The 144,179-nt window shown below is 46.6% G+C and overlaps 2 protein-coding genes across 2 annotated transcripts; one reads left to right on the top strand and one right to left on the bottom strand.

Annotated features, from left to right (window-relative positions):
- The first annotated feature begins 85,755 nt into the window (after positions 1 to 85,755).
- On the top strand, positions 85,756 to 108,623 carry MRPS18A (mitochondrial ribosomal protein S18A). The gene is made up of 6 exons (XM_026122931.2): positions 85,756 to 85,903; positions 86,110 to 86,141; positions 89,884 to 89,988; positions 97,127 to 97,250; positions 98,069 to 98,135; positions 107,603 to 108,623. Exons 1-6 carry the CDS (start codon positions 85,804 to 85,806, stop codon positions 107,745 to 107,747), a joined length of 573 nt encoding a protein of 190 aa, XP_025978716.1. The 5' UTR covers positions 85,756 to 85,803; the 3' UTR covers positions 107,748 to 108,623.
- A 979-nt stretch (positions 108,624 to 109,602) lies between these two features.
- RSPH9 (radial spoke head component 9) lies at positions 109,603 to 129,447 on the bottom strand. Its single transcript, XM_026122930.2, has 5 exons — positions 129,001 to 129,447; positions 128,687 to 128,849; positions 127,670 to 127,799; positions 126,900 to 127,046; positions 109,603 to 109,852 (listed from the first exon to the last, which is right to left on the bottom strand). The coding sequence occupies exons 1-5, from the start codon at positions 129,225 to 129,227 to the stop codon at positions 109,692 to 109,694; spliced, it is 828 nt and encodes a 275-aa protein (XP_025978715.1). The 5' UTR covers positions 129,228 to 129,447; the 3' UTR covers positions 109,603 to 109,691.
- Positions 129,448 to 144,179: the final 14,732 nt, after the last annotated feature.

Genomic DNA, 144,179 nt, shown 5'->3' with positions numbered 1-144,179 from the left:
TGTGAGGAGCCAGGAGCCCTGAACACCGGGGTCTGTGCTGGCAGGCACCATGCCACCTGGTGCCAGGGCTTGGTCGCCCTTCCAGTGCAGGAGCAGAGCAGGACATGCAGCCAGGGTCATGCACTCCCGGGAGAGCCAGCCATGACACAGCAAGCCCAGGCACCAACATGTCCTTGGAGGTCCTCAGCCCGCGGGAGGGAAGTTGGCTAAAGGAAGGCAGTGATGCTTTTTGCCAAGGGCTACTGAGCCACATCTTTCAGGATATTGGCTTCAGCTTTCACTTTAGCAGTCATGATAACACAAAGCAGAATAAACCACAGCATTAATGTATGCAGCGCCTTTCATACCAGGACCCCAAGGCACTTTGTGAGTATCAGTTTCACCTCAAACGGAATGGAGAGGCCGGGTAATTGTTATTACTTTTTCTTTTTCAGGGAAGAAAACAGACACAAGTTAGGCAAATTTCCCAAGGACAACAGATAAACCATATGCAGAGTTAGGAGAGAAACCCAGGTGCCCTGACTCCCCTTCTCCCTGCCTGGCCCATTAGAGTGAAGCAAAAGGTGAGCTGGAATAGCAAACAGAAAATAATAACCCAGGGCTATTTTCCTACAGAAAGGCTGCATCCTCTGATTTTAGCGGAGAAGTTTGTGTCCAAGCCTTCCTTGTTCTGCTAAATATTCATTCACAGCTATACCTAGCCACACTGATAGCGATGGATGTAGCAAAGGGAAATAGCCATACAAACTGAGGGGAAAGGAATCATGATACAGAGCAATGGCTATTCATGAGGTGGGAGATGCAATAGGAGCATTTTCCTCTCCTGCCTTCTTTATAAGCACGGCAAGGTTAGCAGGGAGAGTAGTGGGGTTTTCTAATTAGACCAACTGATGTATTTGGGAAAAGACAGACAAGCTGTCAGGAACCTGAGCTCTTCTTCAGGTATGAAAGAGACACATCAAACCTCAAGCTGATTACAGATTGCAAATAAGCATTCCAAGTTTAACTTGAGCATGTCAATCAACTAGCTGTTTTGAAGGAAAGGGGGTTTTCAGTGGAGCCACCGCAGAGGGAAATATTAGCAAGGGAGAGAGGAAAAGGCTGTTAGTTTCCATATAACAAGGAGCAGCAGAAATTCTTGCCTGGGGAATAGCAAGGGATTAGTGGAAAGGGGAGAAGCTGGGGTAATGTGCCATAAAATCAGTGTCCTTGCTGCATCCGTGGCTTCTAGTATCCATTATAGTCACAGATTTTAATTCCCTACTCATCTTTCAAAGGTGTTTCTGAGGTTTTCCATAAGGATCAGGATCAGGTCTGTGATAGAGTGGTTGTTTCCACTGTGAACAGTTCTCTCCCACTGGTATCTGCCTGTTTACATGAGGTACCAATGGCCTGTGCAAGTTTCTTCATGGCACAGTGGCTGTTTGGTCCTCCCTGCAGTTTCCACAAGGACACTGGGCGTGTGGAGGAAGCATGCTGTGTTCTGCGCATCAGAGCACCAGACTGTGACAGCTTTTTATGTCTTGGTGATTTTATCCTCTGTTGCTCTGACTGAGTCTGAATTCAGGGTGGCGGTGCCTAGTTGTGCTGTGTAAAATCCCCAGCATGGATTGTTTTTTCCTAGCCTGAGTTAATATTAGCACCGCCACTGCCAAATCTTCATCCCCTTCTTTGGATAACTGCTCTTCTTTATCTAATTCTGCATCTTAAATCTGACACTAGACTGGGAGCTCCCTGGAACATAAATCTTGCACTGTGCAGGCTGCACAGCCTCTCTCTGCAAGGGGTTACAGATGGTTACCCTGATGCAGGCAGGACCACACTCATCCATAACCTATCATGAGTGCCAGGAGCCACCATCACAGCAAGGGGTGGACCAGACTTTGTTACAGTACATGCTGTAAATTTGCATGATTGAGCAGGAATCATGAGACAATTTTTGAGGCTGAAAGAGATGGGACCAGAAGAGCCTGCCTTCCCTCAAGCAACAGGGTCAGAATAACCCTCTTTGCCAGAGTCCCCACCACAGAATTCGCTGTAGAGTAATTTCTTCCTGATGCATCTCTCCCTGTTTCAGACATCTCACTTTCTGACTCTGTCATCCCTTTCTCTCTCTTTCAATCTCTGCTATTGGTTCTATGAAATTATTCATCAAATAATTCCCACAGATGGCTTCCGGGCAGCAGTTCATTCATGAACAGCTCTCTGTAAGTCTGCTTGAATGCAAACTGCTGTGAGTGGATGTGCAGGTGTCGTGGGATCCTTCGGTCCCCTGCCATAAGGGGAATCCTTTGGATGGCACAAATGTGCTCAACTGCAACGTCCAAAAAGGTTTTCTGAGGCTATTTGCTAATGTCTAATGTTTGTGCCCCTGTGGAGCACAGTGCATACTCAAGGCAGAACCACCATGTCGAAAAGGAGTTTGCTAAATGAATACCTATGGATCAGCTTACCCAGAGATGCCAACATGGTGACAGTTTTGACAGTAGGGCCAGTAGCACCCAGCTACCCAGCAGGCTTTGCAAAATTGCCATGTGCCTCCTAACTTAAAGCAGTGAAGAGGTGGATAAATCAGTATCCACTGTTCGCTCTATCCTTTAGTCAGGCATTCCTCTGTGAGCACAAACCAATCAAAGCCTTTGCTTGGGCCCATCTCCAGCACCACAGCTGAACTCGACTCCTGCTGAGATTACATTGAAAAGCATTTCTCAGGGTGACGGGCCTGCTGTCCTCCGAAGAGGGACTTAAAACAAAACAACCAAACCCACTCAATTAGAGTTTGGGGCTTAGAAGGCACTTTATCTCATGAAAAAGAGATTAAAGCCCTCTGATAATTTATAAAGCGCTTAAAAGTTTAAAGGGGAATTGGGCTTTTATCTGAACTATCAGATAACACGAGGCACGCAAAGGCCACGCACAAGGCAGCCCCAGGGTGCAGGCACTTCATCACAGAGAATTCTTGCTTCCAACCACGGATCTGATCCCAGCCCCTGAAATTAACAGCCAGACTCCCAGACTCTCATGGGCTAGTAGTTGGGCCAGTCTGACCTGTCCCTGTGGCTCAGACACAGTCACGTAATTCTCACTTTTAAGTCCTTGAGCGTCCTCACTTCACGGTGCCTGACTGCTCCTGTGGCGGGATGGGCTGGCTCTCCTGGATGCTTCTGAGTGGCCCTCCTGGCACCGAGGGCTTTTCCTACCACACCAATGGCTAGTGCTTATCTAATGAAGTGTGTGAGGTGCACTCGGCCTACATGAAGCAATGTGTAGTTGGCCTGAGTGCTCTTAGAAGCTTGCCCAACCTGTTTTTATTGGAGTTGGTGTTTCTAACAGCCAGTTATTATTTGGGTGGTTGAGGCCATCACTCATTATTATCCTGGTACACTTTTGCTGTCTTCCCAGCTCTCTCTCTGCTCATTATCCACTTTGACCACTGGTGACAATGGTGTCCCAGCAGACTGAGACCACCATCGAACAATGGAGGGAGGAACATGTGTGGGACACAGATCACACCCTGGAGCTGGCCCTGCATGCTGGAGCTCACTCCCGCAGGAGACAGGGAGTCACGAGCTCACAGCTAAATGCCAAGCTCAGCTGTTCCTCAGCATTGCCTACACGTAAAGGAACCAAGTTGCCTCGTGAGCAACAGAGCTACAAAGACTGGGTTTTGTGGGGGCAAGGAGGGTGTCCTTTGTTGCCAGACATCTCCTCACACTCTGCATTAACCCTTGCCTCCCACCATGCAAGAGACAATAGCAGTGTGGATAACCTAGAGTTAGGTACCTACTGACGGGCAGGTCATGTACACACATGGTGATGAGGCAGTCAGCTGATGTCTAACAGAAGGTACAACAGCTGACCTCTTCCTTTCTTTTCTTCAGAAGTCACTGGTTTGCATCATTTCATCTACTCTTGCAATCACAAACTTAGTATTTTTGAAACTTCTACTCCTCTTTTAGACACGGTCGAAACTTGCCAACTTGTTCCACAGCTCCTTGAAGAGGGAAGGATTAACAGCCTGTCATTTTTTCCTTGGGAAATGGGGCTTAAAAATACCCTATAAATAAACCAAAGTCTCTCCTGTCATGTTTACCCTCAGCTCAAGTGTGCACTGCACCCCACAGATGAAAAAGTACTAACCCCAGTCATGCTAGCATACAGACAGAGCCATTTGACCAGGTCCATCCTCACTATAAACCAAACTCCTTACTCTCTCATGAGTGAATGAATCAAAAATTCCACTTTGCATCTGCTTTGCTGGCAGCCTGTAAGAGGATCAAAGTGTTCCCAAACAAACACATTATGCAGATTATTTGCCAAATACTCACTTGTTTTGAAGGGCTTTTTTGCAGACTTTCAAGGCCAGGCTGAAGTTGAAGATTGCCTCAGGAGATTTTGGTGGATCACTCTGGGACACAAGGCTTTGTCAAGTAGATGAAGCAGTGGTCTGAGGGTTAGGACACTTGAGCCTTCTTCCCAACTTTGTCTGGGAGCTTCTGCATAGTCTGAGAGAAGAAAATTCCCTTTTGTATTTTCTCTGTCAGGGTTTGTCCATCCACTCCATTTAAACTGTTTGCTCATTGTGTCAGGGGATGGCTTTAGTGAAGATTTGCCCAATGCTTGCCAGAATGGGGCCCCAAACGTCACTGAAGGGTTACTGTAACACTAATAATACATCCTAATAGTTTCACCTGACTTTGCACATCTTCATTTCTAAAGAAATATATACAATTACATAAATATATAACACATCTCTAAGAGAATACATACATATACTCACATATATAAAGAGTCAAGTAAAAAGGATAGGAATTATTTTGTTTAAATCTTATGAAATCACTCTTTGAAAATGTTTGGAAGTGTTTGACCAGGTCAGTAGTACCTGCAACGTGTACAAGGGCCATGGGAAACTGCTAGCAATTAGTGGGATGTGTGCTTGTAGCCAGGCCTCTCTGACATCTTCCATGCATTCAAGTAAGGCTCCCTCCAGGTGCCACTGAGTGTCATTACTTAGTAGCCAACTGGTCTTGTCTTCTGAAGAAGTTTGTGTGTATAAATCAGCCAGAGTGCTCATGTGGTGCTGAATGTAGGATCCATCATGAGACAAAAGGTGTTCAAAACACCTCAAGGCTTGTGAAGCATCAGAACATTTGTAGCTTTTGTGCTGTGGTTTGTCCTTTGGTTTAGGAAACTATCTGAACTGGCCAAGAATACTGTAGCATGACAAATCTCTCATTCACATGGCTGGCATATTAATATCCTCATTCTTTCCTTGCACATCTGTCAACTGTAAGCAAAGCATTTATTAATTGTGTCTCACTGAATTTCACCCTGCCATTTAAAAAGTCACTGATATAAGTTTAGACAATAGGCCAACAACAGGCTGAATCCCCACAGAGAACATATGCAAGGCATTCTCCTGCGTCATTGATTTAACAAGAGTTGAATACACTCCTGTTTAGAAAAGCCCAAATACTTTGAAAGTTTCTGCTTGAATAGAAATTGGAATTCACTTTGCCTGTGTTCTCACCCTCTGTGTGTTCACCTCCCTGCCCTGTCCCAGCCAAGGATGTTTGCTGCTAGAAACATCTGCAAGAATAGCAAGGGATGCTGCTGGCTACTTGTGGGAAATCCTATTTCCAATGGGTACCTCTTTCCAAGCGTGAGGTTCATCATCCAAGACCAAAAACAAGATGATGCATGAGACTCAACATCCAAGACCATAAAGAAGAGGAGATCAACATGTTCCAAGAATATGAAGTAACTCCGATTTTTGAGTATTGAGGATTTCCAAGAAACAGACTGCTGAGGGTTCATCAGGACACTGCAACAGGGATAAAAGTATTACTTGAGATGACAAAAAAATCAATCATAAACTTATGGGCTGCTTGGAAACATGAACAGGGTTGAAATGCCCCAGATACATGATTGAAGTGCTACTCGCTCGGTTGCAGGCATGACTCCTCACATCCACATGGTAACCAGAAACTCAGCCAAGATCTCACCAAGGTTGTAGGCCCTAGCCTGCCAGCTCCTGGGCCCCATCACTTAGTCAAGTCCTCTGTGCAATGTATACTTCCTGCCCTACCCCTTGCCAAAGTCCCACTCAGCTGTAGCTCACCCCTCTGCAGCAGATGGAAAACATCCATAGCAAGAAGCAATGGGAAAAAACAGCTCAGGTTGGCTCCTCATCCCTCAGCAGGCTCCGAAATCAGTGAGCTGTGCTGGCTCCCTGTCCCGCAGAGCACTGCCATCCCTTCCTTTCTATTTTAACTTCCTTGCACGAGAAGTGGAAAATTCTGCTAGGGAATTAAGCTACAGGGAACTTCAGTAGACACAGAGCTGTGAACAACCGCCCACTTGCCTGAGTTGCAAGAGACACATTTCTGAGAGAAGCAGGACGGACCAGTGCCATGATGGGACACAGGCACAGAAGCCTCACTGTAATCACTCTGTGCCCCAGATGCCATAAGAAACAACACACTGTACATTATGTATATGTATATATATTATACACCTTTATTAGAGCCGCAAGCAGCCACACATGCCGGAGTCAGTGTGCCTTTGCAGCAGCTGCACACCCAAAGTACAGACAGGCACCACTCACCCCTCAGCAGAGCAACTCATGAAGCAGCGTGTTATGCTTCTGTAAGAGCTACGCATCCCCAGCAGACGGACATGAGCGAAAGCCTTGTTCCTGAGCACCTAGCAGGGAGGCTGCACATTATTGCATCTACAGTAATCAGGGCTTTGTATCTCCAGTGTAATAACAGACAGATAGTTTCTGTTTCACAAACAGTATCAGGTAGGGCGAAGTAACCCTCAGCACAGCATCGCTTATGTTCTAGGAACAGCATCACACCCTGGTGCCAAAATACACCACCAGCAGCACATCACTGCCATAGCAGCCACACCGTGAGCTACAGCAACAGAAAAACATGTACCTGCAGCAACATGTGGTGTCCTTTCAGGGCAGGCTAAGAGTGTGTTTCAGGGGGTTGCTGTGAAGCAGTGATCCTGCTGGAAAAGCCCACCAGCTGGTCAGCTGTGGAGCAGCTCAGACAAGACCCAGCACCACCCAGGGTGCCTGTTGCTTATATAAAACAGCTAATAAAGCTGGTTATCATCCAGGCAATTCCTGCATTAGGTGTCAGTGGCCATGTGGAGGACTCCCGAAAACAACATACGCACAGGCCTTGCTGCCCAAGGAGGGGAATGTAAAGTAGAAACTCAGCAATTGTTTTTTGTTGGTCCTTTAACAGACATATCTAGCAACAAGCACGGAGCAAAGCTATGTTCAAAAGGCATTTAAGCACGTGTGGATTAATGTTAAGCATGCATGTGTTTGTGTCCTGTCCTAGATCATATCCATTGCAAAATCAGGACCTGTGGCTGGGGAGACTCTGTAGGGGAAAAGTGTCTTCTAATGTGAAATGCCACCTACTGAGAGCAGGCTGTCACTGGCATCTCTGTGCACAGTGACAATGCATATCGAATCAAGATGCAGAGACTGGGAATTACTCTTGTAGGTGTAGTGGCTCTAGGCATTTTTGGTCACACTCACCAGCAAAAGACAAGTTTGCACAGCTGTATTGTGCTCCCAGATTTTAATGTAAGAGCCTAGAAGGCACATAAAAGAGGAGGAGGGAGGCTCTCACCTCTGCCTGATCAGGCTACATCCTTCCATTTCTTAGGTTGAGAATATACCACAGAGTATATTTATTTACAATCGAAAGCATGAGAGACAGGTAGGCCTCGGTAAAAATTCATCCAAGGAAACTGCTAGCATACGTTACAAGAACCAGGGGCATCAAAAGAAAGTGGCAAGGAAAACAAGAAATAGGAGGTATCTGTTTACACAACAGGTAGCTAAATTGCGGATGTTCTTGCTGTAGGTACAAGAAGTCTACACTGCTTCAAAAAACAGCAAGACAAATGTACCGAAAAAAACCCACCAACAAAGATACCTGGCCTGCCTCAGAAAGTCCCCAAAGTACAAATTGTTGGAAGCCAGGGAACATTTGGGAGAAGTATCACCATACATTTGCCTTTATTTCATGCTCATTTTTGTGCTTGCGCTATCAGTCATTGTGGGAGACAGGATGCTGGACTCCATGAACCTTTGGTCTGATGCAGCACAGCTGTTGGTCTTCTCTTATGCACATGCACTTTTTGCTTGTTGGGGGTAGAAAGAAGTAGCAGACTCCCAGTGGCCAGAGAGAACACCCAAGCCTTGGAACAGGCTTCAGCCTTGTATCTGATTTCGCATGATCAGGGAGAGAGATTTTGCTCAAAATGAAGTTGAGCAGAGACCTGAATCTGGGCATCTCTCAAGCCATTTCCCAAGGCACAAGCATGCATCACTCATACTCCAGCTCTGAAAAACGTAAGTTTCAATCTAAAAATCACACTTTGCACACAACTCTCTTTCTGCCAGAATAGTTGAAATATTGTGGCTTTGTCCCAACACAGACTGAGAGCTAATTAGGAAACTTCAAAAGTTGTTCCCAAACAGAACTGCTTTCCTCTGGTTATCTATCATGGCAGCCTCGCTCCAGAAATACACAAATATGTCAAAAAGGACACAGACATTTATCAGCATTTCATAAATGTATCTGGAAAAGAATGGCACAGTCTATTTTTACACAAAAGCAGGAGCATTCCTAGGGGTGTAAGTGAAAGATCTGAAAAGTGCTCGAGCTCTCATATCTAACACTATGACAGCAAACGCCAGAAGCCAACAGAACAGGAAGTGCTGAGGGGGAGCTGAAAAAGGGACTGGGTTCCATGTAAGCAGCAGAAAGAGATATTGATTAAAAGCCACACCAGAAAGACAGTAAAGCACCACTCTAACAAACACAGCAATGGCAACCCCAGGTATCCAAAAGCACAAATCAAGCTCCAAAAACTTCATGAATTTGATTTAAAAATGAGTATTTAAAGTCCAGCATGTTATGCCGAAGTTTTCATGTCTGTCACCTAGTCTTTCAGCCTCCCAAGGTTTTCTTGATGACTGTTAAGGCTGGAAATGTGTTAAAAGAACAAGAAATGGATGAAAAAAAATACTAATCAGATTTAACTTTTGTCATGACCATTTTGAAATCCCTGCTGTTCTGTGCAAAGCAGACCCGGTCTAAGTAAGAATTTGGCCTAAATATATATCCTGACTTTCAAAGACTTTCAAAAATAGAAAGATCACAGAAGAATAGGGCCAAGGATGCATCTATAACTATCAACACCAGTGTAAAATTAAAAAGAAGAGAAACTTGCTATGTCTTAAGAAAAAAAAAAAAAAATACTTCAGCAGCAGCATGAAACAGTTGGGCCAAATTTTCTCTGGATTTACTGGGGAGTAAGCCCACTGAAGTCAATTGGCTTATAAGCAGAATAGCCCACAGAGTGTTAGGAATAATAAGAAACAAAGACACTAGATGGTTTTGGAACACAGAAGAAGAAAAGAAAGAAAAAGATTAAAAGTAGCTGCTGATCTCTGTGGACAGTTTCTGACATTTGAAGTCATTACTGAATGATTGATTTACTAACTCTTTAGGGGTTATTTACATTGTTTATGAACATGTGACTAATTACACAATGAAGATACTGAAACATAATCACCTAATAACAGCGTACAATTACAGCATAGATGAATTGGGTGACCGGGACAATCCTGTCCAAGTGCAGCCAGCATGCCCCAACACGCCCTGAGAGTGCTCATTTGCCTTTTCCCCAAGGCAGCAAGTCCAGAAGAGGCAAAAAAACCTTCTAGAGACACTTGCTTTAGAGGTGCCGCAGTCAGCAGTGAACACGAGAAGGGCTGCACGCACATCCTTACAGGTAAGAGGCCCTGTGCAAAGCCTCGATACCAGCCCCACTGATACAGAGGGCGTAATCGTGACGAGTGGTATTTGGGAGTGGTTCTAACTCTGTCCAGAGGCAAATTCCAACTCAATAGAATTTGTTCCTGATGAAAGGTGTTTGACAGGCAGCCTTAAAGACCGAAGGCTTCAATGTCTAAATAAGTGGCGACATCAGTGCAAATGGAACGATCTCTTTTGCCCAGAGAGGAGCCTCCATGTTGGCCTGGCAGGGATACTTTGAGGAAGAAACTTATCTCCAAGCATCCAGTGAATGTCTTCTGCAGCATAAGATTTTCTTCATGTAGAAACTTGTCCTTCTAGACTGAGACTAAAGCAATGCTGAATTTGTCAGGATAAATCACTATAGGGTCTTTGCATGTCCAGAGTTGCTGTAAATACCTCCCAGAACTATTGTGTTGCTACTGAAGCTTCTCAGAGCGAGCTGGCTTCCCCTTATATAGCTTCTATGTTCAAGCTACACAGCTTTACTTAGTGGGCGAATTCAAGTTATGCCGAAAAACAAGTTAACTTCTTGCAATAGCATATCTTCCATTTCATACAAATGATGACACCCCCTCTCCCCCGACACCTGACAATGAAAAATAAGGTCTCAGGGTAAGCACTGGTCCTGAGGTAGCAGGAAAGTAAGGAGAAATAGTGCTGCTGAAGGCCTAACTCCAGGCTGATACTGTATTATAACACGGAAACTCTGGAAATGCTGTAATACATTTCCTTGCTAGAAAAAACCCTTGGACTAGGAACGTCCACCAACAGCTCACACCAATGTGAGCTCTCCCTAGCCCAGTCATGTTGAACCTCCTGTGCATGGGAGGATGGCCCAGGCAACTAGCCCAGGGGTCCTGGCACGCGTCAGGCTTGCAAATGTAGCAGGGACACCAAAGTGAGGCCCAGCACAGGGAGCATGAGGTTGGAAGCCTAGCCGCTGATGGCCAAGAAAGCCAGTGACCCCAGGGAGCTGTTTGTTAACCCTGATGGCAGCAACATCTTGGATGAAGTTCCTACTGAAGAAAGAGCTTTATGGGCAATGACGAAATAAGCCAGACTTATGGTACCATTTATGAATATATGCTGTCTGCTAGATGCAGTCCTGTCTGATGCTGTTGCCATCTCCACACTTATCAGAAAGCTACCCAGCCACCCCTGCTGTGCTCAGCAGATCACCAACACCCAGCCGTGGTGTCTCACGCACCCTCTCTCCCTCGCCGGGGTTCAAAGCTGTGACCCCTGACAGACCAGGGAGAGCAGCCCAGCCACATACCAAATATCCTGGCAAGGAAGACTGATTATGTCCCTGGGTTAATTTATTGGTTTTGCACTGCAGGCCCCAAATGAACCTCCTCGGGAGAGAATGGGCCTTTATTGTACAGCATAGCGAGGCACAGCCCCTCCCCTGGGGGGAATGTAACCGAAACAGGCAGGGCGAAGAAATGGCAAGAAGGCAGGCTGACAGGTAAGCAATATGCCCCTGGTCGCACAGCAGAACAGTCGCAGAGACACTACCAGACCCCAGCCATGGCTACCCTTAAGTACCTCCAAGCAACACAGTTTGCTACCAGCCTTATATCTGTTCTAGATGATGCTTTCTGCATTCCTCTTTCTCATCCAAATTGTTTTGCTGCTGATTGAAGTCACTGCAATGTGGCAGGCAGGAGTATTTTGTGCCTAGAATGGAAACTAGAAGACTGACTGTTAATTTGGGGTATGGCACGTCTAGGAAGGCCCAGGATGTTCTGAGTGGAGGTCATCCACTGCATTACTGGAAGTGCTGGAGAGGCCCTCACTGAGCACTCTCACACACAGGTAGAAGCAGAAGAAGAATAGATTCCCTTGCCTTGTCAGGGAATATTTTGTTCCCCACAAGCACCCAGAAAGCAGACAAATGCCTCCCTGACATGCAAAATAGGCAGGAACGCCATGAATGAGGCCCAGCATATGCTTTCTGCAGGCAAGCCAGTAGCAGCACTGCTGTGAAATAAGGCTCCATGTGCTTACAACTCCACAGGCTGCTCTTATTCAAACCACCGCAGATGTTAACCATGAACTCCAACTGTCAGCTACTACCAGCTCCACCTCAGGTTTGTGCCTCCAAGGCTGCCACAGAATTGCACCCTGAATCCTAGGGAACAGTAACAACCCCGGCTCTTCAGGCCAGTGGGCAGAAATGCAAACTAAAGCTCCAGTACAAACTGCACTGTGTCCAAAGGAGCCTCAAGGACCAACCTCTGAACCCACTAGGCAGAAGCAAAGGCCCCACACCTTAAAGTTGCCTTCTCACCTTCTCTCCCCTCCTGCCCTAAACAAGATGGTCAGAGGGAGCATGCTGATTTATTAAGCCAGCTCTTGTGCAGAAAAGAGGCCCTGGGTGCAGGACTGCTGAGCTCAGCTGAAATGGGGCATCTCCCACCAGCAGCAGGACAGGGAAATTTGTGTCAGCTGAGGAGTGACCCTGCTGCAAGGCTTCCAGCTGTTTCCCTTCCCGGCTGAGTCTGAGACAGCACAAGCCTTCCCCCTTCCCTCCCCCAAGCCAACTATCACATTTGTCACAGGCTACATTGGCCTAAATAGTTAGGTGTCACGTAGCCAGCAGCCCATACGGGAAGATGTTACATAACTCAGATAAATGGGACAAGGTCAACTCCAAGCCCAATCTCCCTATTGCAGAAGACCCTGTGCAATTCGGTCCTTCCAGCCTTCCTAAACCCAGGCCAGGGCTGGACGAGGGGCTGCTGGACGCGGGGGCTGAGGAGGAGCCCTACACAGCCAGAGGCGCCATCAGGAGCAAGGCAGAAGCACAGCCTGTCTGGGAGTCCCAGCTGCTCTAGTCACAGGCAGATCAAAGTGCACTGCTGATACGTAGAGGAAGAAATTCCTTATAGGATTTGCAGGACTGGAATTTGCCAGCGTCAGTCAGTAACCAGCAGCACCAGATCAGGTGAGACGATTTAGTGAAACGGCAGGTGTGGCCCTTTGTCTGTGCCCAGCATACGTCCTAGTGGAAAAGTTTTGCCTGGGATACCTCACATCCCCTTCACCTGCTGATTCTGGCTCATCACTCTATATCTAAACAAGGTGTTTGGTGTCACCCCATCTGGAAAATTCCGCTTCGCCTCCTGAAATGTCAGTACCTTGTGCTTGCTCTGCCCCATCCTAGGAGAGTCCCTCATGTGCAATAATAATTTAGCTGCGATTAGCACTGCTTCTTCACACACAGGGATTTCTTCAGTGCCTACTTTAAAACTATACAAAAAACGCAATTGCAGGAAACACTGTGAAATAAGGAAAAAGGGCGCTGAGTTATAGGAGAGCACAGCGTGGGGAGATCAGGGAGCGGGACTGTGTGGTTTGCATTTTCTCAGGGAAAAAAAGGAGGGACATCAAAAAGTGCAGGCTAGGGAGAGGAGCCGGGGAGCTGGATGTGATGGGCAGCCGTAGAGGGGGTCAATAGCCGGCCAGCGCTGGGCCATGGCTTGAGGGCACTGGCCTCGGGAGCAGGAGAAGACCCCGGCTGGGGAGGGTGGATTTGCAGAGAGGGGCCTGCCCAGTGCAAGGGGGGAAGAGCAGGGCAGAGGCAGGGAGACCTGGTGCTGCCCACCCCTGGGGTTTTAGGAGGGGCTCTGTGACGGCCTGAGGTTTCCTTAAAGCCCCTGCTTTCACTGCAGGGGGAAGTTTTGTCTGAAAAAGAAAGGCAGTTTCAGTTGGTGGTTTCAGGGAAAAGCTTAGAGCCATGTCCCAAGGGGAAATTTAAGGGTAAGTGGTTGGAAGTGGGGGAGGAGGGAAAGGACTGTTAAAACATGGATGCTTTTTTGCCGTTGTTCCTATGCTCTTGCTTTACAGCACACTTTTGGCTGGCACTGCAGGACTTCAAAGGGCAGTGTGCTAGCCCGTTCGACCCCCGGGGCACCTGGAGGCGAAACACGGGCTAGCCTGGGCGGCAGGCACCGCAGGGAGCCCGGAAAGCGGCACGCGGGGCTGCGTGGTGGGCGCCGGGGGATGCGGGGCCCACCACAGGTGTCCGTCACCTGGGCGAAGCAGCCGGCCAGCACTGCTGCTTGTGTCATGTGCCGGGGGAGGAAAACCACAGTCAGCCGGAGGCCAAAAACAACAGCCGGGAGAGCAGGAATTCATTAAGAGAGAAGGTGAGGAAAGTAGAGCACGTTTGGGTATGGGCAGAGCCAGCGGCAAGCCGTGGCTGTGGCCCAGGAGCCGCCGCGGGCCGGGGGGAGCCCTGCCAGCCCACTCACCCCCGCGCCGGGTCTTGGCTGGAGGGGTCTGTCCAGCCTGACATGCTCACCACCACCCCCACCATCAGTGTCACTCGGCAGCCCGCTTTGGGGTGCCCCGTCAGCCCGGTGGGGCAGGCGAACCTGCAGGCCCCACAGCAGCCCCTTTGGGGGCACGGGCTCCCGCTGCCTGGCATGGCCCTGCTTGCCATGGCTCCTCGGCTTAGCGTCCCCTTTGGTACCCCGGCCAGTGAATTCCCAGCAAAGGAGTTGGAACGGACTTCAAAAGGATTTAAAGTGAGCAACCTTTCTATCTCTTGATCCTCTCAGCCGTACATTGGATTAGGTGCTGGCTGAAGCCCTGAGCCGCTTACTCTGTCTTCTTGCTCTTTGGGGTTGCTAGCATGGGGCAGGCACCGGTTATCCCCAAACCTGCCCAACCAGGTGGAAACACCAGCCCCAGTGCTGCTGCTTCTGGCCTGCCAAGACGTGAGCGGCACCATCTCCACGCCGCGACGTTGCAGTGCTAGCAGAGGGGCAGGGAGGCCACCACTATGGCCAGGGCGGCCATGACGGCGGGATGTGCTGGCCAGAGGTGGGTGCAGGTGCCTCCTCGCATGCCTGGACCTGGCCCACGCGGCCTGGCCCACCCGCAGCCTTTTTCTCTGTGAGCCATGCCGCTAGCCGGCTCGCTGTCAGGAGGGATGTTTTGCTCTCAGGAGGCCAAACGCCTCCCATGAGCTGGAGGGTAGTCCTGAACTCTCCATTTCACATGCTGGGCTGGCTGTTTCCTAGGGGACAGTCAAGGTATGACTTCAGAGGCCAGTCTTTTCCTGGACTTCAGATACCGGGACACTGTTTGCACCCACAGCAGGAGAGCTAAGGAGGGCCAGAGGAGCCCTGCCAGGGACACGAGCTGAGTTTGCCCAGTAAAGCACCATTTGACAAAGCCCAGCAAGGCAACTCTGGCATTAGGACTCCCTTGGGCAGATCTTTGAAACCAGGAGGAGGAGGTGAAGCTGAGTTAGCCCAAACCATGTCTTTCTTAACTGCATTATTAGCCTTTGCCAAGGCAAGCATCACTACAAACCTTGCATTGTCCCAGGGCTGAGCTATTCTGTTTTTTAACCGGGCTGTGTCTCCTTGGGAAGTAAGCTGGGCTCTTTCATAGCACTGCCATACCATAGGGCAGGCCCTCAGCTCCTGGGGAGGAGGGAATGGTGCTAGGGTAACACCACGAGGACCAACAGGGAAAGATTATTCCCCACTGACAGGGGGAGTATGGGTGAGAGGAGAAGAGATGCTGGAAGAGCTGCAAATCTTAACAAAGGACTAAGCTTTCAAAATGGAAAATAAAAAAGCTAAAGGAAAGTTGGGGGTGGGGTTGTTTTTTTTTATTTTTCCAGCTGACAAAAGAGCTGGTCAAAATTTTTGAATCATGAAAACAGGGAAGGTTTTTGAGAGGGAGAGAAAAAATACTCTGGCTCAGCTCAGAGTAGCAGAAGAGTAGTTCAAGCTCGACGTTACTAGCTTTTATTTGCCCTGAAGGATGGGTCACTGTGATGTAAAGTTTGTCCTTGAAAGCAATGCCTAGACTTTTTCCAATAGGTGGAGAAAGGAATTAGAGGTGGAGTCACTTCATTACGGAGATGAGGATGGGAAATTGCTCAAGTGAAGTACATTTTGCAGGACTGGAGATGTTTAATGATCATCAGAAAAAAGCAGCCAGCGGAGTAGAAGAGAGGTGATACAAGCCTTGGTTCCCCACCAAAGTCAAGGAGAAGGTCTGAGCAGAGCAACAGTGAGGACATCAGGGTCTGGAAGCAGGACTTCTACACTGTAAGTCCACTTTTACCACTGACTGCTGCATGGTTTTGTGTAAACCTCTTGTCTCCTCTGTGCCTCAGCTTACTCCTGTATGACACAAGAAGAAAAAGCTGGGTGACTTCAGAGTGGTGGTAGAAGGGTCAGCCACTATTGCCCTGTGTTTGAGGGCCACTGGGAATAGGAGAGGACTCAGACTAGCCAGTGCTAGGGATGGAGCCAGCAGGGTCTATTGGGATGAGCTTGTATGCTGATCCTTCAGGCCACCTCACCGCAGCCAGGCCAGCTGGCGCCTTGCTGTGAGGGCCACAGCACCGGTACATGCCGGGTAATTGCCTGGCAGAGCCACCACTGCTGCCGGTGCTGCTTCAGTTTGTTTGTCTTGCTTAATCCCCAAAGGCAGCATCTCTGACACGGCAGCAGTGTGATTAAGATGATACAGCGTTGCTGTCACAAGCATGTAATTACGGGTTTCCTGTGTCACTCCTGCTGGGAGGTCAGCAACTTGCCCTCCCTCACTCCACTGGCAGGAGGGGAAGGCCGCCGGCTCCCCAGCTGCCTTTTCACCTCCACATCAGCACCAGCCTCCGCAGTGCCAGGGAGGAAGGCTGCGGCACACAGCTGGGGTGGGGAGGGACAGCAGGCAAGCCACAAATGTGACAGTGGATGGTGAGACCCAGAGAAAAGAGGAGGAGGAGAAGGAGATTTGCAGGAGGGGGCATCCCCTCCCGTGACCCTACTGAGGCATAAGATAATAAATCTGGGTCTATTTTGACTTCTCAAGTGGAGAGACATGGGCAAACCTTCCCATCCTGTACATCCATAGGCGTCTGCCTACAGATACATGATGTGTGGGAGCCTCGTCAATCTGCCCCTGAGTCTCTCAGAGGTGCTGCAAAATCCTTCAGGAAGCCTCCAAGGGATCATTTTCCTTCTCAGCACCCATGTTTCCCTTGCAATAAGCAGGCTGTTCAGAGGTGCACAGAGAGGTTGCTCTCATCACATGGGTTTCTGAAGCTGTTCCACATGGGATTAGCTATAAATTGCATGCAGAGAAATACCCACTCTGGGCTTGTCAGGAGCTTCTGAGAAACTCTTCCTGAACAAGACAAGGTTTTGTGCTGCATTTGCTCCTGGAAAATGCAGGGTTTCCTCAAGTACTGTTTGTTTCATGAGCCCTACATAAGGGAATCCATCATATAGCCTCCTTTATTAATACTGGCTATCATCTGCAACCAGCTGTTGCCCAGCTGTCAGACCTGGTATTGCATGGGAGTCCCTGCACAGAGAGCCATGTCCCCTTGTACTTACAGGACCTAGACTACAAGGGAGATTTAAGGAAGAGTCTGGGAGGATACAGCAGCAGCCTGCTTAGTGCAGTTACAGATATAGCCAGATGCACTGAACTTCAGCTCCTACTCATATAGCAAACTGCAGCTCAGCTGTACTCCAGACTGTGCTGTGTTCCCACAGAGCCCAATATCAATAGCCATCTTCGGCAGGAGCAAAGCATTTCTGTCCGGGAGGAGCTGCTGCAAGGTTACCAGTCCTCAGTCCTCGCAAAGCAAAGCTTAGCTCTCTCCAAAGCATCACATGCCACTGTGTTTAGGTGGGGGCCAAAGCCTAGATTCAGATGAGTGGGCCAAAATGGATTGGCACATCATGCATAAAGTAAGCTTTGAAACTGAATCTCAGTTCTCCACTTACTGATCCCAATTATTTGCATCTAGCAAGGTATAGTTTCCAGAAGGGCATGTAGTTTAAATCCAAAGACATCAAAAAACAGAGAAGCCACCATCACCCACAATAGATTGCTTCATTGAAGAATTGCCCTCGCCATTGCAAAACTTGTGCCTTATTTCTACTTTGGGTTTGCCTGACATGAGCTTCTAGCAGCAGGCAAACCATACATGAGTTACGTTGACACCTGACGTAGTTACCAAGAGCTACAGACATGAAGTAACTATTACATAAACCTTCTGGGAGCAGGAGGCTATGAAGACTTCAGCAGGTTTCCTCTAGTCTATGTTGCATTAAAAAATAAGTAAGGCCCTGTCCATAAGGGCAGGTTGTAAGCAGAGGCACGATCTTAGGACCCTACAGAGAGAGAGGGAGGGTTTGCTAATTTATGCCAGCAGCCATCTCAAGCATATGCTGTTATTCAAATAATCAACCTTTTCTCTGAAACAGAAAAAAGAGGAGCAGAGAAGTTCATTAAGTGAAGTCTCCCAGGAACAGCCTCACTCCACTAAATGTTCTGGCTAATGCTGAGGCTCAGGGGTCACTGTGTGGTTTAGCTATAAAGAACCTCCTTGAAGGGGTAGCACAGGCTTCAAACCTAGCAGTGGGAGTGCAGAGACAAGCTGGAAAAGGCATGAGGCCACTGTGTGGATCCTGCCAACCACCCTTCCCACTTCCTCCACAGGGAGCAGAGGGGAATGCTGCAGCATGTTGGCCTGTGGTGAGGACTGTTGTCGAAATCCTCGGTGTCTAGCCTATTTAGCTGGTCTGCACACTGATATCAAATTCAGCCTTCTGTGTGGACTCGGCCTCTAATTACCAAGTAGCTGTCTCACTCCTGACCACTTGTGCAGCCAGTCCCTGAAACTCTCCTGGTTTATCTCTTGCACCCTCTATTCACGATACCACATTTCTGTATCTCTGAATAGGCTTAGCGTGATTCATAGGCACACACACCATGGCCTGTTTTTGCATGAGGCCGGGGAGGGGCTCTACCTGTCACGACAAAGATCTTGCTCCTTTCTGAAACATTTCCCAGGAGGAAAACCCTTCACCCTGCCAACAACACAGTTGGCTGTGCTGCTGCAGGGTTAGCAGTGAATGACGCATTCAGAGAGTCCCAGGATGCAGGAGCTAATCACTTCCCTTGACCTGCCACAGCCCAAAGGCAAGCAAAGTGTCCTATAGGAAAAAAGATCCAGGATGCAAAGCCTGGAAGTGATGTTTCTAGAGGGCAACAGGATGCTGGTCTATGTTGAACCAATGGAGGAGATACCAAATCTGCATGGAATGCAGGTAAATTTGAAAGCAAAACAAAAGACATCCCTTAAATGTCAGACAGGGGAGAGGCAGGCATCACCTACAGATGTACTGGACTGGGTAGCACCACCAAGGCCAGCTGTCCCAGTCCCTGCAATTACAGGCTGATCCAGAGGGGCCATGAGAGCATTCAACCCCAGCCACTCCATCTCCCACATCGTGAAGTGCTGCATCGTGCCCCTCTGCAGTCCACAGGAACATACCCTGAAGGCCCTGGGAAAGCACACCACACCATGCACTACAGAAGATTAAAAAAATGTTCCTGCCAATCTGATTTGGATGAACATGCTTTCCGGCCCCCAAATCTGGCATTTCCTTAAGGCCAGAACATGTGCATTAGACATGTTAGGCAGGCCTTGGAGGGATTTCTGTGAGCTGTGACACCCCACCCAATATCTTGCCTCCAGCAGTAGCCAGTCTCTGACAGAGTAAAAGAAGGGAGGAACAAACAAACTAGAAACCTTTTGAATTTTTTTGAGCATTCTTTTTAAATTAATCAAAAAGGGAAAAAATGCTGATGGGTGTATACAGGTAACCTTAGATAGGGATTTATTGAGTAATCCCAGTGTATTAACTGGGATTAATTAGTGCAAAGCAACAAACTGAAATCAGATCACTTTTCAGCCCCTATTGACAATACCACCAAATGGAATATCCAAAACTCAATATTGCAAGCTTTATTATTCAAGTCCAGAACCCCGTTATCTTGTCATCTGACCCCTGCCACAAATTCAGCAACCCTGCCAATGAATTATTCATCCGTCTTACGTCTTGTGCGTCAACTGCTACAGCTGTGTCAGACCAAGATCATGAGGAATGGGAGGAAGGACAAAAAGTGAGACGGTTTGATTTCTGAGTAGCTGGAGAACACCGTCTAGCACATTGCAACAGAAAGAGGGCCACAGTGCCCCAAAGCACTCCTAGCTAAGAGTTAGAACAGCCAAGGAGAGAGAGGGAAGAGATTCATACACTTTATGTGAATCTTGTATTAAGACTGTTTGTTGGATTTGTAACATTTAGTGATCACTGAGATCATTTCTACTGAACGCCATTTTTTTACTCTTGTTTTTCCTGTGTATCTAGCCCATACATGTATCTGGTGCAGGAAGTACTGACAGGACATGACTCAGAAATACATACGAGTGTATCCCTGTACGTTTGTGCAAGTAAATTCTCAAGGATATGCTCCTGAGGACGGTAGCATTGCACTGAATGTAACAGGTACTTATACAGAACATGCTCAGGGCCCTCTGTGAGGTGAGCTCATGTAAATGGCCCCTTCTTGGACACCCTGGGTATTTCCGCCATGACGGGAAACGTCATTTTTCGGGCATTGGTCTGTGACTGAGGACCCACCACCACAAGTCCTTTTTTATGATGTTTCTTCTCCAGAATGGGGCTTAATCCCAGAGAAAACATCACCCTCCCATAAACAAACAATCTTTTCCCTAGGAAGCAGAATATAGCACAGAGGACTGGTGTTAGTCACCTCTCTTAACGAACTGCTGGAAGGTGTTTTGGAGTGTGGGGTAAGAACATTATTATATGCTGGCTGACCCTGCACCAGGGAGTGAAGTCCAGCCTCGCCTGTGACGGCTATGCTGATCTCTATCTGCTAGAAATGTGATGAATCTCTTCAGATTTAGGTCTATCAGGGAACCTCTAAAAGATGAAAGCTCAGCAAGGGGAAAGAGAGGCAGATGAATGATTGCATGGCCCTGGAAGAGAAGTGCCATCCCACAGCTCAGACAAAAGGGGCTCTGAGAGTCTGCAAGCTCTGTAGGAGAGCAGGAGAGAACTGAAAGTCAGCCAGGTAAGAGCAAACTTCCTTTATGCTGCTTGGGGACAGTACTTGGAGTTCATTATCAGCACCCCATGACCAGCTGCTGAAAGAGACAAATCCCAAATGATAACAAAAGAGAGAGGTTCTGAAAGTCTTGAAACAAGGTCAATTAAAGATCTCCACAAAGAACTAAAGCAGGACAAATATTGTCACAAAAGCACAGAGAGGGCACTGCAGAAGCTGACCCTGCGACCAAGCTGTGCAGAGCAGCACAATGAAGTCATTAGGCCACTTCTACATATGAGCATCATTCCTGAGGTCTGGTTGCCAGGCTCAGAGCTCTGGAAAAAAGCAGAACCTCTGAAAATCAGGATGTGAGCGTGATAGAGCATGCACGCAACAAACACTTCCTTGCAATACATAACACGTCCATAATGCACTCCAGAAGAGAATGCCAATGTCCTTTCTGGCAAAAACTGGTTACACTTTACATCCATACATCAAAGGCATTCCTGTTTTACTGACCAAGAAACTGAAGCACCAAGAGATTCCAACCAACACTTCTAAATGTGGAAACCTTAAATCAGATGTCTAAACAATTTGCAGGCATGTTAAAAAGGGTCTTGGTCTTCCAAGATGCTGCATTTCCCCAGCTGTTGCTAACTGAATAATCACAAGCTGACCTACCTCACAGTTCATTGTCACAAACCTCTCCATAAAGGTGAAGGATTATTGCTGTTATTAAAAGGGCCCAATTCATTCACTCCATTATTCCAGTTAATTCCAAGGCTCCTAGTGCCATTTCCATCTGACAAGATAGATGAGCAGACTGTCATATCATTGGCTTAAGCCCCAGGTTTTCACAGTTACCTCTTGCACAGATTTTTTTTCTAAACCTATGGTAGCATAGTCATGCATGACTATGTGGGGCCATTTGATCATATCACTTTCAAACAAACACCCCTCTGGAGATCAGGTGTGAGCAAGTCCAAGCAAGAAAAATCTGTGTCCCAACATTGTGGATTACTGCAGTCAAAATCTGTATTAACATGTCCTTCCTAGGCCAAAAGGAGATTCACAGATTTCTGTTGTAAGCTAACTTGAACCAAATTTCTGTCTTGGATCACAGATGATGTTTGAACATGGATGTCTGGATGTTTGAACAAATCTTCCTACTTCTCCTCTTATGGCATGACAGCAAGGAGCTGATGTGACAGGGTTGATACTATTTTGTTAGATAAAAGCACACAACTTTTTGGACATCAAAAAAGCGATGTTTCACCACTTACAATCCATGTAGGAATTCCTGTCCATGAAAATACTAATCTTAACACTTTCCCAGTCTGTGTTAAATTAGCAGCATTCATACACAGCACTTTAGGCCATTTACAAGGGGCACTTCCTGCAATCAAAACCATATGTTCCATAAAAGGCCCAGTTCTGTCTAGATTTGCTTTCCTAGAGCAGCTGGCCATTCCTGCGAATACAAAGGAGAATACTGAAGCAAGTGTAATGTTCACTGATACCCAGAGCTGTCTGCGAAATAGAAATCCCTTCCAGCAAGAAAGAAAACAATAGTAACTGAGTTGCTTTATAAGGAAAATATTAGACTGAAAAATCAAAGCCACTGTTTTTGTTAGAATTCCACAAAAATCATGTTTCATAAGAACCAAAAAGTCTTTTGGTTTGCTGGCTGCCCATCTGGTGGGGACTTATTTGACTTCTGCTGCCGGTGAGCAGTCAAAAGCTTAGTGGAGGAGCTCTCCATTTCTGAGCCTTCACACACCTCTGACTGCTCAGCTGTGTCTCTGAGTTCTGGACCTGAGGGTAAGACTGCATAGAAAGACAACCTCTGCTAGCTCTCGGCAATTTTATTTTCTTGTAGAAAAGGAGCCAAGGAAACTTCAGCTTAGTTTTCCCAATGGAAAACTGCAATTTTCTTACAAAAACTGCTGAGTTAGTGAAAAGAGCATTTTCCATCGGAGAATTATTCTGATGGAAAATTTCCCAACCAGCTTTATTAATACCCTTGACATTGTTTTGTCATTCCTCCTATTTGTGTATCAGTCTCTGGCCACTGAACAAAATTTCTAGCCAGGACTTTCATAGTTACTGTTCCCAAAGGGCCATCATGTAATTCTTGGAGTACACTAGACCTGAGATTTATTATAGTAATGGTCCTGGTGCCACACGTTAGGCAACCTGGACACATATTTCATCACTCTCTTTATAGCCAAGAAGGCTCGAAGAGGTTGGGTGCTTAAGCTTGTCTATTCATCATATTATCAGAGACCTGAGCCAGGCCTGGCTCTCTCTCAGTTTCACATTGCACCAGGGAACTTGTCACTTGTCAGGTACTTGCAGTACCAGTCACTACATATTCCTACCAGAGTAGCATGGCAGGGACTACCCCAGGAGACTTTCCATCTCTGTAACTGGGCTGTTACTGCTAAAACTGAAGCAAGTGTCTGATGATTTGTAACCAGAGTAAATTGTTTCCTCTTGAGATAAGCTGTGGTTAAACTGCTGACCTCCCAAGACTATGCTTGGAGCCTTTCTCCCAGTGCAAGCACAGTGCTGCGCACCCATGTCAGACAGCCAGGAGTGTGGGTTTTTTTCAGTATTGTATCCTGACGGCTGGCTTTCAGCATCAGTGTTTCAGGTCCATGGGGAAGTGCTGCAAGCTAATTTTACAAGCAATTTCTCTTTCTGATAAAATGAGGTTCTTTGCTTCATCAGGAACCTTGGTACATCATGTGGATCAACATTACTTCTGTCCTTTGTGCATTGGTCTATTTAGGGAGTGTAATAGTGTCGATGTATTGGGCAAGACCCCTTGGTAATAACTGCCTATCCCCAGAAAGGAAGATAATTGTGACATATCTTGTGGTCGAGGTGCCTTGAGAATAGCCTCAAACATTACTTGTGATTTACAAAAATCATCTGTGAATCTCACAGCACACTGCCGAATCTTTGGAAAATTCATTTTTCCCTCATTTGCTTTTCAACTGTTCTTAGCAGCCTCACCAGTACCTCTACAGACAGTCCTTACTGTCACCTTCCTTTACCCACACATTGTCTGCATAGCTCTGAATGTTAGAAGTGCTTTGCAATAGCTGGTTCATTGCCCTCCACCAGATCAAGGGTGTGGAAACTATCCTAGTGCTAATCTGTTATACTGGAGTAAGATCTGGTACATATTATTACGGTCTATTTTTTGTCATTATCCAGTACCCCCATCCAGCTGATAGGCTTTGCTCAGTCAAGCCCAGGCAGAGGATACCAATCTGTGTTAATGATGATTTGGAAACCACGACAGAACAAACAGCCCTCCCTTTTCTCCTCACCGGCCCCACATCCTCCTTCAGTAACCTGGGATGTCCCAGATCCTGTCTGTGTTGTGCTTCTGCCCCTATGCGGGCTGTCATGCAAATGGGACCTCAGGAGCATCATGGAATTCAAAAACATATTTCCGTTTCAAGCAAAGCTTTCTCTCATGAATGTTTTAGGTTCCGATGTTCTCCTGAAAGACTTTAGCCACTTTGTCCAAAGGGGGAAGAATGAATCTTTTGTTTCGGGCCGTTTGATGTTGTTGCAGCTCCCTGTCTTCTGCAGTAGCTGTATCCTTTGACACAGCAGTTCCTAGAGCACGTTTTAAGGGCAAATCAGCCTCAGTTAATAACCGTTCTTGGATTGCTTCATTTTGCATACCACACACTAACCGCTCCCTTGACACAGCATTTAAACTCTCTCCAAACTGGCAATACACTAGTAATTTCCTTACCCCCCCCCAACATATATTTAGAAATTCTTTCATTTTCCTTTTTTATTACGTTCTTCATGAGCTCTAATACATTGCTACCATGAGTGCATTTATGGAGAGAGGATTTGGGAAAACTTCCACAATCTCGACAAGCATTTCATCAATTGGTTTAACAGAAAGCTGCTAGCCTGTGGTTTCCTCTTCAGCTTTTTCCTAGGCTTCCACAGGCACTGTATTCCTGGATTATAATCCCACCCTGATCACCATTTCTTGGGGTTTTTTTTTCCTTCTTAGATATAATACTAAAGACCACATGGTCACAGAAGAGTGCTTACTGAGTATACACAGCAACTTCTCCCGCTACAACTTGGCCATGATTGTGGAGCAAATGTTGCTTTCTCCTTTAGCACTTCAGCCTGTCTTCTTAACCATTTATTTGCTCCCTGGAGGCTGTTTGGATTAGGGATGTAAAGAGCTAGCTTGATAACAGATCCTCCCAGAATATCTGTAAACTGATCTCAGGCACCTCGTGATCTCAACATCAGCTGCTTCTTTCATGCAAGGGTAAATCTTCTCTGGGTGGAGTTCAAACACCTGAGGTGTTGTGTGTACATGGCTGGAGGTGTCAAGGCCTTACCGCAGCACACAAATAGCTCACACCACTGCCTGCCTGAGTCTCTTTGCTCGCAAGTCTCTGCCTTCAGCCTCCTTTCTCCTCTCTTCTCCATAAGGCACAATGTGATGGCTTTGCTTTCTGGTTCAGGGTCCTAAGCTGCCCAGGCCTGGTTCACACCTCCCCTGCCCCACTCCCGAAGCATCTGCCCTAGCCCTGACCCACCTCTTGCTTGGGGTCAGCCCCAGTCTTCTTCTAGTACCACATCAATGAGGTGACCACCTGGTGAAACTGGATACTGTCCCGGATGCTCATCATGCAGCCAGACCCCTTTGCCTGTGGTCCCTGCCCCTATGGGGCCTCGCTGGGGCATTGCTCCTCCGTCCTTTTCTAAAGGCATGCGTAGGAGACCCCAGGCCTTCTCCACAAGTGCAGCAAGGCTGACCACCCTTTTTTATTTTCTTAACAAGCCTCACTGGCACCACCTTTCTCTCCTCCTTGCCCCTTCTCCCAGCTTCAACCATTGCTTTTATTTCCTTGCTCTTCCCTTGCTACCACTCACCTTAAGACTCCTAGTGCTGGAGCCCTATGCCCACTCTCCCTTCTCAGGCCCCACTGGTGCCCCCTTCACCTCTGCCATCTCCTGGTATGTCTCACACTAGGCTGCACTGCCTCCCCAGCCCTGGGACCACCACTACCATGCTCATCTCCCTCGCTGCTGGCTCTGGCCAGGCTGGCAGGAGACCCAGCCATGGACACTGATCCAAAGGCTCCAGGGGTGCAGTTATTCCTGCGTGGAGCCAATGTAGTGTCTACACAGCTCCTCCATCATGGGAGAGCCTGGCCCTGGAGACAACCCACCTCACCCCTGGGGAAGGGGGATGGCAGAGAGGGAGCTCAGGAGTACTAGTGATGATTTTCAATCCTTACATAGCTTCTTCCTCCTTCCGACTCAAAGCACTTACCTGCAAGAATGGGTACCAGTCTCCCCTTATCCTCACTTCACTGACAGGGAAACAGGAGTGCAGAGGCCCAGCCCGGCACTGTGCAGCAGCGAGGGAGGCTCAGCCCTCCCGAGGCTCTCTGTGAGCACAGCAGCCCCCTGCCAGGATGTGTATATGCGAGTGCCTCATATTCTCTGTGCCATGGGTGGATCTCTCCCTGCCCACAGGAGACCTGTGGGGTGCTCCACTCTGCTTGCTAACTCTGCAGGCACTGTCTCTGCTCACATTCACCAGACTTCATTTGGAAAGAAAATGTCTTCTGTGTATCATTTCTGGAGGACATGAGGGGGAGAGAAGAAACTGGTGCCACATATGTTAGGGGAGGGTGAGAGCTGGAGGGACAGTCCATCCATCCACACGTGCAACTCAGGCACTACACTGGAGAATGGCATTTTTCATATCTCCCTTCCAGCACCGTCACGTATTCTGGCAGAGCTGTGGAAATTCACCTGCAGCGTTACATCATTAGGGCCTGCCTTAAAAGGCCTAAAAGAAGAGGCTTCACCTCTCCGAAGTGCGGCACCCAAGCCCTGGCTGCGAGCGCAACAGCTTGCTTGGAAAGGTACTGAGACAGCAGGGAGTCACAGGTAAGAGTCATGTCAGAAAGGGGATACCAGCTGGTATCACAGTCCCCTCCCAGTTGGGTTTCAGGAGTTGCTGCTTGGCTCTTGCTAGTGGCATTTTCCATGCAAACTTGGCAGCACTGGTGATGCCCAGGATTAGCTTCCCCTGCAGGGGGAAGGGAAAGCCAGATGCTATTTGAAGTCTTGCCAGCTAGAACCTAATGCCAAAAGAAGGTCTGGCTCTCTCCAGGCCCTCCTGCTTTCTCTTACCTGCACAAAAACAGTGTCCCACCAGGGGCCAGGCCAGCAGGGCAGGGGGAGAGATGCCAGAGCACAAGGAACTTGCTGCTGTCAGTGGAGGTGCTCTCTAGGATGGTCCCATGCTATGGCAGTGGGGCATTGCCAGGTCGCCCCAGTGCAGAGAAAAGTGAGCACGGTGACCCGCTCCTCTAGAGCTTCCTTCCTCCCTGACATGCTCCACATTCCCTCAGCCTTCCTTGGGCACTGCACGTGCACCAAACCTCACAACAGCTGCAAACTCTCATTAATTATACAGAAAACAACAGGCCAGCATTCCCTGTCTGTTTTCTTTTAGCTTAAGTATGGTAAATGTAAAAGAAGAGATGAGGAACTACTTCAAGCCTGAAGTTCAGAATGGGCAACAGCAAGCGTCAGGCCATGGGCAGTTTTAATGTGCTGTCTTACAGCGTACCATGTTAAGGAACATCAGTGTCCTGCCCCAGGAAAGGGGTATTACCAGCTTTCCAAAGACACCAGGCTAAGCATCAGCTCTACAGATTTGCAAGACAGACTGTCTGACATACAGCATTGAGCTCAAAATCATGATTTACCATGACTGAGGAAAAAAATCAAGAACATTTGGGGGAGAGGGGCTGCAAATGAGGATGGCGGTATATAAGTACAACTCTGGGAGGCTTCAGGGAGGCAGAGCTGGGGGCCCAGGGTTTGACTAGCAGGGGCCATGGGGCAGGAATGAGGAAAAAGGCTTTGGACTGGATTAGCTGTATGTGGGGCATGAAAGATATTGGGTGAGTTGCATGGATGACATTTCCACAATCACTGTTTGCAGTATGTCTGGCTCTCCCTTCTGTTTTTGGTCTTTCACCCTTCACTAGCCACAGTTATTTGTTTGTTTCCAATGATTTCGAACCCAAGAATGAAGCTGGAGTTGCCTGGAGCAGTGCTACTGCCCACTCCCATTGGCTGACCTCATCCATCTATACGCAGGGGAGGTACGCACAACATACAATAATGATCCAGGATCTGCAGCTTTAAACTTCAGCCATAGGTGTTGCGTCAGGTTATGTAAAGTTCAGTTGCATCACACACTATTGCACAACGCAGCCTGTAATCTGACAGCATGCCAAATCCAGGCTCCATTCATCGATCGGGTCTCCTCAGCTGCCGCAAGCTGCTTGGGAGAGAGATGTCTGCTCTTTGGGGTGCCCTAGCGTGGGAAAGGCCTCTTCTAGCTAACAACAACGTCCCGAAACATACAGACAGGCTGCCACCCAGGTCTCTGTTGCCATTGGCACCAGCCGGGAATGCGGCACAAAAGCAGAGCTAGAGCCTGATGAGTGATAGAGGCGTGAGCCGCTCACGTGGCCTCCCCTTCTTGCCGAGAACAGAGACTACACTTCCTCGGAGAAATCCACCACCAGACCTCTCAGGGCAGTGGGGTCCCACAGCACATCAGGACAACTCTTGCAGAAAACCACACCAGACAAGCCTTTGCAGAAGAGCTGTTTCAGAGCAGGTGGGCCCAGTGCTGGCCTCACTGACAGCTATGCTGGACTGTATGTAACGGAGACGATCTTGGCCAGTTTGATGCAGCAGCGAGCCTTGCTGACACAGCCCCTCCACCTCCCTCCATGCTGTACTTACCCTCCTTGGATCTGCAGAAAGCATCTGCAGATAGGCCTGGACCCAGGCACTGCAACAACATAACTTCCTAGAGCAATTAAAGCCATAGGCTAATAGAAAAGATGGTGAGTAGCCATCCAAGGGCCAAAGGTGACAGGAATGGCCTGTCTGAAGCAGCTGGAAATCAGCGAACACCAGGAGCACATCTAAAACCCCAAGAAAGTTTGAAGCGGCACCTGAATTCACAGGCCTCTCTTTCTATGCCCATCTCCAGAAAGCCTGTGTTTTGGGCTCCTGCACAACTCCCCTTCCCAGATGGGCTGGGACACCCGTGGTGGCAGGCTGAGCAGTGCTCAACTGCCAGTGGATTCATTTCTATTGTGTGAAATGCTCCCTTCTTGCCAAATGGCTCCCCTCCTCTGCTAAAAGCACAATCCCACGATGACCCACTCAAGGGTGGGGCATTACAAGCAGTGGCCCATCCACCAGGTTGAACTGAGTGAAAGCCCTAAGGCATGGGAGGGTCTTCTCCAGAAAGAAGTGGGGGGGACCTACCTCTGCAGTGAGGTGCTTTGTCCCCCTCCAGTGGCAGAGACCTTCATGAACCAGCTAATACGTTTCGCTTTCCCAGTTCGCCATATAACAGCCATCTCGTGCTTTTGAAACCGGAGCTTCAGCATTCAGGCTCTACTGGTGCCAGCCCACCAGGCAGTGTGACACATTACAGCCATGGGGAGCTCCAAAGCCATCAAGGCATTGCACCAAGAAAGTCCCACCAAGGACGGCACCATGGCAAAAGGTCCAGTTGCCAATAGGAAACCCCAGCCAGCCACAGCCTGATTCTGTACAGATCTTGCCCTCAGTGTAGGGCTTGGCACCTATATTTACTTCAGGAAAATACAGTTTTTGCCTTCAGCTTCTTCCCTGCCCAAGATACTGTTGTTAGAAATGGAGGAAGGGAATCCCAAATATCTCTGTATAAAGAGCTACAAATCTGGTTTTGCATTTGCAGTGCCAGCAATTTCCTCATGGAGCTGTAATTCATGGACTGCTTGACTTTAAACCTGCCTGCCTATACAGCACATGTTCTTTCCTGGGGGAATGTCCCAGCTCTTGTGGAAGACCCCAAGACAGCCCAGGACAACAAGGATCCACTCAGATTATGGGTCAGAAAGGCTCAAGGAATTTTCCTAGAACAGTGGCTGGTATGTGGATTATGCAGCACAGGCAGACGTGAACCCAGTTCCCCTGCAAGCCCTATCCCCTTAGGGCAGCAGGTACATCCTCCAGGCTGGCAGTAAACTTGGCACAGGGAGGATGAAGGTGAGAGTCTGAGAAGATAAGGGAGCCCAACGCACTCACACGTCTGGTGTTTCCCTCTGTGGAATGACAACACGAAAACATGCCCACACCCTCGTGACTCACTTTACCACCAAAATATCGTACACTAGCTGTGTAGGAGCACATGCTGGGGAAGACAGCCATGATCAGGCCACAGCCCAACTCACTGGAGTGTTTGCAGCTAATTTTTCCTTCCAGGAAAGCACCTAGCAGCCAGCAGGCTGGCTTTGTTGGACTGGCTCTAGCTGTTCAGTAGCAAGAGGGTTTAATACCAGTCAATCAGTGGTGAATTATTTCAGCTGTGAAGACAGGCTGGGCTGGGAGGAGGGCATGGGGAAATTGTTGGACCTACTGTGACCTCTACTGGCTTGGTGTGAAATTGGTGTGCTGATTGGCCTGGTCTCACAGGCTCCAAGAGCGCAGTGGGAGCCAGTCGACTTGGTGCAGGACTCCTAGGAGCTCGGACATTGCCATGGCTGGGGATTACGCTCTCTAACGCAAGCATTGTTCTCATTTCGGATGCAGAGGTAATGCAACTCCCTTCACTTGTTAGGAAGGAAAAATGGCCTCTAATCCTCAGAATGACATCCTTCTACAGTCCCCAGGCATGCCAAGTTTAAGCTCTCATCTCCTCAGAAAGCTAAGTGGGGTCAGGGAATGCTGCACTGATACAGGAGATTTTTCATGGACTAGTGGCGTCCTGCTGCAAGTGAGACTGGTGATTAATGGACCCCCACCACCACACACCTGCCCCCATCCTGCTGCTCCCACAGTATAGCATAGCCACTAATAGGTCCATGCTTTGGAAAGGACCCTCTCAGAGGGAATGCAAAGGAAGCCCTGAGTACCTGTGACCATGAGAGGTCCCTAAGGCACCTTTCATGAGGATTGGACTGTAAGCCCAGCACCTTAGCTGAATTCCACTAAAAGATTTGCCGTCTCAAGTATTTATTTCCAGTGGTACATATGGGACCAAATTAAGGCTACCCAGAGCCCTAAGTCCCACTACTTGCCAGGAGCTAAGCTGTCTGTTATGCACTCCTTTTGCCCCCCATGCCTCACTGCAAGAGTGCCTGCTTGAGCCTCCTGTCAGCAAGCCTTGAGGTGACACCCCACTGAGGTGAGCCGGACAGCTCACACCTTTCAGAGCCGTTATCTTAGGGTCTGGGTCTGGGTCCTTTTTCTCCAGAAACAAAGCTGATTTAAAAGTTCCCTGCCTCTCCCATGCCTGGCTGCTTGTTCCTAATCCCAGGCTGCAATTTCCTGCCGTCTCAGCGGCAGTTCAATGACACATTTTCAGCAGCAGCAAAGCTAACTTGCAAAACTGCTGCCCAGCCTCAAGCTCCTGACCCTGCACTGCAGTGTGTCCTTCCTCCTCTCCCCTGCCCCCAGCAGTGCAACTACATCTGCGAACATGGTCACATACAGAAGCAGTGCACTGAAATAGTCTGGGTTAAAAAAAGTCCTTCTAAAATGAAGGCAAATTTTGTGGACTTTTGTAACCCACCCACTGGTTCAACTCGCAGTACGGCTTAGTACACGACTACAATAGCAAAACTGAAGGCGCAGTAAAGGGCAGCACAGGAGCAGGAGCGAATGCTTAGGATAGAAACCTCCACCCATCTTTGCTGCCAGGCAAACTGAAGCATTGAACCACGTCCTCAGAGTGTGGGGACCCCAAAAGAAGCTGTTGTATCACTTCTGTTTAGCTCAGGGTTTTGATCTTTTCTGTGCCGTTAGAGAGCAGGAAGCTTTCTTTTTTAAAGGAAATCTGAGCTTTCAATTTAATCCTGTGTTTTCAGGAATGCCCAGGTCTTAATCCAAGCCTGGAGTTTGGACTGTTTTAAATAGAGGTTGTGTGACATTTCAGAGTTAGTTGCATTTAATCGGTGACCTAGAGTCTGCTCGCAGTGGTTTGAATAAAGTTTTAGGTTATAGTTTGATGAAAACCACTAATACTCACATAGCCCTCTCCAGCCTCTACACAGAAATAGAGGGGGGAGAGAGAGGCAAATCATTAGTATACCAACAGGGTGCTGAACCTTACTTTGAAAATCAAAACCAGAGACTCATTGGTGGTGACACATTAAAGTGTCACAAACTGCTCCCATAAAAGACATCACAGAACAAGTTTTGATGGAGTGTTTGTGTTTCCAAAGCAAGCTACTGCCTGTACAGCCACAGTGGTATGTTTCTTGTGGTAGAACTTTTCCAGTAGTTTCACATTTTAAGTACAATTCCTCCTATGGCTCTGAACAAGACTGAATGCTAACACGACTTCAATGGGGTTTACAGTCATCTGACCTTTCTTGTAATCCAAATACTCTTCATCACAGTGAGCACACCTTCTTCTGGGCTGTTTGTTCCCGCTAAACACAGAACAAATTCTCACCAATGCTGCAATATGTACTGAATAAACACTGTGTTGTGATTTAAAAATAAAATCTGGTGAAATGAAAAACTGGGATATTTCAAGCCTCCTAGAAGACATTCCTGGGTTACAGGGATATCCCTGGAAAAGCCAAGACATACAGGCCCATGGCACAACATGTCCTTATCAGTGAACCTTTGTCCTGACCCGTAAGACTGCTTCTCTCCCATATGACGCAAAGCCACATTGATTGCTGGACTTGATCTTATTGTGATGCCTTATTAAGACTAGGGAAAATGGCTGGTACGCTTCCTGTCCCTCCAATAGCTGACATGCCACAGCAAAAAGTATTGATAGTAGAGAACAAACCATGGCGAGAACCACAAGGCAAGAGGATATATTATTATCCTTACTATTGCATTTTTGTTGCTAAAACCATCTAGAAGATTCAAACTGTGATCTTCAGCTCCACTGTACAATGTTGACGTATATTTGTCAAAAGATGACATCTGCCCCAAGCCGCATGTGATCTAAGACAGGCAGACATATGAATAGCACAGAAGGGCAAGAAATGATGAAGGGAGTTCCTAAATATGCACTATGCTCCAACCCAAGGGTAGCTGGATTCTCCTAGTTTAAACAATATTCTCCCTTTTGGTCTGAAAAAAATTTGTACTGTTGAGAGCCTTATGGTGATCGTGACTGTGAGAAAAGTTATCCTGCGATATCAGTCTTGACCTCACTAAAGCAAAGCCTTCTGAGCCTCTGAGTCAGGGTGGAGTGAAGCAAGATAACTTAAGGAAAAAGAGACTCAAACTCTCAAAACAAGAGACTCAATAACAAACTAAGAGTGATTGAACAGGAAGGTAGTTGTGGGCTATACAGTGGGCTGTAGGCTCAATCTCCAAAGCCTGTGATCAGAACTGGAAAGTTCCTTTTAGTGTCCATATAAATATTTCTGTAAGCTATTTTTGTGTGTGTTTTGAAACTGAAATATATTTAGACTAGTTAAATGAAAATGTGGTTTACAGAAAGCTGTTTCTTTAGAAATTTCCCACGCGGGGGAGTTTGCTCTGCCTTGCTAGGTCTGTGCCAGGGCTGCCTGGTCCCGCGGGCAGAGGGCAGTTATAGAGGCTGGCGCTGTGCGGGCCAGGCGGGCAGCGTGGTGAGCAATGGCAGCAGGGCACAGAAGCAGTAAGACGTATTTCACTGGGGAGGGCAAAATAGCAGTGTACCAGCCTCAGTTTTGGCACAGCAAGGCTGGTAGCATAGGTGACGTTTCCACGCTGCTTTTTGATCTCTACATGCTACAGTGGGGTAAGTTGTGGTGCAGTACAGGAGAGAGGGAAAGGACTTAGAAGAACAAACACCAAGGAAATTCTGGTTCTGGAGGAAGGGAGCTCTCTCCTTCCTGTGAGCTGCTGCTCAGTGACTTTCCCAGGGCACAGTAGAGGTCACAACAATAGCATCTTCCCAATGCAAATGTGGATCTGGGGTACTCGTCACATGTGGTCTGATCCCAGAGCACTTGCCACAACATCAGGATGTTGTTTTGGCCAGGCTCCAGGCTGGCTTGAGTGATCAGCACCGTTACATAGAAGCCAGGGATAGAAAAAGTGCATGAGATAACGAAGTTCCTCTGCCTAGTCAGTGCAGAACTGCTGCCCATGTTTTCAGTCTAGGACTGCAGCATGCTTTATTCTGCCTCTCTGTTACCCAGAAGTAGTTTCAATGGGTCGCAAACTTCTTTGCCCTTTCTCATCCCAAGCCATTCTGCAGTGCTGCTATGTACACACAGTTTTCTACCCTATCTCAGAAAGAACAGCTTTGCACGGGAAGGTGAAGTTCTCCTCGCTGTGTTCAAGGCTGAAAGAGAAATATAATTATTTGTGCACTATTTCACATCAAATCATGCCGGGAATGACACCATGTAGAAAAATGCCTTTTCTTCCATTTTGCTTGCTTGCTTTTTGCATTATCTGTCTATCTCACGAGCAAAATTCTCAACAGCTTTCCCCCTGGATTTCAGCCGGCTGGGTTGATTTAGGAAAAACCTTTTGAAGCTTCTCCACTCCAGCCTGCACAGTTGGATTGCATTTCGGGGGAGTTCTGGGAAGTACACATCCAACAAAATCTCTTTCCAGGACTCTGATTTTCTCTTCCAGCTTTTATAGATAGTCCAGCTGGAACAGCAGAATCATGTATGCTATAGTTTAGAAATCTGACCCAGTTCTTTTAATCCATGCTAGCCACGGGAGATCTCAGAGGGCTCAGAACCAGTGCACAGCCTCACCAGGTCACTTGCAACACAGGCTTTAAAGAAACAGTTTCATGCAAGAGTAAAAACATCGTTTGATCACTATTAAATGAACCAAAAATAGGAGGGACAGGGGACTTTGAGCTTAAGCAACAGCAAACTGTAAATGTCTCCAAATCCTTCAGCACATGAATGAGAGCTATACCCTGCCTGATGCAGCCTGCATCATCCATCAGAGCGGCTTGCAGAGGGGAATTCCAGAAAATTGCTTGAGACACGTATTTGGTAAATACAAATACAGGATTAACAGAAACTGATTCAATGGCAGGACCCCAAACAAGCTGCTGAAATGAAATACAAAGCCTACAGTAAGTCCCAGATTCCCTGTTTGCAGCACTGCATATCCTTTATGCTTGAGGGGCAACATTCCCCAGCTGGTAGGCTGCCATCTGTGGAAAGGCTGCTGAGGGGGAAAAGACCATGAAAGTGTTATTAAATCTTAAACGAAGGCAAGTTTACTGCTTTTTGACCCTTTCCCCAATATTGCTACCCTTTGAGGTGCAGAAGTCAGTTCTCTACATACCATTTCTCCTCCCAAAGTCATCAGCCAAGCATTTTGACATTTCTTTTACTTTTATTTTTTTCCATAACATATATAAAGGCTTCATTTTTTTCCTGCCCTGAGTGAGGGGTTACTCCTTGAAATAAGAAAGCTGGAGAAACCCACTTCCAGGTTGTCCTTTTCTCAGTATAAGCAAAGGTGTTTATAAACCATATTCATAATCTGTTCAGAGTCTGGTCTCTTTGCAGATTACTCATGTCCTGTGATGATAGGTGCCATATAAAAAGTCAGAGGAGGCACAGACCTGTTCCCCTTCCAGTTGAAGCCAATGACAACATTTCTTATCCTAAATCACTCTCATCTTTTCCCTCTCTCATTATAGAAGTGCTTTTCCCAGGCTCCCAGCCATTCTCAATAGCAGTGCCCCAGCCCCCTCTGTTTCTTTTTTACCAGAGCTGTAGACTATACTCCCTTCCCATGAGAAAATGCCATTATAATATTCACTGCTTTTTTTTCCTTCCATCCCACTCCCATTTTTGTTTTCCTTTGACCCCAGTGGCACACTGGGAAGAGCTTTCCACGGAGTTGTGCCCACTGATTTCGAGCCTCCTGGCCAAATAGTCACAGTTCATTTGAAACACAGTGCTGCGAACGGACAGTCTGGCCGGTTCCTTACAGCCTGCCTTCCCCCACCTTTGGTGACGCTGACCTTCAGCCACCATTATCACTCATCCCTTTGCCCATCTGTGCTAGGCCTCACCAAAATTCCCCACAGCTCTTCTCTGGACTTGATTTACTTCCTCGGACTTCGGAGTCCAAACGTCCCCACCTCCCTCCTCCCACAGAGCACAGATAAGCGTGTGAAATGCCAGCGCGGGGAGGGAACCGCTGGCCCTGCTAGTGTTGTTGAAAATGGCCTCCTGCTTCTTACTCTTGGATGCAGTCTCCTGCAGTCTCTCTTGCAAACTGTCCCAACAGCAGCAATGTACTTGTCTTATTTCTTTGATCAGGTCTGTCATGGAGAATATGAAGCATATGAAAAGGACGTTTGTTAAGATCAGCTACAAAAATTTAAGAGGTGGCCAGTGCCTTCCTTTTGCCAAAACTGCTCTCCACCCAGCGCTAGTCTGTGCAGGGAAATGTTTGCAGGATCACTGGAGTTTTGTTTTGATTGTTTTTAGGCAATGGGAATTTTGTTTTTGTTTCCCAGAATTCACACACAGATGAAGGGATTTTCCAAAACCAAACCCATTCTCCATATGGCATTCTGACTGCAAAAAAGCAGAATTATAATAATAATCTGAGTAACATGAAATTCAAGATGAGAAAGGTAAAAAGAAAGAAAGAAAGATGAGTTTTGGAAAGGTGTATAAACCCTATTGCTTCAGAGCTTATTCTACCTTTTAATTCAGAAGAAAGCTACCGCTGGCTACAAGTCATCTTGTAGTCTTATCGTAGGTGTTCCTACAACTGTACGTATACCTCTAAAATATCATTACTTGGCTACTGTTAAAGACAGGAACCTCAGTTAAAAGGACCACTGTGCTCTCTTCCAGTTCCTTGAAAACTCCTGGCCATCAAAACACAGATGTGTCCTTTTGTCCTGTGGCAGCCCTGCTCCACAGCCCTGTTACTAACACCAGCGTGTGCTTAGGCCAATGTCCACCACTGTGTTTGGCACTCAGAAAAGGTACATCCTTGCTTTTCTTCCCGCCAGTGACATCTGCACTGATACCCTGCCCCGACCCGCTCTCCGAGGCCGAGCGGGAACCGCCACGGGTGCTCCCATCGCACGCGCCAGCAGGGCCGCGGGACCAGCTCGGTCGTGGGTCCAGCTCAGCCATGGACCCAGCTCGGCCGTGGGGCTCGCTGTCCCACAGCAGGCCGGGGACTGCTGCCAGAGGAGGAAGCCATGCCGCAGGGAGCAGACACGCCGCCTCGGCATCCCCAGGCGCAGCCAGCCCAGTGCAGGGAGGCTGCACTCACGGCCCCGCTCCCATGGGGCCAGCCTGGTGTCCCACAGGCAATTTTCTTCACCCCCCTGTTTTTCAAAGGGCCCTTTCTTATCCCTCCCCGCCCGCCTCCCCACTTCTACACGTCACTTGCATTCAAGGCAAGTACTTCTCTCAGCTGCTTCAAGCGCTTCCCCCCCTGCTTTTAGGAGGCCCCTTTATCAGGCAAGATCACGCGAGCCAGGCAAACATTACCTCAGGGACACTTTGAATTAGGGCTGGGGGTGTGAATAGGTCCCACACATTCCCTCCAGCTTCTTCCCTTTCCTATAGCAACCATGTTGGGAGCAGGCAGGTCACACAGCCCCTCTGTTATGTGCCAAAGCGTGTCCCCCTGCTTGGCGGGGGCCGGGAGCTGCCGTTTCCTTGCCCTGTCCTGGGAGCGGGCTGCACAGGACGGGGTCGGCAGCTGGGGCCAGGGGCAGCAGAGGGCAGTGCTCCCAGGAGCAAGGGGAGGACCAGGGAAGCTGCTTCTGCAGCTGGTTTTTTGGCACCAGACAGACACCCCTGAAATCCCATGGGCCTCCTGCACCATCAGGGCTGGCGCTGCCCAGCCGGCCTCCGCACGGGTGCTGTTGCTGCTTAATCTGAACACGGCTCTGCAAAGAGCTGTACAAACACACAAGATAGCACCTTCCCCAAGGAGCTCGGCGCCCCAGTGCGAGCTAGCACGCAGCAGACGAACACCACACACAGCACGGGCTGCTCCGAGCCATCCGACACGGAGCGGCTGCAGTGCACCAGTTGCCCATTGGGACTGGGATGTTGATTCACATCTAGTTTAGCTCATCTAATAAAATGGGACTGATGAGACTTCACTGCACAGCCCAAACAGCTCCATGCGCAGGGCCTTACTGATTGCTGTGCCCAGTCAGCATTTGGCTCCGTCTTTCCAGTTAACAGAATTTCTGTTTTCTGGCGCAGAAGGGAGTCACTTGGCTCCATCCTTGTCTGCAGCGTTTTCTGCGCATATGTGCCTGCAAGTGGTGTGTAGGTGGGACGCTGGACATGCGGTTCACTTCCCCTGTGTGTGTGCTGGAGGGACTGGGAGCCCAGGAGACCCTCCAGCCTCAAGCACAGGGAGTGATGCCTCATAGCTTTCCCAGGCCCTACCCATCCCTGCCCTCCCGCTCCTGGGGGCTCTCCTCACCTCCCCTCAATGCCAGGGGAGCAGGGATTGGGTGCACAACCCCAGGCTCTCTTTGCCAGGGCTTCGGCAGTGCTGAAGGCACTGTGGCACTGACTACCACATCAGGATGTTTAGGCAGTAGAGACAGCTCTCTTGTGAGCTCTCTATCCAGGTTGCTAGAGACACAAGGTTTGATAGCCGTGGGACCAGGAACCGTTATTTCATGGCAAGGAACCTCCCAACAATTCTTATGAAAGATATCCTCTCAGTGTCCCACTGGAAATTCATTTTATTTTTAATTCCTCTTATTAGCTTAGCTCGTTGATCTTTTCTGCAAATACAAGAGAGGGGAAAGGAAAGCAGTATAACAAAAACAAAAACAAACAAACAAACAAAAAGAACTTCCCATGTTAGCCATGGACCCCAAAGGAGAGCACCAGGCAAAACAGGAAGGAGGAGAAATGTGGCAGATCTTTCCACCTACAGAAGCTACTTCAGGAATCTTAGAAAGTGACTCTGCGAGTGGACCCAAGCCCTGCTCCCAAGCGCATGCCGTAGGTAGGACAGGAGCCACTGCTCAGGAGGGTTTCTCCAAGATGGCATCTCAAAGCATCTCCATACCAAGCCCAAGCTCTCCATGGCAATCTTGGCTGGGGAAGCTCCTTGCAAAGCCCTGAACACCAGAAACACAGTTCACGGTAGCGTACACCTTCCCATCAACCTGGATTCTGCATCGCAACACCTGGGACTGGTGTCAGCTAAGCCTATAACCAAATAGGCTGCCAAAAGACTCGGACCTAACGTGAGCCTTCTTATTTCAGTAACTCTCTCATCCTTCCTAAGACGTGAATACAAGTTCCTTTACAGCATCAAGAAGGGTTACTACAGACCTGTGCAAGGAATCTTCCTTTCCTTTCCTCATCACAGAGCTCTGTGCAGTTTCTTCCCAAGGGAATTTATGGTGCACAAATCACACAGTGTTTAGGTAAAGATGCCAAAGGGCCATTTGACCTCTCACTCTTGACCTCCCACAGGTCACCTCCCTCTCTACGTTTCTCTCTGTGAGCATGGAGATATGGTTTAAGTGTGGTTGTACAAAGGGGCAGGCTGTTTGCTGCTCTCTGCCAGAACAGTTACATTCCTGGCTTCGCCAGCTCTCATCTGGCCCTGTGAACCTCCAGGTCTGGACACTCACTGGGATGACACACAACACACATGCTCTGGCACCAGCATCATGACAGCCTGGGACTGGGAAGCAATTTGTGTTTTCACAGGGAAAAGGGGGGAGGATATAGTTTTGGCCCTATGAAGCTTTCCCCTGCTAAATATTTTTGACCGTGACAAGGCTAGTCACAGGCAAAACTATACATGCAACAACAGCCTCCCTTTGGCTACACACGTAGGACTATAAGAACAGCTGTACTGGGTCAAAGCAAACATCCATCTAGCTAAGTACTCTGTCTGCAATGCTGGCTGATAGCAGATGCCTGAGGGAGAATATAAGACGAGCAGGCATACAGTGATACTGCCTTTGAATACTCTCCCAGGCTCCATGCACTTATGATTCAGGACTTCCTAGGCCAGAGGTTGTGCCTTCAGATCTAATAGTCATTGGTGGACTTTTTCTCTGTGTGTTCAACTAGTCTTCTTTAGTACTCACAATTTTCTTAGCACCACAGCATCCTGCTGCAGGAATTTCCACAGCTTAACCAAGTGTTGTGTGAAGAACTATTCTCCCCACTTTGCTTTTGCATGCTGTATGATACCGCCTATCCCTGCAATCCTAAATAAACTGAAAATAACAGTATCCGGGTAATTTTACTTCCTGGAAGCATAATGGGATCCTGTTTATCTAGGATGCAAGAGCAGATCCTTTGATTCCAGGCTTCTGCTAGGATACATCCCCCAATAACTGGCTGCATTGGCAGTAAAGCTCAGTCCAGCCTTTTTCCAACCACACCCAGCCCATCAGGTGTGGTAGAGTTTGCTGCCTTTCCATCATTAGAGCTGTGACTCCTGGAGTTAATACCACACTGAGGTGTATGGGATAGTTCATGCCTCTGTTGGGGAACATTTGCAGAAATTTCTGCAAACTTAAGCATCGCTGCAGCAGTTCTTGCATGTAAGCCACATTTGTGACACTTTTATTCTGCTCTCCTAATTTGTCTTCTGTGCTAACAAGCCCCTCCCAGGAGACTTTTCAGTCACTGACGTGGCAGACCCCTGGCAGAGCATGGCCGCAGGCGGCTGCAGTGCCAGCAGTGGGCTCAGGTTAGCCCAACAGATAGCTCCAGAGAGCACACTTTCCACATATGGAAACAGAGACATTGAACTGGACCCTGTTTTCTAGGATAGGAAGCAGGGTAGATCATAGAGGTGCAGACATGAAAGGGACCCTGCTCAGGCATCATCAGCACTGTCTAGATGATCCCTGGGAGATACTGGTCTAACCTCTTCTGAAAACATCCAGTAGTGTTCACTACCCTGATAGTTAGAAAGTCCTTCCTAATATCATACCTCAAACATTCATGGATGCTTATGCATACTAAGCCTCACAGCAAGTGGAGCTTTTTCAGGGCTTGTGGCTTTAGTACTAAGCATAGAGGAAAACTGTCGTTGAATTCTAGTCTATTTCCAAAATGAGTATACTGCAGTTATTTTATGTAAAATTTATGTCACAGTAGCAACCAGAAGATACTACAAATTGTACATATACGGAGGAAGACATGGTCCTCCCAAAATCCTATACAATTCCTGGAGAATCATGCAGCTTTTCTCAGTGTCCTTGCAGGGAGCAGAGTGCCAGAAAAGCGATAGTGATGGTGACTAATATCCTGAAAGTTAGAAGCTGTTTTGGCACTTCTATCCATCCCCAAGACCCTCCATCACACTTGTGGTTTCACAGTCATATATTCCACTTTCTAAAAAAGCTTCACTCTCCCCCAAAGGTTTGTGAAAGGCCCACACAAACAACGGAACAAACTCACTGACCAGACAAAACTGATTGCACCCAAAGTGCTGACACGCACTGCATAACCCAACCAGGAGAAGAGCATGAATGTTTTTCTCCACTGTTGGGCTCTTGGGAATTTTACAGCTCAGCAATGGGATGGAAACAACTATTAAGCAGAAAGCAGATTTTTTAAGTGGGTAGCACCCCTTGAAGAGTTTCCTACGTCCTCTGCTGGTCAGGCAGGAAATACCCAAGTTTATCTTGGGATCTTTTGGGATGAAGATAAAATGGCTGCTACCTTCTGCTGGAACCAGGGTGGGGAAACTCCCCCTTCCCTTCCTGGCAGTGATGTACACAGCACTCAAGGACTGTGCCCTGGCCTCTGTCCTGCTTTGGGACAAGAAGTCAGGCTCTGTTCCATGGCCCGATGCCCACGGGCATTCCCATCAGGCAGCAAGGCTTCCACCTTCCGGTTGTGTGCTATGGACACTTCTGGTCACATTAGAGAGAAGAGGCAGGGGGACAGCAAACAGCAGGCTGTCAGTCACGGAAGCAGTCTGTGAGGCTCACAACCCTCTCTCCTCATGGGCTTCTGAAGCCATCAGGAAAGAGCTTGGCATAAGAAGAAATAGGCCCTTCGGCAGATGACCTGGTCTGGCAGGCCCCATGCTGGGGACCATCATCCCAGCTCCACAGAATGACAGGATGCAGTATAGCATCCCCACCTGCAAGGCAGGCTATCAGATGTTATACCAAGTGTGAGACATGGAGCAGGGAAGAGGTGGTGCTTGGCACCAAAATACCCTCCTGCCTCGCCTCAGCCCACAACAGAGCCAGGCACTGCCCCAGTACAGATTCATTGCCCTGGACAGCCAAGCTGGGCTCATCTCCCCTCCTAGGAAGGGTCCATGCTAGCTCCCAGTCAGGCCAGGCTGGTCATCAGCACCGACTGTCACAGCATCAATAGCCTCAGCACACAGAGCTGCCCACATTCCTTCCCCCTGATTCCAGGGCAGAAAACCAGGCACTGCCTGGCAACTGGCTGTGTTATTTGGGTCAGGATCCTGGCCAAGCTGGTGGATTCGGCATGTTGACCACACTGCAGGCTGGGCCAGCTGCATTCAAGGCACAGCAGGGAGAACATGCTGCCAACAGGTCACCAGGCTCAGCAGACCCCGGCCTTTGCTACGGGGCTCTGGTGCCAGGTCTCTACCTCTGCAAAGCTCAGAGGCCTGGTGAGGGAGCCCTGAAGGGAAACGCAGGGAGGTGGGACACGCAGAAGTAGGCACAGGGAAAGTGCCACAGCTTGCTTGTGGCTAGATCCCAGTGAGCATCGGCCACCTCAGCCTGGTTGTTCTCCTAGTGAGTAATGAGCTGGATTTATCTTATGGGGGCATGGGAGCACAGAGAAAACCCAAGAAAGAGGTAGGTCTCACAGCAGCTCTGTCTCTGCTGCTGTCATCAGTTTCCCACCCCAGTTTAACAAACCGCTCACACCTCAGCCTTCCCTTCCAGCGGTGATCCAAAGCTCTCAGATCAAAAGACTATGGATGGTGACTGCCCGAGAGAGTAAAGATATGAAGTACACACAAGGCTGCCCACTGGGGCAGGAGTAAATAGGATAGTGTGCCCCTATCCCCAAGGTCTGAGACATTATAAGGAGTCCTGTTTTATCACATGACACTCCTTCCTGATACAGAGGTGGTACCAGTCACAACTTTTGCCCTGAGCCACACAAAAACGCTGTGTATCCCTGCATCATGTGCAGTCCTTCCCTCTTCATCAGATATTCCCACAGACTAGGCGAGAAAATATAGATTTGTGATTAAAGCACTGGATTCAGGGGACTCCTCTCTCCTCTGCCACAGGCTCAGAGCATGCAGGAGACAAGCCCCTCCTTGCCTTAGTTACCCCTGTAAAATAGGGTTGACTGTCACTGCCCCCCTTCCCCAGGGCATTGAGAAAAGAAAGCTACTAATAGCTGTGTAGGCATCAGCATCATGCTTCCTGAGAGGGACCAGGTCAACACATAGCTCTTGAGACAGACTTGCAGTTTAATTAAAATCAAAGACAGGCAGAGAATGGCAGGGATGGACTGGCCAAGAGCCACTTACCCTGCCAAGCCCACACAGGCCAAGCCTTAGCTTCAGGCATCTGTGCCTCTCCTGGGACATATCCTCCACTCCCAGGCTGTGGGCAGAGGCCCCTCATTCCAGCTACCTCCTGCCCCCCAGCCCTGCAACTGCCTGTGAATCAAATAAATCTGTTCTTGCTACTTCTTTTGAAACTCAGAAGTTCCCAGAAAAGACACTTCTACAAAAAAAAAAAAAAAAAAAAAAAAAAAAAAAAATCTAAGCTAACAGAAGCCTTCATGTGAGACACCCACCTTTGTCTTCCTGCCTCATTGCCAGCCGCTCACCTACCCTAAACAGCAAGAACAGTGGATGGCATTTTCTCTCTGCTGATAAGCAAAGGCAGTAGGAAGGTGGCCCAGTTACCAAAGTAGGAAACACAGTGGTCTGCAAGCACTTGGCCTCAGGTCGAAGTGGTTTATTTCTGGTAATTCAGCCACAGCAGCTTCCAGTAACGATCATAAAGCTCCTTTCCGCTTGGGAGACGGTGGCTTCCAAGGGCCATTGTAGCTAATCATTCCAGTTTGGCCTCTTTTAAAGCATGTTGGTGGAAGACTAAAGTCAATGAGGGAGCTGAGGCTGCCCAAGATCCCACATGGGGGACACCAAAGATTTCCTAACAAAACCCACGAGGCACTTCTACACTATGAGTAGTGATGAGCCAACCTCAGATGGTCTGGCCAGCATCCACACATTTGGAGAATGAGGGGACAGGATGGCTTATAAAAATTGCCTGTTCCTGTCATTCCTAAGATCTGTCTTATCTGCACAGGGAATCCTCCGGGCTTCTCAAAGACCTGCTCTGAACAACCTGCTCACATCACCTCACTCCCAGCAAGCCCAAGCCTGGACAACCTCAGCAAGAAATTGCTGGCTAAGTCTCGTATGTGCTCCAGACCTAATGGTGTCTAGCACCTGCACCACCCATGGAGAAGCTGGGGTGTTGCCTGAAAGAGACCTCATGGGGGAGTTGCAGAAACAAAACCATGGCACATCAAAGCTCAGCCTTGCCCAGAGCTATTGTACAGCCAGATCCAGCAACTCCATGCTGTAAAAATGCCGCTGGAGCTGCACCAAGATGGAGTGAGTGAAGCTGAAGAGGGCATGATCCAGCCAGTTACCACTAACGCTTCTCCTGCCATGCCAGATCTGATCACTGACTGCTATCTTACCTCTTGCCAAACAGAAACATCTGTTTTGGAGCTCATCTAATTTGGTATTCTGCCTCCCTGCTACACTAGAAAGGAGTAGTCAGGTCACTTTTGGAGTGCCAGCCCCAGCCATGACAGAGGGGCTCTGTGCAAAGTATCCCCTCTGCTCCCCACAGCACCCCTTGCTCTGCATGGGGTTTCTCCTGAGTGCACAAACTCAGCTCACCCTCACTGCCCACAGCGTGGCACTCAACCTTGAGAGTTCAATCCTGACCAAAATCACTGCAGATTCTCGCTTCAGTGGCTAAACAGTACCACCTGGGGCACTTTATAAAGCACTTGGCTAATGCTACTTGTTGGTCTATTAGAAATATTACATATGTCCTGCAATTTAGTGTTTGGCTGGGAACCATGGTTGCACAACAACCCCTTTAATCTGCCTGGAATTTGGACCTTTTTCATTTCACTCTGTTCCCCCTTCAACCTGGACTGAAAGCTGTGACGCACTGAAGTCTCTCTGAGTTTCTCTATACCATTTATTCAACCACCCCATTGCCACTGTTTCCTCTCTGAGCTACCTGTAAGGCCACAGCACTCACTGGCTTGAGGCCACACACCTTCCAGAAGTGTTCCATTTTTCCTCCTTTCCTATCATTTTGAGGCCAAAAGCTGGTCATGAGGTTCTGAATGTGGGATACAGCACCAAGATGGGAAAGGATGGAGCAGTAAGGAAAGACATAACCCCTGCCTCCACAGAGCACACTCAACACTGCCTGAGCAGTATCCCACTGCATGAACAGATACACCCACTCAAAATACCAGCACTATACATGCTTACCCATGCACCACCACTATTTGACACCAGGACACTAAGCCTAGAACAAGGGATCTGTCCCTGAGTCTCCAGCCACTGCTTCCCACTTATCTTCTCTCACATGGACTCCCCAAAGCACTTGCTGATACACATCTTCCAACACAGAAGTCAGGGCTTCAGCATCAAGCAGACTGTCTCAGTGAATATCTCATCTCCCACTTACACAGACAAGCACCACAAGTTCATTAGGGGCAGCAGGGGGGCCAATACTAAGAAGAGAGGGAATCTCATTCACAGCTGATGTGGAAATGATAGGGATCAGCTGAGAGCACATCCCCCACCCCCACCCCTCGCTTCAAGCTGTGCTCTGGCATTTTCTTGGGGTAGTCATTTTAATGACTGAACGTGTCTCTGAATTGCCTGCCAAGTTTTCAATTATAGGGATGGAGAGAAAGAAGAGTACATACAATGAAGGGGAAGGGGGAGTGGGGAAAAGGATGGGAGAGCTATGTTATCTTCAGCATGTCAGCTAGGGAGAGAAGGACTTGAGCAAAAGAAGGCAAGCAAAGCAATGTGTAACAATGGATGGCTCCTCTCCGAAGCCAGCTGAGAGCCAAAGCAGGGCAGGAAGGTGAGATGCTGCAGCAAGGGAGAAACATAGCCAAAAGTGGCTTTTCATTTGGGTGGAAATGCAAAGAGGAAGAGAGGGAAAAGGTGAATATGAGGCTGTTCCTTTACAGTCCCAGTAAGCAGGAATATCTAGGCACCTTCAGGCTCTTCAAGAGAATTAGTGAAGATTAAGAGCCACTGAAGATTCAGAGACCCAGAGCAACCTGGATTATCGTTTCCCAACACTGCATGCTTGCAAGGAGCTTGCTGATCACAGAAGCTCATAAACATACTCACACAAAAGCCCCATGGAGCTTCCACGTCACTAGCCCTCACTCTGGGGAGCCCAGCCACTGTAATGCATGGCCCTAACACACAACATTTTCAAATTCAAGGTACCTTCCCTTCATGCCTCTGCCTCTGCCTTGGAGACCAGCAGAGGAAAGCATCAGTAGGGCCATGGCCATGCTCTGTATGCCCCAACAGGGCACCAAGCCTGGGGAGTACATGTCCTTTCAATTCCCTGGCTATTGCTAACCCCAGACTTGTATCTCCTCCTCTGTCTGCTGGAGGCTTTCTGAGCAAGTCAGCGTGACTGAGACTCCTCTGTGAGGAACCCTAAGCATCTTCTATTCATTCCCCTCTGCCTCTTTGTTCCACTCAAATTGTTGTCCTAAATCCCTTCTCAGTCTGGACTCTAAACTAACGGGTCTCCAGCTTGTTGTGTCCTCTCACAGTGACCAAATTTCTCCTGGATATGCTGGAAGCAGCTTCCCCAGGTTGGCTGACTGTCGCAGTGGCATTTTGCCAACCAAGGACCCAAGGCCAACCCACCCTGAGCTCCTACAACCCACCAGCCTCCCTGTGGGACTCCACATCACTGGCCTACAAGAGCCCAAGCACACAGAGGAGGGCAGGAAAAGCCTATTCTTTTTTTGGAGAGGGAAAAAATGGGGAAGCTTGTAAAAAGAGAAGAGCTGATAGCGTCTTGCTAGTAACCTGGTGTCCCCTCTCTGTGCAAACTTTGGTTCCTTGTGCCCTCAGTTCTGCAAATAACACCAGATATTATTTCATTAATACCAATGCTATTAATAATTATTGTTACTAATAACACTGTTGTTATTAATAACCATATGGTATTTGAGGACTGGAGAAATGCGTCACAGCAGAACCAGAAGAGAATAAAGTCAAGGAAAGGATAAGACACTTTCCCACACACATTTTACATACGAGGAATGTTATGCTTCCCCCTGTTCCCCTAACTCTGTTTAACCCATGGCGCTACACTCCTGTGAAAAAAGTGCGCAAGTCCCCGAGTCCTTATTTGTTGGCCAAGTCTTGGGTTGCTCACACCCAGCTCTTTGGATGAAAGTTTTTCCCCTCCTAAACAATGAGCTCCACTATATGCATGAATACCTGATCCCTGGGCTCCCCACACCATGTTCAACCCATGCCCCCTTGCACAGCCTCTACCACCAACCCAGGGCCACTCTGACAGGTCCTAAAGAGCACCATAGTGTAGGGGCAGGTTTGTAAATGTCCTGCGATGCCGAACTGGTGTCCTGGACTTTGTCTCCTCCTCCCCACTCAGAGCCGTGGTGCTGAATTCCCCCTCTCCTTGCAGCTCTGGGCTGGCCTGGAAATCACTGTGAGTGGCCAAGGAGAGGAAATGAATTCCCTGGCCCCTCAGCCACAAGCTTTAGAAGCTAATCAGGGAACTTTATTAAAAAATAATAACGATGATAAAAAAGAGGAAAGTAAGCTGCCTTGGAACCTGTTCAACTGTGAGCACAGTGAGCGCAGGAGGCCCTTTCAAATGCAAACAAGACCAAGCCTCCTCCAGGCGCTTCAGGCAGCAGGTTGCAGTTATCAGCAGTGCTGAGATCCAGCGCCAGATCACTTCTGATCAAAACCAGTCCCCGCTGGCTCTGCTGGGAATGAAACACATCCCCTCACCGCCTTTTGCCAGGATCAGTTCCCGCCCGGACTGCAATGAATGAAAACATTTCACAGAAGCCGGCAGCGCCTTTTCCCATCGGTTTTCCTCTCCGCAGCTGGGGGATTCCCCAGCGGCATGTCTGAGGCTTCCCCGTACCCTGTCCTGTGGGGAGACCAGAGCTCTCCTAGCACCCAGCAACTGGTGTAAAGCAGGGATACTCTCAGAAGCCTTCTCCTCCACCTGTTTTTTTTCAGATAGTGTTTACAAACAAGGTGTTGCTCTGAGGCCCAGCACAGAAGCCTGGGGCTCCCCTTAGTATCACAGAAACTTGGCTGAGCAGGGTCTGATGTCCTCTGCAGTACTTGCACCTTGTAACAACATTTCCTAACCTCTCCCTCCCCACTGCTCCCCACTGCCACCATCACTGGGATGAGTGAGGAGATGGGTAAGTCCCACTGAGTTCCCTCTAGTCCATTTTCCAGTCCGGGAGCCAAAAACAGTCCAGTCAACCTCCAGTGGTGCAAACAGTGGGAACCCAGCCCTCCCTTGGGAGAAGGTCTCATGCTTCCTGACGTCCAGCGTGCCTGTTAGGCTGTGCAGCATCTCCCCTCCCTGCAGCCACCCTGCTTCACTGCCACTCTTCTTCACCTCTGGACTTCACAGGTCTCCTGCACCAGTTACTAGTCCCCACCTATCCTTGACTCAGGCTGTTCTCTGACAGTTTTCTGTCATCTTTTTGGCATCTCTCTGCCCAGGTGAGCGTGCTTGATTTGAGGGAAGGGCTCCTCTGATTTATCCTTCCTGCTTTGACAAGCGTCCACCCTGCCCAGATCGCAGAGGAAGGAGCACTCCAGCACATCCTTCACGTGTCTTCACATCGGAGCCCTTGTCCTTCATCCTTCCAAAGCTCACAATTTGCATCTCCTCTAGGAGATGTATTGCCTTAGCAAAGCACAATGCTCTGTTTCTCATCACATCTGGAGTATGCTGCCCCAGTATTGAAGTCCTCCAGAGAGAAGAAGACAATACAGCATGTCCCAAATTTGGGACAGTGTTTTCAGCATTGGCGCCCCAGGGCTGGTCCTGTCCTCCTCATGTGGATTCACCGTGCCCATTTCCCTGCCAGCAGCTAATGGACAAAATGGGCATTTCCCAGAGGCAAATCCTGGGTGGAACAAGATCATCTCTCAAGAGTTCAGGCAGGAAAATATGCTCCTCCTGGTGGCATTCCCACTCCAGGAATGACAGGGACCCAGGCAAGAAGCAGGAGCTGAGGGCGGAGGTCAGAGACAGAAAAGGCAAAGCCACTGCAGGGAGCAGAGCTACTGGAGAAAGGAACACTGCCATGGCCCATGGGTGGCTGGAGCCTGCAGGGCTGAGCCTGTCACATGCCAGAGCCAGGACCATGGTTGGGCCATCACTGTGACGGAGCTAGTGTACCTGGGGAAGAGACTTTACCACCCCCATGCTTCTTCTCAGCAGGCGTAATTACTGCTGGCTGGGCAAAACAGGGGCAAGGAGAAGAGAGAAGAGCTGTGGGGACTAAATGGAAACCACTTTCGTGAGGCCAGTTAGTGCACATTATCCCTCACACTGAACCTGTCCATCCAGCCTTGTTCCCTTGCTCCCCTGCACTGTCTGGCCCTCTGCGCTCACCATCTGCGCAAAGCAAGCATGCTCACTCACAGCAGCAATGCGCCCATATGCGAGCCAGCAGCAGGGTTGGATGGGCTTCCAGGAGCCAAAGACATGTTCCAGCGAGGTGCTCCGACACCTGGATCTGAGCAGGGTTCGTCAGCTTGAGTCACATCCAAGAGGAGCTGCCCGCAGCCCACTTCCCTGCAAACACAGCACAGAGGATGCGGAGGCAGAGCGCCTGCTCATCACTTCAGGTGTCTCATCTTTGTGTCTGTCTGTGAGTGACAGAAAGAGGTAGGGAAGTAATCAAGCTAAAAAAAAAAAAAGAACACAAAGCTTGTCTCTACATCTCCCCATCCCTGCCACCTCTGGAGCAGATCAACAGGAAACCAAACATCTTGTGTACACACACAGTGCTTCATGTGCTGGGGACATACATAAGCTTATCATCCACTTCCTTTCCAACCCTGCCTGTACATACCAGGTACCATGCACAAAATCAGGGCTCAGCACCCCCTCCCAGCTCCACGTAACAAGGAGAGGTGCCAGCTCATGCTGCACTGTTTGTTCCCCAAACAGTCTCCCTCCCATTAGGGAGAGCACAGCTCTCCTCCCCGTCTCCTCCCAGGCCGGAGAAAGTGTTGTTCTTCTGCTCCAGGGTGGACAGAAAGCTACAGCTCACACTGCTGCAAACCCATATGCCTTTCCAGAGGGTTTGCTCCCCTCCAGAGAGCACCTGCTGGACTCAGCCTCCAGGGCCTTGCTGGCATGGCAAGGGCTTGTTCCCTCGCTGGCATGGCGAGGGCTCGTTCCCTCCAGCTCTGGTGACCCCAGAGCAGTCTGTGGAGTTTCACCAGGAAGAGCAGACTGGCAGGTATTTAGGGCAAGGGGATTAACAGCCACTGAGGTCCACAGATTAACTGCCCAGCTAAACTGGCAACAAAGTCCATTTTGCATGTTTTGGCCACTGTTCACGTGGTTTTCCCTGTGCATTGTCCTTTGCTCCCCAGTGAGCCTTGCTCTCCTGGGGCAGGGTCCCTTGCAGTCTCTGTTTTCATTTGGGCCAACTCCCATATTTTTAAAGTCACAGTCCCAGCACAAGTCCATCACTATTTCTGTTACTTCCACAGTGCAGTCCATTACACAGATGGGTATCTTGAAGGTAAAAAACATCTCTCACGGCTAAATTGGCCAGATTGGTGCATGTTTCATCAGGGCTGGGAGTTTTCATCCTGAGCGAGAAATAAAATGACAGAGGTCACTGCACTGCCTCTGTTAGGTTAAATGTGAATTGGAAAAATTGGTCACCTGGAGCTGTGAAGCACCTCCAGTGAGGCCTGGGCAAGATGGAGGAAGGCTGAGACAGGAGCAGAGAGCCCTGCTCACCCGCAGACCTGGAGTCCCTCTGAAGCAGTGAGGGGAACAGGTGAGATTGAACAAATCCCATGAGGAAGTTCTCTCTTCACCTGAAGACATACACAGCTAGGTCCCAGAGGAGACACTAATCCAAAAGGCATCAGCTAGTCCCTTGCCTTCACCTGCAGGCAAAGGAGATATTGACACCTTTCACCAAAAGCCTGCCAGATTTCCCCTTAACTATGCAGCACTCTGCCCTACAGAAGGGTCCAAAGTAGGGTTGCTAAAATGTCTGCCACAGTTCTCCAGGGCTCAAGGCCTCCCTGGGGCAGTCAGGTTCTTCACTGCCTCCCCGCTCTGTTCCCCGGGCTCTGGGAGATCATTGTGAGCCACAGTGACGCAAGGATTAGGTCCCTCCTCCTGCCAGGCTCCCAGCGTCCCCCATCCATTGCAAACCTCCTCCCTCCTTTGGGGGGCCCTGGCTTTCCAGACCCCCCTGCAAGTTCATCAGGGATACCAGGACGGCACAAGGGGTGGTGGGAGCCCTCACCAATAACCTGTGACATGCTAATCCTGGGATTAGCCAGAGTTTAGGGGTTAATTACAAAGGTGTGCAGGACACAGAAAGACCCAAAATGACTCCCCCATCTAAGAAGCAAACATGCACCCAGCTTGGCTACAGTTTCTGAAAGACAAAGTGAAGAAGGCAATGCTCTGGGATGATGCAGTCTCTCACCTGGGGCGAGGGGCTGCGATGAGGGGCTGATTTCCCCCACATTTTTCATGAATTATCTCTGGTCAGCCACTGAGCGTCTCCCAGGTCCCAGTTTATAAAACTAGCACAGCCCTTCCCACATGGGCGTGAGGAAACTAAACACATCACACACTGTGCAGAGTTCAAATACATCCCAGACCATGCAGAAACATAAAACGGGGACGTGCAGGGCAGATACTTCAGGGGGAAGGGAGCAGGATTTGCAAATCTTCTCACCCAGATAGACTTCTCGTATGTGTCTGTAACAGAGTGAGGCATCATGCAGGGAGAACTGAATGGGCTCCCAAACGGGAAGCAGCGTAAATGCTTCAGCTTCAATTCATTATCAAAAAACATCACTAACTTGCTCCAGCACAACTGAACTTATGCGGCTTTCTGGTTTCCAGGCCATAAAGTAGTTATCTCTGCAGGACACCGTACTGGATTAAGTAGCTCTAGCTCTCCAAACAGAACTGTTCAGGTGCTGTGCATGATAGAGGCAGTCACTAAGAGACCAGCCAAGCTCTGCTGATCTTAAGGGGCAGGCGGAGGCCTCCCCTCCAGACAGGCTTTTGCCAAGGGACACAAGCAACAGCCTCTGGAGAGTTGGTGTTGCCGGCCCACCAACAGGTTGCTGGGCTGCCCCTCTCCCGCCCCTTCCCAGCCCGTCACTGCAGCCTCCCCAGGGATTTCCTCAGGGATGTCATTAGTTAGAAACTGCAGCGTATGACTGCACATCTGGAATGAGTTAGATGACGAGAGTCTTGCCAGCTGTGTTCATTTAGGTTTGTTCATACTTGGAAGCACTGTGCAGCATGATCTGAAAAATAAAAAGTCCCGCTGATTGACATGAGCTGAGGGTTTCCTCCGAGACGCTCCCAGCCCCCATCGCTTCAACCTGGGAAGCCAACATTAGTACTTATTACATCCCGGACGCCGGCTGCGTATGGTGGAGGAGGCTGTGTAAAAATAATGACTGCACAGCAGTTAACCATCGCCTTTCTTCCTGTCAGCACACAGCCAGCTCTAGCGGGGATGGGCGAGTCCATGGGAACGTTGCCCCAGCTGACACAAGGAAAGTCTTCGTGATGCCACCAAGCCTTGTGATGGAAGAGGGACCTAGCAGCCCTTTGGTGCAACCTCTCAGGGAAGCCAGGGCCCGTCCCTAAAGGACTTCACCCCATGATAAATGCTGCAGCACAGGACCCCTTGTTTCTCCCCCATTTCTGTACATGGGACTCTTCCTTGCTCCCTTCCCAGGCCCCACCAACCCTCCCCACCCCCCGAGCTCACACGTTTCATTCTGCTCTGGCACTCACGGAGGGAGAGGGAGGAATGCCCCCTGCCACGGAGGCGAAGGGGGGCCTGGCCTCTCTCCAGCCCTTCCCTCAGATTTTCCCCACACTGGATCAAAGCGGTTGCACAGGTCCTGTCACCTGCGCTCCAAGGAAGGAGATGCTGCCAAGGGGTGGGGAGATGCAGGCACCACAGGGCCAAGAAGTGGCCAGCACACGGAGCACAGGACGAACACAGCAGATCCCCTGAGGCCATGGTATTGTGAGCACTGACCATGCTGGCATCAGTCTATCAGTGTTCCTGAGCTCTGGCAATTGGACAGAGATGCGTACCTTGCCAAGACTATAGCTCAAACATACTTCACCTGTGAGTTCACCTGAAATGTTGCAGGTACCTGCAACAACACAGAGCTCAGAAAGGGCTGCAGAACTCATCTGAAAAGCAGATCAAAAGCTCAGGGACCTTGCACTTCCACACATCATACTAGTTTCCCATCTGAAGCTATTTCTCAGCTGTTTCTGCAGCTTTGCCTCTGGGTGTAGCAGAGATTAAGAAGGTCTGGGGTCAACCAGAGGAGACTATCAGGAGAACTGTATCCCAGCTTCACTGAATCTTAATGGCTTTGTCAACATATTTTGGATCAGTTGTTCCCACTCTGATAATCCAAGTCCCACACACAGAGCCAGGGGCTGCTGGGAACAACAGATGAGCCCTTTTAGGATCCGTGGGGTTGCATCCTTAAGACAAAAGATGAAGCAGGCACAGGATAGGAGCTGCCAACTGCTGAGAGAGTCTTTCCCAAACAAAAGGAAGCTACTATGCATCAGCCCGGGTGATGGGGAGGTGTGATGATGGGAGAGCACATAGCCCCCATGACAGCTCTTTGTGTATGCACAGCCATACACAGCCTGCCAGTAACCTCTCAGCTTCCCCAAGGCATGTGTGACCTGCTGAAAAGGAGCACCAGGGGCTCGCTACAGAGCCTGGGCTATCGTCTCATCTGTGTGATACATGATCTCCCAACAAGGCTGCCAGTGCTGGGCCCCAGCCAAGGCATCGCGTTCCTAAGGACATGTCTTCAATTAATGTTTTTTCTTCCCCATTTTGTTTAAAATCAGGGTTGAGCTGCTTCTAAACAGATGTGTTGGGGCAGCCAAAATATTTGCCTTTTTGCTGGCTGCTTGTATGGCATCCGCGTGTGGCTGATGCCAAAATATTCTTTCCTCCCACCCACAGTGAGTGACAAGCAGCTTGGAGGGGTGGGTACCTTTCATGCACATACTCAGAGAGCCAAATTCAGCCAGTTCCCCACAGTCCCCAAGTCTTAGCTGCAAACCAGGCATTAGCTACGCTGGCTACAAGCTGCAGATGTGGGTCCCAGGTGGAAGCAAGGACGTGCTGTGAACAAAAGGAATATCTTCCTTGAGAAACACATCTCCCGGGGAAGGTCCAGCACTGGGTAGAGAGAGCATGGAAGCTGGCGAAGGAGCAGACACTGTGGGCACAGGAGAGCCCTCAGGGAGCCAATGCCAATAGCTGCCATCAAACCCAGCTGCTTCCTTCTTTTACAATCACAGTTTAACACTGAGATATTACTGCCCACAGCCTGACCTTGACAGTGAAGGGCAAGGAATGCTCTCGCTGCCACACACCATTCCTGACTCGCAGCCCTGACCCCCACGATGGATGTCCCAGGGCTGGTCTCATGCGAAACCCTCCTATGGCAACACACTGCTGCATGGAGGAAGCACTGCTCACTCCTTGCCCCACACTGTCTTAGCAGAGCCCCTTTACTCACCTGTAGAGCTCACCAAGGCTCTGAAACTACTGCAGAGCCAAGGGGCTCATGGCATCGCCCATGGACTCTGAAGATCAAGCAAGACCCAGACTCCACTGGCCATCGGGGGTCTAAACATCTCTGCTGCTGGAGGCCCAGGCTCTGCAGGATGCCAAATATCTCTGTATGTGCATCTTCCCTTCTATCTGCCTGACTGGGTAGCGTGGCTTTCCAGCATCTTGGCTCCCAAGGGCCCTGAGTTTCCACTGTGTCAGACTGTCTCCCCCAGCGCCCCGGCTGCTGCACTTTCTAGGCCTGAAACAGCAGGCAAGCTCACAACGAACAGGCATGGGGCCAGGATGCATCAACGGGCCTTTCCCTACATCCCCTTCGCCGGGCAGGGGGACGGCTGAGCTGCCCTGGAGCTGCATGCAGCCCGCAGCTCCTTGCCTGCAGTGCCTGGAATCCCCTCCGCCTCCACCAGGCCCAGCCTGGACAAGCAGCAGCACCCGAGAGCAACAAGCCCTTGGTTTAAGGGCCATGCCCTGCACTCACTGTGGGGACAGAGCAGCCACACCACACAAACCCCACAGAGCATGGCAACCCCCCGCCCCGAGACTTACTGCTGCTCAGAGACGTTCCCAAAATCAAGGCTACTTTACCTGCCCTCCTGCTAAGGTCCCCCCTCCTGTGCCTCCCTGCCTTACAGCTGTGTTAACAACACTGCTGAGAAGCCAAGGTTGGGTAGAGGAGAAAGAACTAGATGAACTCCACTAGGAGCCAGATTCATTATTTACAGTAGTAAAAGGTTTTCAGGATACCAGTGACCCATCCTGGGAATCCCGGTTTGTCCAGAAATGTGCCCTTGGAAACGATCTCCAGCTGCCTGCAAGGAGGCTTTTCTGTGTGCAAAATCTTGTGCTCGGTGCTGCACAGCAAGGAAGGGGAAATCCCATTTCTCCCAGCCAGAGCCTGACCTCTGTGATTCAGAGGACGCGTGGCTGGAGGGACAGTTTACATGCCGACTTTGATGAAGGTTTCCAGACACACCATTAATTCTGCGGGGCAGGGTTACTGCCGTACCTCTGGCAGGAGCCAGGCCGCACAGCGTGCAGACGCTGGGTGACTCAGCGCAGCCTCAGCAGCGTGCAGACGTCAGGGCTGAAGCTGCAGCTGCGGAGCCGGCCAGTGTCACGGAAGCTGGGGACACCTCTGCCTGATGGGACAGGATGGGATGGGCCTGCCGAGGCAAGACAGAGACCGAGGCGCTCCAGGAAGTTCAGTGGAAAAAGCCTCCTTGGCAGGGCTTAATTCACTGCATTTCTTTTGGGATTTCAGTGCTTCAAACCACTCAGGCATGATCAGCCATATTAATACATCTACTCAGAGACATCCGTTCCTGGGGGAATGGGGGTGGCAGCACACCTGGGTGCTATTCCCAGCTTGGCACTGCCTCAGTTTGGTTAAACCCCCAAGCACCAGGAGTCCTATTAAACCCATGAGCACCATCCTTCTCCAGTCTCACGGAGTAAAACCACAGGCACGTTTTCACAGTCAGGTTTGAGACAAGTTGGCCTGGAGGAAGCAGGCAGGCAGGGCTGTGGCGCTCCTCAGACACTGAAGCAGCTCCACATCTCACTGCCGCAGCAGCCTTATCCTGAGCCGCACAGCCCAGGTGGGCAAAAAGCAGCTTGCGTCCAAGCTGCCTTGCGCTGGGGAACCCTCCCACCATGATATGAAACTGGGGGAGCCGGCAGACCTGGTCCCCTCCGTGCTGTTTCATCCTTCCCTTACGAGACACAAGGAATAGCATCTCACTGCCTTCCCCTCCCTCCCTCTGTGTAGACCCAGGCTCATTAATTCAGGCAGAAATTTGCAGTCAGTTCTGAGGTGGAACATGGCAGCTCTTGGACACCATGCTCCCTTCTCAGTCTCACATGGCATCTGTGCCCTCCAGGGCCCCTGGCACTGAAATGAGGGGTTTTGGGGTCAGGAGCAGGGCCATCCCACCAGACACTCAGTTTCAAAGTCTCCTGGCATGCTCTTGCCATCTGCAGAGTTAAATGTAACCCTCTGCCTACGTAAGTGCTCTCACCAAAGCTCCCTGGAGCAAGGCACACCAACTTGACTCTGCAATGAGCTAATAGCCACTGGAGAGAGCATTAAATCAACTGTTACAGCTCGGCAGCTAGATTCACCCCTACTCAGTCACACACCTGAACACCCCTCCACGATGCAGACAACCGTTTATGCCAAGGCATTCAGGCTATGAACGCTGCTAGCACATCATCCAGCCCCACACCTGAGAGGCCGTGGTGGGAGGCAGACATTTCAACAGCACAGGCTACTGCCCCTTTGGCTGAGTAAAAGCAGCGCAGGGACAAATGCTGGTACCAGTTCACCCCAACCCTGGACTGAGCCATCTTGCCTCCTCCCTGCCTTCTTTTCTCTCCCCTTTCCCAGCCTCCCCTTCCCTCAGTTGTTGCTCCCTGGGGCTGGATGCTCTGGATAGACCTGAGTCTTCTAAGATCAAAACACACCGGTCAGGTCAGTCCCTGGATTTCTTCAGCAGCCATTCAGGTCCCACTCAGTACTCAGCAGCTTATTCTTCCTGGTGGTTTATGCAGTCACAGCTGCACAAAACCCTCAGGCCCGTGACTGCAGCCCCCAGGACAGAGTGTCACAATCCTGAGGAAGCAGGCAGAGACATCTTTACATCAGCTGCTTGATGAATTGTTTGAGACTAGAGTAAAACTCATCTGTGAGCCAGCAGTCCATGGCTCAGCATCTCAGAAATGTGTCAAGCCATAAAAAGCCCTTTCCCAAAGCAGGAGGGTCAAGAGCTGAGCTGGTAACATCTCCTGCTGTGCACTCACACAGGTTTCTGTATGGGTCCCAACTTCTTGGACCAAGGTGCTTTTAACCTTCCCTTGATCTCTGTAGTTTCAGTGACTCTGCAACACAATTTTGTTTTCCATCATTTTGCTGAAGTAGGACCCAGACTCAGCTGCTCCTGTCTTCCAGCAACAGTCTTAAGCTGACAAGATCCCCCAGCGCTCCATCTCAGGGACAAGTGAGTTACTTTCAATAGCTCTTTAGACACCAAATTCCTCTGTGGATCTGACTTGTAGTGCCACCCAGCTGGAGCTCTGGACCTGATATTCAGGCTCAGCCACTCTGGAGTTTCCTGCAGCTCCCTGCAGCTCCCAAATACTCAGCCTAAGGGGAGTTGCATTTGGCAGCATATGAGTACAAACAATAACAGATCAGGGGAGAGGGGCTGAGGAAGAAGCAGCAGCCCATGGGGACATGCTGGGTGAAGATGAGCCATTGGCACTTGTGGTCAGGCTGGTTCTGCGTGCAGAGCCAGAGGGTTAGCGTGGTCCGTCTCAGAGGGACACAGTGCACCACAAAAATTTCTCCTACCTGCTCTCGCTGGACAGCAGCTCAATGGCACCACAGGTCTGAAAGCCAGGTAGGCTGGTAGATAAGTATAGAGCAAGGCCTGGCAGCTGTACTACAGATGCCTTTTGTAGGTTGGGGTAAATCCCACGTCAGGTCAAATCATAGTCCTGGCTGAGATTCCTGCTTCTGCAAGGAACCAGGCGCATATCACACAGTGGAAAGGTGTTGGTGACCTGGGCTCACTCATGGACAGAAGGCCTGAGAGGACAGTGAATGTTTTGGCCTCCAGCCCCACAGAGGAGAGGAGTCAGCACAGGATTCATCCCTGTGTCAGGAAGCTCACATAGCTTCGCTACCTTCCCTTCCCTTTGTCAAGATTCTGCCTCCACTCCTGTGCCCATGAAAGGCCAAGGAGGGAGGAGAGTGGTGCAGCAGCCTCAGTCACAGTATTACACCCACTGACATCCTGCAGCCTCCTAACTATTCCCTGGCTAAACATCACCACCTATATAACTGGTTTCCACCAGTGCTTGAAGAAACATGACTGGGATCCATCTATTCACCAGGTAGAGGCTCTACCTCTCCAGCACTCCCAGTCCATCATGTCAATGCTGGACTCCCTCTTGCTGTCTGGCCCTCAAGTAAAGTGTACAATTGCAAAGGGGTTAGGTGTAAAGCACACCCCTGCTGATCCTACAGCTGGGCCAGCACCAGCTCCTTCAACAGATAGGCCCTCAACAGAAGGCACTCACATACCACAGGAATATCCAGTTCCTTGCCTGCACTTCAAATCACTCTGGACTCTGGAACCCACCAGCAAAGAAATGGGCATGATTGTGAGCATGTTCCACAGCAGCATATCTGTGACCCAGCTGTGCGCAGCTGGCAGCACCAACAGCATCCAGAGCCTCCAGAGGGGAGAGGAATCTCCAGCCTGTGTGCTCCATATGGGTTATCCCTCTGGGTCTGAGCAAGGACTCAGTTGTCCTCTCAGGACAGGAGGAGGCAGGAGCTGGCTGGTGCCCCATGGAGGATTGCCCTCAGCAAGGCTTTGTAGCCAGATGCCACCACACAAGGGTATGTAGTCAAGAATGAGGATGGTAGCAAGGTCTTGCCCTTCCCTGGTCACCACCAGTTCACTCACTCCTTTACCATGGTGTCCCAGATGGACTTACCTCCAATGAGTGTCCTTGCCTGAACACTCACCAGGATGAACTCCTTCCCTCTCAGAAAAATGTCTCATTACACAACGAGAGTTTCCATGTTTCCTCAGTACCTGGAATTTAGGGCTCTGATTGCCCAACACTGGTCTGATGGGCTTGAGGGGACGGGGGAAGAGGTCAAGCCAGTCTCCTCAGAGCTGATGAGTATCATCCTGAAACAACCTCACAGATGTCATGGTCTGCCCCGAGTCATTCCCTGTTTAACTCAGCACAGTCATACAGTAAACATCACAATCTTCATTACAGCAACGTCACACACTGAATGTCTCAATTGGCTGCACATATATGCTGTTCATATATTATTAGAGAGCATTTAGATCTTCATCGCAGCATCAGAGTGGGTTTGTGTTTTTCCAGTCTCCTGTGACTCAGTGGTGAGCAAGTGGGACGTGTGGACCGTGTCCGGTGATGGCATGCCCTGCATATGCACATCTGGGGGAGTAATTAGACACATGGCCATGCTCTAACCTCAGCCTTCCTCTGTGGTCCCACACTCGACCTGGAACCCAGAGGCCCTGGGCAAAGTCCGGCCTCGCTGACCTCAGGTGGAGGAGAGCTCTGGTCTGAGGACAGAGCTGGGGAGAGACTTTGATGTTTGTCACAGCAGTAATTACCCAGCACTTCTTAGGTAGGGCCAGTGATGGAGAGATGATGAGAGAGGAGGAAAGGATGCTGGTGAAGCTCTGAACTCCCAGAGCTGTACCTCACTGCCTGGGCCCACTTTCTCTTTACTTTTCCATACCCTCCATCTTTCTCTCTCCCTCCTTCTCTGACAACCCTCCTACCCATACTCCCAAAAAGGAGGCTGTGATAACAGCAAAGCTGGGTGATATCACTTCTCTGATGTCCAGAAAGCCTTTGGTATGCTTGTTAAGAGCTGTCTCAGGGAAGCTGCAGCCCTGTCTCAGCCAGGCTGAGACAGGGGGGAGGTTTTCCATAGCCTGAAACTTAGGTACAGAGGACTGGGATTCTCCAGGCTCTGGGAGGTGTGAGCTTTGCCACCCTGGGCCTCTGTGGATAAATTTCATGGGTGAGATGGGGTGCAGCTGCCGGCGAGCACCGGGGCAGCAGCCCAGAGTGTCAGAGGAATCCTCCCAGATGAAGAATGGCTGTGGCTTAAGAAATGCAAGTTTCCGCATATTTTCCTACAAGTGCATTCTCCATCCCACCTCACTTACATCAGTCTTCTGGGAACATGCAAGGAGCAGAATCATCACAGGTAGCAACGAGGTGAACTCGTGCACTCTCTAGCAGGGGCATCATCACCCATCAATTCACACCAGCAAATGGCCCTCCCTGGGGCAAAATGTCACAGATTTTCTTCAGGGTGGGCTGCTACAGGTAGTGAGATGGATGCTGCTTCCTCCCAAGTTCTGCCAACGGGAAGGCCAGGCAATCCCAAATCTGTAGACCACCCACATCCATTTTTAAAAATCCCTTCATCAGTGTAACGAACCCTTGCTGACAATACATATCAACCATATTTGTGCTCCCATGCTGGTGGGACATAGCCACATGCTCCAGATAAGCACTGAGGCCCTTGGCAAAGCCAGGCTGGGCTGACAAAACTTGCTTGGCTATTATGTCTTGGGACAGTGAGGGACCTTTGGTTTGGGGATTTCACACTTTTGTCTTTCAGCTGCATTTTAACAAACAAAACATAAAAGCAGAGAGCAGCTCAACCTCTGCTCTCCACAGAGGGAACAAGAGTGAGTGTTTTCAGGCTGCTTTGAGAGAAGACAAGTCTACTCCAGTCCAGCCTGACCCACTCCTCAGCCCTCCCCTTTATTCATAGCCAAGGAAAGAGCTCACCAACTCCAGCTGTTTTTCCATCCCAGCTACCTAGCCAGATGTTGACCATTAACAGGGACCAGCAGGAACCAGGGCTGGCCTCTGGGTGCAGCCTCCATGTGCTGTTAGTGGTACGTGTGTGTGAGCAAGAGCGTGTGTGTGCAAGCCAGCATGTGTTTGCAAGTGTGTCTCCAAGGGCTGCAATAACATAGCCTCTCCTTTGGCCCAATGCCAGAGGCGAAACTTCTTTCTCACACACGCGTGCTCTCAGCTCATTGCTCACCCTTGCCCCTTCGGTGCTTTGCAAAGCCCCAGACCCAGCTGACTCAACAGCTGAACTATCTGGAAGCACAGAGCGGAGATTTCCTTTCTCCTCGGCCACTTTCACGTCGAGCACGCTGCCTTCCCAGAGCGGGGAGATTCCAGATTCTGACTCTGCTTCCTCTCTTCCATCATCCTGACTTCACCTCGCTTTCTCTTTTCAGTCTAGCTTGGCCTCAAACATGTGATAAGTCTAGTTTTCTGATTCATCTGCCATGGGTCCTGAGGAAAATTAAACTTCAGCATTCATTTTCTGAGGATGGATTGGGATCTGTTTATTCAAGGAGGCAATGAAGTCATTTTTTTCTCGTTTATTGCCAATAACGGGAAATCATTTCAAAGAAAAAGGAGTGGGTTCATAACTGGGCTCAGCCAAAAGTAGAATGAACTCAGATCAGAATCAAAGTCAAACAAAGCTTCTGGGTGGCTTGTCCCTAATACTGTACTGCTAAGTCCTGACCCACATTCTCTGCTGCAACAATTAGAAAAAGACTCTCTGTTATGGTCAGGGCTTCAGCCTAGGAGTCCTGACTGCTGGTAGCCTCTTCTGGCCACCAGACCTCACCCCCTCCCATGGCTAGGAAAAGATTTCCAGCAGTCCTGCCTCCCAGAGGCCTGCTTTATCCTTTAGGCCAATTCCTCTCCCAGAGCTGGCAGGAGAGTCCTGGAGTCCTGCTCCAATCGTTTGGCATCTTTGTTTGGAAGAACTGTTGTTCCACCCACCGAACCCAGTAGGGACTGTGGAGACACTCAGAGATAAAGCAGAACACAGGGCTGACTTCATCCGTACACATTGCCCTTAGAAACAAGGACGCAGGCATCCTCAGCTCATGCGCAGCTCAGTGCCAGGCTGATCTGAGGTCAGGTACATATTAGAAGGATGCAGAAAAAGCCTTTGAGACAAACTGAACCAAAAGTAAGATTGTGTCTGATACCTTTTTCCCCTCAAAGCTTCGTCTGCTTTTACAGGTCTTCACCATGCATCTCCTCCGGGATGTTCCCGCACAGTCACCCAGGAGGAGATGCAACTAGAGTGCATCAGACACCAGGTGACAACTCAGGAAGACATGAGGAGGCTTCTTGCCTCCCTTGCTGCAGGGCCCACTGCAATCACTGCTCCCACTGTTCAGTTGTGAGGAGCAGCACCTGGGAGGTTGTTGGTTGAGCTCAGTGGTTGACAGCTTCAGAGTTATAACACCTGTCTTGGCCACAGCAGATCAGTGGTCCTAGGAGTGGCCCTGCCACAGAGCAGCAAGTCTCCAGCTCACAGCTCCAGCTCACAAAGTGCAGAGCCATGGATAATGTATTTATGAAAACCTGTGTTGCTAAGCAGACATGCAGCTGAGATTCACACTAGTTGAAGTCTCTTTGGTTCCCCTTTGGCTCTGTTCCCAGCTATAATGAGCTGTACTCATGGAGCCGAAAGTCATGACTGCAAGGGTCCTGCTGCCAGATCTGCGTCCAACAGAACAGAGGTGGGGGGTGATACATGGTAGTGTAACCCCTCGGGACTGGAAATGTCATCACTGACTTCATTGGGTGCATTTCACTGCTCTCCAGAACCCCGTAGAGTGACTCACTGACATCATTCTTACGGCTGGGCTTGGCAGAGGCAGTGTGGATGAGGTCTGAGCAGCCAGCAGGCCAGGGATGGTCTACATGGTTTCCATATGTTAGTTCTTTCATGGGACTCTTTGCTGCTCAAAAGCCTCAAGTGTCCTCTTTAGCTCACCAGTGCAAAAGCCGTGACTGCTGCTGCGTGTGCAAGTTCAACAGATCTGCAGTGAGACACCATGGCTAATGGAGCAACCAACTGGAAACCCTTTAGCTGCTTCAGCTAAGCGAGATGAAACAAGTCATCCACACAGAGTCCTTCCTTTTTAGTGAATTGGCTATTAAATGCAATGTTTTCCCTGCTGCTGCAATACTTTCAGCAAGCCACAGCTTTTTGGACTGTAGACACGTGTGCTTTCCCAAAGGTACCTGGACAGTGGGCAAACAGGACATACAGGCATATGCCAAGAGGTGGGCAGAGGAGAAGGAGAGAGGAGGACAAACTGCTGGAGAAGCATAATAGCAGAACGTTGCTACAAAAATGATCAGCAGGGAAAGAATAAAGGTTGCCATTAATTACTATAATTATGTTCTAGCTGTTGAGGTCTACAGGATCTATAAAGCCATCCACAGGTCACAAGAAGCTTCTTCACAGTAAAACTTCTTTCCAGGAGGAAGCCAGAAGAGCACACATCGGACCTTATCTGAAGCAAAATGCGCACACCAAACAACTGTGTTCACCAGAAATAACCACTAAGAATGGTTCTGCATCTGATCACTGCAAAGACAGAGGAAAATCAAAGCTGCAAGTAACATAACAAAAGGGACAAACATAACTTGTCCTAACAAGAGAGAGAAGTTCCTCAGACAGACTAATGAATTCATGTATGTGCAAACTATCACTGAGCTGTGATGTGTTTGAAACGATGAGAGATGTCACCACAGTTTGGAAAACAAAATGGTGAAGAATTCCCTGTGCAGTCTTGGTCACAATACTATGAAGAGGGCTTCAGTTCACATGAAAAATATCAATAGATTCCTTATTGACAAAGAGGAAGATCACAGTTCTGTTATTGCAGCCAGAAGATAGTGCTTCCTGCAGCCTGCTTTCTCCTGGCACTGCGATGTGCCATTGGGTTTAGCAAAGGGAAGTGCCAAATCTTGAATCATCAGGACTTCCTGTCTCACTCTGGAATGACTCAGAAGATGTCTTTCTAACATAGATTCGCTTGTTTCCTTTTTAATCATGCTTTTCATGTTAGATATGGGTAGTCAGGCAGAAGAAAGAGAGTATATTACACAGTCTGATTTCTATCACCTGGTGTGTCAAACTCTTAATCTCCTTTCCAGCTTTTCACTTGCTCACACTAGTAGGCAAAATGATTTACTGATAAACCTTTTGTAATGCATTTTTTCTCTACGAGATTCAGCTGGTGCTGAATTCTGTTCTGGCACAAATTCTGTTCTGGCAAAGACAACTGACATGTCTGTACTAGATCCAATCAGGTATTTCCCAGTCAGCTTTTTTTTTTTTTTTTTTTAATTGGAAAAAGGTCCATTAACTGGAAATGAACCTTTCTATAGGAACTTACCATATGCTTACCAATATAGGAACTTACCAATGCTGACTGATCGCACTGGTCAAGATCGGGCACCAAAGAGAGGTGTGGGAGACCAAGACTCAAGGTCTGCACCAAACAGGCCAGAATGACTAATCCTCTGTACTGTCGTGGTTCCTCTCACAGGACAGAGAAAGGAGCCCAAATCCTGCTTCTAATCCATGCTGTATTACTTACATAGCATGAAACAGCTCTCATGAGAAAGGGAGAGCAACTCCACATAGAAGTCTGCAGGGTAGGGAACATGTCCAGGATGTCAGAGACTCAGACTGCAGTCCCTGCTCAAGCCAAGTAAATATTTAAACATCTCTCACTTACAGCATCTTCCAAATGCTCTGAGCCCCACTTCCCACAATGCCCTGCGCAGCTATGGGGCTCACTATTACTGCAGCTCCCCTCACCTGCCAGATCCAACTTGCAGCAGCAATCACGTGTCCTTTCACTTGGGGGCATCAGTGAGGACTGCTGAGTCCTCTCCCAAAGCACAAACCAAGTCCTGAGAGAGCTGAAGCAATGAGCTGAACCCCCGCAGAGATCAGCTAGGTCCCCAGTACAAGGATGGCCAACTCCATCTGAAGGAGAGGTAAAAAACTGTCTGGGCAGCCAGCTGCTGAGCCACATTACTGCTGAGAAAGTGGTGAAACCTAAATCTCTTACAGAGCCAGAGTTCCTGCTGGCACCTCTAAAGAGCAGCTGAGATTTCAGGTGCTCCAGTCTGTCCACTGGAAGCACTCGTATGAGTGGTTTAGGCCCATTTAAATGCAGGCATCTGCCAAAAGAGGGGGATCTCACCCCTTCCTGTCTTCAGTCTTGGCCTTGGTTCCCACTGCCTCCATTTGGCCAGCACTGGTGACCAGCACTAGCCTGCCGATCCAGCTGCCAACACATCTGCAGTTGTTTGCATGGTCAGCTTTCAGCTGGAGCCATGAGCTGACCTGAACTGCCAAGGGCAGAACCGTTACTCCTGCCAAGGCAAGGGAATGGACAAGGATAAGCAGCATGATGTGAGGGAAGGCATTACCTCCCCATCCAGTGGCCATGCATGGTCAGACTTGCTTCACCCAATCTGCACCATAATTCCAGCTTTTTCCACACCCTGAGAAGGATATGGCTTTCCGTAGCATGCCTTCTCCTCACAGGCCCCAGACAGTCCCCATAAGCAGCACCCAAACTGTGTTACCCAGTGGGCCCAGGCAAGTATTTTGCTTTGTTCTCCCCCCCGGACCCCACTGCCTACGCACAGCACTAAGCTGGTAAGAACCTAGCATCTTCAGGAAGACTGAGAAACAAGACAGACTGAAACAACTAGAAGCCACACTCCACACCCACTCCTCTTTTCTTCATAAGAAAGCACACGCTATATGGTATTAGTCCACAAGCCACATCCTGGTATTTCAGCCCTCAGCATCTCAGCACGCCTTATCAGGAGCGCAGTTCCGGCAGGGCTCAGAGCACAGCTCTGCTGCAAACCACGCTCCGCCACCGCCAGCAGAGAATAACCCTGACTCCCAGCCAGGAACAACAGCCCAACTGGCCAAGAACTGAATAATCCCCCGGGCTTTGCTAAACTATCGGAAGGACACACCAATGACAAAGCTCAAACCGTACGTCCTGATTCTCTATTAACCTACGCCTTGTGGCGGCCTCTCCTCTGACGTGTAGGCAGCCACCTTTGGAGCTGAGGGCTGGGCACTGGCCATGGGTTCGCTGTGCACTGGGGTAACTCACTGCCTCTGCCTCCATTTAGCAGCCCTGTTGTCAGGTATGCGTTTGCCATCCTGTGGGAAATGTGGATACTTGGAGAGCTTTGCAAGCTACTGTCAGCTGCTCCTTGGCAAAGCAGCTTTCCCAAGAAAGAAGGAATTCCCCATCACCAGCTAGTTGCTCCAGGCTAAGGAGGGCTGTACATTTCCAGTGCTCCTCCTTGCTGCTCTCCAGTGCTAGCCCTTGCACAAACACAGGCACAAGCAAAGGGAGAACAGCACTTGCACCCCTCACTGCTCTGCTTCAAAGACCAAGGCTCCTGCACTGCAGGATCACACCTTCCTGACTACCAAAAGGCCCTGTGAGAGGCAGTTATCCCCAGCTCTGCCCTTCCCAGCCTGCCCAGATCCAGCTCCGAAAGCCCTGCTGGCAGAGTGCCTCCTGGCTCCTGAGAAAGCATCCCCTCGGGGGCTGCTCCTAATTGGTGGTTTCCTCCTCTTTCTCTTATGTTGCTGCGTTTTGCTCCCTAGCTCATATTTTATCCGGCTGGTTTTTAATAGGGCACAGAGGCTGCCAGACCTGCCTCTACCTTCAAAGTTTTTGAGTTGGGGGAGAAAAAGTCCTGTCTGCAAACAAGAGAGTAGCTGTGGCCTTGTGCCTGGATGCAGGGCCAGTGAGTCCATCCAGAGCCCACTAACCTCAGTAATTTTTGAGGCTTGAGGCCCTCAAAGACTCAGGAAGTGCCCAAGTACCATAGCAATGGGCACTGTAGCCCAAAGAAGACTGTCTGGGGATGGTTTCCAACCTGCACTCCTGTGATCTGCTAACCCATGGCATCATGTATGTAATTCACTGGCAGGCAAAATCTTCAGAGACTATAAGCAGCCCGAATACTATCCTCCCACCATTACTATATCCTTCTTCCTCTCCTGGGGATCACCAGCTTAGACAGGTAGTAGAGGAATCTGAAAACAGCACCATCTGAAATGCAGACAGATTTTATTGCTGCATATCCCAAGTGATTAGAAAGGAGTGACTGGAAACAGGTAAATAGCCAGCGGATGACAAATGCACAGGAGGAGCCTTCTGCTTCCTATAGCGGCCAGGCACAGCAAACAGGAGGCTGGGAAATGCAACAAGCTGTTCTCCCAGTGCCTCGGTCATTTGTCTGTCCTGTCTATCCCCCCAAAAACCTGCCTGGACTTCCCCTGACAGCCCAGACACTGCTGTCTCCAAGGCTCCTCCAGCTCTTTTTTTCCCATGTGAGGACTTGCAAGGTGGCTTAGACAGCACAGAACTGATATACTGGAGGGAATCTGGGCATAGCAGCATCTTTCTCCTTGACCTGACAGCAAGTCCTGGTTCTGGCAGGACTATCACAGCAGCAGGGCTTGCACTCACCCCCAGGTGAGCCCCCACTTGTCTGAACAGCCAAACTTCACACCCAGGGAGCAGGGAGGGATGGAGGCACATGGCTATGGTTTATCAAAGCCACAAGCTATTCTCTGAAAGGAAGCCCAGACTGAACTCTGTGGTGGCAGCTGCAGTCTCAGTCCCTGGAGGCAGACTGTGGCAAAAGGGAAGCTGAAAAAGCCCCATGCAAGCAAAGACAAAAATCTTCTTCCACTCTGCCAGCAGACTGGCTCCCTTGCCAGCTACTCAGCTCCTCACCCCCAAATCCCCATCAGCTCTAGGGCCTGAGCAAATCTACAAGTTACCAAACCTTGCCTGCCTCTTTGCTCGGATCCAAACTGGGGAGCCATCACGCCTTCCCGCTCCCACCCCTCACCCTCATCACAGCCTCATCGCTCCTTGGAAAGGTTCCTCCTCCCGGAGAAGCCCACACACAGTGTGACTATTGAACCCCACACGTGGCTGGCAAGTCATGAGGGGTTGTTTGCACTCCCTCTCCAATTTGCACAACTGGCCAACATACCATGAATTACAAGTGTCAGATATCACAGGCAAATCTCCAGCTGGATTTTCAATTCAGTGGGGAGCTATTGGTTCAACAAATGACAGCAAGTGCCTCCCAAGTGTAAGAAAGAGGGGTGACTGTCAGCAAAGGGTCAGGACTTGATCCCCCACATCCCTTCCTCCTCCTCGCTTACTTCTGAGCTGACGATAGGTTGCTCTGAAGTGCGCCGCCTGTCACTGCCTGTCGGTGAATATTCAGGCAGTCTGTCTCACATCTCTGATCCTTTGATCCCATTTGCATACAAATGTCCTTAGAGATAAGGTACAAACAAGGGAGACAGAGACAGGATTGCTCCTAGAAAGAATGGCGTGCTCTCTGTTTTCCCATGAAGAACCAGGAGGGCTAAGACCCTTCCAAGCCACAGGCCTTGCTGTGTTGCAGGGCCAAGCTCCACCACAAAGTCTCAGCAGCCAAGGCACCAGGAAGGTGTCACAGACCCTGTGAAAGGCAGAGCATTAGCTGCTCCCAGAAAGTTGCCCAGTGGGAAGAAGGTTTATTTAAGTGTGAAATATTACTAATTCGCATTATTACTCTGCATGTATTACAGCAGAGTCTAGAGGTTCCCATTGGAACAGCAGTCCCACCATCCTGTGCAGGCACAAACATACACACCAGGCTAGTCCCTGCCACTGACAGCTTATAGTCTAAAGAGGAGCAGATGCTGATGCGAAAGGTCACAGCAAAAAACAGATCAGAGGCTGTCTCAGTCCAAGCTGAGTGCCTCAGCTACTGGGTAACACAGTTATGCAGAGAGAGAAAAACACCGCGGGAGGTAGGGTTTGTAAAAGAAAGCAGATAGTGCACAAGCAAATCTCAAGCAAAGAGATCCACTTGCATAAATCCACAGCACCACACATTCTTGCAACTGAAAGCCATCCTAATGAAAGCATACTCAATACCATCAGAAATAAGGACAATTGGGTGTTGCTGTTGTCCTTGGGCATGCAAGGGTGAATTCAATAAAATGAAGTGACCAGTCCAAACTTCATCAAAGTAAACAACTTCTTTTACATCATGTGTAGGTAAGCTGAGCCATCCCTAACACAAGAAGCTAGAGAGGCCAAGAATTTAGCAAGACTCAATTATGTGTATGGGAAGAAAAACATAATAATGATAGCTAAAAACATTTTTAGAAAAGATGTTAAAATTCATATTCCTGGTCTCAATCCCATCTCTAACGGACAGAAACCAGAAGGCGATCCCAAGTGTGGAACATATTATGTTACATCTGCCTACTGCAAAGTTCTTGCACCTTCCCCTGAAGTATATGGCAAAGGCATCAGAGACAGAATCAGAGCATCAGAGCATCAGAGACAGGATCCTGGAATAAATGGATTTTGGGGTTCCTTCCAGTTTGGCCATTCCAAGGCGCTAGAGTTGCCAGGGTCAAGATTGTAATCTTCATATTTGCGTACGCAAAGTCCTTGCAGACTCCAACGAAGTGAAGCCACTTGAAGTAGCATTACCAGTGCTTGTGATGTGTTGTGGATCTCATTATATTGTTGCTGTTTTTCCTTAAAACTTCAGATCCTGATGACAGATGATTAGGTGAGAAACATGTTTTCTACATAAGACAAGTTTCTAGTCCTCTTAATTGTGGGGAAAACTAAAAAATATGACTCAAATGCAACTTTAAGGCTCAGAAACCAAGAGGCAAGGAGAGAAAATGCAGCATTAACTATTTTTTAAAAGCTCGTGATTTTAAAGTTATTACAACTTGCCTGTGGTCCAGCTTGAGATGTCTGAAACCTTGGGGCTTATAAAGACTTCAATTATGGCAGTATGAACTTCTCTAGGTTTCATCACAGCTTAGTTCTTATTAGCTTCTCTCAGTCTCAGAGCTTCTGCTCAGCAGCTCTTCAGAAGTCCTCCTCTGCAGGGTCTGTCACCCCCATGTTGCTGGTGTTCTGGACTTCTTCAGACATCTCCTCTAGTTACTGCTTTTCTTAAAGCTCCAACTCTCAGACTCATGATTATGTGAAAATATGCATCTTATAACAGAAAGTTCCTACTCCTCATAGTTGTCAGGAAAAGCTAGGAATGGAGCCTGAATGTAACCAAAAAGTCCAATATTCCAAGCCTAAGAAAAACACCACCTATGTATTTACAGTACTGAGACATTCACGATTTGAGGGATTTGGGTCTTGGGTTGTGTATCTGAACTCTTTCTGTTGGCAACACTGCTCTCTCCACCCCTCAGTTTTGCCTGGTCTTGCCTCCAGTATGTTCCTACGCTCTCCGGTCTTTACACCACGGCTTCCCTCCTGTGGGATAAAAAGAACTCCACAACGGTATGGATTCTGGATGAAAAAGGATTTTGATGTTCACTTCCTTCACTTGAAAACTAGAACTTTGGCAGGGTTTCACTGCAGCTCAGGCACTAACAGCATGTCCTCAGTGTTGCCCTAGTCTTTGACTGAGCAAATGTCACCATTAGGCTTGGCTCTCTGCTATCCAGCTGAGCTCCATGCCCAGCTATACCATCCTTCTCCCTTGTTCCAAGGTATAGGAGCAGCATCCCCTGGTGCCAGAGAGAGAAAGACACTCTCTTCTTCCTCCTCTGCTCCTCCAGAGTCAGGTAAATAGAGGTGACTAGCGCTTGGCAAAGGGTAGGATCAGTTTCCTAGTGCTGCTGTAATTTGCCTCCTGTTTCTACAGCATGGCACCCTGTCAAGGCTAAGCTTTCAGAGCCCCAAAGGCTTCCTAACTGAAGTTAGAGGGAGTTGGACCCCACGGTTAGGGCATTAACAATTTGCATAGGAAGCAAGTCAGCACTCAAACCCAAGGTTTAGCATACAATGTGAACATACCCATGTACTACAATCTTGTCCTGCGGCCAACATCTTATGGCAGCATCTTGAAGGTTAATGTACATAACTCCTAACTTTGTGTAACCTGCCTAGCCAGGGTTTTCTAATGTGTCCCTGGTATGCAGGTGTGCAAGATTTACATCTGCGGCTGCTGCAAACAGGCAGAGCTTTCCAGGGAAGGTGTGTTTTCCAACTCATTTCTGTGCCAGTATTGCCGCCACCTGGAGATAAGAGGAATAAAGGACTCCCAACCATTTCTGTACTGCCATCCCTCTGTCTTTCCTCAGATGCAGAGCATCCTCCTCTAGTTCAGCTGGAGGAAGGGAACTGGCAGCCTCCCAGCTCCTGTGGTTATGATGTCCCATGTGTGCAGCCTGCTACAAGCCTGGCTCCTGGAAGGAAAGGGCCCTTGTGCTCTTGGTAAAAACACAGCTCCTGGGCACTATAGGAGGCTTTGGTGAAGGAATGCAACCCCACTCAGTGCATTCTCAGTGCTGCACCTTCTGGGAGGAGGCAACTTGTCGTGGGCTTTCCTGTCTTTGTTAGTTTAGAATTTAAGCTACAGATCTGCATGAATGAATACATGCCTGTGTGTTTGGCAGAGCTGTGCTTGTAAGGGAGAAGCGGTTTTCTGCACATATTTTATGGCACTGTCTGATTATTGAGATGGGAGAGAGAGAGCTTACACACTGCATGTGCACGTGCACAGTTTCATGTTGTCTGCACGTGTGTGCATGTGTGTGTGCATTTCCATATTGTGTCTAATAGGCTCTTTGTTTCTCCAGAGAAGAAGGAAAAGGAAATCCGCATGTAATGAATCCATTTATTTTGTGGAGCTCCCCTGGAGAGGGGCAAGGGAGCAGGATTTATGCAAAGAACCAGGCAGCTGCTGTTGGGAGGGGGACACCAATCTGGTTTTGATTTTCATTCATAAGTGGAGGTGGCCACACAAGCCAAGGCCTCGTAAACTCCCTGTAGAGGAGACTGGCCCATTGGTGTGAGGTTGTCAGACTCTATCTGGCCATTAGTATCACACCATTCTCCTCTGTGTCTAACTCCAGCCCTGTTTTGCCTGCCTGGGATGTGTTTCCCTGTGCTGAGGCCTCCCATTAGAAGACAGAGACAGAGCTGTACTGAGACAGAGACTGAAATCTTTGTACTGAAGAGCAAAATGCCCTCTACGGAGCATCTGCAGTTCATGTCACAATCCAGTGTACACTGTACGCTATAACAAAAAAAACAGGACTTGTATGCCACAGTCCAGTTCCTCTCTGCCATTTATAACAACCCTGGGAGTGAGAGGGGATGGAAAGATTCCTGGGATGGAGGAAATGGCCTGGAGACTAGACACCACTCATCATGCTTTTTTCCACCCCTGCCATTTTGCATAACTCAATGCATATTGTCCAGACTGTGAGAGTAAAAGGACGGTGAAGATTTTCCCCAGTGGGAAAGATGTTTTAAGAGTGGCAGAGTTCTCATGCATCAGCTCTACTCACACCGTAATAAACTGTTACAGTCACACAGTGGGAGGGAGAAGAAAGGGGACTCAGCAGAATCCTGTTTTGTTATACTGATTCTTCAGTGGATTAAGACTCCATGGAGTTTCCCCATCAGTAGTTTAAGAGAGAACTGCCCTTAGCATATGCTAACTCACACTGTGACTGTCCCACATGACAAGGAACCTGCACGTGGCTCACTGATGATCTGCTCCTGGTTGTATGTGCCAAGTAGAGCTCATATCCAAAGAAGAATCTAGCTCAAAAATTTAGCTCTTGGTCTGCATTCTTCACTTTGTACATGCCAGGTAAATGTGGGTAGGTAAGCAAGCAGACAGACAGATGTATCAATTCAGGAAGCTGAGAATGAAAATTGATCTTTTCTGAAAGCTGTTCTAACTTGCTACCAGCAATGAATTGCTGGACAAAGTTAATAAATTTTGTATTTTAGTTACTCTCTGTAACTCAGGTCCCCATGGAGGACACAGATTTTCTAGTAATCAATGTAGAAAGTTATTTTTAAATCCCTCAGCTGCACATTGTCCCTTACAGGAACACGGAGCACTTGCCTGGTGACACTGAACTTTTCAAAGAATTTTATCGGCAGCATTAAGACCTAGCCAGTGGGCCTTAATTATTTAAGATCAGTGAAAGGCATTTGGAAGAAGAGGTGTGGATCTCTTACTGCTCCTTAATCTGCCCAAACCACTTTGCATGAGAAGGATTTCTTTTAAGAGCTGCACCAGAAAGGCAGCTCATTCCTAAGTTTTGTTTTTGTTCACCTTCCAGCTAACCTTTCCACAGCTTTCTAAGGACTTCCATGCCACTGGCATACAAGACAAGCCTGTTTAAACCATGCCCCTAGCAATAAAGCCCCTGGCACTATGCTGCTCTTGCATTACCAGTTTTGAGCCTCTTGTTCCCTAGCACCTGGAAGGCCAAAAAAGCTGTTTTGAAAGTATAAAGGCCAACAATTTGCTGACGTGAAATGCTGACTGAAGAGAAGCTGCCACAAGGAAGGTTTGTTTCTCGTACCAGTGGGATCACAACCTTTTCCTGAAGCCGAAACTCAACTGGGCCATCAGCTCTCAGGCCAAGAGAAAATGCCGCTTTTAGAGGACATTCTGGAAAAAACTCCTAGAATAAAGTCTGATGTGTGGAGGAATGGATCAGATCATAGAGCTTCTCCCAGATGAAACTTTCAATGATAAAATTGGATCCATTTCACAGTTTTGTTTTGAAACAGATCTAATTGAACACTGAAACTCAGAACTACTGGCCTTGCAGCAGAGACTAACAAAGATCAGCTGAAAGGCCCAAAATTTACAATAAAGTGCCATTATCCACACTTGCCCCTTAAGAACCCCCAATTCTACGATTTTACTCCACTTGACAGCCAAGACTGAGAACCAGTGACCAAGACAAAACACTGTCCAAGCTGGGCAAGGAGCAAAAAGTAAATAGATCACATTGATTCTCTTGTATTTTACATTTTCTTTCCTTGTATACAAGCATGGGTATCTTTAGTAACATAGCAAAGGATATTTAGAACTGAAGCAATGTTGAACTGAACTACCTCTCCATATCTTGCATGTTTCCACTTGCATTTACTATGGATACATGTTTCAGGTCATAAGGCAGGGACAGGACATCTTCGGAAATCTTGGTTGAATGGTACTGTATCTATCAAAGTTTTTAAATGGTCCCTTCAGTTATAGTTTGTGCAAGTCTTAATTTTAATGTGTTCATCTTCATACAGACCTCCAGGGAAGAGAGACACAATTATGCCCCTCTTCTTGTTAAGTCCCTGAGGAACTCAAAGACTAGGGCTTGTCCCACCCTGCAAAGCTCATCCAGCCAAGGAAGGCTGCTAGTGTAACTATGCCAGCAAAAAATGCCATGTAGATGCACTCAAACTGATGCAACCTTATACTGTCCTCATTTTTCATCACTGAGTAAGCAAGGGAAGGGCCATAGGCTGGGAAGAGAGGAGGCACTAAATGGTACCCAGTCCAGCAAAAGAGTTCTAGTAATACAGACCATACTCCCACTAGGTGGCTCTGCCAATGTAGCTATGATCTCAATCATTTGGTAATTACTCTAAGCTATTAATTCTCAAGCATGACCACAGGGACCACATGCAGGTACTCTGGACTTCATAAGCAGCCAGCATGCAGAATCTTATTCTTGCTCTTCTCTTGGAGTGTGTCTTTCACTGTTAAAAATTTGTAATTTGAGTGGTCACAAGAAAACCTCAGTGGAAAAAACACTTGATGACATGCCAAGAGCATGCAGGAAGCCTGTGGCAAAGCAGGGAATGGAACCCAGGTGTCCTGCATCCTCACCCGTTCCCCTAACCACAAGGATCAGAAACTGCTTTAGAAGCAGCACAGTCTGGAAGCATCCTGAGAAAAGTTATGCCATCATCAGGATGTATTAACCCAGAGAAAAGGAAGCAAAATAACCCTGGGAGAAAGGGTGAGCTGCCTTGACAGATACACACACAGCAGGGCATGCTCACGTATGCTACTGCATGGCTGCAGGCATGACGTACTTAATATCCCACAATATAGCACTACATATATCAGCAAGTTATGCAAATATGACATATTCTCTTCTTGAAATAGCCAGTTCTGAGGACTAGGAGAGGATATAGTTTCCTGCAGTAACTCTGAAGATCAAAAGAAGCCACCATACACCTGAGGTGAGGACTACGCAGTGGAATTAGACAGCAACTGCAAGCAAAGGTTCCAGCCCAGCCTTACAGCACCTGCAAAGGGCTTAATAAATGCTCCTGCTCCTTATGCAGAAGCTACAGATCTGTGGCTGCCTGTTTGGAAAGGGTCTTAACATATGATGAAGAAAGCTGTGAGCAATTTGAAGAGCCTAGTCCAGTTCAGCTGCTCAAGAACAAAGATCCTTCTTGCAGCAAACAACCCAGCATGGCCCTTACTACTTCATCTAGGAGGTGACTTCCATCCAAGAGCTGCTCACCAGGAATTGCACCTTTTCAGCCAGCTCTGTACAGTTCCTACTGACTTGGCCTAATGAAAGTGACTCCTAATCCAGAGTGGTTCAATAAAGTTCCTACTGGATCAGAACTGACTTCAGCTGCCTCCTGTTGTTTCCAAAAAGCTCCTGCTAGTTTGGCTGACTGTCTGAGCTCCAGGAAAACTGTACGTAAGCCCTGCACTGGCAGAGGGTGAATTTTCCCCCTCCAGAATGCAAAAGAAACAGGAGCAAAGCCAACAGAAACTAATACAGTCAATTTGTCTGGAGGAAAATGTTTGCAGTAACCCCTGCTCTGGGGCTACTGACCCTAAACAGGACACCAAGACATCTTGGGCAGACCAACATTCCAGGTCTCAGTGGCAGTTGCTTCCCCAGCCCCTCTGCCATTTTCTTCCTAGAGCTCCTTAACTACTCCAGGCCTGGATACCAGCATACCTTCATGCTGCAGCCACTTGCAGAGGGAACCATTCTTACCAAGAGCTATTTCATCTTGCAAGGGGAAAATAATAGAGTCCCAAAGAGGACATTCAGAAGTGCCCTGTACCTGGGAGATGAGCCCAACAGCACTTTCTGATTCACCAAGCACTTTCCTTGCCCCTCTCAAGCCCATGACAGAACTGAGATTCGAAAGGATCGCTTTGACTAGAGGCTTACGGCCACTTAAGCATCGGACTTCCATGCATGGCCTCACCTGGCATGGCAGGCACACCTCCCCCAAACTCACACTGGACCCATAACACTTACAGGCTGTGTGGGCTGCTCTGCTTCAGTCTGAGGAGCCTGCCGCGTTCCCCTCCAGCTGTGTTGTCGGCAGCATCATGCTGACAAGTTCAAGCCATGCAGAGAGGGTTGTTTTTACAACCTACCCTTTTTTAACAAAACTTTCCAAAGCTTATTCCTCTCCATTATAGTCAAGATCACCTGCTGCTCAGGGGTTTCAGATTCTTAAAGGAAAATTGCAAAATAACAGAACAGATTGTCACGTAGTCGCATCGAAGAAAGAAAAAAGCACCTCAGCACTAGTCAGTGAGCTCTGCCAGCATCTCTCATTACTGATCATCAGTTCCCCTCCTTTCCCTACTGCTCCAGCCCTGGATTCACCACACCAAACTCTGCTGATCCTCCTCATGCTGACCTGTAGCTCTCCTACTATTCCAATCCTGGGACCCCAACATAAAGCTCAGCAGCTTTGAGCCTTGATTGATAGACCCCAATGCCATGCTAGTCTACTTGTGAGTAGCTCTATCATATACTCATAATCCATCTCTGCAGGCAGACTTTGGCCTTTGCTTATGACACCCCAACTATTCTAGTCCCAGATTCACAGCAAGGCTCCTTTGATGCACTTCAGTCCTGACTTGCAGCCTCTCATAACCTATACAGACAAAAAAACAGCAGATGTGGAACATGTGAGTTGCTCTGCAGTCCCACAGTCTGTGTAGTTCATTCTTTGGCCTCTAGAAAGGGCCACAGGACAGGTCAGGGGAATATGTAAGATTCACCAAATAACCTCTTCGCCACCCAAATGTTAACTGAGATTACTTTAAAAGCCTGAAACTTGATGTTTACTATGGATTCCAATTATGCTACTAATTGTAACTATAATAATTCTCCACATGCTTCCCATTCACATACTGCCCAACCAAGTATATTCTCAGTAATGCTGATGAACAAACTGAGCTGGAGTTTTTACAGAGCTGCCAGCTGTGACACTCAGGTCTTTTCCTAAACCAAAACAATTAAATTAGAGCACTTTAAAATGACCAAGTAGATTAATTCTCTCCCAAGCATGCATTATCTTGCAGCATTTTACAGGGAACTTCATTTGCCACTGAGCTGCCTTTTCAGTCAGTTTAGCTGTGTCTCTCTGAACTTCCTCAGAGTCCTCTCCAGTCTTGACAAACCAAAATTTGGCTAGTGTTCACATGTTAACATTTAAAGCCCTCGCAGTGCAAATGAAAAAAACATGCCATAACAGGATTCTAAACAATGCCATTTGTTTTTGGCTTTTAAATTTTTGTATTGAATTTCATGCTCTTGAATCCAAAGCCCTAGAGACCGAAGTCCCCTTTTTACCCAAAAGGAGCTGCACAGGCAAAATGAGAACAAGTTTCCTCACAGTGAGCTGGAAGATCGACTTCTAGATCCCCAGAAAGTTTGGTCTCTGAGGAATATTTTGTCCATAACTTCTTTGATTAAACTATCAACAAGATCAATGAAAGCCCAATGCCTTTTTGAGATGGGGCTACTTGCCCACTAGGGACTGGACAAAAAAAAAAAAAACAACTTATTTCACACATATGCTGCCAAAGAGCTGTCAAATGGGAATGGCTTATTGTGAAATGTTTTTGTCATGAGAATGAATATTCACTTAAGAACAAAACAAAACCTATCAACCTCTCTGACTTTAGAAACAAAAAGCCCTCTGGCCAAGAGTTTCAAAGTTGTTCACCACCCTCAGCTGGCATGCAATCCAGGATCCAGCAAAGTTCAAGAGCTGCTGCCCAGCAGGGCAGGGAATCAGGTCCCAAACAGGTGTGGACCAGGTGTGAAAAGTAGAAAGTTAACACACCCCATCCATCACTGGACAGCACATCTGTAAAAACGGAAATAAATATTAACTCAAGTCAAAATCTTGTCTGGAGATGAGCAGAATTCTCCCCAGTGGCAACTAAAGAATATCATGTGGTGAGGAGTGCAGCTGAGCTGATTTACTGCTAAACTGTGCTTGCACGATTGCAAGAGGCTCTCATTCCCTTGCTGCTGAATTGCTGCTTCTCAGTAGAAGAGACAAAGAGTTCTAGTGCTGTTCTGAATATCTCGCTGCTTCCTTTTTCCAGTTGCAAAGCAAATGGTTTGAAGTTCCATTGTCTTGCCAGACTCATAAAAGGAAATTACCAAACTCTAGCCAAATTGTGAAGAACAGCATGTTTTATGAAAACTCACTTAAACTCTGGCCATCAGTATCTCACTTTCATCTTTGCCGAGTACTGTCTCAGCTTTCTTGTTGTTAGCCAAGCTCATATTCTTCTCTGATTCACTCTGTGAGATTACAGCTAACAGTTTTGTTTTGCTGTTTGCAGGGGGGGGACAAGAAGGCAAAGTCCTTCTTGTCTATAAACTAGATCTGTAGGGTACCAGAAACAAGCATATTTGAGGTCAGGAGGGGAGTTTGTTTCCATGTCTCAGATGTCAAAATAGGAATCGCTTGTAGTTATCACTCATACAAACACACACTGAATGCCATTCTCAGAAAGAACTGAAAGAAATGAAATGAAAACACAGTGAAAAGAAATGAAGTACTGCATTGCAATACACTTTGGTAATCCTGATCAGTGGAATAGCTCCTTGAGCTTTACAACATGGCAAAGGCTAGTGTAGTCCCTACAGTTCCAAGCATCAGAAGAATTAGAAAGTATCATGAAAGTACTCCCATCCTCTTTTTCCCACAAGGGAACTTCCTTTATCCTTATCTCTAAACAGATAAAGTATCCAATCGACTGTGATTCGTATTAGAAAGACGTAAGAAATGCAAAAATATACTGTGTTTTCACCTGACCTGCAAGGAGGCCAAGTGCTACTGTTCTTTTCCAGCAGTCTCCAAGCTTCTTCCAGGCCACCAATTAATGAAAGAAAATAATTCCTCTGGATACCACTCGAAGAAATGCTTACTGAAAAAATGCAATGCAACATGCTGCAAAGCAGAAAGCACATATAATTAGGGATGAAGTAAAACTAATTTTAATAGATCAGCAACGATCGGCTAAAACTCCACTTCAGCCCGTCTGATTTTCCTTCACTGTACCAACCCAAGAAGCAAGCTTGCTGATGTTTAGAGCAAAGCAGAGATGTCCTACTACAATTTTCTTCCATTGTCTACTCCTCACTGTAGTTTCAGTTGTGTTATAAAATACAGAGAGAAAGGCAGTCCTTGTTTTTATTGGTCATTGTATTTGGGGGGGGTCATGCTGAACAATATCAGAAAATGCAAAAAAAAAAACCTAGAGAGCAAATATGCTCCTTCCAGATTTGCAAAATGCAAAGATAAATCTAGGTTCAAATGACTTGATCAGACACATCTGTCAGGATGCAGAGTGGTGGCAAACATAGGTGCACAACTAGTGCCATGTTCTAACCTTCGAACCAGCTGGAAAACAGCAGTATCACAAATATCAATTTGAGAACTACATTAACAGCATAGCTGCCCAAGTGAGCATTCTTCTCAGAAATACTCAGAGGAGTTAGGAGACTGAAAGCCTCCAAAAGTGAAGGGCTCTGAGGCAAATCCAGCTGATATATTTGTTATATGGTGCCAGCATAATTTCCCCTAATGGCTAGAAAAAAGGGGAAGCATGAAAAGGGTCAGTTGGGAATGTGTGTGCATGTGGGGGAGGGGGGCAAAGAAAAGGCAAAACTAGCTGAGAACAGGCTCCATTTAAATTGCACACAGACCTCACACAAAGCACAGAGAATTGGTCAGTAGATTGAAGCCATCTGGCTGGAGGAGCCATAAGAGGAAAACCCTGCTGGAGATCTCTCCACCGCATCCCATGATGGTCCAACTTCAGAGCACAATATGGGCTTCCCCGACTCCAAAGTCATGGAACTAAAATTGGGGAGAAGAGCAAAACGACTGCATAATTCACTGTTCTGACAGAGCCTCTATGGTCCTTGTAAAGTATAAATCCAGTTGACACTCTCTCCAGCAAAAGATTTCAGTCCTGACTCTGTGCCTTATTATGAAAATCCCATTTCACTTAAAGCCGAGATGTTTGACTCCTGGCTGGAACGGGCTGCAGAGCCTGTTCTGCGCTCAGACTGCTCAGTGTAAATCCTGACCTGAGTGCTGGATGTGGCTTCTCCTTGTGATCAGGAGCTGAGGCTGTGGATCCTCCTGTGCTCAGAGACTGTGAACGTGAAGCTTATTGATGTCCAGTTTGCTAAAAGGAAAGATTGAGGATCACTGCTTTTGCCCACAATGTCCCACTTCCTCCCTGGTAAACTTCAGGCTTTGCTGGTAACATGAGAGAAAGTGAGTCATGGCGATGCATGCTGCAGCCAACAGCACAAACCCTGACACAGACAGCTGGCTTCAGACTTTCAAGACTCCCCAGAGAAAGACCACTCCAGGGCTGTCCTCATCCAAATGAACCAGAGGACTCCTGGTTTCCTCCTGTTCCTCTTTGCCATTTACAAGCATGTCTGTTGTTGAAGTCAAACTGAGCATTTGTCACAACCCAGCTTGGAAATGTCTAAAAACACAAGCATAGCTTTATAGGCCAGATAATCCTTCTCTCTTCATTTAATACAAATTAGCATTGCTTGTGTTTCAGTCAAACTGATATCTAAACATAGCATTATGGTAGCCTTTAGGCCAACTATCACTTACAAACTCAATGTTTTTCCACTGTCTGTTTTTTTTTAAAGACCCTCCTTCACCTGGGTTAGGAAAAAAAGACACTCAACATCTGGAAAAATTAAAGCTACTGGAAGTTTGCCGGCCTGATTGCCATGGTGTTGTTAAGGAGTTTTTGTTCCTTCTGATTCTCCCATACAGCACAAATATTAATTGCCAGAGATCAAATCTCAGTGCAAGTGGTTCAGTTGTTTTCCATCATTTTGACTTGGCCATACAGAAAATTTCCAAAACGTCAAAAGCCATTACCATTTTTTTAAACACTGAAAATCTCAGAAATTATCATTTTTTGTATCTGGAAATAAATTTAAGCGATCTTAAAGGTTCTTCCTTCTAACAAATGCCTTCATTGAGGTGTTTCAGTTGGTGTCAGCAATGCCACAGATAGGGGGTGTAAGAACTGTATCAGCTGAAACATATAAGGAGCAGGGGTGAAACAGAACTGAAGTGCTATTGAAAAAGGAAGTTGGATTAATTTCCCTACTGGATTTCTCTTGTTTACACTCAGCTCAAAATCTTGGAAGGAAACGTAATGAAATTATTACTTGGTTACTTTACTTTGAAAATAACCATATCCACTGGAGGGAAAAAAAATTGAAAATATAAACAAGTTATTTTCAAGTGAGTTGCTCATTCTCCTACCAGAGTGCCATCTCTTTTCCCTTTTCCCCATTCTCTTTGCAGTATTTCCTTCTTCCCATCTCCAACCCCTTCTTCATCCCCTTTCACACCTCAAATTATTAATTGCTGCCCCAATATCATTCTCTTCCACCTTCTCAAGTCTGTTTGATAAGCTGGTTGTCACTTCCTCATCGACACAGGCATTTAGAGCAAGTTGTTGGCTGAATGGGCAGGCCTTTCTTGCTGAGAAGCATTTGGCTACTCTCTACCAGGACACCTGATCCACCTATACGAGATGAACCTTGCAATAGCATCTGAGCCTTAACAGGCTCATGACACTGGACAGTCTTCAGAAAGGCTTCTGTAGTGCACTGCCTCTGAATGGTTGAGTATGATGAACTGCATTTTTGGTGCAAAGCGATTGTTAGCTATTCCCCTCCCTTATTCAGACTTAAGGAGGTTTTGACACTTTTGTTTTTTACAACCAGCAGTTTACTTTGAATCATCCAGATACCTTTTGTGTAACTATAAAAATGTTACTGTAATGCACTTTTTGTAAGTACGGACTACGCGACAGGATAAATCTGTGAACCTGTGTCTTTCTTGTTACAACTGAGTAGCCCCAGGACAGTTCTCAGGATTTGTGGTATTTAATAAATGTACATGGCTAAAAAGTCACTTCTAAGAGCTCAGGGAATTTCCTAGTTTAAAATCCCAGATGATCACTTGTCAGTCTTGAGTACATTTCTATTGCTTTTGATCACCCAATGTCCAATTACAAGCTATAATAATAGTTTTAGACATTTTGCAACCTACTTGTCGCCAGATTCAGGTTTCCTATTTTTTCACGGAGGGGGAGGGGAAGTAGGCTGTTGCCTGCAAATAGTGAACACTGACCTGCAGTGACCCCTTCTGGAAAGCACCAAAAATGTAGCACTGGAAACAAACCTGTACTGGTCTGAGGCGCGTGTGGGAACTACATGACCTCATAGCTTTTTCCATCTCAATTTCTATGACTTTCAATCATGTTTGGCTGGAAAAGCCTCAGCCTTCAAAAGATCCTTGCACGGTAAGCTCTGCAGCAGATAAATACATGTCATACGTTAGCATCCAATAGACCAGAAAACGCCCAAAGGACCAGAAAAGTTTCTTTGTAGGTGGAAGCAGAAAGTAGTAGTATGTTATAGTGAAAGGAAAACGAACAAAACACATTCCATTTTTCAGAGAAGAACAAAAAACAGAATACGAATTAGTGTGAAAAGGAAAACAGAGATTCACAGAACAGCCACGATGTCTGGTCCCAAAGCAGTTTAAACAAGGGAATACCATTTCTTTGAGAACAGTGCCATAATATCCTTAGATGCCATAAACCACCAAGACATTAGTTTCTCATCAAGAAAATGACACTTCCTTGCTTGTGACCAGCCCCACTCTTTGGAGCACAAGTTTAATATTAATTCAAAAGGAAAAGCATTCATTCCTGAATGACCAATGACATCCTGTTCCATTTCTTGGAAGTGTCTCATCCAGTTTTATCTGAACTGGAACCTATGTAGCGCTGACAAATCAGACTACAGCTGAACAGACTCATGGAAAGAAAGTTACTTTCTTTTCTCTCTTTTGTATATGGATGTATTTATTATTCAGCGCTATTTTGCTTTTCCTCTGAATACAAGGGCTTGATGAAAAAAACACATTCAAGAATATCTGTAAGAAATCAGAAATATGACAAATTTCCAAACTTGCAAAGGGATGACGGGCTTCAACCCAAATTGGCACATGCTTTGTTTGTCTCCTTGGGACTCAATGGTCTGCATTGCTAATAGTTATTCTAGAAAATACTCAAAAGGCAAAGAAAACATCTTGGGAGAAGAGAGGATTCATTCTACCCAGAGACTCCAGTTCTTTAGGAAAGCAACTGCTTTCCTTCTTTGCATTAAATTATGTATCACTTAAATTCCTTTAGGGACAGAATTTGGTGGAAAGCAGGGAGAGCAGGTGGAGTACTTGTTGTGTCTGAACGATCACCAACATGGTTACCTTTTTCTGTCAGACCACAGGCTCGCCCATAGTGCTGCTGAAACACCTTCATCGGAAGTCAAATGACACTGAGAAATTCTTGAACAGCCCCGCAACACTTCTCTGTCTCCTCATCTTTGTCATGGTGAGCCACCTTTGTGTTACCAACTGCTGGTTTCCATCCCACTGGAAACATTCAGCCCTTTAGTATTCCCTATCACATGAGACAAGCCAGCCAGAAGAAATTGGACTTAATTTAAGCCATTGAATAAACTCTCCTGTCAGGCTGTTGCAGCCAAACTCCTTTAACTAGGATAAAACTCTCTATATAACAAAAAAAAAATCATAAAAATGTAACATCGCTATATCATTTTGCCTAGCAATGTTTCTTCTCCTCATAAGGAAGTTATCTCTAGATAAAATATTTTGTAAATATTTTGTCTGGCTCTTATTTTTAAGCTTTTGGACAAGCTAAAGATCATCCTGCTTCTAGAGATGGCTATATAGCATAATGCAGCAAGAGAGGAAAAGGTCTTTCCGGCTAGCATTCTTGCTTGTTTTGTAACTGAGAAGGCCTTGTTTTCATTGCTTGGCACAGCACATGAGAGCCTGGACAGAAGCTCTGCCTTCATTCCCACTTGTTCGGGAAGTCCCAGTGTTGAGTGCCTAGAACTGCCATGTAAGAGATTTGCATTAATTTTCTGTTCTGCTCTCCTGTTCTGCAAGCTTATGGGATGATCGCACCACTTGAACAACCTGTCTGGTTGCATCAAGAACTACATGAAGAAATAAAAACTTTAGTCCCACTGTCCGCGAGAAGTACATATTTTCAAATTGGGTTGTAAAAAGTGTAACAAATCAATGGAAGGAGGTGGAACACATCCTGGAACAGCAAAATCACATTTTGCTTTATACTGTTGCATTTTACATTTACATCGCTATTTATATTTTACATCACATTTTAGCTAGAAACTTAGAAAAATGCACAGTAGGTGAACACTGCTGATCACTAACACAAGAGAATGGCACAAATGATCACTAAGGCACAACACACAAATATTTTTCTCTCACTCCATCAGTTTTGCTTCCAGGAATTTTTTAAAGTGTTGAAATGACAAAGAGAAAGTCACCAGGCACCTGGGAAAACCAGTGAATTACCTCTACTATTGAGTATAGTTCAACTCAGCCTCCAGTACACCAAAAAGATATTCATGAGATGCAGCATTACCATCTAAAATGGAAAGTGTCTGCTTTGTTGGTATCTAAAGCCACAACAATTTCATACACTCCTGCAACAGGTACTTCTGGGCTAAACCATCATTGCTCTGCCATGCCATCCATTCTCATTTTCCCCCTGCTTCCACTTTGAAGGCAGGAGGAAGAAACTAACAGATGGAGGCATGCTAAGAAAGATGATGGGAAAAGTGCTCTCTCAGGAAACTACAAGCCACCTGAAACCTGTCAAAGACAAGTGATATTCATCCAAAAACAGGAATCCTCTAAACTAGGACAACTGGGGGATAGAGTAATGCTTTGCAGCTTGACAGCACATTGCTTCAGATTTTGGCCTGCTGAGTTACATGAGCCAGTGCAAGAACATGCAGGGACCTCTGCAGCCCTGGCACATGAAGATCTGACATTAGCAGATTTAAAACAGGCCTCTTCCTTGCACCCTGCAGCTGGCCTGAATTATCCCTGAAGCCTGAGTCAGCATGAGGTTCATCCAGGCAGAGGAGCCTCCCCCCAAAACCAGCTTAAGCCAAACTACCCCTTGCTCCTTCACCCACAGCAGAGCCAGGAGAGCCTCAGGAGCAACACCAGGAGCGCAGCTCAGGCCTCCATGATAAGGAGCTGCTACAGGCTGACAGCAGCCTTGGTTACTGAAACAGCAGCAAGTGCCACCTTGCCTCTAAATTCCCCCCGAGTGTGAAAAAGCTGCGAAAAAGCAGGCCCAGTGCGAATATGCAGGGCACGGAGAGGCAACGCAGACGGCCTCAACCCGTTCAAAACCACCCTCCCTCCTCACTCCCTCCGTGAGAGCGGCGAGGGGGTGGGGTAAGAGCCGCGCAGCAAAATGGTGCCGGGCGGGCGGGGTGGCCTTCCCGCCGGCGCTGCCCCGGAGGCGGAAGTGACGCTACCGCCGCCAAGATGGCGGCGCCCAGCTTGCTGCGCGGGGGGTTGAGGCGGTTGTTCGCCGGTCTCGTCGGAAACGGTTGGGCCTCGCCGCCGGCCCGCGCCCTCCGGGAGGGTGAGTCGGGCCGGGGAGGGGGGTCCTTGGGCGCGGGGCAGCCCCGGGGCTTTGGCGGCACCGCCACGGCCCCGGGGCTGCCCTGCACCATGCTGGGAGAGGTCGTTGGGGGAGGCAGTTGGGTTCAAAATGTGTTTTTTCTTCTCCTCCAAAAAAAGCTCGCTTTTCTCAGAGTGAATCTTATTTTCCATTTTTTTTTATTGCAGTCGTGGAAGTGACCGAAGGCAATACGACCACAGTAAGTCTGCCTTTCCCCAATAGTTATCTATGCTGTCGATTTTTATGCATTCAGAAAGATGTATGCCTCCAGTTTCGCTCCTAGAGTCCCTAAAGGGTGAGGACAAACAGGAAGAAGTCATAGGATGCGAAGGCAAAACAAATGTAAACGTATGTTACACCTGCAGATGCCTGGGTGGATGGTTAAGCCACGAAATGCATGGATCATCCCCCGCGCTGTTTTTGGTGATGGGATGAGATGAGCCAGAGCTCCCATCAGGATCACGTACGCATGCAAAACTTGTCATGTTGTCGCACAGTTGGTAAAATTAGTAGCCCTGACTTGAGGCATTCAGTAGCTGAAACACAGGTGGCAATTCTTCAGGTGTGTTCCCTTTCTATAGGGGTGAGACAATGCCAGATGCTGCTCCTTTAACTAGTGTGGGTAGATACAAAGGAAGCCTGCCTGCTAATTTTGTCATTTCACCTCTGTCTTGGGGTGGCAACAGCATGTGCTATTTCAGGATTGTTCTGTGCCCCCCACACACTTGCTTTTTTTTGACATGCGTCATACTTGCTAATCAAACTGAATTGCGTCTGTGCCTTCGTGACTGTAGGTAATCCAAGGCTTGCATTTTATAACGTATTCAGTAGCATATGCAGCATATTCAGTAGCATATTTCCCCTTCAGTGGAAGGGTATCAGCAAAGCAAGGCCTTAAATCCTAGAAGAAAACTGCTTCAGAAAATAAAACAATTTCTGAAGTAACTGCTAAAGAAGAGCATCTTCTTAGCTACATTTTAAGACAGGAAATAAAACAACCAAAGCAGTAGAATTAGAATTTTACTTCATTAACACTATCTGATCAGTAGCACTTTATCAAAAGACTTGTAGTTTTTGGAAGAAGCATAGAAGTTACTGGGGGAATAAGAGAATTGAATTATTCTGTTCTCATTACTATATTATGCTAATACTGAACTATCTATATTTTGGTTAGAAACAATACTGATATTTTGAAGTGTGTAAACACCAAGGGGGTGAGTGGAGAAAGAAGTATTTGAGACTATCATTTAATGCAGTGGTTTCTAGATAATCTGTAAGTAAATAATAAAGAGGGGATAGGGTTTCTGCTTGCTAATGAAACACAGACAAAACCTGATCATGCATGCCATTGAAAGTCTGAGTTTCCTTCTTGTCCATATTTAGATTAGTGAACATTGTCTTGTTTGAAACCTGAATGGAGCAGGTTACTTACGTTTTAGGTATATCATATAAAATAAAACCCTGAAACTAGCAAGATCTCTAGGTTATGAACAAAAGTAAGTTTAAGAAGTGACAGTAGATAGGATGGGAAGTCTTTTTTCCTCTCAAGTGCTTAAGTACTAATCTTCTTCCAGATACCTAGAGAGGAGCTTACAGCATAAAATTGTTTTAGCCAAACCTAGCAAAGTATACATTTTTTGCTAGAAGTGTCATCTTCTAAATACTAATAGGAGGAGGGGGGGAAGAGGGATGGGGATAGCGAATTGCTGTATTTTGCACTCAGTACATGTTTCAAAGGGGATATAAATTATTATCTCAAAGACCCAGTGCATTAATTTAGGCATGAACTAATAGAGGTATGCATTGCAGTAGCCGAACCCTTTAGAAAAATAATTCTCAACTTCTTGGTCTGTTGTGGAAACAGGAGAAATTTGGATATTTCTACTGTATAATATCCTAGCATCGATCTGATGCATCATCATGCATCAGTGGCCCTAGATGAGAAAATCTTCAACAAATGGTATGAACTAAGGGGCTGATATGTTTCTCAGCATATCTTCTGGTCACTCCACTTATCCTACCAACACTACATCAGACTTTTCTGAATCCTCATCATCCTGTGTGCTCTTGCTTTTATCAGTGTTGAAGGAAGCATTTGACATGAACCAGATGAATGAATCTCAGGAAAATCTGGGATTTCATCAGCATACTGAGAATGTAGAGCCCTTATTTTCCTGTAGTTTCCCTCTTAGTTCTCTAATGGAAGGATAAAAACCGAGTGACTTAAAATATGAGAGTCCTCAGCAGTTGGGAAATAATTACCAAAAACTGTACTCTGAAATTTGTTTCAGGAAAAGTTGATATTGACATATGCATTGAATCTTTATTCATTCCCAAAATGCAATTGCTCAAAGTACAATTTGAAGACAGACTGGCAAGGATCAAGACTGAGGGAACTGCATACACTGGTTTCCCAGAAAATAACTTCACCCATGAATAAAAATTAGATACTAGCCTATATTTTGTATTCATAGTTACTTTCTTCTTTTTTAAAAACTGGCTGTCTCACAGGAGGTGGGAGAGGAGAAGGTTTACTTAAAACTTCACAATATTCCTTTTTTGACATTGCTTCAACTACAAATAACCTTCCATCTTGCCATCACTAGACAAGAAAGACACAGATCCATGGTATAAAACAGTTTTGACAGCTCAGCTGGATGTCACTGTTCCATACACACTTAGGGAAAATGCTTCTCCCTTCCCAGGTTTTCAGGTGCAAAACGTGACAGTTCAGTCTAAATCAGTTAGACTTTTTTCTTACAAGTAACATGGCATTCCTCCACAGTGTGGGAGACTCCTGTCAGATATCCAGGATTTCTTTTAAGCACTTTGCTGCTCAAAATAAATCTATCAATCCAGATTTAGCTGGGTCTATGCTAGAATTTTAAAGATCTTTGCCTCCTGCAAAACCCCGGCATAGTGGAAGATCTTTGGCATAGTGTTTTCGCATTCCATTCTATACCTGTGTTTTCCTGCCTCTCAAGAGCTTTCTTGCACTACGTGAGGCTAACAATTGGTGTTCAAAATCTGTTTCTTAATCTTAACTTGACTGTTTGAAACTCCCCAAATATTCTGGAGAAAAGTTGGCTGAGTTTGATTGTCTTTTCTCTCTATTAAGCTGTAAGTTGCTTCTGCTCGTAAGTTCTCAAAAAAAAAAAAGACATGCACACACATATATAGACTTGATATTCTTGATGCTTCTACATTTAGAAAACAAATCTCTCAAGTTCTTCCCACACACCTTTCTACATTTCTTTGCGTGTTACTTCTAAGAAAACTGAGTGTTAGATGTCACCACTTTGTAGTGATATAGAAATGATTATAAAATAATCTCAAAGCAAAGGAATTTTTCAAAGAATTAAACTGGATAAAATATTGGTGTATTAAAATGAAATCCCTACAAGCATCTTCAAACAGGTCTTTTTTCAATTTGACTTTTGCTCAGATTTTTTCCCACTTGGTGATTTATAATCTAGAAAGCCTCTGTGTATTTTGGCCTACAGCATGCATCTGCTACTCAGTGACATTTTCATATTCTCAGCACACTTAAGGCTTTTGGCTAAAGAGTCACTACAATTTCAAGACATTGTGATCTGACTGACTACTGCAATAAATGGAATTCAGGCAAATGTCACAAGTACTTCACACTAATTGTGAACTAGATTAGATTTAAAGAAACGTATACAGAAACTTACCAAATGGGTCTTCTGTGCCCTTTGGATTTGCTTCTTTTACCCATAGTCCATGTATATCCAAAGTGATCTGAGTGAGCTGTACCTGAGTGAGCTGTATAATGCAGATACTGTCCCCTTAATATCTGTGCAATACTGATCAGTGTGTTGTGGACTTGATGAAAAGTGTTCCTCAAGACACAGATGCATGCAGAGGTCTAAACTGTGGAATCTTTGCTTGATCATTTTATCCTCTGAATTGTTTCTTAGATTGAAGGGAGAATTATAGAGGATGCTGAGGTGCCAACTCCTCCTAACCCCTCTGGCCAGTGTCCCATCTGTCGCTGGAACCTGAAGCATAAGTACAATTATGTGGTAAGTGTGATGACGGAGAGTTTCTCCATCCCCATAACTAGTTAAATACTACTGTCAGATCTTCATACGGTACAACCTGCCACTTTCTTGTTTTGCTGAGTGTAGTAAAGATAGTTAACCCCATCTCCATTTCTCTTGGATGTAGCAAGAGCTTCCTACATAGTAACTGTTCAGTTTGGTAGATGGAATTCAGGCTCCTTTGGTGCATCCTGGAAATTACAATTTTCTCTCCATAGTCTTTTCCAGAATTTTTCCTGGATTGATCTCTTTAGAGAGAGAGGAGGAGCAGCTCATCTCAAATAGGAGGCTTGCAATTATGTGCGTGCCCCTTATACCTGGCCATCTGCTCTTAGGACCGTATATCTCCAATGTGCCCAGCTGCCCTTCAGTTCTAGCAGTTTCCAGTTGGAAAACAACATTTAGTCAACTGATACAAGCCTCTTCTAACTCCAGAGAGGCCAAAAGACCTGACTAGGTCCATTGTATGTCTTGAAACACTGCAGCTTCTCATTGGGTCATTGTCTACTAAGGCAGTAACTGTTTAACATCCCTTTTAAAGCTTTTGATGGATATGAAGGAGACCATACATGTTTGCATCCCTTTCAGCAATATGTTTTCATCCCTCTCAGCAAAGAAAAAGTAGATTTGATTTGATTGAAGCATTTTGCAGAAATTACTAATGAGAAGTTTATTAACTAATAAGACGATTATTAACACTAAATGTGGAAGATGTCAGGGAAAATCCTTTAATGCATTGAAACAAAAGCACAGCAGTCAACAGCACTTTTTAATCAGGAGAGTGAGATAGAAGATGTAGAATGTAGCTTTACAAGAGGTCATTCAAACACAAAGTTTAAAAAAGGACTAAGTGCCCCCCTTGCAAGTTGAAAACACAGTTCTGGAAGTGGAAAGGAAGAAAACCAGACAGGAACATGCTGTTACTAAGATAAGGCAAAAAAAATGCAGAATAAGTTAATGCCAATGGGATTAGGGGGATACAGATACAAATACATCTGGAGGAAAAGAAATACTTGTGAGAAAGAAAGTCCATTAATGAGGGGCGAGGCAGACTAAAAGCCAGGTTGGCTGCAGAATGACTAAGCTGTTCACATGCAGTCCTAACACACACACAAAAGAGAAAAGTTATGTTTGAATAATTAGGTAGTAATGGCAATATTGCGAATGACTGCTGCGAAACAAGAGAAAAAACAAGTATAGAAGTAACTTAAGCATTAAATTAGGTACAGACCACCAGGCCTGGACTGCATGTAGTCCTCAGAACTTTAAGGAAATCAACTAACAAATATATTACTTCACTTGCAGAATTTTTTTTAAAGCCTGAAAAAATTTTAAGGAATTACCAAGTGCTTTGAAAATAGCAAGTGAAACATTGGACAGTTGAGAGAGGAAACAGAATGATTAGGATGATTAGCACTTGGTAAATTAAACATGGACAATTTCTTAGTACAATGGTATCGAATAGGAGTAAACACAAATCAGCTGCTGGATAGGATTACTTATGACTCATGAGTTATGAAGAACATGAGTATGAAACTAGTGCCAGACAAAATATTTAAAATTACTCCGGGCAGATGAAACAACAGATACGAGATCTAAATGAAATATCAGATCAGTGTCTTTCAAAGCCTGTGTTGCAGAAAAGTAGTTCTCTAGGATGTGAGTGTTGTCAATGGTTCAAGCTAAGGCTGGATACAATATTGAACAATGAAAAAGATAGTGGGGAAAAGTGTTTGGCGTTCCCTGGTCTGGTTTTCACAACAAACTGGGAAAGCTAAAAATATACTGAATTTGCACAGGATAATAAATCAGAATAAATGGCAAATACCATTAAGGTAAGGAGAGTACTGCAAAACCATATTCAAATTTGTTTTGTGCTGCCCATATTTGAATGCAGGGACTTCTTGCAAGAGATTCTTTCCTCTCATGATTGTTGAACTTGGCAGTGATCAAAACAGATTAGTCACTTACACTGGAAAATACTTTTCTAAGGTTAATTTAGTTTCATGTGACTTTCAAACGCAAGGAGTCAACAGCATCATTAGACTAGCTGGCTCTCCACAGATCTCCAGCAAGCATTCATGAGTTGTACGTTAACCCTCGAGAAACTATAAACTGATGCCCAGGGATGAAATGAGCAATGGGATTGGATTACATTTTGGAATTTGATACCAAGACTCGCATTCTACTGCTGTTTGTGGTACAGGACCCTGCTGCAGATAGGGATAACAGGGCTGTTGAGAATAAAATTGGTTTTAGGCAAATATGTTGTGTCGTAGGGCCCAAGTTCCAGGGTTAGAAGTAGGCTATTGGTCCCAACAGAGAATGTGAGCGTGAGCCTTACGTGTGTTTGTATAGTGAACTAAGATTATGTGTTTTCTTCCATAGCAAAGTTCAGTTTGGTTTTTAGATCCTGACTTCTACAGCTTGTTAGGGAAGCAAGAGAAGACTAAACACTAGGAGAGATCCTTCAGCCAGAATCTTGAGAATCATTGTTGAGTTGAAGTTGTTCCTAACAAATTCTGTTCTTGAGAGACAAGCTAGGAATGTGTCCTTCCTGGCCGTCATGTTGGTTTTGAGTGTATACTCATCTTGATTCTGTACATATTCTCTACTCTTGCTGCAGAGCAGAGGACAACCTGGACAAAAAGCTAAAGAGAACAGTGTGAACTGGTAAATCAAAACTGTAGGAGGTTCCTACCTCAACATTTAGAAGCATTCCTCCCTGGGGCTGATGGGAATTAGGAGAAACTTCATTTCTGGAGCAGCTTGCTTCCTCTACTTGAATAAGTCTCTTATGTGTGTGAATGTTTTGTACCAGTCATGCATTTTCAGGCTTTGAAATGTTGAAGTGAGTAAAATTCTCCTTTTTTCTGCAGAAAAGCCATCTCTGTTGTCTTTCTTTGCTGCAGCAGTGATGAGTAGCAGAATCTTGCTCAAATAGTAAAGTGCAGACATTTAACTCTGTCAGTAATTAAACAGTGACACAAGTTACTCACCAGTGGTTGTAACTGGCCTAAAAGTCTTTAAATTGAGAACAGCTATTTTTCTTAAGGATATATCCTCATTCATACAGCGTAATCTGTTTGATAAGAGATTTGAATAAATGGATCATGGGGGTTCCTTTGAGATTTATAATTTGATAATCTGAGATCAGGTAGTTGCATAGAAAGGAAAGTGTGAGCTTTTTTGCTTGGGATGCTTATAATTGGACAGAATAAAGCCCCATGAAAAGGGAAGTGTTGAATTAGCCCCTGAGGGAGCTGGGTAATATGACCTCATAGGACTTTCCTTTTGTCATGTGCAACCAGCACAGTCTAAAGTAGTGGCATAATGAGTTACTTTAGCTGTCAGAGAACTGGGGGACCAATGTCTCCCAAGTTATTAATCAACTGAACAGGCATTGTGAGCACTAGCAGGTCATGATTCCAGCCTGCCTCAGCTCTGGTGTGGAGGGCAGCAGTTGTCATTGCCAGTTCAGTCTTTAGTCTCTACTGAGGCTCAGAATAAAGAAGTCCATGGCACAAATTGCCATTGTTTATGGCTTGGGTATGTCTATCCACTGAAACAGAGACCTCAGTTGATTTTTCGTAGCCATCTAGTATCCATTGGAGATTAAAAAAGATGTTGGTCATTGTAAGGATGCAACTGGATTGGAACCTGCAATCCTGTTATGAAATGCCTGAAGACTGGTGTACAGCTCCCAGGAGTAAGGGAGGGTGAAAAAAAGCAGATTCTTATGTAACCTGAAATAATGACTGAAGACTTGTCTGATACAGCCCAGTACTAGTTTGGTTACACAGACAGAATGCTTCTTTCTTGGGGTAAATGATGGTTTTAATGAAAGGCGTGTAACCAGTCAAGGATCTTGGGTTTCAAAGTGACTGCAGATACTGTGTGTCTGAATTTCAGTTGCCATCCATTCACAAGAATGTGCTGCACATAGTGTTTTGTTTATCTAGTTTATCCAGCCCTTTTAGAGGTGAAGGCTAAACTTGTTTTTCCTTTTTCCCCCTTATCCACTTCAAACATCATTAGTCTGAGTAGGCAGTAAATATGTCATCTTTCTTTGGCAGTAAATAGGGGAAACCAAATTGCAAGTTCTGCCTATTAGCCCTAGATTATTTCAATCCAAGTTGTTTTCATCAAATGCTGCAGATTACAGGGGTGGGAATCTGAGTCCAGCCTCTTGGGAGCTGTCCAGTGATTAAAGCAAATCCGCGGTTACAGGCTTGGCTGTTCACTAGCACAAAATGTGAATTTCATGGAACATGACGGCACCATGTGAACTTGCCAGACTTTTTTTTTTTTCCTCAGACTGTTCTACATACTTGTTCGTTTCCCTCCACAGCTGCCCCACAAAATTGGCTGTACCTGTCTGCCTTCTCCCTGTGGTAAGATGCATCTGTGCGAATACTCTGGGAGAGGCACCTGGCATGTTAACTGTGGGGATCTTCAGAAATGGACAAACCTTCTGTCCAGTGTGCAGCATTTTAAGCCAAACAGCATGAGCGTTAATTTGGAGCTGCAGCAGCCAGGACGTAGATGACTCAGTTAAGAAATGACTGTCACACAAGAGAAGTTGGTCAGCTGGTGAGCTATTGGTCAGAGATGATAACAGAGAATGGATTTTCCTGATTCTTTTTTTTTTTCCAGAGGGAGAAAAAAAGAGAACATCTCCCTTTGTTTCCCACCTCCGCCCTTTGCGTGGAAACACTTGATAGCAGCCCCGTGACTCCATGAGGTGTGGTGGTAATATGAAAGCACTTGGACCACACGCACCCTAGGCGCTCCACAAGAGCCTGTGGCCTACTTGGGCTTTCATGGCTGCAAAGACTGGAACAGCCTCAAACTTGCCATCAGCTCCCTCTTTCCTCTTCCCCACAGAGGAATATGGCAGGCTAATAGAAAAGTCTAGAAAGTTTTTCTCCTTCTAGGCACTTGGAACTGAACAGCCCTTTCTCACTTTAAGTAAAGTGAGATGTTTGTGCTAAATGGCAAATTGAGCTGTTGATCTGGAGAATGGGATGGCTGAAGATGGAAAAACATGGGACTGAGTCTTGCTCTGGTTTCCTGGATCTAATCCAGCGCATTTCAGGAGCGGCCAAAAATCAGTGCCCTTGGACCCCTTGGCTGGCCTCGGTCCATTTTCCACCAACACAGTTGGCACTAACTGGTCCCCTGGTTACTGTTCTTATTAGCAAGGCCATGCGAGCACACTTCACTTCCCTTTTACCCATAGATGGCCTCTCAGGAGCTCACTGCTAGTCGCCCAGCTATGCTATTCTTGTTCTTTGGATACAACATCACTCTGTATGCTGGTTGATCAGGCATTTTGTATCAGCAAGAGGTTGCCTAATCTATTGTGTTTTCAAAGGAGCCAGATCCAAAAATCAGCCAGAACACCCTAATTTTAGACAAGCAGAGGTAGAAAGGAAGCCAGATAAGGGAAGAGGGAAATTGTATGTAATGATGATACTAGCAAAGGTGGGATTGGAAAAACCCCTCTAAATTCTGACTACAGCTCCTATATGACAGCATCTGTCAGAATCAGTCATTATCAGAAAGCTATGCTGAATTCCTGTGGCCCACTTCAGAGCTGAGCTTGTTTTCTGCTGTAGGGATGGTTGTATAAATCCTATATAGCTGGGTTTTCTGGATGTTCCTTTTATATCAACTTGTGATTGTTTGCCTTTACAAGGGCAGTAAATGAAGCTAGGTGTGCTCCTGGGACCTCCTTGTGAAAGAGAATAGATAGGGGATGGGAGCAGGTTTGCAAACAACAGGCGGAGTCTGGGTCACCCATTGTGAAAAGCCACAAGTACTCTTTGTTCTCACATGTTGCCCCAGACCAGGGGGGTCTTAAGAACTGACGTACCTGGCTTGAATTCTCTCGTGCTGTGGGGGTGCCTGCGGGCAGGTCCTTTCCAGCCTGTGAGCAGCTTCTGTGTGGTCCAGCTACACCAACTATGAAAACGTTTACAACAGGAGCAGAGAAATAAACTTTCAAACAGCAGCAAGTCTGTCAACAGATGGGGAAAAACAAGCACAGTGTCTCCAGAGGCCCTTTGGGCCAACTTATGCTGATGTCAGCATATTAAGGGGACCTGCTTACGTTGGCCTGAGGGGTGCATGAGCAGCAGTGCCGTGTGTGGAAATGGAGAGCACATATCTGAATGTCAGGCTGTTTTACTATGCAGTTAATGGTACCCTCTCCCACAGCTGTTCTGCTGCGTTTAAAAATGTGTTGTACTGGCCCTTTGATATTATCTGATCCTAGAGATCTCTTAAATTTTGTTTTTATTAAGAATGCACTATGCTTCTAGAGCTCTTAATCTGAAAGGTCAATAGCAGCGTAATTTAAATGATCCTTGAATCCCAGCCGAACCCTCAGCATGCGCTGAGCGCACCTTCCATCCAGCATGGCTTCAACAGCCCCACCTAATGCACACACAATCGAAGGACTCAAGACAACAATTTATTCTATTAGGTCTTTCCCATTACAGCATGGTTCTTTCCTTATGAAAAGCTTCCTCCTATGAGATCTTGGAGCATTTCTCTGCTCTCCACCCCTCCAGAGAGACATGAGGGAAGTTCCACCATGAGAAACTGGATAAAAGACTGAGGAACAGAACTAGATAGCAGGGAACAATCCTGCTTTGAGGGAACAAGGAGAGGGCCAGAGGTGATCTAACATATCTGTGACCTTTAGGATAGCAGCTGTGATGGCATTTTAAGTTACATAAACACTATCCATCTGTAGGTCTTGTGCAACTGTGCCTGAGTACCTAGGACACAGATTATCTTAGATAGAATCTTGGAGCAAGGGACAGTGAAGTAGCAGAGCTTGCAGCTGACATAATATGTTTACACTAATGAAGTCAGGGGAAGACTCAGACCATCTGAGTGACCTAACAGAGCTAAGCTGTCAGGCAGAGTGACGGCAAGCGAAAGCCACTTGTTGTCAAGCTGTAGCCAAAAGGCGTAGGAAGAGATTATTGTTTTGTTTTGCTTTGTTTTGAGTTCTGTACACAGCTTGAGGGTCAGCACAACACTTAAGAATCACAGCAGTTAAAGTAGCTGTAGCACTGATGGGTTTGCCCTTCTCTTGATCCCTCAGGACGTCTTGCTGTTGAGTCAGTTCATCCGTTCTGATGGAGGAATGCTGCCACGGAAGATCACCGGCCTCTGTCTGGAGGAGCACAAGAAGATTGCAGTCTGTGTGCAGATGGCTCACCGAGCAGGTACCTAGCCTCTTCCCCAGACAAACTCCATACAGGGTGTACCAATAGAGCCCTTTGAGAGGATCTCCCACATCATTAGTATAAGTGAGATTTCACTGTCCAGTCACTCAGCAAGCTTGTTACGCACCAAGTGCTGGGACAGGAAAGTGGACCAGGAACTACTACTCCTTTGTGTGTCTTGTCTTCTGCTTTAGAAGCAGACATTTATCCCTGTAGAGAAGCCTACTGTTGCAGAAACATGTGGGAAGTGGCTCAGTTTGAAATAACTAACGATTAAGTATCAGCTTCTGAAATGACTTGCTTTAGCACAAGCTTGACCTTCTACCCCATTAATAACATGTGCCTGTCTACCCCCTGCCATATGAAGATCTCTTTGCTTTATCCTGGGAGTGGGTCCCAGGCTGACTAGTCTGCGTATCATACTGATCTGGTACCTGAGTTGAATCCAAGTTAAATGGACTGAGAATTTTAGTAGTCATATTTTCATGCTGGATATGGAATCTAACTAGACACCAGTGCTCTATGTGCTCTTTAAAAGCCTCTTCAGTGAGCCCAAGTGGCTGTGTCTTTGGTTGCATATTACTTCTCAAACACAGTATATCTAGCAGAACCTCCTAGCTTCTCTCTGGCTGGGTTGCAGGTTCACCGCTGACTAAAGAAAGAATACCGCTTCTACTGCACTTGAGTTTCTGCTGTGCTGTCCCAGTGGGGGTCTGAGTTGCCTCGCTTATGAGGTGGAGGTGTCACGTAATTTCTTGATGATGCGGAAGCATGGAGGCACTGCAAAATCTTCTCATGCCTTTCTTTTTCTGTCTCAGGTTTGTTGCCAAACCACAGGCCTCTGCTTCCTGAAGGGCATATTCCCAAGAAACCCAAGCTCAACAGGTGAATAGTGTTGTCTTTCAACCTGTCTTTTTTGGGGATTAGTTTGGAAGAGGAAAAGCAGTTCCTTGTAACTGGGTAGAGCAAGCCTCAGGCAACAGGGCCGATAAAGAGTACACGTAGTACTTTGGAGAAGGACTGTCGTCTGCCACTATGTTCTCTTGTCAGTGTTTCAAGGGCAAACGACACCTCGTTCAAACCATCCATCGACAGAGAGCTAAAACTGCCGCACAGGTTATCTTATGCCCACTCTTTCTCAGCTGCACTGGTCTCATCACTAGTAGGACTGTCACAGAAGGATGCCCCAGTGATGGAATCTAATCCTCCCCCCACAGCAGGTAGCACAGAAGGGTGCCCAGGATGGGTACCAGCCCTGACCTGGGGGATGAGCAGCCACAAAGAGCCTGTCACAAGGCTGTTTCACTCTCTGCCCCATCCCTGTTTCCCCATCTCAACTGCACTTAGTAATTCGCCCTCAGCCTGCTCTTCCTGTGCAACAAGCTCTCTTCCCCCTCCGGGGGCTGAGTGGCCCCTGGCCTTTGGTGGGCGAACTGAAAGCCTCCTGTCGCCTCCTGCGCTTTGCTCAGTGTTAGGAGGTGCTAATCCCCTGTTTATGACCTCACACTCTGTTTCCATGGGGATGTCAGAGCAGTTTATGAACCTTGCATTAGCGAGCCGAGGGGTTACCAGAGGCCACGGGCCTGTTGCTGGGAGAGCTTAGGCTGCAGGGCTCGGGGCAGCCGGAGACTCCTGTGTTTCGGCTCTGTCTCTCTGCAGTTGAGATTTGAAAGAAGCTCTTGGATATGTCCCTGAGATGCTGGCAGGCTGCACACTGGGTATCAGTGAGGATCAAATTAGAAGACTCTGCATTTGATACAGCCCTGTGGCCGTCAGATATTTCAGCTGTGAAAACCTTCTAATTCCTGTATCTTAAAAGTCTTTGGGATTCTTTAGTCACTGTGTCTATCTAGCAGCTGCGGGGTGGAGCACAGTATCTAGTTAGCACTCACATAGCAACCCTGCATAGCAGGTTGGGACAGGAAATGGCAAATCCTGTATCTTGCTGGAATCACACCAGGACTCCAGATCTAATGCCCCAAGTTCTATAAATTGTTCCATGTGAGACCAAAGGATGGATACTTCCAGACACATTCTATGTGTACGTAGGTGTACTGTACCTCTAAAGTCAAGTTCAGAGATAAGTATCCAAGTCCTCCCTAGTGCACTGCTAGTCCCTCTCCACACCACCTTTGGTTTTTTTTTTTTTCCTCCCAGCAAGGGGACGTAACAACTGGGATGGGAACAGAGTTGAGAGAAAGAGCTGGATGGAGACAAGGAATGGGATCAAGAAATCAGACTGGGAGTTTTGGGGGGGATGGAACTTCTCGAGTGAGTCCTGGAGCCAAGAGGGAGTGCAGGGATACTTCAGGAATGCTCCCCTGCCCCTTTCTTGCTTCCTTCCTCCAGCCTGATGGGGCAAGCTGACCCTCACTGGTCTGAAGGGTATCCACATGTTGAAGACACTCGACCAGTACTTATTTGGGGAATGAAACCAGAACTGTCACCACAAATTTCTTGCATTAATGACTTGTCCATATTTACCTTCTCTTTGCTTCCATACCTGTTTCTAAAGCCTTCTGTAAGTCCATACTGATTTGGGAAGTACTCAGTCTGTGGTGCTGCCAAAGGCAACAGTGAACTGGCAGGGGAGGGCAGGGGCAGAACTGGGCTGGGACTTTGAGTGGAAGAAGCTGCCTTTTTCAGTGCTGTGAGAACTTGACCAGGTCATCCTGAAAGCTTCTCTGGTGTAATAGTAGAACTTCCAACCGAACTGAGCGTGTCCCTTCATTGCATTTTTTTCTACTGGGTTTGTAAGTGTGAGTACATAAAGGGATCAAAAGGCTCTGCAAGGAGCCTATCACAGCAAGGACTATATTGCACAGTTAAGTGATGTATTTTCAAAATCCCTGAGCTTCAGCTCTCCTTGGGATGACTGTATTGGCAGCTTTAGTCCTCTTTAGCTCTGCTTATATGAGAGATGATAGTGCCTTTTAGCACTGGTGCTGTAGCCCTGGGAACACTAATGGGGAGTCACTCAGGTGCCCTGTAATATGAGAGCACACTTTTTGGGCCACTGGTTAAAGCTCTTCCAAGGCAGGAACAGAGCAACTGTACATTTCTTAGCATCAGTTTTACCAGCCCTTGTGCTCTCCAGCTCTGCCTGCAGTCATGGCTTTTTCCTTGCTCCACCTTGGATTTACTGTGCATATGGTGGTGAAATACGCTCTCCTCTTCCCCTGCCTCCCCCCACCTCCAAAAAAACCCTGCTGTAGCATGTTGGAGCTACTGAGTTGCCACCAGATGCCTGAGGGATTTTTAACCTGGTCCATGAAAGAATCAGAAACCATGGCACAGCAGCTTGCCCATTACTCTGCAGTGATGCTTGCACTGGCAAAAGAAGCATCAACTGCTATGCTCTGTAGGAGTCTGACCCTTCTTGACCAAAAGAAAGTAGTCATGAAGCAACAGGCCAGAGAAGAGAAGTGGAAACAAATTGGTATCAGGGCTGCAAACTGAGATGGATAATTCTCACAGGTGCCTAGCAGCATCCAGTACACTGAAAATTTAGTCCATTCCCCATCACATACACTCCATTCCCGCTGTCTCTCCCCCTCACTCATCTGCCTTCATTCTCTTGTCATCAGGGCTTGCATTGCACATGGAAGAGAGCTTTGCATACAGAAGACACGTGGTTCCTGCTATACTGTCCTAAAATAGGAAGTCTGGTGCAAGATGAAGAGAATAGGCAGAGCCCTGTAAAGCAGTACAGTCTGTCTCAGACTGTGAAAATAAGAGCTGCGCCCTGCTAAAGGACAGCATGTCTCTTGAAGTCTTACCTGTACTTCTGTGTGCTCACCCCTTCTGTCCTGAAATTCCTCTAATTGCTCCCCTGTCCTGGGAGATAAGCAGTCTGTTGTCTAACCCTTTGCTCTGAAATGGAGGGACTTTTGAGAAGTTACTGTCTACTCTGGATGTTACCTCATGTATTTCTGTGAGAGTTCCCATCATCTGGGGACAGAAAATCTTGCATGGAACTGGAGAACGTTTTGCTGGTAGTAGGGCTCTTGATATTAGACTACACCTTTAGCTGCTAGAATGACAGAGCCAAGATGGGAGCCTAAAATAATCTTAGAGGCAGACTTCACTCCCAGCACCTGAGGGTGAAGGAGATTCATTGTGGGGAGTGTAACTTAAAGCAGGAGTCAGAGCTCAGCACCTCAGTAGTACAATGTAGACCTGAGTTCTACATACAGGTTCTGGATGTAGACATTGTGGATTCAGAGTGTCCACCCCTGGCTGGCAGAAGTCTGTCAGATTGCTTCATTTGGAGAGCAGTTCCTTTTGTGTATCTCCATTCTTGCAAAGTTCTAGTTGATGCTTGCTCTGGCCAAGGTTCTTGCAGGGTTGCAGCAATATTGCTCAGAGCAGCTTCATCTGTTGCTGAAGGAGGAATGCTTTGGGAGCATCAGAGAAGCTGCTCCTCATTTTTTCCTTGGTTTCACTTGTGGCTATCTTGGCCAGGACATTTGGCCCATGTCATGTTCACCCTGTCTGAAGCAAACCTGCTTCCCATACAAGGTGTCTGGCATGCAGTGGTTATCACCTAGCTGAGATTAAAAAGTAACATGCCACCACCTGGAACTATCAGCAAACTGTCTTGTTTTAACAAGCATCAGGGGTACTGCCCTGCAGTTGATCTAGTGATATGAAGGGTGGCTATATCACCCAGAAACCCTTTGCCTGCTCTGCCCTCCGGAAAATGGTTTTATGGTGATTACTCAATGTTATTTTCCAAAAAGTGGAATTCCTGCTCTACTTTCTGAAGTGTTTGTATTGTCTCCATTGTATGAACTTTGGACGCTTTCTCCTATACACTCAGATTTCCCTGCAGAGAGGTAAGAATTTCCCTGCTTTGCATTGGTAAATGGTGGCCTGCAGATCCTGACATGTTCTTGGTCATGCAGCTTTCCAGCTGTTATGGAAATTAGGCTTGTCGGCCTCCATAACAGGGCTCGACCCTAGGTTCCTGCAGAAAAGTTCAGAGTCAAATCAAAACAAATCAGATTATTTTAATCACGCGCCTGCCGTAATTACAGCTCGAGCTGGGTGCCTCCAAAGAGGCACCCCAACGTAAACAAATCCTGGGTAATTATAGTCTTTTCAACTTACATTTCCCACCCCTCACGCGATAGTTAGACCAATAATAATTTTTTGGTCTGGGGTCTCCTGCTCCTCATTGGGTCTCATCGTCATTCTGAGGCAAGCTGTTTTTCTCCTCATTTTTGTTTTTTGCGGTCTCTGATGACGGTTGTACCTCTGTTTTTGTTGGGTCTAGCGGTTGTCTCCCAAGGTCTTATTTTCCCAATTGTTTTGACGTCTTCCCTCTCGGAGTCAGTGACACAGGTGCGCAGACTGCGTGTGGCTTCCTTATTTTCCCAGCCTGAATGAGCTCTGAGGCACTTTTTTTTTAATTAAACTAAGTAAAGATTTGTTACTTTTCCCACGCTCAGCCTAAGGCTTCAGCAAATCTAGCCACTCATGCTAAGCAAGTTTTATATAAGTTGTGCTAAGCAGCTATTTCTAGACAGTTTCAATTCACTATTCTTTAACACAGCACAGTATGTGATCATCTATCCAGGATGTAATGTAGCATAGAAAAGGAGTTTGAGAACTGCAGAAGAAGGTACAATATGAAAGTGAAACATCAGTTGAGCCAAGCTCTGGTCATGGGGGAGGTAGGAGATGTGTGAAAATAGCTTGTGGTCAGAAATAAACTGGGGAGCACTCCACAGCTCCCTGGTCTGGTCTCCCCACTGCCCAGGTGACATCTACCACAGTATTTCTCATTTCTTGAGCTTTAGTTCTTTGCCTTTTTGCTTTATGCCTGATTTGTTTTTGACAGTGATAGCTTGTGAATGCCATCTGTTAACTGCTTTACTGGCTACGGGCTCTTTTGCAGAAATATGGCCATCAGAGTACCCACATACTCCGCAAGCTATTTTGTCTGCCTTCCTCCCCCCTCTCTTCCATAACATCTGTCTGCAGAACTTGGACATGGAAAACCATTCAGGTTTGTTCCCTGTCAGTGCAGAATTGCTCCCTACAGTTCATTTCCTTGTGTTTGGCCTAGGCTAGGTCTTCCCTGTTTCTGAGGGACAATTCCACAAGCAAATTTGTCATGCAGCCAAGAATTGTTCCCTCATCCTCAGCCTGACTTTTCCCTTTCATAACTTCCTGGCATTATTTCTTTGTTTTGCCTCTGTTTGTGCTCCTGCCTGGCATGTTCCAGTTAAGTGCTGCAGCAACAAAATATTCTCACTAGCCTGTAAGGCTGGGGAAGTTCTCAGGGATTTCACCAGCACCATGCAGAGTGACAGACTGTTCTCAGATTCCAGAGTCATGTATGTGCAGACTACCACACACCAGAACCATTTGGGAAGCTGTCAAGCACAGCTGCAGATCAAACTTCTCTCCTTGCTTTCAGGACTGGAAACCTGAATAGCTCAACAGTTTTCTTTCCAGCATGGAGGTTGTTGGATGGATAGCATGGACTAATTCTCAGTCTGGAACAGCCACTGAGTTCAGGCCAGCATCTGGAGGCTCTTTTAATGTGAATATAGCACTTGTTCTGTTTTGGTAGGCCCAAAATACTGGTTAAATCAAAAGGACTGAGGGATGTCACAGGCTCCCTGAGCCTGGGCTCTGTCAGTCAGAGGTGCTGTAGATTATGGAGTACATGATTTTGAGTGCTCAGCTGCTACTTGATTTTCAGCTTCTTCCTGGCAGAACAGAAATTGGCAGAGGTAATATCCAAGTTATTCCCTCCTCCATCTCCTGAACTGAAGAAGTCGCCATGTGTTAGGGAGGAGACAGGTTCCATATGAACTCTTCATGAATTATAAAGTTCTCGGGCTCTGTGGACACCTTTAGTCCCATGGAGCAGAATCTGGTTTCACTGCTATCACTGTTTCACTCCAGCAGCATGTGGTTTCTCTCATCTGCATGAAAACTGTGCTGTGCATAGCATGTGAATTCAAAAGCAAAGAACCCAAGAGGCAGCAGGTAAGCAAAGCCCAGAGGCGTCCTGGGAAGGGATGTGGCAGGGAGGAGACAGTCTTGCCAACACTTTGATCGAGTGCTTCCTGCAGTCTGTGGCCGTCTGCCTTTTGCTCTTAATCCAAATGAGCCAGATTGAAAAAGTTCAGCGAGGGTTCAGAAGTTCAGTCTCAAACTGCACCAGGATGGCCTCTGCCTGGGCTGCATGCAGGATGCAACTGCCCCATGTGTGAGTCCTTTCCCTTACCCCAGTATGTTGAAGCCCTGTGCCTCTTCCTGTGTGTTAAGCAGCAGTCTCTAGCTGCTGGGAAGCAGTGAGAAGTGCTTTGGAGCCCACCTTCTGCTTTCTGGATAAATCCCTGGAATCTGACCTGTAACTACCACAGAGATTTTAGGTGATTATAATGACCGCAGGTGACCAACTGCAGCTGTTTCCATGCCTTTCATGTCTTGCCATTTCCCATCAGGACTGGAAGTAGCTTTGCTCATTATCTCTTCGCACCATCACACACACTGGTGATGGAGACTACAGCACTGTCTGCATATGCCTTAACCAGACTTCTCAACTGTGCAGCTGGAGTCTAGGGATCCTACTGTACTCGAGGGGACAAGCAGGACCCCGAGGTGAGTTGCTGCTCCCCAAGATTAGCAGTTCTGACCCTCTTTGTCCAGAAGGAGGGCTTTGTGCACTGAGATAACAGGTTACAAGACTGCAGACTGGGTGCATTTGGGATTGCTGTGGAGGCTCTGTCCTGACAGCCCTCAGCTGGTTGAGAAAATTCAGACCATCTGCCAGTGTGTATTTGTAGGCCCTTGTAAAAACTCCGCAAGACAAACTAGGTGGCTGGATACAATGCATAGTTGGGTGACTTGGCTAGAAAAGGGTGTAACAAATTTGCAAAACACAACCTTACATGGATAGCAGAGTTTTCAGAAAAGTCTTGCGTTAGGCAACATGTTTTGAAGCTTTTGTATGTGAGTTTTGTGAATTGATTTTACTCTCAGGAAGAAAAAAAATGTTCTGTGGAACAATAGGAACTGGGGTTAGTCAAAAAGGAAAAGGAACTTTGTAGACTGACTGCTCCCAAGCATCAGGCTTTTGCCATTGCTGAATCAAGGTTAAAAAAAAAAAAAAAAAAAAAAAAAAGAAAGAAAAGAAAAGCCGCAAACAAACAAAATGGGACAAGTTTGAGGTTGGGACAAAGCAAGTATTAAAAGCGCTAAAAGCAAATGTGCTTCAGGAAGGGAAAGCATCCAAATGTCTGTTTCAGCTAACAATGAAAAGCCCCAGCCTGCAGTCCCCAAAGGAAGCCAAAAGCCTGGACCAGAGGGCTGGATTAGACCTGCTCAAAAGAGAAATAACAAAAGCTTTAAAATCAGGCCATTACTAAATCCTCCTTCCTAGGCAGAATTCGGGTGTGCACTTCCAGCCCCCACACAGAAACAGAGGGGTTTCTTAAAAAGCCACTGTCTGTCTAAACCTGCACACAGCATTGATGTGTATCTCACATTCACACATTCACTTCTCTCCCAGTGAGATCATTTATCATCATGGGAGCACTTTCCCGTAAGCGTTTGGTCACATGACCAGAACTGCACTTGGCACACTGATGCATTAAAACAATTTTGGATTTTTGTCCTCCTTCGCTGTAACTTCAGTCTTGCGATTTCCAAACTTGCACTATAGACCTCCACCTACTGCAAGGGAAATGTAAAAAGAAGGGCCTATGCCCATGTGCCTTCACATACCCCTAAATATCTCCCAAGGGAAGCTGCCTTACTTTGGTTCTTTGCCAGATTCCAAACTAGGGAACTGCTTTTGGTATCTCTGAACTCCCCTTGCATCCGAAATTAGAGACTGGAGTCTCTCTTACTTACTTCCTAATGTTGTTGTGTAAGGGATTCCACTAACGCACTATCATAACATTAAAGGTCAAAAGGGACTAATTTAATGCATGCATATGATGGATCTTGTTCCATGCTCTCTCCCATCTCTCTCCTGCTGTTGCTTCTAGGTGTCATGACTATCTTAAACTCTTCAAAACAAAAGCTACAATCTGTTTGTGTGCAGAATTTAAGTGGCTTAATTTCAGTGGCAGGAACCTCCAAGTGTGGTTTATTTTTCAATTCGTATTGTTCAAGACTGCTGAGGAAGAAAAGTGCTAGGAAAATGTGCTACTGTTGTGTAGAATGTAGCTGCCTGGCATCGCAAGCTTTCTTTGCAGATCTTAAGCATGTGCCAAGTGCCTTTGAACAATGCATTACATGGTCTCTGTCCAAAGTTCTTAATATCTCAAATTTGCATGATGCAAATAAAAGGTAACAAAGCTCTGTGGGGAGAGGATGACAGATTGAGGTTACATTAAGACTATGGGATTACTCAACAGAGGCATGCAAACATTGCTGGACAAAGTTTATCAGTCTGTTCCAAATTCTAATTTGTTGAAGTATTGTTTGTGCAGATTACGCGAGGGTTTTACTTTGGATCTTTATTCTCTGAAAAGACTCCTCTTTCTCTAAGGACCTCTATTCTCTCTGTACTGGTAGCAAAAGATTTAAAGCCTAACAAAACTCCAGGCCACCCAGCCAGAAGGTAAGATTTCCAGTAACTGATTCTGGATCTGAGATCCCCCGCCTGTTTGCAAAGCCAAGCCTAAAACTTCAGATTGTAAAAAACAAAGGCTGTTTGCCAGACATTGCTCTTCAGGGGGATTTGCAGTTGTGATCATTCCATTCTAGTACCTCTTAAATTTGCAGGTTGTGCCTTCTTGTACCAGCAAGCTGGAATAGTGTTGTACAGAAATAATAAAGCAAATTTGGGCATATGAAAATACATGACTAGACCAGAAACCCATCTCATGCAGAAGAAAAATCTGCTTATCCACTGGAAGTAAATGAATCCCTTTATAGAGTTTATTTTATATTGAGCCTAGCCTTTGTAACTGGCTTACTTTATTCAGGCCAGCTGTTGAAATGACACCTCCCAAGAATACAGATGTTGGATGGAATCAGACTTGGAGTTAGATGCAATGAAGGGATTCAGCACTCCAGTTTAGTTACAGATGGACAACTTGCCAGCAGCCCGGAGCCTGCCCCTGATTTGTTTCGTGATACTGGAACTCATGGCGGTTGCCAGTGGGTTCAATAAAGAGGTGCAGCTTAGAAGTTCCAGAACGAAAAAGATTCTTTTCCGTGGTCCCTTCTGAACTGAGAGCTTTGTCCATGGTCGTTGCCTCCTTTTAGAAAGACGCAATGTGGGGAGGCAAAGGCTACAGTGGCTATTCTGGTTAAGTCAAAACCTTTTCTCAATGATTAGGCTCAAACTGAAATGTGTCTGTGTTCTGTTTTGATAGGTATCTGACCCGCTGGTCCGTCAAATCTGCAAAGCCCATCTGGAAGAGGGGCCCTAAATGGTGCAAAATTCCCATGCCAGTTGGACACCCTATACTAAAGGATAATGTCAAATATACACACAAGCCTATCTATTTAAACCACTAGGGCCCAATGGAACTGGCACAGACGGTGAACACAGCTGTTCTACACTGCTCTTTTTGCAAGTTTGTCAGTACCCACAGTTTTCTTATTCCAAAACTCTCCTTAGTATCCTGTATTATCCCCAGTGAATGAGCAGTGGTTTGCTCATCTCGGAGAAAACGAGAATCAGCAAAGCAAAATTTAACATGCAGAAGCATTTGGAGGCAGCAGGGGACAAAGACTTTTACCTCAAAACCAGAAAGAATCTGATGATTTGTGTTTCATTGTGGTCCAGTAGTGGGTTTGGAAAAGGTTGTTTCGCTCTTTTTCTCGCAGTGAATGGTGAATCTCCGTTTGTGTGTGTGCTTCAACTCAGATTTGCCTTGTTGGGGCTTTTGTGCTTGTGACACTGGGAGGAGAAAAAGCCTCATGCAGCTCAATGCTTCCTTGGCAGTGATGCAAATTATGTTAATGACTACTGAAGTGAAATATTTTTATAATCTGTACTATCCATAATTTGAAGCAAAACACCTGTGGTACTGGCTGGCAGGCATTTGGCAGCATGTGTGCGTCTTACGTGCCCTCTCAAGGATTTGTGGCTTGTGCTTCACTCCTGGATCTAACAAATACAGAATGTTGACATCTTTAACAACTCAGCCTGTTTTTACTCCTTGCAAATACATTTGCCACAAGTCTTCTGTATCAGTGATACAGCTGCTTCCCAGTACAGTTTGGGGGCTGGCATATGTGCATCATTTTCTGTCATATAACTAAAGGCTAACATCATTTCTCTCTCTGTACAATACACCCAGGCATCTTCCACCTACCGACCGCTTCTACTTGAGAAGCGCTAGATATGGACCTGGCATGAAAGTCTCATTAAATTTATCGGGGACATTACTGCTTTGGCTCCATTTCCTTGATATGTATCTGGGGATTAGAAATCACAGCTTTTTTTAATGTACTGCTATTCCACTGAGCCTTGTATTGCTTTCATCAGAATCATCTGTTAATACGTATCGGCATGGACAGGAACAAAGGATGAGGATAAGCTCATGTTACTCAGGAAATCAAATCAGATTATAGGGATTCTTTTTAGTCATACTTTGTGAAGTGGAAGTCCTAGATTCAGCCCCTCGAGCTGGCCAAGATCTTTTGGCCTTCACTTCATTAATTATACTGAGATAAAATCTCTGGCTGACCCTCTCTATTTTATGAAGCTTTGAAACCTACAGTCCTTCAGAATGGAAAAGATCTTTCTTTCTTCTCCTGCGCACAGAACTTCTTTATGTCTTCTAGTCCCAGTAGTTCTGCTCAGTGATTTTTACTAATAGAAAAGTCCTTGGGTAATGATTGCCTTGAGACAAATCTGAGCAGGTTTTGCAAATGACCAGGTGATGCCCACAGTTAAATTTTTTCTACAGTAACGTTTTCTACCATGAGCTGGAAAGACCCCTCTAATTTTGGTGAAGCCTAACATCTGAAAAACAAGACACCCATCTCTCTTCAGTACGCATTTCTGGAGTTCAGGGTTTAGTATAGAGCCCTCAAGAGTATACATCAGCTTTCTCCTCTGACTCCAAGGCAGAAACTCTATTTTTGTTTGGCATTCATGGGTGACAGCAGGCATTCATTCGTGTTGCCTCCAGATGAGCTTTTCTGTAACCATGGTGTCTTTGTTTTCAGACAGATGGCCTAGGTTTGATTTCTGACCTAGGGCTCTGCCCTTCCTGGAAGAAATGTCATTACTATCTAAAGGATCTGCACTGACACATTACAGGGAATTCACTGTGGAGTTGAGGGAGGACTGCACGCAGTGAAGTCCTAAGAAACAATCAGGGCCAGAGTCCAGACAAAAAAGAATCCTGTTCAAAGTACAGAGGTTTCATATATTTATTAGAATAAGCAATAAACACAGATCTCAAAGGATAACATCTAAACACTTTTGAGTCATCAGCCCAGGCAGGGTCACAGCATGAAGGGCAGATCTAAGTTCTTCTCACCAGTGCCGAAGTAGACGTAGCCATATTGCTTGGTCATTGGCACATGGTAGAAAGTCAGTCCCAGCCAAAGCAGGCTCCTCAGCACCACTACGACGCCTCCCTTCTCTAGCTGCACAGTCCAGGAACCTGTGTGAGAAGGTGCTAATGAGTCACTGCAAATGAGAGAGAAGCAGTGTTCCTGGAGCAAGATGTCCCTAAACTGGCAGAAGGATTGTGGTGGGTTCTGCCTGACTAGTTAATAGTGCACAGGACTGCATCAGTACATTGGAGTTTCTGACATCAGAAAAGAGAATCAAAGAGACAAGAAACTTTGATGCCCTTTCTCTTTTGTCCCTTCAGCATGATAGGCTACCTCTTATTTCTAGATATTTGTTTCTAGTTTCACTCAGCGGCATATTCCCACAGCTATGATGGTAACGTGATATGCGTCACAGGAAGGGACAGACCCCTGGAGCTCCAGACTTGTGTACTTTATCCCTAGGAGTGAGAACAGCTATTCTTGGCTACTCTTGAGAGTTGGGCAAATTGGTACAGATATAAAATTTCTTCTCCAAATAAACTCATAGCATTAGCAATGAAAAGAGGAAGAAGGCACTTTCCTGCCCCAGGGAAGACTGGTTTCCCTGATGCAGGTACTGGAAAAGAGGGAGGAAGAGAAAGTTAAAAGCAGGGTATTTCCCATCTCAGAAATTTACAGAAAAGGTTAATTCTCTTCAGTCTTTGCTGGCTTCTCCATTGAAGGGGGTGTGCATGGTAAGGGCAGAGGGATTAGTTTCAGTGTTAATTTTGCTTTGGCTCTGCAGAGAAGATTCAGAGCCAGTGTGAAAATACAATTTCTCCTGGATGCAAGGAGCTCTGAGCCACTGAGTATTTGTTTTGCGCTTGACATGACAGCCTGGGAACAATGCCGGAGGGGAGAGGGCAGGAGTATCAGCTTAGATTCAACACTAAGGGCAAGGAACTGCCAGGAGAAGAAAATACAAGCTTCAGCATCAAACTGGTAACAACTAGAGGCTAAAATGTAGAGAAGAAGGTTCCTGCTGAATCTCCTTCATCTAAAAGCAAAAGCACCAGGCCCAAATCGTTAAAACTGCAGTTGGGGCTGTTAGGATGCTATTGGCCTAGAGTCCAGCTGTGAGCCCATCTGCGCCCAAAGCCAAAACTGCTACCTCCAGAATAAGCAAAAAACGCCTAATGTATTGGGCCAGTTAGACAGTATTCATCCTTGTAGATAATTTTAGGCTCATCAATTTATGGTGTGACTCATGTTTATTCATGTCATGGTAAGCCTGGGGAAGGGCTTTTGTGATCGCTGTCAGCTAGCTGCCAGTCCTCCCCCTCCCAGTAACTTCTGACTCTTGACAAATTTTAGTCACATCTGACAAAGGGTGCTGAAGGGCTTAAATGCAGCCAGTTCCTCCAGCAGGTCTCCGCAGGACAGGGTTAACTGTAGCTCCCAAAGCTATTTGTTTGGTCTTCCAGTAGCCCAGAGGAAGCACAGTCTGGCTCGCCTGACAGCCAAGAGGCAGCAGCTAGCTGGGCAATCAGTGTTTGCTTAGCCGTGGGCTCTTGCACACTTGCAGCACCACATGTAGTCTCTTATCCAGCTAGATGGCAAGCTACAATAGTTGAGGGCCTGAAGGAGGGGAAGTGACAGGGAAGGTGAGGGGAAATGCATATTGGGGGGCTGCAGAATGACAAAAGAATAATGTGGTTCAAAGCCCAGCCTAGTAAAAGTAGGTGCTATGAGTTGTGCTGTTCACCTGTTACCTCACTGTGTCTTGTATTTGTATTTTTGTACTTTTGAAAAGTTTCTTGGACACCGTTGCTTCCCCTGTCTCTTTCAGTAGCAAGTACCACAGTTTTATTATCTCATAAAATACATAACATAATTCCTGTGTCATCTTTGACCTGTTAGTTTTTAAAGTACCCTCTTCAGTTTTGCACCAGAAATGCTAAATGAACAGCAAGAACCTCCTACATTCTGGGACAGTCACTGAACTTTCTGACAAACTGTTTCTGGCTGCAATATAAAAGCACAAAGGAAACATTCATGGCCTCTAAAGACTCAGGAGATGTCAGCATTGGAGAGCTTACTTCTAACTCACTCCGCTCCATGTTTCCACTAAAGACAAACAGCTGGAATTGCAGTAAACCAAAGCACTACTTAATATGGGGCAGAATCAGTACAGGTGTATGCCATCTTTGCACCTTCCTTGTACTGTGACATTCTTTGCACAGGTCCTATTTAAAACATGAGCTAGTGACTTCACAAACAAGGCACCCATAAGTCTCCCATGCAGTCTCCAGTGCCACTCATATGGACACAAACTGGACTGCATCTTTGTCATACCTGGAATAAATAATATATTATGGTTCAGCCACTACCAACATGAAATTGTGATTACAAATTCTGACTGACTGAGTCTCCTACAAAATCTGCATGTTCTTGAGAAACTTCATTACTTGGATAGCATGGAAAAAAAGGGGTAGAAGAACAGTTCACTACAAGGCAGATCATCCAGTGACTGAAGCACTACAGCCATCTGCTGTCAAAACCCAAGCTTTCAAACAACTTCTTGAACTTTGCCTCTACAAGTTTTCATTTGCTAGTGGCAGCAGCTAAACTATATATGGAGGTATTGGAAAACAAGTAGCAAGCAAATGGATCTGAATGGAAGTGTGACAACTAACTTGTCCATTTCTCCTTTGAACACTGAACTGAGTTCTCTTTCAGTGCAGGGTTCTTACAGTTTCAACCTGCAGAATTGATCTGCAAGCCCTTCATCCAAATACGTGGCAATTTTACACATTGGTTTGCAGGGAGCAGTGTAAACTTTTGGAATAGTTTCTCTGACAAGAAGCTAATGGAATGAAGAACTCTTATTGTGTTTGATTTTGGACCAGTCCACCAAAAAGCAAGTCTATTGGGATAGGGCTGTGCCTTGCTGGCTGGTGAAAGCCTGCAGGGATTACCCAGTTTTGAGTGGGAGATAGTGTCTTGCTGCGTTACTTGCTGGATTACGCCTCCCACCATACTGAAAGCATCCAGCAGCCTGTGTACATGTGATAGCTTGTTGAACACATACACAATCTCTGTTACAAAAATAGATAATGATGAACTCTCTGCCCCAAACTAGTTACAATCATAGAACAAAAGGAAATGCCTGGAAGATGACAAGTGTGAAAGATTAGAGGGAAAACAGGGATATTAATGCTCTCAGGAACAGTATCTGGATTCAGACTTTTTTTGTTGGACAAATTCACAGAGAAGGTGGAGCACATCAAGTTCAGCTTGATTAAATCCCCATATCTATGCTCTGGGGCAATATAGTACAAGTCCATGGTCTCCTCCAAGCACATGCCCAGTGTCACACAGGCTTACCCATATCTGTGGAGTATTCATCAGCTCTTTACTGATCACTGATCAAAGGAACTTCCCTACACCTTCAGACCTGGCAGGAATGCATAGATGTAATTGAAGACAGCTCCATTCACTTTTATGCTAGATCTCCGAAAGCTGTGATGTGCAACTGCTTCGTTTCCCTGCAGTCTGTCCTATTTGCAAGCTCTCAAAGGGCTCAAGTTTGTCATTTCACAAATGTGAGAAAGGTGTTATACTATACTCGCCAGGTCCAACTCTGATCCTTGATTCTGCATCTAGTTCTATGCAAATATAGACAGTTTTGCTGATGTTGCACAGTATAACTCTTCCTGTGGAATGAGGACCTGAACAAAAAAAAAAGCAGGTTACTCAACGCCAATCCCAGCAAGGCCAAAGCAACATTGGCTGGAAACAGGAAGAATTATAAGGAACTGCCTGGAACTATAATATCATTTCCACTCATAGTCTGTTTTCAGCCATGATGACGGCCAGTCTTAGAGCTGTTACCTATTCTGTCCAGCTGAACAGCAATAGCAATGCCATCTTCCATCTTCTACTAACCAGACCACTGGGGTGATTTCTCTAATCCAGCTATCAGTGGTGATTTATTCAGCTTACTTCTCCAGACTGGACTTTTACAATGCACAAAACCCATTCAGAAACTGCAAGTTGATACACAGTGCTGGTGTCTGCCTTCTAAGACGATATCAAGAAGTTCTGCAATCTATCTGCTGATTTTGATCCTTTTCTTTAAAGTTCAGGTGAATTAGAGCCCAGTATCTCAGATACTAATTTTTACCATACCTCACCATGTTAGCAGCATTCAAGGAAATGTTTCAGGTAACAAAGTTATTGTCTGAACTCATGAGACTATCAGCTCAAATTTCATCATCTTCGAACAACAAGATGCTTTTTCAGGCCCACCTCTTCTTGTAGGACTTTTACATAGCCATGTCATAAATCACCTTAAAACTACTTTAATCAGTAGCCGATGAACAGCATAAAATAATAGCTTTTAAAAATCCTCAAATTCTTAATCCTTCAATATTCCATAAAAAGATATTTTCTCCTTCAAGAAAAGGCCTGAGATAGGCATCTGATAATACAAAATAAAAAGGGCTTAGGAGAATTAGGAAAATTATATGCTTCAGTTATCCCACATTTTTTACTTCCCTGCTTTTACAAATGCCTCTTGGAGTAAGGTCATTGCATAGGAACATACAGGTCGAGAGTTAATAAAAAAATGCAGAAGCAGGATGCTGGGTTCTAATCCTTCATTACATTGGTCCAGTGTATCACGGGGCAGTCCCTGCACTCATCATTACCTCTCTCTGTCAGGCAAAGTGTTCCTTACTTGGAGGCTGAGAAGCTCAGAGCATCAGTCTATAGTATGCACCAAGACCCCTAGATAGAAATTGTCAGGAAATTAAAGAATTAAAATAATTATCATTTGCACTGGAGAGAATGCAGTTAGAACTAGCAGATGTCAAGTAAAAGCTGGCTTTCCTAGAGTTAAATACTGCTTTTAAGTTACATTTAAGTGTGAGCTGTAGTCTGTATTGTCCCTAAACCAGGCAGCAGGGTTAACTCCCCAGTGCTTTGCTCATCAGGCAAAACTTGCTGAGGCACAGGGAACTGGAGGTCATTGCTCTCACGCTAGAGATTTTTCACAGTAACGCTGTTCTGGTAAGGTTTCTATTCTTCAAAATTTTTTTTTTTTTTTTGAAAAAAGCAAGTTAATTCTTAAGCTGCACCCAGCAAACCTAAGTAAGCCAGGCACTGCCTGTGCTGAAACTATTGCCTGTCGCTGCTCCAGAAGGGAAGGGAGGGAGCTGCTGTGTGGGAGGAAAGAGCATGGGAAAAATATCCGCTGGATGAAGATCTGGAGCTTCCTATTCCCTCTTTGGAGCATGCTGAAGCCTCCACCCCTCCACACACAGGCAGGAATTCTGAGGAGTTCCTTACATCTTTCCCAAACAAGAAAGTACTTTGAAGATCCTGATGCTCATCCAGCATTAAACCACTGCCTTTTTTATGGCCCTCCAACAGCTGCCAGGACACCAGGGCTGAATTTCAAAAGTCAACCTCCTTCTCAGCTTCTTCTTCCTTTCCAGTCGCCGATAGAAATCCCTGTCTCATCCCCCATGTCTGTCTCAGCTATGGGCTGAATCTTGTAATTCACAGAGGCAATGGGGTGCGTGTGACATTAGCTTTTAAACAAAAGCCTTCTAAGAGGGCTGTTTTCAGAAGAACTTTCTTGCCATGACTTGTCCACTTTCAGTATGACCTCTCATAACATTGCTGCTTTGGAGGTGAATCAGCAATGCCTCATTTTGGAGCAAACTTGAGAATAAACAGCTTTTAAACCTAAACAATCTGATACTGAGGCTTCATGTCCCAAAACCTCACAAAGGGTCATAAAAGTGACAATATCAATTCCTCTTCAAAGGAAGAAATGTCCCAAGGGAAAAAGCGGATACAGCATAGTTGCACTTACCACTAACAACACACTGCAGCAAGAGCACGCTATACCATATCTTGCTACAGTCAGTCCTGGTTGAAAGCAAAGCGCTGGGTTACCAGACAAATATTAATACCCAGAGAGGGGCAACACAATCACTTCCCTTTGCAAAAGCAGTCGCTGCTTGGCTGCTTGACCTGAAGCACTTAGCTCTGACAAGGCTACACTACACCCATGGGATTTAGCTTCTATTTCCCTCCAACAGAAAAATCCTACACTGGGGAAAGCTTCCTACTCTTAATTTGCTGTCTGTAGGGAATGAAGACAAATTGCAAAGCAGAGCAGCTGCAAGGAAAGGTCACTGGGCTCTGGCTCTTAACAAATTTCACCACATAGACATTTCACGCACAGCCTACCAGCTATAAGCATACACCCAGACACTCTATGTGGGGCTCAAACCCCTTCATGCCACTTACTGGCTGCAAACTAAATCTCTTTCACTTGCCTGACACGCCACCTGCACCCCATGTGTTAACACTGTTGTCAATATTTCCAATTCCCCATATAACTATTTAATAATAATTAAATAAAAACACGGACTGGTTGCAGGTTCAGTACCATTTTAAAAAGCCACTAGAGCCAGGAAAGTGGAGCTTACAAACAGTCAGATGCTGCCAAGAGGCTCTTGCACGGTCCTAATGCCTGCTGCATTTTGACACACAAATGCAATGATGCCCAAACCTCAGAGTAAAGTAATCTCACTTCAGAGGCTTTTTCGCTCCATTTTCTTCTCCCACGGGGAACTTCTCTGCAGCAAGAATGATAAAGACAGGCCTAGGCCTTTTGATTATGCACAAAGTACCTGCTTCCTGCCAACAAGACAGACTCTGGGACTGCAATGCTGTCCCAGATTCACAGTATTCAGGTGCCTTAAGAGTGCTGCATAAAATTCAGGCCATAGTTAGATATCTGACAGCATTGCAGCATAAACCAGTTGAAGCAGCCTCTGCTCTCAGACACTTTTTTCCCCCTGCATCACTCCTTCATCACAGAGACCACAAAAGTGTTTGCTTACTGCTCAGTGAACCAGGTCGGGGAAATGATCTGGCTGAAAAATAGTTTAGCCGAAAATAAAGTTATTTTTCCAGCTGGAATCTGGCTGCACAGCCAGCAATGCCAACACAAGAGAAGGGACAATGCACAGACATAAATAAAAAGCAGAAGATGGGAAGGGCTGAAAAAGCTAGCACAAAAGTAATGCACATCAAAGTACAGCCTCCCTTATAGCCCAGTTCGTTAGCCCTCTGGTCCAAAATCCACTTGATAATCAGAACAGAGCTAGAATTCTTTCTCCCACTAGCTCTTTTTTCCTTTAAAAAAAAAGAAAAAAGAAAAAAATGCAGATTTTGCACAGAAAGCATCTGGAACTAGGATTTGGAATGGCGCTGTGCACTATAGGAAACAGCAAGACAATATACAACTAAAACTTATGAGGAGTGGGAAAAGCTGACTAAAAGCCCAGCTATTTGAATTCTGACAACTACAATACTGATTACTGTATCTTCTGTAGTGGATTCAGAAATTTCTCGGAGTGGCAAAGCACCCTCCTTGCAAAGTGCAGGTTTCCGCTGGATCCCGTCACACTCCATATTTCTTGTTCAGCTGGTTGCTGTGGAAACGTTTTTGGAGCGTGCCTGGAGTCACGTAGCATCTACCTGGGGAGCCCCTGCATTAATCCGTCACCTTCGTGGACTTCTGTGAGCCCATTGGTTAGTGGGAAGAAAAAGAAGGAGTCTCTTGCCCCTCCTTGCTCTGAATAAAAGACACTTCCTCTAAATCTTCCTACAGGATTTCAAGCTCACTTCAGCTTCTTCGGGGCTTTTGTCACCAAACAAATGTGATGTCTTTGAAGGAAAGATTAACAGTTTGATGAAAGGATGCAATAGACAGCTTTGTTCTAGCCTTCTTTCCCCTAGAGCTTTCGGTCACTGTCACTTTCTTAACCAAGGGTGAATATCTGTCTGACTCTCAGAGGAGATTATGGCCACCTTGTAAGATTCTGCCTGTCCTGGTCACAATGCACTGCCCATTTTGAGGATGTGGTGATGACGAACGGGCTGGATTAGGGGCAAAGAACCTCACATTGATCTCTGAATTCTGCGAGAACACAAGGCAGGCGATATTGGGATTCAAAATCCATTGAATGCTTAGAGTACACCCAATTCACTCTCCAGCAGGAGGGGCAAGGCTACAAACCCTGCCACTGCCTAAGTTAGATGTCTTACCTCATCATCAAGTTAGCAGGACTAGTTAAAAGGGCTTAAGACAAGGAACAGATGGCATGGATCATAAACTGTGGATGTTTTCATAATCAGCTCAATATGAATTCTGGCCCAAATTACATGTAGGGTTTACCAGTTTCTGAGAAGACTGTCACACAGAGCGTATCCATACAGAATAGCACAGTTGTGCTGATATTTAAGCTAACTCTGAACACTAATGATGGCTAAGCATCTTCTAGTACCTGGGAGAGCCCGGATATCTCTCCACAGCACAGCTGCTGTACAAATATACCCACAGATCAACCACCCCTCAGCCTTTTCCCTCTCCACGCAGCCACATACCTCTTCAGTATGCTGAATCTCAACCCATACGGTATTTGTGTACAGCAAAACAAGACAATGCCTGTTGACTCCCTCCCTGCGAAAGTTCTATGGTCGGAGGAGCAGCAAACAGTGAGGGAAAGCTGTACTCAGAGCTGGCACCAACATCTGCTCAGCAGGCAGGAGCTGCCACTTATTCTGTGGAGCCCTTCCAGCAATAGATTGTTCCTAGCAAGAGCTGACCCGGTTAGGGCTCCTTCTGACCTCTGGTAACACAGAAGCTGCCCTGGGCTTTCCCCTTTGAGTAATTTTTCATCATTCCCTAGAAAAAGGGTTAGTCCAAGGTTGACCAATGTAGTGATAAAATTACATCTTCTGGTTCTAAGAGGCTTTACCTGCATTTTCCGTCAGTTCAGCAAGAAGTTCATCTCCCTTTTCATGTCCAATGAACCAAGAACTGAAATGGAGACAGACTGTGCAATGCTTTCTTTTACTGAGGAAGAATAAACTTTTAATACAATCCCTGGAAAGCTGCTGAAAAGACTCTGCTTCTGTCCTGATTATTTCACTGTAGCAGTCAGGAGGGTGAAAGACTCCACCACAGCTCTCAGTTGATGGGCAGCCCTGCTCCAGTATAAACTCATCCAAGGCCTCTGACTAAACAAGACCCCTGAAGTGATATAGACCTAGGACCCAGAAGTAGTGAATGCACTGCTTTATTACCCATAGACACAAAGCCCAAAGTAAACAAACTTCTTTCCAGAAATCAAGGCAGTCCACAGACAGCCGGTCAAAAACTATAATACTAGCTGGCTATGGAGTCCTCCTGCTGTGCTGCCATATGAGAGATTCCAGTCTAATCTTGAGCTCCTGAGCTGGCAGCACCCCAGCTGCAGGAGGAACATGGCATATTGCTCTCAGGCAACTCTCCTGGGTCACTGAAGGAGTGGCCCTGACAGACTCTGTAGGCTCCACAGTCCACACACATCACTAGAAAAAGGATGAATGCGTCTACCTTTGAAGGAGGAAGGAAACCTCTATTTGTCTATGTCCACTGCATGTGTGTGACCACTGAGGATGCTAAGAAAGCTTTTGAAGAGTTCAGTGCCTAAGCTTGGAAGGGACAGAGTCTCTTCTCCATACCTACAGTTCAAGAGGTCAATATACCACACACAGTCTGGGAACTCTGGCCTCACCTTCGACTCAATCTGATGCTCTTCTCAGTGCTTTTCTTTCTCATTTTACTTTTCTGGGGTTTCCTTTTCTGTGCTCGGCACTGAGAATGGTGGCACCATACTGCACCCTGCTGGAAGGCAGAAGATACAGCCAACCTAAAATTACTCCTACGGATATCTGATTTCAGTTTTGAAAGAGAAATTCAGGTACCAAGTAAAATCTCTGCTTTCAGTAATAATGCACTAAGCTACCTGTTCGGTTTGATTCCCATAGCTGAAGGCCTCCAACTGTTCCGATCCACACTCATCTGCTGTACTCCTTCTGTACCACTGTGTTATAAAGCTTGTTTGTAAAACAACTAGTATAAATATCAGATAACTCCATGGGATGTCACAGCTCAGCTTCACAGATTCACCAATCCTAAGGACCACTGCTGCTAACCAAAAATGAGGATAGCTGAGAGCCACACTAGGTATTTTGGGCTACATTTTGAGCCATCTCTTTTTTTCCTCAGTAATGCGGCACTGCCTTCTCATTCATTATGGGTCTTTTAGTTTGGATTTCAGTGAGACAGCTTGAAAAGCCTTGTCCCCATGTGGCTCTTGGCAGGCTAAGGAGTAAAGCGCTCTTGCTCTCAGCTTTCACAGAGCTGGGGAGGTGCTGCTTATTGTTAAGCAATGAAAGGGGAGGGCTCAGGTCACATCTGTGAAATGTTAGCAGGGAAGGGAGGCTGGGTGAAAGTAGGTGGCCAGCGCAGCACAGCACTTTGCTGCATTTTGCAAGGCCACTGGGGAGATAGGCAGCCATTTGTCTTAGAGCCCTGATAACAGGCCGACTTGCTCTCTGCTGGCTAGCTGGGGGTTGTAAATACCTCTGCAGACACAGACTCTTCAAACGGCTGGAGAGGGAGACTGATAGGGGATTAATCGCTGGGGGGGGTCGAAAGGGAGTTAATTAGGTGTGTTAATACACAGAGATAAAGCAGGTTCATGTCTCCTGGGCCTCTCCCTCCCAGCACCTGGGCTTTTGGGGCAGCTATGATGAGTAGCAAAATGGCCCTTAAGACTAGCCAAAGGAAACACAGCAAGACACTATCTCCCACTCAAAAATGGAACCTCTCCATCTTCAAGGGCCCATTAAGCACCAGCTTTTGCTAAACTGATAAAGTGTGTGCTAATGAAGCTTAGAGGACAGGAGGTTAGTGTTTTATCCCAGGCTACTGTTCAGCAAGTTTACAGAAAGGCTAGTGCCAAATGTATCCGGCCAAGGAAATGGTCACAAATCCCTTTGTCTGTAATGCTGTGTAAGGAATGCTCCAAAAATACTTCACTTTCTGAGCAGCTGTTACCTCTTCCACAGTCAAAGTGGTAAAGGAGCTGAAATGATCTCACTCCTAGGCAGTTTTCCCCCTCCGCTAGCAAAATCTTGAAACAAGAGGACAAGACTATGATCCATCCTGCTGCTGTACACCCATTTAGGATGCTGCCACGAAATCTCTCCCTGCGTTACACAGAGTCAGCAACTCCCTCTGAGGGAATCTCAGCTCAGTTCAGCCTCCAGAACGGACAGTAACCAATCAGGAATCTTCTCAGTGCCCTTCTAAACCCTCATGCATCATAGTTCAGAAAGCACAGCCAGCTGTCCTGAGAGTGCTGTGCCTCCACTTACTGTCTCAGGACCCCACTGTCACCTTTGTGTCCTGGTCACTGACAATGAAGAAACCTGAGCTAAACATCAACCTCCACAGCCATCGTCAAGTTTATAGCCAAGGGGACCAGGAAAACATCTGTTCTGGGTTCCTGCATACCACTGGCCATTAATTTACATCCAGTTATTCATGTCTGGGACTAGTAACTTACATTTGCATTTTGCTAAAACACATCTCCGAGAAGGACATTCAGCATGATGCTAAGATACGAAGAGACACAGAATCATCCATTGCCCTCACTAGTAGGTAACCATTTCACTGTTAAAACCTGTATCTAATTTTTCATTTCAATTTTTCTGGCTATAATTTCCAGCTGTTGGTTCCTGTTATGCCTTTCTCTGCTATACTAAATAGACCTTCAGTACCCAATATTTAAATTCCATGGAGTATTTACACAGTGTGATACAGTCATTCTCATGTTCTTTTCCATAAGATAAACAAATTGAACTGTTTATGTCTCTCACCAGCCCTTGAATCATTTTGCAGCTCTTTTCTGCAACCTCTCCAGTTTTGCAATGTGTAGTAATCCAGTCCGGATCCCACCAATAGTATACGCAAAAGTAAAGTCACCTCCCTATTCCTATTTGCTACGCCCTTGTTTATACATCCACAGATCATATTAGCCTTCTAAGTCTCAGCATCAGATTGGGAGCTCATGGGGAGTGAGACGTGCCTGGATTTCCTTTCAGAGCCACAGCTTCCAGAGTGCAGTTCTCAAAGTCTGGCTTGTACTCCCTGCTCTTAGATACAGATTTTGCAGTTAGCTCCATCAAAGTGTATTTCATTTAAGTAAGCCCAGCTTACTGGATCTCTCTGGCTGTCCTCTCCCTGTCATTATTTGTCTTTCCACCAATCCTTTACTTCTAGATCATTTATAAACATGTTGAAAAATATTGGTACAACACTGATCCCAACTGAAACCCCTTCTGAACCCCTCCAGAAACACCCATTCAGTGACTTCTGAATCACAGCTACTAATCAAGATCAGTTTGGGGGAATATTTCTGCAATGCTGGGATTTATTAAAAGTTAGCATCATAAGTATACCACAAGTCTCCTGAGATAATGCTTTCAGGAGTAAGTTATCTGGTCCTGCCAGTTTCATTTTTTGACTCTCAGTAAAGGTTGGCTAATTCTACCCTTCCTTAGTAAACAGTCTGAAAACTGACTGAAACAGTATTTATTGTATTCATATGATGCGAGTCTATATTCTCGTTTCTTTCCAAATACAAACCGGAAGTACAAACCAGAAATGGAGCATTTCTGCCCTTCCACATTCTTTTCAGCCATTTTACTATGACCATTTAGTAATAGTTTCTAGTACCATTGCTTTTCCTCTTGATATACTTGAAAAATTCTTCCTTACAGTTGTCAAACTAGCCAGCCATGGATTTCTCCAGGTTATCCTGGCTCCCTTTGTCATTTTCTAGTCATTATAAGCTCTAATTTATATCAATCATTAATTGTTCCCAATTTTTTACATCTTCTTTAACATTGCTTTTTTAATTCTAATTCCTGCTCTCAGTCCACCAATGAATTGTAATAGGCTTTCAACTAAAAGCAGCTATTTCTTGACTGGGAGTCATGACTTCTGAATAAAATCTTCTCATAGAAATCCTATTTCAATTCACATCTTTTCCTACCTACCTTTTTCTTTCCCTTTGCCTCTGACATATCTCCCTTCCTGCACTGGTTTTTAACAGTGCCCTGTTGGTGTCCCTTATCTCCATATCAAAGCAATCTATCTGATCCAGTAATCTGTAACAAACCTTCAGAGTCAGCTTAATGCCTTTCTAAACTGTAGTTTGAAAGCAACAAGAAACTGAATTCTCCCTCCCCTATTTTATTTCCTTCCAAGCTTTCCATTCTGCACTAGTACCTTATGCTCTCTCCTGCTTTCTCCAATCTTTCCTTCATCTTTTCAGAATGAAGCATTGCTTGATCTGATACTGTGGTCACAGTAAAGTCATCCATCCCCCTCCATTTTCACTTTCCCTATCATGTCCATGCCTGTCAAGTGACTATTATTTCATATCTACACATTAGGTCAAGTGAAAATGCTGCAGGCATGCTAGGAATTATTGCTATTTGCTTTGCCAAATTTCATTCCATTATATACAAGCACATGAAAAACAGCCACAACTCTAGTTCCTTAAATGCTATTGGCCAGGGTGACAAACTCCACGCAACAGAAAGGACCGTGCTGGCAATCTGCCAGCAGCTCAAAGGCTACATCTAATTGTGCATAAAGTTGAGCAGATTGTCTGCTTAGACTAGAGCAAACAAGCTTATCTTTAATGCAGACATATGGCCAGCAAAACCTACAGATCCCAGTATGCAATGTTCTGGCCAGCTGGCCATTTGGATCAGAATGAAGCATTACAGTGGTGACAGAAGATCAGCATCACAAATCCTCCATGTTCAAAAATCATGAGTCAGGCCGTTCAGATTCATGAGTCTGGCTAAGAGAGCAGGAGATTTTAAAGGGGGTAAAGAGACTGAATATCTTTTGAGATGGTAGGTTTCATATTCTCCCACTTTCTCTGCAATCTTGAAAAAAAAATGTATTTTTTTAGTAAAAGCTAAGATTCTCACCTAATCACTTGCCTCTGGGAGCTGAGATGCTAAGAGAAAACAGAGAGACTCACAGTATGAGCAGGGGAGGAGTAGCAACATATTCTTAACTCTTAAAATGCAGAGATAAGCAGATAGGTAGACATATAGACAGAATCTGGAATTTGCAATCACCATGGATATCACCTGTAAAGATAAGGGTGGCAGACAGTTTTGTTATAAAACTCCAGTTATTCCAATCTTGCACTAAATTCCCTGCTTTTACCATTGTATCCTTTATTCAGCATGGTTTTAACTTCCTTTCTTCCCACCTCTCAGCTGTCATACAAAATCTTCTCTCTGCCTCCAGCTTTCCATTCTGTAAGACACCTCTGCTCTCCTATAATGACATGCCATATATTTTATGACAGTTACCTCCTTGACAGCCATCACAAATGCTCAGTCTCCAATTAATAAGAAAACTACTCCAATAGAGTTGTTACTTTTAGACAGGGAAAATCAGTCTTTAATCTCTCAGTCCTGTTCTTTAGGTCTTCTAAGATGCTAGGGGAATTCTAAGGGCCAGTGCAGGCTGGGAGCGTCATTCAGATGTCAGTTACCCACTGGTCCATTTTTTGTGTATTTGCTGAGGGCAGAGTCAGCTCCAGCTACGATCACAATTCTGGATGCAGTGATGCATTTGGAAATTCCTACTTCTGCTCTGACAGTAACTGCTCAAGAAAGGATCTAGCCAGGAAAGGCAGGAAATGCTTCAGGCCTAAATGAGGAGATTTGCCTGAGCTGTGTACAACGTGCAAGAATAGGAAGTGCATTGTCGCCCTGGGTCAAGACTAACATGCACTGGCAAAGCTGAAGGAAGGTGATCCAAGAAACAGAGTTTGAGTACCTTGCAACCAGGAATGAGTAGCTTTGGCAGAGCTGTGCTGATAAAATCAGCACAAAGCCTGTGTCTGCCCCCTGTTCTTTTTTCTGTTTTCACAAGCAACCAATACTTTAGGCAACCTCCGTGCTTACTAAATAGGTGGGTTGTTCTTTCTTTAATGTCAGAGTTCCTATCTGCATGTGATAGAATGCAATTAGAGAGGCTACACGTCTTACTGATCCTGTAATCAGTTCCTGTCTTGCTTCCTTAGCCTGACAAGTTCATCCCATCTATCCCCACGTTCAGTTCAAGAAAGAGCAGGGCAATAGAGCCAGAGCTGCGCAGGCACAATGATCAATCTCTTACTCTTCCATTAAGAAGCACTCAATTGCACTTGAGCTTGGGTAGTCTTTGAGAGGTAACTGTTGAAGACATGGTGATCTGCACTAACAGCAACAACCTGCCCTGAAGAGGGGGCAAAGGTTCTCACTTCCACTGACCTCAGGTTGCTACAGGAAGCCAAACATTCCAATGGCATGGCCAAGCCCTGCTTTCTACCTGCCACTGGGTAAAACATAGCTGCAAGTCAAATTTGATTGAAAGACTTCCACAAAACCACCATCTTCCTGTCTAATATCCTGCATGACCTGCCAGTTGTCTAGTCCCTTGAACCAGATAGGAAAGTGCAGTATGAGATCTGCAATCTTTTGAAGCTGCCATTCCCTGTCACAACTGAAGGCAGCTAAAAACAGCTCTGTGATGCAAATTAGCTTCCAGGCTCTTAGCCCCTGGTGCCTGTTTCCTAGTAGAAACACAAAAGGCACTACAAATTCATCTCCTGCTGCAGTGGCTCTGTGATTTCAGGCCTCACAAAATTAATCCATTTCCCTCTCACAAAAACTAGAAAAAAGGAGGGAAAAAAATTAAACTGTGACAAAGCCTGAATTGCCATATGAAGCCGCCACTACATTTTTTTTAAGGAGGTATCTAGGAGCCCACTTGCAATACTCCTTTTCGAGTCAAAAGTGCCAACTCAGTGAGCCACTATATGTAAAGATGTGCAATCCCTCCAGACTACACCTCTGGAAAATGACTGCAGCAAGGACACTCCCAACAAGTTGAATAATGGTTTTCATTTTAACACTGTTTCCACTCAGAACAGTCAAAAATGTTCAGAATTCAGGCCTGAGTTCACTAGATTCTTTCACAGTTCTTTTTTGGCAAAGGAAAGTTTGGACAAATATATATATATATATATAGATAGATAGATAGATATAGATATAGATATAGATATAGATATATATTTATACACACACACATATAGATATATGGACAAAGTCTGGAAAGCTATTACAGTTCTCAGTCCTTCCAGCCAATTCTGTCTGTCACTGAGAGCTACTGAAGAACTGGAATAAAACAGCAAACCTAAATCCTGACTGCGCCCCAAAAATCTTTCTAGACGGCAGGATGTGGAATTCCTTTGCTCCAACCAGAAAAATGCAGCAAATTAGAAAAAATCAGAAACAAATAGCAAATCATTCCTACTTTATAAGCATAATGCTTTTCTGTAGAATTATGTGCATTCCCATACATACTGCAGTAACAAGGAACGTAACTGCAGACTGGGTGAGATGCATAAAGACTTACTCTCACTGTGAATGAGAAACTAGATCCCATTCAGAGCTCCAGAAGCAAAACAGCCATATAAATCCAATCTGCTAACATCTCTTTAGAGAAACATCCTGTCAGAGTTGTCCCATGGAGGCTTTAAAAAATACATATAACACTTGTCCAGTAAACCAGGAAGGATGTGGACTGAAGATACACTGCTGCATGCACATCCTCCTTTCTCCTTCCACACTGTGTAATACTGCTAAAGTACAGATTATTCCATTACAGCATTTCTAACACAACTTATTAGAGGAAAGTTTGAATCCAGCCTCTCAGAGATATCAGTTTAGTGTTAATGAGAGCCCATTTAGATAAAAGAGAGCAATACTGGGGGGATGGGAGGTGTGAAACAGTTTAAACCACATAAATTCCCTCTACCATGGTGGAGTTATCCCCCCCCATGGGGGCACCAGCTGTCACAGACTTCACTGCAGTCAGGAGGGAATGTGGCAGTCTGGCAGAGAGGGGAACTGGTGCTGTGGTCAGAAGATAACCTGTCGTGAGGATGTGACAACCCTCATGCACTTAGGTCTTACCACCTTAAGAGTTCATATTTCTTAAAAGAGGAATCAAGTACAAGATCCTAGTAAAGAAAAAAGTTATTTTACAGATTAGCAGGGGCTTCTCCCAAGCATACGAGCTCCCCAGTAACCCACACGTTGCCTACTCAGCGCTTCCCAGACTACTCAGATTGCCTTCCCTTTCATTCCATCTCTTGACACTGCTCTCTTTACCTTTTGGGATATCATGCTCCAGAGAGTCCAGAAAGTCTGTAGATGGGTCCAGGTCAGCCTTTTCCAGCAGAGTTTTATTCTTCAGGTTAACAGGCTCAGTCAAATGAAAATAGGAACTTAACTTTTTTGCCTCCGTCAAAGAAAGACCTGCAAACAGTCATTGGTGACTATTGACACAGTGGGCTGGGCTAAGATACATAATATCGCGTAGTATCTTACTATTTTCTCTAAAGCACAGAATGCAGGACAGAATCACAGTCTTTCTCCAGTGGACCCCATGGAAGTCCAAAGATTTGCCAGTGACAGTGGCAATGGGTGACAGTACACACTGATGCTGTGCACTGCAGACCACGCTAAGTGCAGTGCCAGATAAGCAATGGGCATTCAGTCAAGACCAACTCTCTGTCCCCATTTGGTTACATCCTATATCTAGATAGAGAATGGTCTTACCACGGCAGTTAAAATTGCTAAACACTGACGTGAACTATACACAGACAAATGAGACTACAGGTTAAATAACTCAGAGCCATTAGTGTCTCTCCTCCCACCTTCCAGCGTTGAATCATGCGCCTGAACCTGATTATATTCATAGCTCTACAGCGTGAATTAAAATTGCAGCAGTGGCATTGGATTCTTTCCTCTCTGTTCATCTAACCCAAGGAAAACATAAGCCTGAAACCAAAACATCAGCTAAAGAGAGAAAGTCATCTTTGTTTGCAGCCTTTACGATCAAAGTGCAGCCGATCCTGATAAAAACAATGAGAATTTACCTTCAAAGTTTCTGTTTTCATGCACAGACCCCAGAGGAGTCTTCACAAATGAACCCCGGGGGATGATACCAACTGCTTTATCTATCTGTTCTATCGTAGCTACAAGGCGGGCCTCCTCCTTGATCACGGGCTTTAAAGAAAAATAGGCAATTTTTAAAGGCAGGGCTTTCCTTGTTTTATATACTGAAAATAAACTCAATGTGACAATAGAAACCACAACAGACTCATCAGCTTCGAGCCTGAAAACACAAGGAGGATGATCACAAATCAGACTTTCTTCTCATGAGATATGACAGAAAACGTGGCTAGGAGCAGACATTCTAGACTCACTGGGGAACCGACTGTCCCTCCCTTCATCCATCCTTTCTTCCTTCTCAATTAACCTACTTGTAACTTGTCTATTCAGTTACAAAAAACGGTATCTGCAGGTCCTGTATAAAGCCTCAGACACTGCAATGAGTATCGGTACTAATTGTGCCTAATACAACATAAAGGAGAAAGACTAAGAATATTCCTGAGCCATGTTTAACTCCAGGAGTGGCTGAAGTAAAATTTGAGTTAAATCAAGAAGCTGTTGCTACACAATGACGGAGGACAGGAAGCTGTGTGTATTCTGCCTGAAGTGAACAGGGAGATTCTTGAGGGCAAATATTTTAGAAGGAGTATTACTGCAGCTGATACTCTAAGGACTGGAGAACAAGGTGCAGTAACAGCCCTTCTTCACAGATGTGAGATATGCTAGGTTCACACTGACTCAGCTTTTCCGAGCTTTTAGGGCATCAGTTGGTGGTACCAAGGCAAAAGCGCATGGGTTCTGAAGGAAGAGCTACTCCCAAGTGGGAGATTTTGTCCGGGACCACCCAAATTAAATGCCAATTAACAAACGAGTAGGAATCGGGCTGTTTCTGCGACCCATCAGCTGCGTATTACAAAAGAGGAGCGGCAGTCCCAATCTGTTCAGTGTGAGAGGGGAACAGCTGTAGCGAGAAGCCTGCAGAAACGCTGTGTTGTATTTACCTCCTGCCCATCTTCAGTTAATTTTTCGGCATCTTCTGCCTTTATCTCAGCGAGCTCATACTCAAAAGAGGGATCCCCCTGGAAGCGGCCCTTCAGCTTCTCAGCCTGCGCAACCATTTCCTCGCTCGCCGGCGGCAGGAGGCTCCACTCCACGCAGTTCAAGCTGTCGGCGACAAGCGGGGCGAGGCCGGATCCCGCTGAAGCGCGGGGCCCGCCGCAGCCCTGCCAGGCCAGGCCCCCCCGGGCGCGGCGCGGCTCCCCCGGCCCTCCCCGCCCCCCGGCCCGGCCCGGCCCGTGGCATCGGCCCCCCGCACCTGTAGAGGCGGCTGCGGGGCGCGGCGCGGTCGGGGCCCAGCCCCTCGGCGATGTAATAGGCGCCGCGGAGGCCTTGGATGCGGCCCCAGAACCAGACCCGCTCGAAGCGGTAGTCGCGCTGCAGCAGCGGCAGCGAGGCCCCCAGCGCCGCCCGCTTCTCCGGGCTCAGCCCCGCGCCGCCGCTGGCCACCAGGTCCAGGGCGCCGGGCAGCGACGCCGCGTCCATGGCGGCAGCGGCGGGCAGCGACGCCGCGGGCCCGTTGCCAGACAACCGTCGCTAGGGCGGGCGGGAGCCGCGCCGTTGCTGCAGCTCTGGGGTCAAAGGTGACCGCTCACTTCCGCTGGGGGCGGGGGAGGGAGCGAGCCGCCGCTCGCCGGCAGAACCGGAGCGTCAATCAAATTCAGCGCCGTGGCGAGGCCGCGGGACGGGAGAGCGCGCGCTCGAGAAGCGGCGTCGCCATGGCAGCGGCGGCCCCCTCCTCCCCGCCCCCCGCTGCCGTGGGAACGGCGCCGGCGGGCGGGACCGGGCGCGCGGTGGCGACAGCCCCGCGCCGCCGCCGTCGCCGCCGCCGCCGCCGCCGCCGTCGCCGGCTGCGGGCCCAGCGCCGGGGGCGAGCCGGGGAGGGGAGTCCCTCGCGGCGGCCTCTGTAATTCAGCTGCGGGGCTACGGCGGGGCCCCGGGGCGGCGGCTCCCTGCCGCTGCCGGCAGCCGGCGGGGCTCCCCCGGCCGGGCCGCCCCTCTGCTGGCAGCTGGGGGAGCAGGGCCGGCCCGGCGGCGGAGGCCGGAGTCAGCCGGCGGCTTGGCCTGGAGCAGCCTGGACCCCAGGAGAAAGCAGCGTCCCGGAGAGAGCCTGTGGCCAGCTGCCTGGCAGGCGGACCTGGGTGCGCAGGGCCTCTGTCCCTGTCCCGAGCCCCAGAGACGCCGTGGCAAAACACCCATTAGTGCAAGTAGGGGTGGGTCTCCTGCGCGGTTCCTCGACTTCAAGAGGCCTAAACCCACGCATCAGTGCAAAAAAATGGGCAGACATACAATTACGTTGTGCCTTGATTGGGATAATGCCCAGGGATCTATATTCCCCACTTTTTATGTGAACAACAGCACAAAAAAACTCTCCGAATCTCACTACTTACTGTGTTTTTACAGATCTTATTGTTTGGCTCCTGTATATCTATAAATAGGTTATTTTTTTATTTATAAGTGTCAGCATTCAGATCACTGGTTGGGAGCCTATTTTGCTGAATCACATACAGACATCCACAAAACAGCTCCTGCCCTAAAAACCTTGCAGACTAGCTTAATACAAAATTCAATAAATAAGTAATGAGAGCAGGCAGCTGCTCGGACAATGAAAGTTTCTGTTTGACGTCTTCAGGAAATTTAAACTTTTATACGTGTGCATCGTATCTATATATATGCATATAGCCGTATATTTAACTTGACTCTCAAGTCATAAATCCTTGGATTTCTTTTTCTTCTCTTTTCCATTCACATCTAAGGCAAACGCTCATCCTGGGGCTGCTGCCTGTAGCAGTTGTCACCTGCTTTTCTGTCAAGTGAGATGTTTAATGAGATGTATAGCATGCAGTCTGACCCATTAGTTTTACTTAAATCTCGCAAAAAGCGATTCAGATTCCTGCAGGTAAGCACCTCTTCAATGTGAATCACACAGAACATGCAGGGGTGACCACAAACTTCTTGTCTGTGCTGTCACCTACCACTGTGTCTTACTCTGATTTTCCCTGTGGTATTAGGAGTGTTCAGGCTTTGTAAATTCATGTAATCACTGATATTTTTACAACCATCTGTTACACTAATATTTTATGACAGGCCTATCTGGCCAGTAAACACTGTAACTGCAACCCAAACTCATTTCATTCAAGTCAGAGGCAACCTGAGATCATAATGAATTTCTGCCACTGTCAACCACAACTGGATTCAAACCAGATGCTATCAGCTAGAGAGGCTCTTTAGCCTGTTATGGATCTTCTAAGCCACCCAGTCTCCAGTCTCTGCCTGTCTTGACTGAAGATTATCATAAAGGAAATCTATAGCTTAAGGAAATTCTTCCTGGTTTGGTAGAGTCTGGTGAGTAACTGTACTCTGCCTTGCTTTGTCTTGACCCCAATTACTAAATGCCGATAAGGATCGGGAAGTAAGTGGTTGTATTATTTAACAAATGAAAGGTCAAAAGCACTGCCATTCAGCAAGGTCAAAGGTTACCATCACTGTTATTAAACAGTTTGAAAGCAGTTTCTCCCATCAGTTGCTATCCCAGGCTCAATCAAGAAGCAGCTCAGGACTCAGGCAGCCAGGAGGGAAATACACAGGCATTAAGCATCATTCATATGGTCCCTGATCAGGCAGCTTTTCTCTGAGACCTGCTTCAGGGAGGGAAGGTCCCATGCTCCAGCAGAGCACAGCAGTCTCCTGTTGGAGCACCAAGTTGTCCTGGCTCTACCCAAAATGGGCATATACCTGCATGCCACACCATTAAAGCTCCGCTCTAGTTCAGCCCCACTGCCCCATTAGAACTGGCATCCTTTGGGGCGAGAAATCAAACTCGGGTTCCCCTGCGCTGATCCTGGGCAAGATATTGAAGTCCACAGAGCCATCTGCAGGGTCAGAGTCAAACATCTTGATTCAGCCAGATATGTATGGGTTACTGCTCAGTGCATGATGGTTCCTGCATGCCTTGCACTGCTTCATAGAACATTTGGAAATGCCTTTAGTGCAGTAGTAGGAAATTAGCTCATCTTCCTTCGTGTTCATTTAGGATGCCTCACATGAAGAGAAAGAAAAACAGTTATTGAGCCAGTGGCCTGATCCATGTCACCTTTCTGTTGGTACAGATTATGAAGGCTGCCCTAGAAAGAGTCTTGCAGGACAAATGCAACATTGTCTTGGGGTCTACTAGGCCATCACTACTCTTAAGCTATATTCCCATCCATGGTCCTGGACACTTCTCCATGTGGTGAGGACAGCCTGAAGTTCGTTCTCATGGAGCGAGATGCAGATGGGGGTTATTCCTCCCAAGCGTGCTGAATACAAAGTCTGACCTTCCTCCTGATTATCTCAAAAGTTCAGACTTTACTGGCTTCAGAAATATTGTGGCTTTGAATGCTTTTTTGCGTGCACATCACTGCTGGATACGATAGCTGTGGCAGTAAAAGACAGTAAACAGAAAGAAAAGTACAGAATGTTTCTCAATAAGGAAGGCACGATACATGGCTGTATAACTGAAGGGGAGGAGATTGTGAGTGATAAACAGCTGAACAAACTTAAAGATCTGCAAAGTGAAACCTTGAGCTATGCTGAGCATAAAATAAGGAACTGGAGCTGTGTAACAGTTGAACAGCAATAGAAGGGACTAGGGATGTCCCTGCCTCTTATAGTACAGGCACTTTCCTCTGTCTTGGAGATTGTACTAGATGTGGAAAAACTCTGGGAATGCTTTGGCTGCAAACTGTTAGAAGAAAAAAGGTTTTTTGACTTGTCCAGGACTAATGCCATTTCCACTAAATGACACTTGAGTTAGCTGTGTACTGGTACTAAAAGATTTGGAGAAGAAGGGGTGGAAGGTGCTATGTGTACCATGGGCTGGGGTTCACCCACATCTGGAATCCCTGCAGTAGCATTCTCAGTGACTAGTTAGCAAGAAATCAGGCTAGTAGGTCAGGATGAGAACAGCTGTGCTGAGATAAAGAGGAAATCCATAGGGCGGCCATGATAAGCTTTCCCTGGAGATTGTCTTTGACATAATCCCGGGCAGGCAATATGTCCAAAAAAAAAGTAGTTATCCTGCCATAGTCAAAGAAGACAGGCACCAGAGCCAAAGAATTTTGTTGCATTTGTAACATGAAGTTTTCTATATCCTTCAGTTTCATTTCATGCTTTTCACCACTCCCCTAATAGCATCCATCTTCCTGACTGCTGTTGGCACAGGGCACAGGTAAAGAGTTTACTGGGTAAGAAGTAATGTGCTGATTATATCATCTTGCCTGGGCATCACATGAGTGGCTGCCATTCTTCCAGCTAGTAACTGAGTATACACACCTTCCTTTGTGTCTTTCAGGTACCCAGAATAATGAGATGCAGCCCTCTGACCTCGCACCCCCTATGCTGCCAGTCAGACTGCCTACAGTCTGAGTGGGAGGATGCTCTTTAGGAACCCTGGGAAGGGAAAAACAGCACAGTGAGAAATATGGAACTACAGTCCTGACTGTAGTTAGGCTTTAGGAGGATTTAATGTATGGATGTATATATTACCCACATTTCAAGCTGCGCATCATCCTAGTGTCTTGACACTGTGATTTAATACATTTACAGATTACTAATACAGATTACTTGAGACATTCTAAGAGGATGGGCATCTTCCACTGTAGCTAAGATTGTCCAGTTCTGGGTTTGGTGCTTTCCTGGTTGCAGTTTGCTCCCAGTGATCCCTGGTCTTTACAAGCTCAGTTTTGGGGGCTAACTGACACCCAGCTCATTTCTCTAAGCTGCAGTTGCTGCAGTGAGATGCCGGAAGAGCATGTGTAAAAATGTCTGGGTCCTGAATGACTTAGGGTCTTCAGAAACGTGACCAAGGTCATATATTGCACAGAGAAATGAATCAGCAGCCATCAGTAAGTACAGTCATGGAGTAACAAAGCTTAACTAACCTGTCTTTGAAAGAAAGGGCAGCAAGTTCTGCAGCTTGCAGGTGGTTCCAGACAGAACATTCTGTAACAGCTTGGCACAGAGGCAACAAAGCCTGGGTGACATGTGAGGAAAGCATACAATCATTTGGCTAGCTGATGATGCTATAAGCATTTCTGGCCTACCATCTGAGAGCCCAGAGCAGAAGTGGGGAAGTGAGACCAGAGACACTCTGGGATCAGAACTAATTGGTAAGACAGATCTCATTAATTGAAGATGAAATCTTCAGAAAACATCCTTCTAGCAAGCTTTGCTTTTATAACTTATCTAGGCAGAGCTTATTCCAGTTAGAGACATCCACGTTTCTTCCTTGGCCAGACAGTCAGAGAACACTGACCTTTCCTCAGCTCACTTTCTTTTCTCACTTCCAGCACCATTTATTTTTTCTCAAGTTGGCATTTTCCAACCTGAAATTTCTGCTCAGTCTCAGGCACCTGCTTAGAGCTATCGTCTTTGAAATTGTGCAGGAGGTAGAGACTAACTTGGGTGGGGATGGGTGGCATCAGATGATTGCAGACTAAATCTGAACTGTCCTCCCAGACTGGTGTTTGTGTTGCTGTCTCTGGGGTACTGACGCTCTTCATGTAGCTCAGCCATCCCCTCAGTAAGGCTTTTGCATTTGTGTGGATCCACTCTTGCCACCTGTTGCTGAAATATTTTGTTTGAATAACCCAGCTGTGTTGTGCTGACACTTTTGTGTGGTTTCTTTTCCCAGGTACATTATATCTGAAAATGGGAGGAAAAGAGGGTTCCCTTTACTGCATTTGCTGCAGAGTCTGTTTCCCTGCTCTCTCCCCTCCACATGTAGTGCGTAGGCCTTCCTCCGCTCAGCTTTGCAGTTGAACTAACAAAGGAGGATTTTCCTCGTTTTTACTGCAAGACTAAGTAATATGTTTTTTCTAGTTTTGGAAAAAACATTACTTGTCTGAAATCTCCAAACTTTCTTTCCTGCCTATGTTCAGATCTGGGCTGAGACTGAAGAAATCTGAGATGGCCCAGGAGAGAGAATAGCAGAGACCTCAGCCTAAACTGTTTGAATAGCTAATACCCTTTCCAAATACTGGCACCTGGGAATCCTTTAATGACTTGGATGGCGCTTTGGGCAGACAGAATATCTCATTTCAAAAACAAAGACTTATTATTATTATTTATTTATCTGCCTTAAATCTTACAAGCAGTTAGAAAGTAACCCTTTCTTCTATTATGTTTTGGCCTCTCTGCTGGATATCAGGAGGCCAAAATGCGCTCTCGTTTACTCTGATGTAATAATCAGTGTAAGTCTATCTATATTCAAGCAGATACTTCAGATTTACATCAAATTTTCTAAGAGCAGAATTTGTCACTATTCATGTAATGAAATGTTAAACCCACACTGCCCATTCAGAAGGGAATTCTATGTGAAAAATTTCAAATATTAAATGGATGTGTGCCCCCAGCACAGCTACTGAAAAGCTAAGTCAGCATTTGTAGCTGGGAGGGGAAGGAGTGTCACCAAAAGAAGTAATAGACCACCCTGTGAAATGTATCATATCCTCTGTGCTGGGAAATTGTTTTAATCAACTGAGCCTTTATTGACATTTCTTTATTGACAGATCTCTGGTAGGACAATTTTTTCCTTCTTGTCTGTTTAGATACCTCTACTAGTTCTGAAGAGAGAGTACAGTCTGTGGTTTCCTGGGTGTGAATGAAGACTCATTCAATCTTAATAACCTGATCTAGAGTCATGATCCTTTGAAAATTATTTCCTACCTGTCTCCTGCTTGCCTTGATTTGTCTGTCTGTGTCTGGATCGCTCCCAAAACCTGATTAACTCTATATAAACATGATTCATAGGCTTGAGCCACACACTTGTGCTCGCAAACTCCAGCCTTCCGTGGTTGGTTCTCTTTTCCAATTCTCTGATCTCTAAAGGAGTGGAAGAATTAGTAGCAAAATGTAAACACATAAATGCTGCAACTTTAGATACCTTTGTTTTAATGAGGCTGGCTTACATCTGTAAACTGCAAGGGTGGAGTGCCACTCAGGGTTTGTTCAGCACATAGGAGAATGAACTCCCCTGCCCTCTGTAGCCCCACGTGTGGTCTCTACAATTTACTAGAATACAAGTAATATCACATATAATAATCAATGGATACCGATTTGTTTCCTGCAATACCAGTAACTTATTTGCCTTTGCTTTTATCTGCCTCAGCCTCAGAATTTCCTGTAGCACAGTGACCTTGTCCAGCAAGGGCATGAGGCCATTCCACATCTGTTCCAGGGCAGTTTTCTGGGTGATGAGAAACCACTTGCCCAGCCGCTGGTGTCAGTTTGTCAATGCAGCAGCACAACATTATGCCACTGGAAAAGGGGGTGGACCTCCCATACTCAGTTGTTTAGGTTTTATAACCAGCCAGAGGAATATTTCATGCTCACAACAACTTTTGGGGCACAGAGGTGCATCTAAACTGTGAGGCCTGAGACTGTTTCCCAGGTCAGGGGCCCAGATGTGCACCACAGTCACATCCTGCTTTCTTGTCAGGATGCAGCCTGGGTGTGCACCTGTCCATCCTCTCTTCCCGCCCCTCCCTGCCATGCTTCCTCGTTTCCAATGGAAAGAAACCTCGACTGATGGCAGGGGAGCGGGCGCTGTGGTGAACTCGCAGTTTAGACAGCCACAGTGTCTCTTACGGTTCACCTCAAACCAACATCAACACATCACAAAGCTGGACCTGGCACAGTAGAGTCACTACTAGATGGGCTGTGTCACAAGCGTCACGTAATCTGGTTGCCAGCTTCTGAGTACCTGAGGCATGCGGACTCGGACTGCAGTGGTGCTTTTGAACCAAAATTACTTTCCCAGAAGACCTCCATGAGGCAACCTCAAGCACAGCTTGTTTTACAGTTACCACTAGCAGCAGGTGTGAGTTAAGGTACATCTACTTTCAGAAGAGAGCCTTTCAGGTCAGTAATAACTGCTCTGGGTGTCTCGTTCTGGGACTTCAGTGGGTCTTTATGTGTAAATGCTGGCTTAATCTCTTTCAAAATGAAAAGCAATGTCATGTTTCCTTTTCATTTGACCGTGGCTTAATTTTTGCCCCTGTTAACTTAGAATCACATCTTGGCAGTTTGGGATCATTTATCTTTGAAGTGATGGGCCACAGCTGTACGAACTTTGCTGAGAGTAGGCTAAATCTGCAGCCTATTTCAAAACATTATCCACTTGGTGTAGGCAGAAATAGGAGCTCAGGTAAGCTGTTAGATGTGTGTGTTGTTGAGTGGTTGGAAGAACCTTTCTTATGAAAAAACTGAAATCAGAAACTATAACTGGGTTAAAATACAGGTTTGATGACAGCCAGAGGCTACAAGTTGAAGCCTAGGTCTGCCAGAAGTCAGTGGCAAAGCTTTAGTTGGTTTTGCTGGATCAGGTTTTCATCTGTAGTGTGCAAATGAGGAGCCAAGAGAACAGCATCAGCAGAATAGGCAGTTGTGATAAGGTAGGGTACAGTGCTACATGTTGCATGGAGAAACAAGATTATAAATCTACAATATGAACTTGATGAAAAAGTTAAAAGGGTTGTGAGCCAGCTACATACAGTATTCTGAAGAAGAGCTGTAAGATGACCTCATGGGAGATGATTACAGCATGACCTGGGGCTCTGGTCATTAGGAGTGCCTCTTTCCCAATAAAAAAATCACAGCTGCTCTACATTAGTGACCAATGTGGACTCCTAAGGGGAGAGATGCCCTGCAAATTACTTGTTGTGAGAGCACAAGGACATGGTTCAAACTCCCAGAGGATTTCTGGTTACAATTATATAACAATGCTAAAGTCCATTGAACTGATTGCTCAAGCCAGAGCTAACCTTGGCTGATGACTAGCTGCCTTGTATGTCCTAAAAAATCCTACATGGTAAACATCTGTAGACTTTGTACACATTAGAGCAACCCCCCTGCTCCCTTAGTCTGTAGCAAGAATATCGAGGCACTCATTCCTGCTGTATATACATTAGGGATTTGGTTTGCGGGAGGCAGTATGCAAGAGATCTCTTTTCTTCGTTTAGTGTGGCATGAAACAGCACCTCCTTGAGTGCTGTAAACAATGGCTAAATAGTATCATTATCATTTCTCCTCTCCTCCATCGTTTTTAAACAGATATTTAATGCCAATAAAAACTGAAGGTAGCGAGGGAAGCTTTTGTTTGTGCGCTTAATAAATATTTCTATTTTGTAAGTATATTTTTTAAGGATTCTTTCTTTGCAGGGTTATGACTCTAGAAAAGATCTGGTTTGGATGGATGAATCTCTCTCACCTGGGTTCCATGTTCCAGAAACAGATGTGTATTGTGTTCTATGCACAACTCAGGCAGATTTTCCATTGTTTCAGAGGTTGGATCAAAAAATAATGGGGTTAGTGAAGGTAGCAGTCGAGACAGCAGGCCTGTGAAAGTAGGCAAGGCAAGCAGGGAATGTAGATTTCATTGAACTGATTTTTGCACAGCAGAAGCTTGGTAGACAGTGCCCTCTTTGTTCTACAAAGAAGAATGCATCTCTCTTAACCTTGCTATTGCAAGCAAGTAAGAATCTGGCTAAGAAGCATGTTGAAGAGGTGCCAACAGTTCAGCATGGCCTGCTTAATCTTCATGTGTTTGGAAATCTTGTGCAAGTCAGGGCTCCTCCTGCGCAAAGTGGAGACTATGACAAATATTTAAGTATAGCCATTTGTGTATCTACAGGGAGATCTAGCAGACATGGACATGCAAGCCTTGGTAAGCAGCAGTAAAGAGGTGCTTTGACCCTCCTCTGTAAGAGCACCAGAACTGTATCCATTTTAAACACTGTTTCTGCTGAAAGGCTCTTGGAATTGGGAGCCTCTGTGATTACAGGAGCTCCTGACAGGACCCAAATACGGGGATCCAGTAAGATCCACACTCACTGATATTCCCTGTTCCCCTACTACATTTCACCCTGGCTCCTCACAGACTGAAACCTTCTCTCCCTTTCTAATTTTGGTGGCAGCAAGGAGATAGTTCTTCCGAGGTGTGCTGACTGCAGTGGCACCACAAGAATGGGAGCCCTCTCATTTGCTTGGGAGAAACACAAAACACAGAGGTGCCAGGGGCTAAGAGCAGAGTTTTCATACTGTAGGAAAATAATAATTCAGGGCTTAGAAATAAACCTGCTTGGGGAGGATCTTTAAGTACCCTGTTGCACGTAGTGGTGGGGAAATGAGTGTTGCTGATGGCCATACTCGGCATGTAGGGATGCTGCAGCTGCTGTGCCTGGCGCACGCACACAGGTGCTATAGAGGCCCACGGCTCCTCGCAGTTCCAGGAACTAGAGGAAGAGGCAGCCAGGAGGAGGAAAGAAAACACAGACTGAATAATCAGGAAAAGAAGATAAACTGTGCTGAGTGGCAGCTGGTCTTTAGAGAGCGGGCTGTGTAAATAGCCCAAGGGCCTTGTGCATCATCCCCGGGAAGCTAGTCCCCAGAGAGGGACTCAGCTGGATCACCACCTCACTCCACATTGGAGGTATGTTTACTTCTGCACAGCCCTCAGTGTTTCCTGTGAAAACATTCCCCTGCTCATAACGAATATATGCTGACCTTTCAACAAGCAATGTTTCCCTTCCGTGTCTATACACATCTGTCTGTGCCAGAAAAAGCCTCCAAATAAATTATTTACTGCTCATTCTCTTCTAGTTCAGCGGGGAGACCGGCGGCCAAATAACAGGATTCTTCATTTTGTCCTCAGTCCATGCATAGAAAGCATAGCTTCTCCACCTGTATGCTCTTACATTTGAAGCAAAAACTTGCCCAGCATAATTTTCGGCATCGTATATACTGACAGCTCTATACCAATAGTATTGTAGTGGTCAGCAGGGGCGACTTCTGGAGGAGAAAGGTAGCTTGCCAGCTCAAATGAAGTTTCAGTGCCTGCTATTAACTTCGCTTCTGGCTGTTATTGTACAAAATATCATTCAATGACTAGCTAACCAAAGTCCTTCTAATCTACTCTAAGTTCCTTTGTGTGTCTACTATGTCCCTTTCTTTTTCTTTTCTTCCTCTGCTGTGTTTCCCTCTTCTCTCTCTTTCTCTATCCCTCCCCTGGATCTGCAGCAATGGGCCTTGTTAGGTTCATTCCCTGTAATTCAGTTTCCTGGTAGATTTGCTAGTGCTGGAGGCACACAGCAACTTTGGCACTGGCTTTGACATGATATCCAGTGATCCTGGCAGAGAAACTGATTCTAGCCTGGAACTGTGGGTTTTCTTACAGGGTTCTGCAGGGGCCCCAGAGTGGGGAAGGCCTGAGGAGAGGAACAGCTCAAATGGTTTACTGTTAAACAGTTTCTTGATAGAAGATGAAGTTTGGATTAGAACAGCAGTGCTGTTCACACAGCACTTTGGTGCCTTCCAGTTCTGCTCAGTCCTTGGGCTGTAGCTGTTGTAGCAGTGAGGTATTTGGTCTTGTACCGCCCAAATACTCATGCTCTCTTCCACAGTCCATAGACTTCAGCTTCCACCCTCCTTTTCCACATATGATGCTTGTCATCACCCAACATCTGGTTCAGCAAAGGAGCTGTGCAACAGAGAACTTTCAGTGACTGATTCACTCTAGGAAATTAATAAATAAGAAACAGTACTTGGTGCAGTCTACACCAATGGCTTATTGTGTGTTCTACAGCACTACAGACATGCTCCGTGGCACAGCCGAGGCCCCTGTTCTGAGAAACTGACAGTCTCAATTAGAAAAAAGAAATGGCAAGAGACCGCAAGGATGAAGAGAGACGATATGCTTCACGGCCAGGGAACTGCCCTCCCTCCCAAGCATGCACATTAGTTAGTATGTTTACTAAGAACAAGAAATGAACCGAGGGATTAACTGTGTCTTTACTCTGCAAGTGAGAGGCAGATAGTACAGAGACAAACCAGAGAGTGTAAAGAAAGTGTGAAGAAAGAGTTTGGACTTTGCACATTCAAAAAAGAGGTGAAAGGGACTCCTGGGAACTACTCCTGAACTGGTTGTCCTGCTTCTTCACTTCTCTAAGATCTGCAGTGTCAGTTAAGGATCTGAGTCATCCTCTTATTGTCTGGTGGTGGTGCCCACAGGCTCTAAATGAGAACAGATCTGCATCACTGCAGTACCAAGGAACTTCTGCTGTGGATCAGAATCTAATTGCACTAGGCATGCAAACAAACACACACACAAAATCCCAGAAAACAGAGAAACAGAGGAAAAAGCAAAGTCTCTTTCAGTCTAAGTAAGTGAAAGAAAGCACTGGAGAGAGAAAGCATTATCACCTCCTATTCATGGATGGGAACTGGAGCATTAAGAGATCAAATAACTTGCTCAAAGTCACAGAGAAGGTGGGCCAGGAAGTGAACTCAATCCATTAAGACTCCTTGTTTGCAGTCCCATCTCTTCCCTGGGTAAGGACTCTGCTCCACCTCTGCAGGGCGTGTGGTGATTTAGCTCACACGCATTCGCACTCAATAGTCTGAAAGACATAAAACTCCTGTTTTAGAGCATAAGTCAAGCTGTAGTTTATAAGGTATAAGAACTTAACTTTGGGATTTCTGTAAGAACTAATACTGCTCATGACTGGCCACTCAATTCCACGGACCCCTAAGACTCAATCCGATGTTTTCTATGGTTACGTGCACTTGCATCTCTGACTTCTGTAATTCTGACAGCTTACAGGAGGTGCAATAACCACCTATATGTCCTTACTAAGGGCAATGCCTGAGGACAGGAAGTCAGGGAAACTGAAGACTCTGAACAAAACTCAGTCTAATGCCAGCAATTTTTAATGGAGATTGTCTTCAATGTCCTCTCAGAGAAAGCCTATCTGGAAGTTGCTGAGGGATGGAAAAGACAGCTTGTTTTTCCAGAGGCTGAAGGGGTTGCAACCACTTGTTGTATTGCAGGTGGGCAGTGGGCACACAGCTGATGACTCCTGTGAGTCCATCAATTTGCCACTGTCATCACAGCTGCTGGAGATCCATTCCTGCATCCTGCACTCTGTAAACAGCAGCTCACAACCACAAAGCACTAAGCGTCTCTGGTCCAGCATCAGCTCAGGGAGCCAGAGAGCTGCTTGCTGAAAGCTGCCTTCTGTTTGCTTGCAGACGTGTCAATATTTACTTAGTGAGGCTCCACTTTTGCCCAGCTGGAGCATGACAGCTTTGCCACTCTTGCACTCAGTGGCTCTATCTTCCAGCATTAACATCAGGAGGTGATGAGTGACCAGGCTGGCCTGATAAATGAGAAGAGGTCTGCAAACAGAGAACAGCAAACACTTCCTGGGGGGCTCAGGACACCTGCTGAGAAAGATGTTCTTTTTTTGCAAGTATCAGGTAGCATATGATGCTGTATTAGGAGAGAGATGGGAAAGGTGCTATGCTTGGCATCCGGTGCTGGGGAAGGCAGAGCTTTGAGAGGGGTACGAAGTGAGTCATTTAGGGGGCTCTGCAGGGAAGGCACAGTGCCATCTCAGAGCTGGAGCCCTGCCCCTGGGCTTTCTGCAGAGCCTGGAGCACACTGCAAGAGGAAGGGAAAGGCAGCCCAAGAGCCTGTCTCCTAGTGCAGAGTGTACAGAAGATAGGGAAGGCAGGATCTGGGATAGACTTCTGGGGAAAGTGCAGTCACAGGCTGGAAGGCAATGAACTCCACTCCACGATTACAGCTGCAATCTTTCAGTTACCAAACATGTACACATGAGCTATTACATGCAAATAAAAATCAAGAAGTGAGTTTCTGCCATTAAATTTTCAGGCTTAGTTCTCTGGGATTCAACAGCTAATTGAGGATACTGTAGTGGTAGGCACATTACGGCTAAGTGGTTGAATTTGCCCTGAGCTTACTGGCATGTTCTGTTCTACATTAGATGGACAATAGCTCTCAGAGGTGGTGAATGGCAGAGGGGAGGGATCAGTAAACAGTAGAAAGAGCTTAGCGGTGCTGAGGGAGAATATTCAAAAAATGAATAAGCTGTTCAGTTTGGCTTGTTTCCTTTTGGTTATTTATTTTTGGTTATTTCTTTCAACTTTCTCCTTCTATCAGAACCCTCTAGGCAAAGAAATATAAACTACTCAAGACTGGGACTTTTTGTAGTGTCTAAGTGACACAGGAGCATAAGTTTTACAGAAGTTGACTTAGGCACTTTGGAAAAAAACCTCAAGGACTGCAGTGTGGGTGGCAGCATTTCCCTGAGGATTTAGGAAAAAAGAGAGGCTGATCAAGGAGGGTATCAGGAGAGGGAGTCCATCCATCCCATGTTTAAGTAGTGGCTTGGTACAGCAGAGTGCAGAATACAGGAGGCAGGGCTGTAGAGAACATTGAAAGGAAGGCTACGAACAATGAAGGGAAGGCATGAAAAAGATAAAAGAAAAGGAATAGCATGGCTTACGCAAGTGAGGAAAACGAGAAGCCCACTCCGGCCAACAGAAGGCTTTTCTGATAGCAAGTTTTGTGTCATGGATGGCCTAGCTTGGCTTGAGACTAATGACCCAGTGGTTCGGATCTCCTGTCCCATTATTGGACATGGATTGGATTGGATTGTTTCCCTCAGTGGGGCCAAGTTTGCAGTTTCAGCAGGGTGGGAGGCAGCATCCTGCAATTAAATGCTGATGTCTTATGATCATGGGAGTTCATTTAAAGGAATTTTTACAAAAAGGCTGCCCCATGAAACAAGCTCCCATGGCACAAAAGGGTATCACTGGGGCTGCACTCAGTACGGTGAACAGTGCGGGGCTGTGAGGATCCCAGCCCTGCTGGCCTGAGCTAGCAGAGCCCTGGGCAGACAGCAGCTGCATTGGACTGCCTCCCAGAAGCAGAGTGGACAAGATCAGCCAACATCTGTTCCCCTTTAATCTCTTGTTCCTTTATGTTTTGGTGTAGAGCTTTTGTATGTAATGAGGTACACACTCTGGCACATCCACAGCCACTCTCCTGAAGAGCGGATCTTGCAGACTGACAGTGCTGCGACAGAAGAGCTCTTTGCAGCTGGGATGTTTTGGGAGGCTGCGCAGGCAGACTGCAAGTGTATTTCTGATGTTTGCAGCCCCCCACCCCCACCCCCCCACCCCCCACCCCCCCCCACCCCCCCCCCCCCGTCCTACCAAAATCTGCAGGATTCCCAGGACTCACCACGCCCTACTGGGAAGAAGCTGAACTGGTCAGGTAGGTTCACCTTTGTATCACTGTTTCCAGTTGTTTTGATTATATGTGGCTCATGTCAGGACAAACTCCAGGGCTTCCTTTCATTCACACCCCATTACGCAGTTAGTGTCTGCTACACTTGCACCTGCAGAGTCTGCTTGCCTGGAGCCATTGGTGCTTTTAACCTCATGTGTATGCCATTTAATATACTCAATTATGTTATCAGAAGTGGAAAAAGGAGAATAATGTATTGAATCCTAACAATCTTCCATAAAGGCCTTGTGCTTTCTCAGCTTCCACTACTGCCTCCAGAAGCTCATTGAGACTCTGGGAAGAGA

This window comes from Dromaius novaehollandiae, chromosome 3, assembly GCF_036370855.1.
Source record: "Dromaius novaehollandiae isolate bDroNov1 chromosome 3, bDroNov1.hap1, whole genome shotgun sequence".
Taxonomy (NCBI): domain Eukaryota; kingdom Metazoa; phylum Chordata; class Aves; order Casuariiformes; family Dromaiidae; genus Dromaius; species Dromaius novaehollandiae.
This window is presented reverse-complemented; position numbering and strand designations above follow the sequence as displayed.

Bases quoted from the DNA above. Each gene is read 5' to 3' on its own strand.
- RSPH9 (XM_026122930.2), bottom strand. From the start codon at position 129,227: ATGGACGCGGCGTCGCTGCCCGGCGCCCTGGACCTGGTGGCCAGCGGC. The intron at 128,850-129,000 runs GTGCGGGGGGCC...TGTCGCCGACAG, and splicing joins CCCCGCAGCCGCCTCTACAG to CTTGAACTGCGTGGAGTGGA. The intron at 109,853-126,899 runs GTAAAGAGAGCA...CTTCTCACACAG, and splicing joins GGAGCATGATATCCCAAAAG to GTTCCTGGACTGTGCAGCTA.
- MRPS18A (XM_026122931.2), top strand. From the start codon at position 85,804: ATGGCGGCGCCCAGCTTGCTGCGCGGGGGGTTGAGGCGGTTGTTCGCC. The intron at 97,251-98,068 runs GTACCTAGCCTC...TTTCTGTCTCAG, and splicing joins GCAGATGGCTCACCGAGCAG to GTTTGTTGCCAAACCACAGG. The intron at 98,136-107,602 runs GTGAATAGTGTT...CTGTTTTGATAG, and splicing joins AAGAAACCCAAGCTCAACAG to GTATCTGACCCGCTGGTCCG.